This window comes from Acomys russatus, chromosome 31 (genome assembly GCF_903995435.1).
Source record: "Acomys russatus chromosome 31, mAcoRus1.1, whole genome shotgun sequence".
In the NCBI taxonomy this organism is placed as follows: Eukaryota; Metazoa; Chordata; class Mammalia; order Rodentia; family Muridae; genus Acomys; species Acomys russatus.
Window position 1 is genome coordinate 37,258,276 of NC_067167.1, and position 144,179 is coordinate 37,402,454.

Consider the following 144,179-nt stretch of genomic DNA (forward strand, 5'->3'; position numbering starts at 1 on the left):
CCCAAGTGCCATACTAATGTTTATCGGGCACATGTAAGCTGGCCCCGTTCTATGAGCATTATGTGAAAAACTTTATTCCTCAGATCCACCCAACGATAGAGGGACTGCTGCTTTCTGTATTTGACAGACTAGGAAACCAAGACATGTTAATGACCTCGCCTCAGATCAGAAAGATCACTTAGAAGGAGGGCTGCCCATGCAGCTACGTGGTACGGTGCTTGCCTAGCACGCACAAAGGCTCCGGTTCAACCCCAAGAATCAAAAAACCAAACAAAACCAAACCAACCGGCAAACAAACAGCCCTTGCAAATAGCAAAAACAGGGTCAAATACAAAGCAGTCGGCTGTTGGAGGGCCTCCTTCTGGACTGCAGGGGAAGGGAATGAGACAGCCACAGCCACGCCGCACAGGGGCCATGCCAACCTCTAAATCATCCCAGTTTCAGTGTCTGTGGTGCTGAAGGCAGCACAGTGCAGCCACTTTAGAAGAGAGTTCAGCAGATTAATAGCTTCTTCAAAAGCCAACTGTATTCCTATCATAAATCGAGCTCCTCAGTATTTATCCAAATAAATCAAACACTGATGTGCACGCATGTGCGTGCACATACACACACACACACACAGAGCAAATGAGTATTTGTTTGTAACAGCTTTATTTATGACTGCCAAATTTTGGAAGTAGCCAGGATGCCGTTGAGTAGGTCGGTGAACGAATAGCCCACACATCCAAAGAGAATTCATTCAGTGTGAGAAGGAAGTGAGCTATCCAGCTGTGAGAAGATACGCAGAGGACATAAATCACATATCTGAGAGAAAGAGGCCAGTCTAGAAAGTACATCGCATACAATCCCAACTGTACGATATTCTTAAAAAAAAAAAAAAAAGGCAAAACCATGGAGCTAGTGAAAAACTGTCAGCAGCTGCGGGATGGGAGAGATTGAAAAAGTCAGGAACATCGGCTCCACACTGTCACCACAATGGTGGGTAACATTGCCTCCACGTACCTTTCAAAAGCCATAGAATTCACCAAACTGTGAACGTTAAATGTAAGCTGTGGGTCTGGGGTGATGGTGTACTGTTGTTTTAAATGAAAATCCCAAATGTTCTATTTCACCAATAGACACTGAGGAGACAGATGCTGAGGTGAAAACCTGCTAGCTTAGAGAGACAGAGAAAGTACCCAGCTGACCTTCCTACTCAGCTCACATGCTGACGGAAAAGGCCAGAAAGGCTCACTAGCTTAGCTGACAGCCCTGGAGGAAAAGGCAAAAAACCCCAAGGCCAAAGGCTTCCCAGTTCAAAAGGCAAAAGCCAAGGAGCTGAAGATGCTCAGGAGCTAGAGAGCCAAAGAGCCCAAAGCTAGTTCTACTTCTACACGCTGTCTTCAATACCCCTCGACCCACAGTGCCCCCTCCCCCAACTTTTTAATCCCTGTCACCTGGTTTCGTGCCCCGCCTCTTGACCTAGGGTTAACTTTATTAAATCCTGCCTACAGAAAGCTCTTGGGTCATAGGTGTGTGTTAGGTCTGGCTGAACCACACCTTAATCACCTGTTTATAATAAACAAAAGCTCTTGGGTTGTAGGTGTGTGTTAGGGCTCAAATGCACCAAACAAAAGACAGGTTTTTACAGTTCACAATCTCAGGGATCACAGTGGAACCAAATATCCTGCAACAAAGAATGCCAGGGGAGGTTTACCAGTTGTAGGTTACACACCACTCTCATAGTGACTGAGTCTGAAGTGTGTTTTCGGGTCTCCATTGCTGTGAAGGGGCACCTTGACCAAGGCAACTCTTATAACGAACGACGTTTAGTTGGGGCTGACTTACAGTTTCAGAGTTTCGTCCACTATGTCATGGTGGGAAGCATGGCAGCGTGCAGGCGGGCATGGCGCTGGAGAAGGAGCTAAGAGCGCTACATTAGGACTGGTAGGCAGCAGGAAGGAAGACTGTAGCACTATGCCTCCCTTGCGCTTCTGAGACCTCAAAGCCCATCTCATGGCATACTTCCTCCAACAAGGCCACACCCACCCCAAGGCCACTCCCACTCCAACAAGGCCACACCCACTCCAACAGGGCCACTCCCACTCCAACAAGGCCACACCTCCTAATAGTGCCACTGGTATGGACATGTGGGACCCAGTTTTTATACAAACCACCACAAACTGAAAGGGACAGGGAGCATATAAGAAATCTCTGAAATTCCACTCAGTTTTGCCACGAACCTAAAAACTGCTCTTAAAAGCTTAATTTTATGAGCTGTGGATGCAGTTCAGTGACAAGAGTACTTGCGTAGCATGTGATCCCCTGAGTTCAGTCCCCAACACCACAAAAACAGGTAAGTTTTCTAATTTAAAACGAAACAAAGCCCAGTGTGGTGGTGCACACCTTTAATCCCAGCACTTGGGAGGCAGAGGCAGGTGGATTGCTGTGAGTTCAAGGCCAGCCTGGTCTACAAAGCGAGTCCAGTCAAGATAACACAAAGAAATCCTGTTTGGAAAATCTGAAAAACAAAAACAAACAAACAAAAAACAAGCCCTCAAAACCCGGAAGTCTGGCTCCAGAGCATCTCTGCAAGCAGTATGCTATCCCAGCCCACAGCTATCGTAACTAGAAGGGGAGAAATCCAACTTTTGATAGAACTTAGAAGAAAAATGTGGGCGTAGGGGGAGGGGCACTGAACAGGGAGATTGTTAAACTACGGACACAGAGCAGCTTGCCAACCCAGGCTGCTGGAGCCACTCCCACCTCACATGTGTCATTTGATGACAAACACCTGAAGAGTGGCATGAAGCCAGCACCCCCAGGGCCTTCTGGTCAGGAGAGCAGCTGTGAGTCACCTGGAGGCTGGGACCAGAAGCCGCTATCAGTAGGCTCATCTCAGGAAGGCTCTCGTATGCCTGAGCAGCGAGCAGCTTCCACTCTCGCTGGTTTTTGTTTTGGTTTGGTTTGGTTTTGGTTTTTGGTTTTTCGAGACAGGGTTTCTCTGTGTAGCCTTGGCTGTCCTGGACTCACTTTGTAGAACAGAGTGGTCTTGAACTTACAGCGATCTGCCTGCCTCTGCCTCCCAAGTGCTGGGATTAAAGGCATGCACCACAACAGGGTTGTTCTTTCCAGGCCTGTATTTCTGACCAAAGAGCACAGTTTTCTGGACCATTCTTCAAAAAGCCAAATAAACAAACAACCCCCCCCCCCCAAAAAAATGCCAGCTAGGGGACCTGTATAGAACATGGCTTTATGCCCCAGGAAGGGAAGTATAGAACACTGTAAGGTATTTCCTGATCAAACAGGAGCAACTTGCTAAGCTTTTCTAAGAATGCCATTCAGTGGCAGCAAAAAGCAAAACATGCTCTATAAAAGAAGCAAACGTCTATATGGGAAGCCATGCTAGTTAGTTCTCTGTGGTTGTGACAATCAACTCAAGAAAAGTCAGCTTAAAGGAGGAAAGTGTTTAGGCTTATGGTTCCAGTCCATGTGGCCACTTGGTCCTGTTTCCTTTGGGCCCTTGATGTAGAAAAACGTCATAACAACATCTGTGGTGAATCAAAAGTAAGACCAGCCAGAAAGGAAGAGACTAGAGGCTGGAGAAGGCCTTTCCCAGTGCCGGGGCCTAATTTGCTTACGTTCCCAGGAGGCCTCAGACTCCTGAAGAGTCCACATCCACAGGACAGCACCACAGCATGATGACCAACGCTCCATCTCCAATCCCAAGGATACCAGAGACAAGAAGGAAAATGTGCCTTTTTCTATCACACTGGGAATGGGCAGGGGCTGTAGGGAGTGAGTGGTGCACGGAGAGGGTATGGAGTTGGTGGTGAAAGTGTTAGGTCTTTCTGAAGCCAACCTGGAAGCCGGATGGGCCAAGGAAAGGAGGACACCACCTCAGGGCTGGCCCAGGCCCAGCCACTCGAGTACTCTGGAGTAACCACTTACACCCACATCTGTTGACAACATTAATAACACAAAGCAGCTTCCTTGTGTGAAATACTTCGAACTCATTATCTTTATGACCTCAGGTCAGGCCCATTTGGCAGATAAGTAAACTGAGGTAATAAGTTGTAACCGATCCCAGGCAACAGCAGAACGGACATGGAAACATAGTATCTACTCTGCCCAAGCTGCCCTTTCCTGCTTGTCATGTCGGGCCCCTCACAATGTCTTAGGAGGATATGCAACCCGAAGTGGGTTGGGACCGTGTTAATGTTAACTTTGGGGTCTAGAATTTGAGTTAAAATTCAAACAGTGATGTATTTCTCAAGCTTGATCTCCAATCCCTACTCCAAACGTAGCCTGTCTTAGTGGAGGTTGCTACTGCTGTGATGCTTTGTAACACATTTCCTAAGAAAAAACACAAGGATACCTCCAGCTGGTTAGATTCTGTGAACTCCTCCAGGGCCCCTGCTTCCCAACAATTACGTCAGTGGTGAAGCGCTTACTAAGACGTGCAAGACCCTAAGATGCACAGGATGTCCACTCTCCAGTGGAAAATGTAACAATGCCTTCTAGATGCAAATTGTATCAAATAAATCCTGGGGGGGGGGGGAGAAACAGAGAAGGCATCAGGTGTAGCTCAGTAGTAGAGTACTTGTCTAGTCTGCATGAGACAGGGGGTTCTGTTCCTGAAGAAGAGGGAGAGAAACACAGCAGACAGACAGACAGACAGACAGACAGACAGACAGACAGACAGATGTGTGAGCTCATGAGGCCAGTTTCGATTCACATCATTTCAATATCAACTCAACAGTGTGTACAGGCTGAAAAGTGACAACCAAGGAGAGACCCTGCCCAAAAACTAAGACTGTGCCGACCTCCCCTTATGTCTGCTTATCTACGACTATACGAAAGCACACCAGGCCCAAAGATCTGCTCTAGTGTTCTGTTCTTGCATCCTCTTCCTGCACACTAGAAGTGCCCAAAGCTTGGAGGATGCTCCATGAATTCCAGGGGGTTCTAAGTTGCTACAAAGTTCTATTTACCTGATTAGAGCTGCTCTCAGACTAGAGCAGGCATCTACCTCCCAGAGAGAATCGGCATGACGCCAGAGACGGCTGACGAAAGAGAAGCTGTAGTGGGTGTTAGGAAAGCAGTGATGGGCCTAAGTTTCCTCTCTGCCCTGTGGTGAAGCTGAACTGAAGGTGTGTCTGACTGGTAGATGGTCTGTGACACGCCCAAGCCCCACACCAACAACACAAAGGGGTAGAAGTAAAACCTCAGCCCAGATCCACCTGCCAATCCCCGACTACCTACTTATTTAGGAGGTAAACTCTGTGGATTTCTCTTCTAAGCCCCCTCCCTTGACACTCACCAAGATGAAGGAAGGAAGGGAGGGAGGAAGGGAGGGGGCGGGAAGAGGGAGACTGCAGGACTTCATGGGTCCTTTGTAAGACAAACAGTCAATTCAATTTTCACATGTCCAAACCCAAAGCTCCCTTTACAATATTAACCCATCAGCCCACCACCTATTAGGAAGTTTTAGAAATATCAAGTCTTCTTTTTAAAATTTTGCATGGTGCCTTGAAACAAGGTCCTGCTTTGTGGGCCCACGCCAGTTTTCAACCTCAGTCCCCTGAGTGCAGGCAGCCGAGAACAAACGCGTGCACAATACAATCAACTGCAGCAAAGGGAATCATTTTTTATATTGCTTTTATCCTCAACATCACCACCTAGATACGGGTGGCCATGAAATCCTACGACAGCACATGTGGAAATCAAAGAACAGCTCTGTAGAGGTCATTTTCTCCTTCCATCCTGACATGGGTTCCAAAGACTAAACTCAGGTCTCCAGTCTTGTGCAGACTAATCCACTGAGCCATTTTTTGCTGGCCCAGATATTCTTAAAAGGCCAGTTATCTGTGGAGTATTTCAATACTATGCCACCCACTGTGTTAAATTGAAAGAAAATCTTCCCCAAGATGACAAACGATTTGTTCCACTGAAGAATGTAATATCCTAGCTGTTTAGTCTACTTGGTGAGTCAGTGGTATAGTCCCCAGGAAGAACAGACTGGCCCCCAGTGGCACTGACAGCTCAGGGTCCCTCAGCCTGAGAATAAGTGACACCAGAGTTAGATAGTTCTTGGTTGTGGGGAGGGTTTGTCCTGTACACTGTAGACTATTCATCAAAACCCATGGCCCTCCCCACTAAATAATGGTGTTTTTCTCTCAGCCACGACAGCCAACACTCTCTTCCTCTACGTGGGACAATTAAGCAAGCACTTCGCTGCAGCCTTTATGGGACTCATGTTTCTTTATCAGAACCAGCCAAACAAGTCAACGTATCCAAGGGTTACCAACTGTGTCCTGGAGGAGTGAAATTGCTGCTAGATAAGACAAAAGACGTGAGGGTGAGGGATGGCTCAGCAGTGAGGAGCACAAGTGGCTCCTGCAGAGGACCCAAGTTTGGTTCCCAGAGTCACAAGAGGTGGCTCAGAACTGTAGCTCCCAAAGCTCACAAAGAAATGCACAAGGTCTGTTTTCCAAGGGTGGTTTTTGCATCTGTGGATTACGCCCCAGGGTAGTTAACATTCCCTTTGCTGTTTATTGTTGAACCAATACAATCTATGAGCCAGAAGGAGAAGGAGGAAGAGGAGGAGGAAAGAAAGAAGAAAAACGAAAGACAGACAAGACAGGCAGGCAGACAGTCCAGATTCAGATCAGAAATAAGTCTCTTAATAACCATCTTTGTTCTCAATACTGAACTCTACTGCCATCTTGTGAGCAGATGATAGTAGTAACCACCTGAACTAGTCAAAATCTAATTTACAGAATATAGTAAAAACAGAATTTTGTTTGTTTGTTTGGTTGGTTGGTTTTGTTTCTCTGTGTAACCCTGGCTGTCCTGGAACTCACTCTGTAGACCAGGCTAGCCTCAAACTCAGATCTGCCTGCTTCTCTTTTATTTTTTAACTTTTAAAATTATGGAATCAGCCGGGCAGTGGTGACACACACCTTCTGCACTCTGGAAGCAGAGGCAGGAAGACCTCTATGAGTTCAAGGACAGCCAGAACTCTACAGAGGAGCCCTGTCTTGAACAACCAAAACCAATAATATAAATTTTTAAAAATTGTGGAGTCAAGGGCCGGGCATGGTGGCGCTCACCTTTAATTCCAGCACTCGGGAGGCAGAGGCAGGGGGATCGCTGTGAGTTCGAGGCCAGCCTGGTCTACAAAGCGAGTCCAGGAAAGCCAAGGCTACACAAAGAAACCCTGTCTCAAAAAAACTAAAAAAAAAAGAAAGAAAGAAAGGAGAAGGGGGTGGGGGGTGGGGGAATCATGGAATCAAGCTAACCAAATGCCACTCTGGCAGGCCTCTGCTTTGGGGAGCGGTTTTCATTTCAGTCTTTATTGGTGGTGTTTAAATCAACGTGCATTTTTCCTGTGTGTATGTTTGCACTCGTAACTGCTAATACAGTTAGGGCGCTGAATGTGACTGGGCTCTTTTGGAGTCTTAACAACATAAACGTCCCATTCAAGGCCTTTTCACATTGCATGATTGTTTAGAAAACCACTTGTGCCCCAGCTCTGGAGGGCAGCACACAGTCTACCTTAATTAAGTCTGCTTTAATAAGCTGCTCACAGTAATCCCATAGATAGGGGAAGAAAAATCACCTCGAAGGATCAGGTGGCCAGGGGAGGCAGAGGGGGACCCCAGGCCAGCCCTGGAGGCCCTGTGGTTCTTTTGGCTGTTGGCACACAACACACGTTATATTTAGGGACTTCCTCACTCCGTGAATATTGGGGCTGGAAAATATGTCCCCGTGACCGAGTCTGAAAAGCCAACTGTAGCCACTCTTTTCAGCTAGGGTGGGACAAGCATTGGTGACTCCTCCCCCTGGGCCCCTGACTCAGTGGTGAGTGATGCAGAGAGGCAGGACGCAGCTAAAGCTACTCTGCAGAAGAGACAGCCTAGGCCCAGGGCCGCTGCCAGTACCATGGGTCAGAGACACAGGTCAGCGGGCAAACTCCTTCCAACCCATGAGACTTAATGCTCAGCTACCCACGTTCCTTTGGCTGGTGAGCGGGAGCCCTGTGTGTTGGGAAAAGACTAAGGAAGTGCTGTATGGTTCCAGCCCCAGTGGATTCTCGGCAAGGATGAAATGGTATTCCTCTGTGAGACGGGAGCCCCCTTGTTACCTACCAGGCCCCCTGTGCCGCTGCATAACAGGTGCTCAGAAAGTATGTGATGTCACTACGGAGGTCCTCCAAGCTGCGTGCTCCTCTTTATAAGAGGTGGAGTAAAACACTTATCTGTGTGTAAGAATTGTATATGCCATACCTAAGTACGTGCCACTGTGCTCAGCCCTTAGCAGATGCTCAGTAACTAACAGCCAGCAGCGATACTTCTGTGGTTATCATTCCTAGGGGCAGTGGGGGAGCTGCTTCATGACCATTTGTGGTCACCACTGATTAGGCTAAATATAGAGGCAAAGCACAGCTCTTGCCGAGAGACTGCTTATTATAATAACACAAATACGTAAAGCGAGAAGAGGGCTCAAGATAATAGCCTGTGACATTCAAGTCTAGCAAGGCAAAAACCATCAGCTTTGTTCACATCCGTCAGAGTAGGAAATGAGTGCTGACAGGTTGGTTCCCCAGGCCACCCGGTGGGAGGGGTTGTGGATGCTCCCCGGCCTGAGGCTCTGGGCTCTGCCGGGTGGATGGATCCGTTACAGGGAAGGTATTGGAGAGGGGTCAGCCTCAGCTGCTCTTTCCAAACAGCAAGCAAGCTGGTGAGTGGGCTGGGTTCTTTGATGTCTGCATCCGTTACATTTTTATCACTATCTTGCTTTTAGATAGGGTCTCACTAGGTGGACCAAGCTGGCTGGAAACTCATTATGTCGTCTGGGTTGGCCTTGGGTTTTCAGCAATTCTTCTGCCTAGCCAAGGGCTAGGATTACAGGTGGGCACCATTATGCCCAGCCATTACGCCCTTATAAAATATCAAACAGCACAAAGCGGTGTAAGTGAAAAAGTGAACTTCCCACGTCATCCTAAATCTCCAGGAAGATTTCTTATAAGCAAGCACCCTAACTTTTTTTTTGGCGGGGGAGGGGGGAAAGGGGGACAGGGGAGGGAGTGGGTACGTTTCAAGACAGGGTTTCTCTGTCAGGATTGTCCTGGACTTACTTTGTAGACTAGGCTGGACTCGAACTCATAGTGATCCACTTGCCTCTGCCTCCTGAGTGCTGGGATCAAAGACATGTGCCACCAATCCCAGATGCACCATTACTTCTTCTTCGTCTTCTTCTTTTTTAAAATAATTTTTTAAAAAGTTTATTCTATGCTCATTGGTGTTTTGCCTGCATGCACGTCTGTGTGAGGGTGGCAGACCTTGGAGTTACAGACAGTTGTGAGCTGCCATGTGGGTGCTGGGAATTGAACCCGGGTCCTCTGGAAGAGCAGTTAGTGCTCTTAACCACTGAGCCATCTCCCAAGCCCTGCACCATTACTTCTTAACAGAAATATTTACTCACACACAAGAATGTATGTATACTTTTTCATAAATGGAAATCACAAACACTGTTCTGAACCTTGCTTGTTTTCTTTCTAATTTCTCCTAAGTATCTTCTCAAATCAATTTCTATAAATTTATCTGTTTATTTTTAATAGTCATCTATAATACAACAAGGTAATATAACGAGTGGGATCTCAATGCCTTGGCCGGTTTACTTTTCACTTACCCAGACTCTGTGGCTTGTTGAATGAGGCACAGGAGTTGTGGGGAGGGAAATGTTCTGTTCCCAGAATTCATTCAGGAATCCAGGGTGACCCAAGGTGCTGCCATGTGACTTCTACTTACTTGCTGGCTCCTAAAGTCACCCCAGGTGACACTATGCGGCCAGTAAATGGGGGAAAGAGCATGAAAAGGGTGAAAACCTCTGTCTTGTTTTACAGCAAAGAGCCTGAACCACTTTTTCCAGGAGACAGATTTTTGTTGTTGTTGTTTTGTTTTGTTTGTTTGTTTTTTGAGACAGGGTCTCTCTGTGTAGCCTTGGCTGTCCTGAACTCACTTTGTAGACCAGGCTGGCTTCAAACTCACAGAGATCCACCTGACTCTGCCTCCCAAGCACTGGGACAGATAGATATATTTTTAAATTTAATACGTGTGTGTGTGTGTGTGTGTGTGTGTGTGTGTGTGTGTGTGTGTATGCCTGCCCTGACACGTCACTGTTTTCTTCCAACTGGGTACTACTACTGAAGAGAATCACAAAGCTTTGACAGGCATTTAAATGGAGCTGGCACAGCTCTAATAATCTATGTTTTAGAAGGCTAGTCTGCCTCCCCTTTCCATCTCGTTGTTTGTCAAAGGGTATGTGTGTGCATGCGTGTGCACCCGTGTGTGTGTGTGTGTGTGTGTGTGTGTGTGTGTGTGTGTGTGTGTGTATTTTAGCAGCAATGGAGGCAGGGCCCCATTTCTGCTAGGCAAGCAGTCTACCAGCTCAAACATACCTTATTAGAGTGTAACACCATGTCAACAGATAATACTGAGACGAGACATACAAACACACAGCTGCTGCTTCCCATTACATATGGACTCAGGCTTGCTGGAGCTGGGGAGGGAGTCTGTGAAGGGTGTAGACCCTGACTTAACGCTCCTAGGAATATGTCCTAGGAGACCTAGGGTGTGTTGTCCTTGCTCCTGTCATGCTGAGGACTGAGGCAGGCAGGCCTTTGTTCTTGTTGGGTCAGCTATCTCCCAGTTCCCGCAGCTTTCACACCTGTATGTACAATGGTGTTTAGAAGAGCCACACTCAATAAGTAGCCCGTTACTCCAGTGTGAAGAACTGTTTAAATCACTGTACATACAAATGGAATACTATGCAAGTACTTAAAGTAATTGTGTATTTTATAGCTGCAAATGTAAAACATGTCCATGATGTGATTTTTTTTAATTCACATGTAATCTAAAAAAAAAAAAAACCAAATTAATCACTTGTAACAAAAAAAGAGAAGACTATACATTCAAATCTTTATAGCTTTATCTGCATAGTGCAAGTATGGGAAAACAGAAAAATAGAAAATTTTCATTTCTACTTTACTTTTGTCACAGTATTTTATCATTAGGGGAAAAACAATAACAATCAGGAATGAGTAAATAAAAAAGATAGGGGCTTAAGTGATTAAAGACAAATATGTGAGTTGGACATGGCCTCCCAGACCTTGCCTGTCTGTTGGGCCTGTCACCAGACACTCTGGTTGCTATCAGGAGCACTTTTCACTGTCAAAGTGACTGGCTTTTGTCACAGAATCCCGGGTTATAAAGGGAGGGCAGAAGAGATCCAGAGCAGTCAGCGGAGCCAGGCCCCACTCTGGGACAGAGTTGGTGGGCAGAGGCCTCCCCAGCAGCCCGCTCCACATGGGGAACAGCATCCGGGCCCTGGTGGCCTTCATCCCTACTGACCGCTGCCAGAGTTACGTGGTGGGAGACCTCCGGGAGATGCCGCCCGACAGGATGGTGGATCTGAGCGGGAGCCAGCTGCGTCGCTTCCCACTGCACGTGTGCTCCTTCACCGAGCTGGTAAAGCTCTACCTCAGCGACAACCACCTCCACAGCTTGCCTCCGGACCTCGCACAGCTGCAGAACCTGCAGATCCTGGCCTTGGATTTCAACAACTTCAGAGCTCTTCCCCAGGTGGTGTGTACCTTGAAACAGCTCTGTATCCTGTACCTCGGCAACAACAAACTCTGTGACCTCCCGGATGAGCTCAGCCTGCTTCAGAACCTCCGCACCCTGTGGCTTGAGTCCAACTGCCTCACCAGGCTGCCGGATGTGGTGTGTGAGCTGAGCCTCCTGAGGACCTTGCACGCGGGGTCCAACGCCCTCCGCCTGCTGCCAGGCCGGCTCCGGCGCCTACGCGAGCTCAGGACTATTTGGCTCTCAGGCAACCAGCTCGCAGACTTCCCCCCTGTGCTGCTTCACATGCCCTTCCTGGAGGTGATCGACGTGGATCGGAACAGCATCCGCTGCTTCCCCAGCCTGGCCCACTTGACAAATCTGAAGTTGGTCATCTATGACCACAATCCTTGTAGAAATGCCCCCAAGGTGGGCAAAGGGGTGCGCCGTGTTGGGAGATGGGCGGAGGAGACAGCAGAGCCTGACCCTAGAAAAGCTAGGCGGTACGCACTGGCCAACGAGGAGAGTCAAGGGCCAGCTTCTCTCCTGAGCAGCTCCTGAGTAGGCTAACACTAAAGACCCAGCTGTCTTGAAGATGGCTCGGCTCGTAAGAGCGGAAGGGGTGGTCCTGGCTCTTCCCAGGGCGGATAGAGAGCCAGGTGAGATGCTGTAAAGGAATACTGGGCAAACACTTCTGCTCCACAGCACCTTTTCCTAGGGGAAGGTGTGTGCTGTCGGTGGCCTGGCCTGGAATCCTTAGTGACTGTCACTTCCTGTGCCAGAAGCAGCTCCTTCGAATAAGCTATTTTGAAACACCGAAGAGCAAGAAGAGGCAGGGCCACGTTGGCCTCTTCCACTATGCTGGAGCGGCTGGTCATGAGGCCAGTGAATGCTTCGAATAAGGTATTTGTTAAAATAAAAGCTACCAAAATGCTCAGGTGGTCAGTCTCTGGCCCCTCAGACATACTTGTTTCCTTACCATGAATTTCCACGAATAGTTTCAAGAATACTGTTACTGATCTGGCTCGTGAAAGGGACAACTCTTACCTAGTCAGTCCTGATTTAAAGGAAAAAGCTGTGGTTACACCGGCCTCACGCTCCAAGCGCCGTCGCCTCTGCTGTAAACACTACATGGAAGACCTCTCAGCAGAGCTGGCCTCTCCCAACTTGGAAGTGGTTCATACAGGTTCCACTCGCTTTCCCTATAAGGTTCATTGTCATCTGGAAAGCCGAGGCTCTTCCCCAGGGCAGCCTCAGGATTCCTAGTGTGAGTCCAGGCTGCCCTCGGGAGAGCCATGTCTCCTGAGAGTCCTGCTATGTTAAAGGTGGAATGTAAAAATCACTTCACTTGAAACAAGCACTCTAAGTTTTGATGTGGAGGGTCACTAGGAAGTCTCTGCCTTTTGTTTAGACATCTCCTATTTTATCAGAATTTGGGTATTGCTCATAGGGTCTTTTGACAGCCTACAAACCTAGGTGTCTGGGCCATTGTTTGTGGAAATATGTAAATTGACTCAATTTCAAATGCATTAAACTTTAAACTGCTGTCAGTGATTTAATAACCTTTCCAAAACACATGGACATGGACAAATTGTCATCTTACCTAAAATAAACCGTTTTGAGCTTTTATAAAGGACTATGGGAAGATCTGACTTTCACAAGCAACATTTTGAAGTGACAGAATCCTTTCAGAAATACTGCTAAGTCAGAGGAGGTCCCCGAGTGTCACATAACCCTGTTGCCACCACCCCATGGGGAGCCCTGCAGCCCAGTGATCAGACCACCAAAGATGCCTTTACTCATTAAATGTAGTATGTTATACCCCCAGGGACAGATTTCTAGTCCATATTTCTACTAGATTGCTAGGATGTAGTCTTTTTTTAAAAACAGTCTATTCTTATTCAAGGTGATTGAAGTCATATATACTCAGCTGATTCCTAAAACAATTTGCCTTCCAAGCTTTTGCTGTAGCAGCTTACAGATTGCTTTTCGACCAGTGTACCCTGTCAAGAGGCACAGGCCTGTCTTCTCCAGCATAAGCTGCCGTCGACAGCCATGAGCTGAGTTAACTGAGCAGAGTTCTCACTGAGTGTGCCAACTGCTCTGAGTCAAACGCTAAATCACTAACATTTGGACTATGGCCAAATGGTTTTCTTCTAAATCAGTAAAGCTTGCAACAAACATACCTTTCTCAAATAGGCTGATTTTGCTGCCAAAAAATGTTTTCACTGTAAGCTTTTACATGGTGCCTACAATTCTTTCAGTTCAGCGGTTTTCAGCTTCCTAATGCCTTGTGTAACCCTTTAATACAGTGCCTCATGTTGTGGTGATCCCCAAACTACAAAACTATTTTTGTTCCTACTTCATAACTGTAATTTTGCTGATATGAAACATAATGTAAATATTTGGAGACAGAGGTTTATCAAAGGGGTCCCCACAGGACGAAAAGCATTCTTCTGGTGTCTTGGAGATGGAAAGATCTCTTGTAAGCAAAATAAGGAAGAAAGGCTGAAACACCAAACATAACTGTTTTAAGTTTGGAAACCCAAAAGAATGAGGAAAACTCTTGCACACCATCCATGCCACAGGGCAAGCTCTTAACTACTGACTTCTTATGCAGAAGTTTAGTTTGTGTCATTTGGAAAGAGGGAACTTCATCTGAGAAAATGCCCTTACCAGACTGCCCTGTGGGGAAACCTGTGGGGCATTTTCTTGATTGGCGGTTGATGTATGTGGGGGGCCCAGCTCCCTAAGGAAGGTGCCACTCCTGGGCTGGCGGGCCTGGGTGCTGTAGGAGAGCAAAGCAATCCATGAGAGCCAGTCAGCACTAGTTCTTCGTGGCCTCTGCTTCCATTCTGAGGTGGAGTATTTCCTTAAGTGTAAGATGAATTAAATCCTTTCCTTAGTCATAGTGTTTTACCACAGCAATAAAAACCCTAGGACACAACTAAGAGTTTTTTTGTTTTGTTTTTTCCCAAGACAGGGTTTCTCTGTGTAGCCTTGGCTGTCCTGGACTCCCTTTGTAGACCAGGCTGGCCTCTAACTCACAGAGATCCACCTTCCTCTGCCTTCCAGGTGCTGGGATTAAAGGTGTGTGCACCACCACACCCGGCAAATTTGAGGGGTTTCCCCCCCCCCAAGACAGGGTTTCTCTGTGTAGACTTGGTTGTCCTGGACTCCCTTTGTAGACCAGGTTGGCCTCGAACTCACAGTGAACCGCCTATCTCTTGCTTCTTGAGCGATGGGATTAAAGGCATGCACCACCACTGTCTGGCTCAAACTTGTATTCTTTTGAGACCAAGTCTCAAATATGATGCCTTGGCTGAGCTCAAACTGACTCCTACCTACCACTTAAGTCTACTAACTCAACTCTTAAACACATTAAGAAAACAAAGCATCTTGCTTGTTTTTCCTATGCGGTACACCACTGTAACTTGTAATTTTACACATAATAGGTGGGTTTTGGTAGAATAGTGGCATATACCTGTAACCCCAGCACTCAGGAGGCTGAGACAGGATGATTTCAAGTATAAGGCCAGGCTGTGGGCACCTAAGACTCTCAAAAAATTCAGAGGTGGGAGAGGGGCAGGGTTTTTGCCCTGAAGTCAACATAAGTTGAAAACACCATGGCTGAGAGAAGAGCTTCCCACACCATCTGGACTCAGCCCCCACTCCTGCCACTTATTGACTTGTGTGCCTGGGTTCCATCCTCAGTAACCACAAGTCAACTAAAATAAAATCAGGACTCTTGGGCTGGAGAGATGCCTCAAAGGTTAAGAGTACTGGCTGTTATTCCAGAGATCCTGAGTTCAATTCCCAGCAACCACATGGTGGCTCACAACCACCTATAATGTGATCTAATGCAGAGCACTGTATACATAATAAAAAATAAATCTTAAAAAAAGTCAGGACTCTCAATCAAGCTTGCCTTTATTGTTCATGCTAGGAATTTTAATTGTGGTCTACAAAAAAGTTCCCACTTCTAAAGAAGCCAGGCACAGACGTAGAAATGGCCACTGGAGGGATAGCCCAGTGATTAAGGGCCTAACTTTGGTTCCCAGAGCCTAAGTTACCCACCTGTAGCTTCAGCTCCAGGTGACCCAACTCTTCTGGCTTCCACGGGGACCTGCACTCAAGCACATGTGCCCACGTCCAGATGCACAAGTAAAATTAGACACATCTTACAGGGTTGAAGATGCTCCGAGAAGTCAGGAACAGATTCCTGCGCCCACATCTTGGCAGCACCTCCCAAGTTAAACAGCAGCAATCCAGTCCTCACAGAAGTCAGCCACACAAGGGAGGCCTGTAGCCTTAACCGGATCCCAGCAACACTAATCGGTGACTCTCTGATGTAAATGTTTTTATTTTTACATAATTTATTTGGAGTTTGGGGCTAGGCACCAATATGGAGGCCAGAGGAAAACTTGTAGGAACTGGTTCTCTCCTTCAGCCACGTGGGTTTCGAAGGATTAAACTCGAGTCCCCCAGCTTCACAGCAAGCACCTTTGACCACTGAGCCATCCTGCCAGCCCTAATAATTTCAAGGCATTAAAATACTATACTAATAGGGAGGCTAGAGAGACGACTAAGTGTTTTACAGTGAACCTGGGCTTAGTGCCCAGCATCCACACACTGGCTGACAACCACTCTTAACTCGTTTCAAGGAATCCAAAGCTCTCTTCTGACCTCCTCCGGCATCAAGTATAAATGAGGCACACACATACCCTCTCTCATACACATCTTTTAAAAAAAGATAATGTATTTGTACGTACACTTAAACATACACACATGTAAAGACTATGGGTTGCCTTCAGATGCCTTCCTCTAGCAAACTTCTGTGGTCCCAGAACTCGGGAGGCAGAAGTAGGAGGAACGGATCTCTGTGAGTTTGAGGCCAACCTGGTCTACAAAGTGAGTCTAGTACAACCAAAGCTACACAGAGAAACCCTGTCTCGGAAACCAACAAACCAACGAAAGCTAGCTGTGACTAGCAACCCCAGGGCCCCCCCCCCCCCATTCCGTGTCTCCAGTGCTGGATTCAGACATGTATCATGCACTGGGCATCCAAACCCAAGTCTTCTACTTGCTCTACCCTCTTACTTTCTCTCTCTCCATCTTCCCTCTCGCTGGGGTACCCCAACCTCCTTTTCCTCCCACCCCCCATGCTCATTTAATAAACTCCTCTACAACATAAAAAAAGAGAAGGGTACTTATATAAAATTAAATCAGTAGTATACTTCATGGTATAGTACCATACCTCATGGTACTTCTACTCCAAAATATATATTGACATGACTAAGATAATTACTTAAAGAATGAAGTCAATAATTAAGCTGAAACACAACACTAAAATACAATCACTTCTATAAAGTTATTTCAAATAGAATACTAGCAGATCAGTAAAACACAAAAGCTAAGTAACTGGATTTTTATTTTAATACACGGTATGGGAAATGAACTTGTAAATCAACTGAATTGTATGGAAAGTGAAAGAGCAAATAAATTAGACCCATGTTTAAAACAGAAGGTCAGCTAAATGTTCACACGTAAGGCTATCATGGACACATCAATCCCAGTCTTCTTTAAAAGGATGAGGTCTTTCAAATACAACTTTGCAAGTGGGAATGCTCAACAGGGGTGGTGATCAGGGACACGTTTCCTACGAGAGAAAAACCATACAATTGAGAAAAAGTAATAAAAAGTGAAAAGTGTGAGTTTTAATTAATTGTTCGTTTGGCTATAAATGCAGTCAGAACCCGTCTTACTAAAACCACTGTAGCCCCACTTCCCTTGAGTACTTAACAGTTCTCAATGTCTCACCCAAATGACCTACCTACTTAATAAACAATACTCTACAAAAATAGTTAACCTGGTCTTTGCGCTCTTTTCTTTTTTGAAGACCAGATAATACTGTATATCCTAAGACTAGACTTGAACTTGAAATCCTCCTGCCTCAATCTCCCTAAGAAATATGCTACCGCACTTGGCTTACTTCATGGTTTTGAATAATGTAGGTAGTATTAGGAAAGTTTACCAAATTAGACAGTTACATTAAACCAAAGCCACAGAATGACAATCCACAGGGTTCTGGATGACAGTCTACTCAGGAGCACAAGAACTGCCAACAGATAGGCTAGAGACTGGGTGAGGAGATTAGTTCACCAGTAATCACCCCTTATGTCTCAACTCTGTGGTGGCCATACAGTGATGGGGATGTAAGAATCGCTGGCAGGATGGAGAGATGGCTCAGAGGCTGAAAGCACTGGTTGCTCTTCCAGAGGTCCTGAGTTCAATTCCCAGCAACCACATGATGGTTCATAACCATCTAAGTTAAGATCTGGTGCCCTCTTCTGACGTGCAGGTGTACATGCAGGCAGAACACTACGTACAGGATGGCAGCAGGCAGCAGTATCGGTGAATTTTTGGTAACTTATTTCTCTTTGTAGCTCTTACTCTTGTGTTTTCTCTAAGGTGCCCCTTTCTCTCTCACTGTCTCTGTACACTCACGGATTCCTCTCCCTCTCCCTCCCCTCAAATAAACCTCTCCATATCATTGGAAAAAAATCTTGTTTGTAAAAAGCTTTTAAACTTTTTAAGAACACGTATTTTAGAATCATACAGTGGGGGAATATAAGTATTTACATCTCCTTGGTATGTGAGATTCAGGAACAATCAACTAAGTTCTCTGAAGTTTAGACACACTTCTGAGGACCTTCCCCTTCACAGACACGCACAAGTCCTCTAGTGGCCCGCGACCTGTACTGTCAGCTCTGTGTCTCCTGCCACCACATTAACACTGTATGTCAAAACTACTGTTACCACAGTCCGTTTATGAACGCAGGTCATTATCGTCCTGGACTGATCATCTTGTGGCGGATTGTTTCTTCTTTTCACCTGGCATCGTGCGCACATGTTCACATGGCTTTCCTTTTCCTCGTGGGCATTTACCTCACCCCAAAGCAGTAGAGCCAGCCAAGTATGAACTAAAATGTCTAAATCCTTCGTCAGATTTTTTTTGACACAGCAACATGAAACAGACTGATGCACTTCACTTAACCGCCTTTGTCTGGAAGCATTTTAAAAGAATTTGAAGTAACTTCCTAAAGTGTGAACCTGTAAGGGACCTTGTCCAAGGAGTGCTTGGAATGTCAATGTGAGCCATGTGTGGGGCTATCTCAGCACCTGATGCTCAGGGACCAGGGCTCTGAATCTGAGCCAGCCCAGGTCACACGGCAAGACCATCTCCAACACAGAACCACCAATCCAAACATGCATCTATAGGGATGAGTCTCCAGGAAAGCAAGCCTGGATCATCCTGGTAAAACAAAGTCAGAGAGCCAAGAGCATCCTGGTACTTGACCTTGAGAAGCCTGCCTCTTAACCCTTCCAATCTGAGTGTGTCCCTGGCTGTCCACACCTCTTTCCTCCTAAGAACTATGACCACAGTTAGATAATTTGCATAGTACTCTACTAAAATTTTAAATACAATTATCAAGTAAGCAGAGCTCCCTGAATGCTGTCTCATGCGTATTTTCCTGAAAGTGTGAGCACTCTAGTACCTTGGTGCTGCTTTGATAATGTTGTCCACACGGAGAATCACCTCTGCTGCTTCAGCTGCACTCAGAAGAACCTGTCGCTTCACTTGGAAACTTTCTGTAATACCCAGGATTGCCATATCTCCAATAGTACCTTCTTTCATATCTGAAAAGATAGTTATTACAGTAACTTTAACAAATAAGGTATGAAAGCATCTCTAATAGCTTGTCATAAAACTAAACCCATTATTGCACATACTACCCGATTCAGTTAGCAGATCAGTCTATAAAAGAAAGCACTCAAAGAAAACCTGTAAAAATGTCTTTAATTGTAGTAGGGATAGGATCAATGACTCAGTGGTTAACAATATTCCCTGTTCTTGAAAAGGACCTGGAGAGGGTATTGATGTGCGTGTGCACACACACACACACACACACACACACACACACACACACACACACACACACACACACACACGGTGTGTGTGGGGGGTAGGCACATACCTTTAATCCCAGCATTTGAAAGACAGGCAGAACTGAGTTCAAGGCTGGCCTGGTCTACACAGCCAACGCTTAAGTTAGAGAAGTGAAACCATGACTTACTAAAAAGGGGGGCTGAAGAAATGGCTCCACAGTTAAGAACACTAACAGCTTTTCCAAAGAAACGTGGATTGATTCCCAGCACCCACATGGAAGCTCACAACAGTCTCTAACTGTAGTTCCAGAGGATCCCATGGCTTCTTCTAGCTTCGGCAGGCACCAGGTCTATCTATGGTATCTTGTTAGGTACTTTTACTTACACATTAGAAGCTGACATTCAAGACTGTGTCACTGTTTGCTATAAAACTAGAAACTAACACTGTAAGCTCTACTTACCTGTCCTAATACCAAACTGTTAACAAAGCTATTAAGTAGTTCTATACCGCTTACAGCAATGCTGTGAATACAAAATTACAACAGTAATTACAAAATAAGTATCATTGGCATTTTTTTTTTAGATTTATTTATTATTATGTATACCGTGCTCTGCCTGCATGTACACCTGCAGGCCAGAAGAGGGCATCAGATCACATTACAGATGGCTGTGAGCCACCATGTCGTTGCTGAGAATTGAACTTAGGACCTCTGGAAGAGCAGTCAGTGTTCTTCAACTCTGAGGCATCTCTCCATTCTGAGCACTGGCATCTTTTATACAATTAGGATAAGAAGTTAAAAAAATAGAAAAAACAAAACAAAAAACCCTATTGAATGAGGAAATGGACTACCCTTGCTTTGCGAAATAGACAGTGTCAAACGCCTTCAAACACACAAAATAAGCCAGAGAGTAGTGACACACAACTGTTATTCAGATCTCAGGATGCAGAGGCAGGCAAATATCTGATTTCAAACCTTAAACGGTTATGTTTGTATGTATGGATTAGTGCTGCCTGCAGCCTTACTCAGAAAAGCTTGTCTGCAGTGGGTGGCAGTTAATGCCTAGACTTTTAACTGGTGAAAGTACAGGAAATCAGCACTGTTGAGGGTTTGGTTCTAAACAGAACAAGCAGATGACTCCCTACACAACAGGGGTAGACGCTGTAGGATGAGAAGTGCTGAGAAGGAGTACCTTCTGGACATGAGGTGCCTCGTGCACCTGTCACTTCACAGCAGTAGTGGCCCATTAACATTCCATCCTGGAGAACAAAGCAGCCCATGAGGCCCCATCCCTCACTGAAAAACTACAGGTAATAATGGCTGCTGGGGAAGGATGAGACATACCTCAAGATACAGCCTCGATAAGGTGCCTTTGTGCAAGTAAATAACTGTCTACCCACAAAAGTGGGACAGGGACTTGGGAACAAAGGCCTCAGTGGAATAAAAAAGAAGTTCAGAGCACAGTGGGATGGGGTGTATGACCAACGTGCACTGTGTGTGCAGCTGGACAGAGACACACACGGTGCATGGGTGTAAACTTTGAGACAGGGTTTCTCTGTGTAGCCTTGGCTGTCCTGGACTCCCTTTTGTAAACTAGGCTGGCCTCAAACTCACAGCCATCTGCCAGCCTCTGCCTCCTGAGTGCTGGGATTAAAGGTATGTGCCACCATGCTGGGTGCCATTTTTTTGTTTTAATTGAAGAAAACTACTTTCAAAAATGACTGCAAAAGTCCGCTTGACTTCTTACCCAGTCCAGCAGTTGTTCGGCCCTCACTGTGAGCAGCTCGGAGCTGTGACACCAGATCTGCACTGTCATAACCTGCATTGTCAGCTATGATGGTCGGCAACTGCAATATGAAAATGACAAATAACCACCAAGGAGTAACTCTCTCTTACCTAAGAGACAGCTCTAAATTCATATAGCTGAAAATCATGTAAAAACTTGCTTCCCTTTCTTTCTTTTTTTTGCATTTCTGAGACATGGTTTTTTCTGTGTAGCCTTGGCTGTCCTAGACTCACTGTGTAGACCAGGCTGGCCTCAAACTCACAGCAATCGGCCTACCTCTGCCTCCCGCCTTTCTTTCTTTCTTTCTTTCTTTTTTTTTTTTTTAAAGAGAAGCTCTTACTGTACAGACAAAGCTAGTCTTACATTTGAGATCCTCTGACTCAATCTCTCAGTGCTGAGAGTAAAGAGCTCACCTGATTGTTTCTCTCTCTCTTTTTTTAAGGTTTTTTTTTGAGACAGGGCTTTTCTGTTTAACAGTCCTGACTGTCCTGGACTCGCTTTTGTAGACCAAACTGACCTTGAACTCACAGCGATCTGCCTGCCTCTTCCTCCCGAGTGCTGGGATTAAAGGCATACGCCACCACGCCCAGCTGGCTGTTTCTTAATATCTATCATGATTTAGTATAAAATCATAACCAAAATATAAAAAACACTGTGACCCAGTTCATTTTGGTAAAAGCAAGGAAAATCTCTAGAATAGAAAATACATCAATGAAATTTATGTTCAGATCTCTCTTCTTTTCAGAGACAGAGTTTCTCAGTGTAGCTGCAGCTATCCTAAAAAAGCTGGTCTTGAACCCAGGGATCTGCCTGGCTAGATCTCTTTTGATAGTTTACCATTCTCAGTGCTTTAGCATAAGACTCCATTGCTACAGCTTCTTTTCCTGGGGTTTTACTGGCAAGTTTTGTCACAGCATGAGCCATCAGCATCTCAGAACAACCTACAAATTAAAATTTTAAAAAACTTGTGTTATTCACTCAGCTGTCTCCAAAACCATGAATTATTAACTTTCCTTAAGATTTGTCTTTTTAAAATCAAAGATAACATTTGATTTTAAATGTTTACTGTTAATGATTTTAAACATTTGTACAAACAGTAGTTTCAATATTCATTTACAAATCATACACACTGTACATCAATAAACAAAGTATTTAACATTTTCCACATACTTACCTCCTCCATAAACTGTTCTAGGATCTTTTACAGTTTGGGCAAGAACACAAAGGGCATCATGCAAAGATCTTTCAGCTTCATCCAAAATTTGTTGGGTGGCACCACGAAGTACAATGGTACAGGCCTCACCTAAAGTTAAACGTAGCACTCGTAAGTCAGGTACCATCTAGTCACACCCCACAAAAACATTTGCACTCCATATAAGTGATGATTATTATTGTGTTTTGGAGCTGGCTTGCACCATGTAACACTTTGTCTGCAAAAATCCATGTTCTTAAGTAAGTGATCAAGAAAAATCTATGTAAAATTTACACATTTCAAAAAGGCACAGTGGCTGGGCGGTGATGGCGCACGCCTTTAATCCCAGCACTCGGGAGGCAGAGGCAGGCAGATCGCTGTGAGTTCGAGGCCAGCCTGGTCTACAAACTGAGTCTAGGACATCCAAGGCTACACAGAGAGACCCTGTCTCAAAAAACCAAAAAACAAAACAAAACAAAACAAAAAAAGACAGCAAAGTATCAACCTGACTTCAAGATACTGAAACAAAACACAAAATAGGCACTCTCAAAATTTGTATTTGTCCTTATAAGATACATATGTCCACTGCATTTACTAATCTCTATTCACCTGTGTGTGTGTATGATACACACATGTGTGCATAGTAGTCAGAGAGAGTATTGGTTCTCTCCTTCTACCATGTGGAGGAAACTCAGACCACCAGGCTTGGCATCCAGCACCTTTGCCCACAGAGGCACCTTGCCAGCCTATAGGATGTATTTAAGGACTATGGCAACTTTTCTTCCATGTTAAGAGGATGGCAAAGACTTAGGTACTTAAGCCAAAATTAACATCATCACTCACCAAGGGCAACCCCAGAAAAGTGAATTAGTTTGTCTTCTCCAATCATGACTTCTTCAATAAGTTTGCAACTTCCAAGCTTCACCAGTTCTGGATGATCAAAGGTAGAAGCGATTTCACCACCTATGAACATAAACACATTACTAGGCAGGCAGAGCATTCTGAGCTTGAGGCTGTTCCTAGATTGACTCGCCTAAACATTTCTACCATTTGGAAAATTAAAAACTTAGGAGAATTATGTTAGAATTCAAGCACAAGGTACATACTTGGCTCACTCTGAAGGGCACAAAGTCATCATTAAAGGTCAATGCAACGTCACCTCACATGGCACAAATAACTGAAGTATTCAGCAAAACAAAGACTCAAGACTCTTCTGTTAAGCTCAAATTTGTTTAGACTATGCCTAGAAAGTTAATTCTTTATTTACCAGAGAGAACTCTACAGCCATAGCAAACCTAGTATGTATGTTTGTGTGTGCATACATACATACAGATATATAAATTTGGTATATACTTCAAATGTTTCTAACCTAAAACCCCAAATGTGTAACTTTTAAAGACTGAAAATGACACCAGTAGAAAATTCTGTGTCTGAGCTCATGTAACAGACCAGTGAAAATGTGAGACAACCAAAACCCACAAAGTACCTTCTCCTGCATAAGGCATATAAACCTAATATAAATAAACTTCATATTTAGACTTAGGTTCCACCCCTAAGTTATTGCATTATGCATAATCAAACACATCACTCCACACCCCCAAAATCCAACATCTGAGAAACTTCTGATACTAACCATTTCAAATAGGACCAGCAAGGTCAAATAGGTCCAAATGGGACCAGCAAGATAGTTCAGCAACTAAAGGCACTTGCCACAGAGCCTGATAACCTAGTGTGAGACCAGGCTCACATAGTAAGTGGAGAAAATCAACTATGATGTCATCCTGTGATCTCCACGTGCAAGCCATGGCACACATACACCCAGCACACAGGAGCAGTCAATCCATGGAATTCTTAAAACAATGTAATTAAACTAAGGGCACAGTTTAGAATAAGTATTTCTATAGTCTTAGCTCTTTAGGCGGTTTCTTCATATTGTCAATGCATTGCACAGTAACACTCAGTAACTTCAAGAATGATAATTATACTCACTAGAAACTAATGCCTTTTTCCATACCTGTGACAAGAGCCAGGCGCTCCACACCTGCAAAATCTGCATGCTCAATAGCCATGACCCCAGCAGCACCGAAGAGTTGTTCAGGGTAATTATAAATTAACTGTCTGAAAGCAAAATACACAAAAACATGCTCAAAATTACTACTTCTCATGATGAATCACATTAGGATGCAAAACTCCAAGCATTTTTACTTCATCAGAAAAAAACAAAAACCACAAACCTCATGATTTATATTCAATCCTTGAGTCTCAAGTGATAATGAGAACCCACTCCCACGAGTTATCCTCTGACCTCCATAGCATAAGCAAAAGAAATTAAAAGTGCAGGAATTACCAGCTGCCTGATGATGCACATGGTCTGCTCTACCTGCCTGTTAGTCACTTAACCCTTTGCATCAGAACAACAACAACATCACTGTCACCTCAGGGTGAGTGATCACTGTCACCTCAGGGCGAGTGCTCAACAGCTTTGCCCTGAGTGACAATACCCAACTAACGTAGCTCACTTCTACCCCATCAAGCATCGCCTCCTTCTCTGAGGACATGGAAGCTGAGCACAGTACAGCAGAGCACTGACAACGGTGCAATAAGGAACTGAAGAATCTTGGAACATGTAAAACTTGCCTGTGACCTAACAGTCACTCTGAGTCTATGTAAATCTTAGCTGACTGGATGAATTGCAACAATCTATAAACTGTTAAGTAAAGCCATGTGCACCAGTTTGTAACAATAAGTAATCTGGTAGGCAATACAATTTTCCAAAGGAAAAAACCTTCAAATTACAGACCTGTTAATAAAGCAATTTATTCCATGCTTAAGAATACGTTCAACTTTTTCCTTCATCTTTTCCTTTTCTGCATGTTCTATTTCTGCGACCTTTGCTGTGGAATCAACTCTTACCCGAGAGCCAAATATCTAAAACAAAACACATAAAGGCAGCACAAGTTTCACTTCTCTTAAAAATGAAGCTCAATTAACAGTGTTTTTCAGTTTTTTAGTATATGCGGTTATGATATATATAATCATTATATATGATGCAATATATATGGGTGTATTATCTGTACATAGATCCAAGCTATTTAGTTTAACTAACTCCTGTTAATACCAACCAGCAACAGAATTTCAAGAAATGTAGTCACATACCTTTATTTTGTCTGTGTCCATTCCAGTATTTGCAATAAGAATTTTAGCATTTTCAATTCTCTTTGGTTGATTTACTCCAATTTTTTTATCCAACAGAAAACCTACAAATAATGATGGTAGGTAATACTTAAAGGATGCATTAGTAAACCCTCAAAGTTGTCTACGATATCAAATTAGTAATTCAAATAATGCATTTTAAAGTTCAATGAATCATGTTTCCAGACTCTATAAAGCAGTCCATTGTAGCAGTGGTCACAAACATGAACTCATTATTTAAAATATTTATGAAAAACAGAACATATGTGGTTGGAAAGACAGCTCAGCGGTTTAGAGGCCCTGTTGGCTCTTGCAAAGGACCTGAGTTCAACTCCTAGCACCCACATGGTGGCTCATAGCCATCCATAACTCCTGTGCTGGGGGATGCAATGCTATTTCCTGGGTTCCACAGGCACTAGGCATGCACATGGCACAGACATATGTGTAGGCAAAACACCCAAACACATTAATAAAGAAAATAGAGAATACACACAGGCAATCTTACAGCATTAGCCCATATCAAACCACACCACCTTAAAACTTGTTTCATCTACATACAGCAGACCAGAGTCTATAGAGTACAATGTAAAAACATTTAAGTTCATTTTTACTAGTTTAAAACCAGTAAGAACTGGGCATGGTGGCACACGCCTTTAATCCCAGCACTCGGGAGGCAGAGGCAGGTGGATCGCTGTGAGTTCGAGGCTAGCCTGGTCTACAAAGCGAGCCTAGGACAGCCATGACTACACAGAGAAACCCTGTCTTGGGGAAAAAAATAAATAAATAAAACCAACAAGACAAAACAAGCCGTAAAAATTTGAAATAAGAGGAGACAGAGGTCAGCCTGTTCTACACAGCAAGTTTCAGGAAAGCCAGGGCAACATGATAAAGCTCCTGCTCCACAAGAATAAAAAAAAAAAAAAAAAAAAGCTAACTCCACCTAGTGGTAAAAAGGAAACACCATGGACAAAAGCAACTAGACAAAGCTGGTCTGAATCACGTGCTTGCCCTTAGTGGCTTCTGGCTGAATGTCAACCAGACACATATATGGAAATCATGTATTCTAAAAGTGGCCTTATTGGTTTGGTAGCACCACAACCTAGCACTGACCACCTTCAAGGCTTCTTTAAGACATGTAAGCAACTTGTAGCTTATTAAGCCTACCTTGTGCTTCCTACCTTATTTGGCTACACCTTATCCTCACTTATCAGATCATCATTACAAGAACTACAGGATTAAAGTCCCAATTACAATTCCTGGCACAGAGTACACACACAAGAACAGCAAGCAGTATGAGCCACTGTTACAAGGCTCCTCCCCTCCTGGCAGACCACTACAAACAGTGCACAGACTTTGCACATCAATGCATCCACAAAATTGCATAAAACAAATGACTTAAGACACAGCAAAACCACGACTCCAAATCACTTGTAGAAACAAACTACACAGCACAACTTGATTTTTTTTTTTAAACCCTTTTAAAGACAATGTTGCCCAGTGGTGGTGCACGCCTATATACCCAGCACTTAGGCTGGGCTTGTGAGTTCAAGGCCAGCCTGGTCTACAGAGTGAGTGCCAGAACAGCCAACACTACATAGAGAAACCCTGTCTTGAAAAACAAACAAACAAACAAAAAACCTGAAAAAACAAACAAACAAACAAAACAAACAAAAAAACAACAAAAAAGAAAGAAACAGACAATGCCTATATGGTCCATACCTCATTTGAAAGTAAATACAGTGTCAAGACACTGAAAACCCTCTGTCCTACAAATGACACTAAGAAAAGGCATACCCAAGACTCAGTCCTCAATAATCACACACAATTATTGTCAAAGAAACACTGGCAATATCTTTCTTAAAATAACAAAAGATAAGCTGGAGAGAGTTCAGTTGTTCAGAGCACTGACTGCGGCAGAGCACCTGAGTTTGGTTCCCAGCACCCACACTGGCTCACACCAGTCTGCAGCTCCACCTTGAACAGAGCTGCCGCCTCTGCCACTGACACGTACACACCCACACACAGTCAGACACAAACACGCGCATGATTAAAATAATTCTGGATACAAAACTTTTCCTGGGGCTAGGAATGTAGCTCAGTTAAAAGACTGTCTACGTAGCAGTCACAAAGCCCTAGATGGATTCCCCAGCACTACATCAAACTAGGTGTGGTGGTGCACGCTTGTCATCTCAGAGTTTGGGAGACGGCAGAAGGAATAGAAGTTTATGGTCATCCTTAGAAAAAGAAAGACACAGACACAGACACACACATACAAGGCCACCACTAAATAGGCAAGACCATCTTTAAAAACAAGAACCAGGGCATGAAGAGATGGCTCAGTGGTTAAGAGCACTTGCTTCTCTTGCTGAAGACCAAGGTTCGGTCCCCAGTTCCTAAAGTGGCGCACAGCCATCCCTAATCCAGTTCTAGGGGATCTGCTACCTTCTTCTGACCTCCATTGGCACCAGTCATACATGTGATGCACACACATGCTGGCAAAACACAGAATAAGTCCAAGCCTTTTAAATTAAAAGTAACGACAAATCTAAGATCTAGAAATTAAGATGCTGCTGAGATAGTGTGGAAGATGACACATACGGTCAACACAACAAACTGGTTAAAATGACAGCAATGGCTGAGTGGCCCTGAAGACAAGCTTCCTGGCTTTGCAGGGTCATTGGGAGCCGGTATCCATGGTACATTCAGCACGCACACATACCTTCATCTAAATAGGAGTCTGCCAGACTCCCACCTAGCTTCTTGATGACATGAATCGCCTCCAGATTACCAGAGCCTTTCAATCTGAGCACAGCTTCTACAGCTAATTTAGTAAAGTGGTCCTTGTGATGCGTGAGGAGTTTTGAGGATAATGTCGTTCCTGCAATATTCATTAAATCTTGCCAGAATTTGACTTCATCAGAACTAATAAAACCAATTGAACAAAAGAAAAAAAACCTGTTATTAAAATTATCCAAATATATTAAGCATATTTTACTTTTCAAAAATATACCTAAGTATTTGACCCTAACCAGTCCTCTAAAGTCACCAAAATAAAAAACCCTGTAAATAGTCGTGGTAATGTACAACTTTAATCCCAGCACTGGGGAGGTGGAGGCAGGCACATCTCTGTGAATTTGAGACCAGCTTGGTCTACAAAGAGATTTCCACGACAGCCAGGGCTACATAAAGAATCCCTGTCTTGAAAACAATACCCGCCCCCCAAAAAACAAAACAAACAAAAAACAAGAACAAAAAAACCCCACGTAATAAAGTGAATAACATCTTTCCCATCAAACCATCAAGCTTCGTGAAGTGGAAGTAAGCAAGACTACCATGTTGTCAAGAGTGTGGGAAAACTTATCTTTGACACATTTAGCACAAATAAAAATTGGTTTTGGAGGTTTACTTGGTCATATACACACATAAAAGTCAACTAAAACACGTTCCTATCTTTGACCTCAGCAATTCTACTTCTAGATGTCTTGGGCAACAAATTTCCTACATTATCATAAGGCTAAAGCTCTTCAAAATGACAATTCTCCCAGGTAGACAGTCCTGGAGTGAAGCACCCAACAACGATGCTGCAGAGGATCTAGCAATGCTCAGAAACACACTGGCTAGCAGCTGTTAGAGGTTAGTAAACCAGGCATAGAGACACAGGCCTGCAGTCCCAGCGGGTCGGCAGAGGCAGGACAATCTGTGTAAACTTGAGGCGGGTGAGCGCTAGCTAACTGCAGAGCACAGGAGGCCCCAGTGAAGAACTTTAGCCTCCATGCTAGGCAAGGTTAGGAAGCTGTCTCTTGGAGGTTGGCATGGGTATTAGCTGGGAGGGGAGGGAAGGCAGCAAGACTGCGCTCATGTTTCTAATCCTCTCGCCATTGTTTTCCCAGTGGGACACCAACCCATGGTCCACGGCCGACATCAGCAGGGCCTCTCTTGCTGCCTTTGTGGCTTCCCTCCAACCCGCGATGATGGTCTGTGGATGTATCTTTTTTGCAATTAAAGATTCTGCTTCCTGTCAATAAAGAAGAACACAAAAGTAATCACTGATTCGATTCTACTCAAAAGCAATCACAGTAACAAGGCCAAAGTGTTCAGCTGCTCTCACCCGGAGTAGCTCTGCTGCTAAAACAGTGACAGAGGTCGTGCCATCACCAACTTCATCATCTTGAACCCTTGACATATCTAGGGCAAAAAACAAAACAAACAAAAACAAAAAAAACCCACAAAATTATTTCTCCACATGACTAAATTCTTTAAAAAACATCCACAACAAATCTAAACCCCATTTATAGAAGGTTCCATACCTGAAAAAGTTTGGGAGACCTTCAAGTTCTTCATACTTTAGCTTGAATATGCCCTCCCACCTTCATGAAAACTTAATCCCTAGTCTTTTTCTGTCTCACCCATGCTTTGCCTTCTGTCACATTATGACACAGCAGAAAGGACCTCAGCAGAAAAGGCCCACTGATCATGGATTTAGCAGTTCAGTCAAATAGATTTGTAACTTAAAAATTACCTAGTTTATAGTTGTAGCACCCCTCAAGGACTAAAATGATAACAATGATACTTCTGAAATTTACTTTAATAATGATAGACACCAATGGCCATCATTTAAATAGTTGAAACAGCCAATCAGGAAATAAGTTATTGAAGAATATTAACAAAACAGACCTTCAGACTCACCAACTAAAACTTTAGCTGCTGGATTGTCAACACCAATATTTTTCAGAATGGTGGCACCATCATTGGTTACCATTAGAGCGGCATCTCGTCCACTGCTTAGAAGAATTTTATCCTGAAAGGAAACTGGTGTCAAATTAAGGTCCAAGTACTTCTCGAATACCTGAGATCAGTAAGCACACTCAGCTGCACGTGCTGACACGGAAACACTCTGGATGGTGGTGGCAACCAAATGTTTTCAATGCCCGTATCCTACAGCCGAATCTCAGTGTATACCTAAGAAGCGGGCAACAATGGCACATGCCTTTAATCCAGCACTTGGGAGGCAAAGACAGTTGGATTTGTGAGTTCCAGGACAGCCGGAGCTACAGAGAAACCCTGTCTTAAAATGCCTCCCCTACCACCAAAAGCAGTGCAGGCGATACAAACTAGCTTTGTTACAGCCCCACGACAACGATGGGAACAAGTGTCCTCCAGCAAAGTTAGAAGCAAACCCAGAATGCTATAAAGTCTAACATATTAAAAACAACAAACAAACAAAAAACAATGGAACCCTTCCTATGTTAATCAAAGGATTGATTAAAGATTGACTAAATTAGTATTAAGCTACAAAAAATAATTTATGCACACAGAAAAGTAGCACAAACTCTGAAAATGACACACTTAAGCACACAGACACACACACAAAAAACCCACCAGTATCTGTTATTTTAAAAATGTGGTGCAAAAATATAAGACAAATGTATCCATATGTGAACAGAAAAATACTAGCAGGTTTGCATCCATCCAAATGGTAACAGCTGTTGCCACTGGAGAGGATGTGGGGTGGGTAATACGAAGGAGGTCGTTATAAAGTTTTAGATTACAAAACATAAATAAAAAATTGTTACTAACTACATTTACACCAAAGGCTTTAAACCGTTATTAAAACTTCTATTTTTCTGGCGTGCCACTGCAACACAAGACCACAGGAAAACAAATAAATGAAACTTGTAAACAATTTCCATTTTTCTTACCATGCCCTTCGGTCCCAAAGTGCTCTTCACCAAGTCTCCAATGGCGATGGCACCAATAAAGGATGACTTAAATTATTAAAAAAAAAAATTAGAAAAAGCGGTCAAAATTTACACAGAGAAAAGTTGGATGTTATCATTTAAAAGAGGCAGGAGGGGCTTACCAGTCGAGCTGTCTCGGCTCTCTCTTCGTCAGCTCCAGCCTTGAAGATATTAACAGGTGCAAGGGAAAGGGATGCCTAAAAGGGGGAAGCCAAGATGCTCCGTCTGAATACCAGTACTCTTTCCCACGGATCTAGGGCCTCTCGCTAGATTGCTAAGATCACCCTAAAGGAAAACTAGTTTACAGTATCCTTTCAGGAGCGGGCATATTATTTAAAAAGCGAGAGACTTACATGTGGGCCCCAGGAATAAATCATCACATCGCCTGACTGCTGTGTATGACAGAACTAAAGGCAACACTAAGACAGAGGAAAGCAGCGAGTACGGAACAGCGGTCCTCAACACCAAGAAGTAACCCTCCATCTTCCACATCCACAGGCCTGCACAACCACCCGCCCTTCAAGCCCCGCCCAGCGGAGGGCGGGGCCCACAAGCGAACTAGAAACTTCTTCGCTTAGGGTGAGGTCCGGGGTCGGGGAGGGGGGGGTCGTCGGGGTCCCCTCACCGTGAGGAGACCTGATCATAGAAAGAGAGGATGGCTTAGGGCGCACCTCCCGCCCCCCCGCAGAGAGCTCGGCCGGCGGGCCCCACGCAGGCCCCATGCCCGGCCCGAGCCATGTGCGGCCGGCCGGCCCAGGAGATGGCCGCAGGGAGCCCGTGACTCCGGCTAAACAAGAGCAGCAGCGGGGAGGCAGGACACGGGGGGACCCTGACCGCGGCAGTGGTCGAGGGCTGAGAGCTAGACTCACCATGGTTCCGACGAATTCAGCGCAGAGGATAATTCCTCACAAACCGCGCCGAGAAGCCAGCAGGGGGGAAAGGAAGGCGGAAGTGACGACACTCCCTGCCGCAGGGGGCGGGGCTGACCCGCGCAGGTTTCCGCCTCCTGCGTGGCGGGCTGGACCGGAAGCGTAGCCGCTAGCTGTAGGAGGGGCGGGGCCTCGGCTCGGGTCCCGCCCGGTGGCGGAAATCACTGGAGCTCTGGGAAGGGTTAGGCGCTGGCAGATTTAGAGTGGAAACAGGAACAAAGAGACTGTGTGCCGCGCCGGTCGCCACAGGAACGGAGTTCCTGCTTACGTGTGTTTTTAAATTTTAATCTCCCAGGATTTGTTTTAAGCTCAGATGTACAGTTGCAAGTGTTGTACGCTAAGCATTTCCATTATTTACTGTCCCCGGAAGCAACCATTCGGTTTGTCGTGCTTTCTTTTTCTTTCTTTCTTTCTTTTTTTTTTTTTGAGGGGGGGGGCGTGTCGTTATTTACTAATTGACTACTAAACGATACTTTTATTTTAAGCATTATTATAAAGGAATCTTTGATTTGATTTTTTTACACAGGGTCTTACTGTGTGGCTCTTGCTTGGCTTGGAACTCATGGACCAGGCTGGCCGCTCAGATCCACCTGCCACTGCAGGTATTAAAGGCAGGTGCCACTACGCCCGGAGTTCTTTTAGTTTCATAACCTTAACTGGCCAGGACATGGGCTTTTGAGTCTTAGCTGAGACTTGCACATTGGCCCTAGTCATCGAGTTCAGGCGTTCCTCTTTGTTTTGTTTTCCCTCGAGAAAAAAAACAAAAACAAAAAAAAAAAACAAAACTAAACATTACATGGCGTCTGAGTGGAGATCAAGATCAAGTCCCAAATTACTTTAACTTATTAAAAATAGTGTTCTTTTTACTCTTGACACCTAGGGCACCTAAAGAAAGCAAAGCTTGAATGCTTTAAAAAGATGTTAGGTTTTCATTTACCCACTAATAACATTTCTGATCACTTAGCAAGTACCTGTATTTCTGACACTTGCATTTTCAATTTCAGGTATTTCTACACACAGATATAGTAAGTTAAATTATATTGGGTTGGCGACCTATGGAGAGTCAAATCTAGTTATCAACTGCTTTTAAAGTTTTAAGCATTTAAAAAATAATAATTATGGGGCTGGAGGGATCTTGGTTTTTAAGAGCACTGGCTGTTCTTTCAGAGGACGCAGGTTCAACTCCCAGCATCCCCTTGATAGCTCACACCCAACTGTAGTTCCAGGGGGTCAGACACACCCTCACATGGACATACACCCAGGCAAAACACCAGTGCACATTTAAAAATGTGTGTGTGTGTGTGTGTGTGTGTGTGTGTGTGTGTATACAAATGTGGAAATCAGAGGACAACTTGGAGAAAACAGTTTTGTCCTGCCATCACATAGGTCCCACGGAAGGTTGTCACTGAGCCTGTATTTTTTAAATCAATCTCTCTCTCTCCCACCCTCCATCTCCCCCTCTTCCCTCTCCTCCTACCCCGTGTGTGTGTGTGTGTGTGCGCCCAGGTGCTAGCAGGAGCCAAAAGAGGACACCAGATCCTCTGGAGCTGGAGCAGTGACGTCAGCCCTCTTGTGGTGCTGGGAATTTAACACAGCTTCTCCGCAAGAGCAGCAAGTGCTCTTAACACCTGAGCCATCCTCCCAGCTCCCATCACACGTTTTAATAGTCTATGGGTCCATAGAGCCTACAAGAGCCATTATTTTAAATAAGTCTGTGACCCTGGGCTATCCTAAGGTCCAAGATGACAAAGGGTGTGTTCAGGCCCAATAAATTGTTACTTAAAATTTACCAGTTTTCTGTTGCAGAGAAGTTTTTATTAGGAAAAGTGTATGTGTGTGCTTCGTTTTTTGTTTGTTTGGTTGGTTTTTGTTGTTGTTTTGTTTTTTTAATAGGGTTTCTTTGTGTAGCCTTCACTGTCCTGAAACTAGCTCTGTAGACCAGGCTGGCCTCTACTTCACAGAGATCTGCTTGCCTCTGCCTCCTAAAAAGTATTTTAAGCCAGGTGTGGTGGGGTATGCCTTTAATCCTAGCACTCAGTGAGGCATTGGCAGGAGGATCTCTGATCTCTGTGGGTTTGAGGCCAGCCTGGTCTACAAAGTGAGTCCAGGACAGCCAGGGCTAAACAGAAACCTTGTCTCAAAAAACCAAAAGAAAAAGAAAGGAAGGAAGGAAGGAAGAAGAGGAAAAAAAAAAAGAGTATTCAATGGACAGAGCGCAGGTGGCATTTGGAAGCAAGTCACATGGAGAAGATAATGTACCTGCACATTTTCAGAGACTGCTTTTATTGTGGACAAATTATACGCTACGCTATATTTACTATCCTGTCCAGTCGGTGGCGGCAAACTTAAACTTGTGTGTGAAGGGCTACCAATGTCCCCTTCCTTCTCGATAGACTTTAGAAGAGTAGGTGATCACAAAGACATTTGGATTGGAACAGATGCCATGCTGCAGATCCGAGAGGCAGCTAGGAATCCCCACCTCCCCCCCACCCCGGTAATGGGGACTCTGGAGACTTTCATGTGCATCTTTGGTCTCTTCCCTTCACATCCTGCCCCGCCCACACCTGAGAAGTTAAACACTCAATCTCTAGAACCAAGCTACAACGAATTTGAATTTCAACTTGTTTTTATAACCAGTTTTATAGTACTGGGCATCCAGAGGCACTCTCAATCGATTGACTGAAAGCTGTTTCAAAAAGTCCCACTAGCTGAAATGCATCATTTTACCCCCAAAACGTTCTTCTCTTGGCTTTTTGTAAATTGTGTAGCAGTTTGTGTTAGGTATGTTACAGGTCCTCAGAAGCAGTGAGCCTGTGGGCGCCGTTTCCCATGGGCCATTCATCTCCTTGCTGACTCCGTTTCTTTTATTCCTCAGTTTGTTTCTTTTAGCTCTTCCACGCCCTGGTTTTTGTGACTCTCCCCCTTTGACACCCGAAATCTTTCTTCCCTATGTTTGGAATTCCTTTCACTGGATTCTGTTAATTCACTGCCCCTAGTTACTTTACCTCTGTGCCTCAACTTCCTGCTGCATGAAATGAACATAATCAGAGTATGTTTCTCACAAAATAAGACTAAATTGCCTAGAGGGTGCCAACCTTATTTAGGTTACCTGTAACTCCAATATAATTTGTAAAACATTGTTGCCACAGTTGGTGTACTTACGACATGCAAAGCTCTGTAGCATATGGTTATTTGGTAGAGATGACTTGAAGAAAAGAATGGAGCCCCGGGTTAGAGCAGCAATTCTCACCCTTCCTAAATGCTGTGACCCTTATTCATGTGTGGTGGCCCCCAACCAGAAAATTATTTTTCATTGCTACTTCGTAACTGCAATTTGCCATTGTTATGACTTGTAAATGTTTTCTGATGATCTTAGGCAGCCCCTGTGACAGGGCTGTTCAACCCCCACAATGCCTGGGTTGAACACTGGTAGTCTGGAGTGATAGATACGCTAGCTGAAATAAACATAACCAGAGCACAGGTCATGGGACTTCTCCACTATTAAGGCCTAAGTAGATTCTGTTTGGTACTAAATTACCCTACCATTCACCATACACATGCCACCAGCTAATAGTTTGCCAATGGGAACAGGTAGCCCGAGAGATTAGCCAGGATCATCTTTAAATAAAGTAACCTCACAAGGGGCTGGAAAGATGGCTCAGCAGTTCAGTGCCTGGCCCCGGGCAGAGGACAGGAGTGTGGTTTCCAGCATCTGTACCTGGCAGCCCACAACTGCCTATAACTCTAGATGCAGAGCATCTGACACTCTCTTAGGCTTCCAAGGCTATCTGCACATACATGTGCACACACACACAGACACACAGAGAAATCGTCATTTTAAAAGTCTTTAAATAAAGCAAGCTAGATATCTATGATAGCACCTGGTGGCTGGTAAGGCATTTCACAAGTCAGGACTTTAATTTCTATGAAAAAGCCTGAACAGTCTTTGAAGCATCTTCAACATGACAGTTGCTTCTGCCATCTGTCTGTGTTTATAAGGAGTTTCTGGATTCTGTGGTTCTTAGTGGGGACAGTACTGACTACTCTGGCAGTATGTAAGGGAAACATTTTAAAAACATGTGGAGCCTCTATAAAAAAAACAGCTGTTATACTTTATATGAGTTAGGAAATATATACAGGAGACTTGACAGCCCACAGTACACAAGAAAGGCTTCTTCTATAACCTATGTGCATTTTCTAGGATCCATACAGGATTTAACCACATAGCCGAGTAAAGTATTCATAAGGAAGTAAACCTCCAGAATCTGTCTGTTTTACACACACACACACACACACACACTCTCTCTCTCTCTCTTTCCTAAAAAAGCTAAAAAACCTAACACCTTCCTCAATTCTGCTAAGGAATCTGGCTACTGTCTTTCTAAAGTTGTGAGTTGTTTGCGATATGTAGCGTACATCTTAGGGCTTAGTTCTTTGGGAGGAAGAACACTGCCTTCCATCATTGGTGATGGTCTAACTATAGATTCTTTTGAGGACAAAGACTGCTGTCTCAGTGACTAGCACAGGACCGAAGTTAAGCCCATCTGCTATATAAGAAGTTACTGTCCCAAAAGATCTTCAAAGGAAAGATAAATAATTCAAAGCAGCTTTCAAATTCTGAGCATCAACACCCTAGTTTTCGTAGATGCTTTGTATCACATAAGGAACTTGAGTGTTCTCGAATGTGTGGCCTGTGTACACACCCAAGCACATGTGCGTTTGTCCACCCCCTGAATTATTCAAATAATTTCTATCTCTGCTGTACTATAGAAGGCTTGGCAATCCTAGCGGCTGTAATAAGGTTTAGGTTCTCAAAAATGACCACATACATTAGCTAGTGAGAAATAAATACACAATCTTTAACACAGTGTATGTTCATTTTGAAAACAAATGTGGCTGGAGATGTGGACCAGTAGTTAAGAACGCATCCTGGTCTTACAGAGGACCATAGTTTGTTCCCTACCCAGCCGTCTATTGGGATTGATCTCCTCTTCTGGCCTACATGAGCACTGTAGTCACGCATCCAACCCCACCCCCCAGTTTCAGAATGATTAAAAATAAAATATTTCTTTTAAATGAAGCTGTTAACATAAGGGGTCAAGAAATATATAGAATATAAATACAGTAAAACTTTAAATAAGTATCAAACCAAACTTTTATTTGGGTTTTATTGCAATCTACTTTTGGCAAAAAGGGAAAAGTGACCATAAGAAGTCATCAGATTTTATTCAACAAAGCAGTTTTTCATGAATGCTTCAGGTCAGTGTGTAGTCAGCTCAGCTTCCAGTATCAACTCAAGTACGTCATCATGGGTATTATGCCAGCACGGTAACAGTAAGGCATCGTGAGACGCTAGAGTCTAAAATCAAATCGCAGTTTACACATTATAACTTTAGGATAGTAAAGTATACTAATACTCCACAATAAATAAGAATTTTTAAAAAGTGTTGCTTAGCCCTTGTTGAACACAATTTCATTATTAGCTTATTCTTTAAGTACTCCAGTTAATAAAAGCTTGATCGTACTCAAGGACTCTGACGTTTCCAAAGATTAAAAATTAGTTACTTGTTATATTAAAAACAAAGCTTTAAAGCACTTTTGCACTTGTCCTTAAAGCATGTTTATATCATATATAACTTTTATGCCCGACAACATGGCTTATATGGCAAAAAAGAGTTCCATACTGGGACAACTAGGGGGCGATCCTCCCATCCCCTCTTCCTCCAAAAAGCCACACTTGGCCTCAGTGTAAAAGTTATATTTTATTGCCATGCTACAAAATGTATGAAGTTGGCACTGACAGGGAGAAGTAAAACAAAGAGAAAGAAGGGATGGAGGGCAAGGGCAAACGATGCGTCACATATACAAGGCTTTATTTTAGTTAACAGTGGTTAAGATTTGCCAACACTAAAAATGCCAACCCAAGATTAAAATGCTGATATGAAACAGCATTAAAACACAATTTATGCGTAGTACAGTATCATGTCTTTCATTAGAGAAATGTGGAATGTTTAGAAATTATCCATAGGGGCAAAATTCATATCTCATATACAATTTGGCAATGGTAGTCCCACTGTTTTATAAAAGAAAAATTAAAATCTAATAAGCTACCTTTATACAAAGTTGCTATATTTATGCCTTTATGTAGGAAAAACATTTATAATGCAAATTAGGACATACAATAATCTTACATTATTATACAATGTAATGAAAATAGAAATAACACAAAGTCTGTCCTTTATAAAACATCTATTTTTGCATTTACTAATGCAAATGTGGCACCCTGGTGACTACTGTACTACCAATACCAGCCTGTGTCCACACTGTCATTGTCCACTTGCCAGAGAATTTCAACTATAGGATGCTACAAAAGAATTGTGGTACATCCTGAGAGATGAGGAAGCAGGGATGGGGAACAGGCAGCCAGATGACAGGATGCTAGTCTGGGCAGAGTACACTGTGATAGGTCAGAAAGTATTTGTTAACTTTTCAAGCCAAAATGTTTTCCATACATTCTGTAATTTCGTACCAATGCCTTGACTCAAATTTGGCAAACATTAAGGAAACAGTAAATAGAACCATATACTTCACATCAGAAACATGAGTGAGACGCCAACACATTACTTCTGAATGATACCTCTGATGTTATGTCTAGTTCAAGAATATACATATTTATACATACACACTGCACATTGCACAAAACACTTGGGTATTAAGGGTAGAAAATAGCAGAGGGTAAAGTGAGAAGTACTTTTTAATTTGTTAACCCCTTATCTTGAGGCAAATACATGGTGGCACATTGTTGGGAAATTATGAAAACATAAGGCCCCTGTCCCATTTTTAATAGAACATTATTGAGGTACATTTTTATATGCTGTGCCACAGATTTGGGGGGGTGGTGCAGTGGGGAGAATAAACAAACACCAGTTTTACTTATAACATTGTACTAGAAATGGGGGGGGGGGTTTAACATTAACATCCGTAATGACAAAGATTGCTTGGCAAAGCTTCCTAAGTCCCAAATGTGGCCTGTTGTGGCTATACTGAGAAGTGAAAAGCTTTTTGCTGAGTCTTCAAGGGTAAAGTGCATGTCTCATCACTCCACAGCAGCAGTAAATAAAAGCAACTATTTGCCAATCTTCTTGGAGGAAGGGAAGGCACAGTATTTTCATTTTTCAAAGGAAGATGAAACTGGGAAATAAAACATTCAGAAAAATACTAACAATACCTATAATAGTTTCCAACCTTGGGTCTAGAAAAAAAATTGTCATGGTCCATATGGACAAAAAAATAATTTTATTTCAGGGAAAACAAGAGAGCAAGGATTATATTTCCAAAACGCAGAAGTATGGTCACATGGTCTAATCAACAAAAACAATGATCTAAAATTAGGTTTGTCTCAGAAAATCTGAGACATGGCCACAAATATGTGCCAATAAAACATCCCACTCTAAAATTCACCAAATAGTAATAGGTCCAATCTTCCAGGACAGAGCTTAATGCCCACTGTGAGACACTGCAAAGGACAGTGGTGTTTATTCTACATGGCTGATTAAATAGGAACAAAAGTGATTTCCAGAAGACATCTAGAAAATAACACCATCTCCTCCTAATAGTCATATAGAACCCTAAAATCAAATTCTTAGCAGACAAATTGGTCCCATTTTCATTCTTAAAACCATTTACTATTTAAAGCATAAGCTGTAGTGATTATATTAGAATCACCTAAAAAATATAAAATCTAATTCAAATCTGAAGGGAAAAGTGAAGATACAAAGAATAGAACAAAAAGCAGCCAGCCCCCAAAATGAACCAGCAGATCAGACCTCTCACTAGGAGAACTGGAGTCTGTCCTGACTGCTCCTTACAGAGGAAACTGTATGCTGCTGTCACCAACGCTCTTAACCCAGCTTACAAAAACCACCACTGAAATTTGGCACAATTGGCAATCTCCTCAGAAGAAAGGATAAACGGAACAACATATAATCCAGGGAAACTGCACATCGAGCCACTGCTCTCCTAAAGAGCAGGGAGCACTTCAGTAAGCACCAAGTTCACAGAGGGAGGGGGAGACAGACAAATGCCTATGCTATAAACCAATGGCACTAAAGACAAGACACTGTCATGAGCTATTTTCATTACACCTCTGCTTTGCTGTTCTGCTAGTGATGAGATCCCAAATACACTGAGTGCTGTGTGACTGGACCCTTCCCTCGTTAAATCGCCCTTAGACACAACTGGCACATCCAGATCACAACATGAAACTTCCTCAAGGTTAGGGAAAAAGTAAGATATCTTATAGTGTTACCTGCCCTTCTACTCTTCTTTTTATTATACAGTGGTTTGGGAACCTGGAACATTCTTAATTTCCAACAGTTCAACATCTGGACTCTTAGTAGTTTATATAAACTTTAGTTCATTTCAGATCCTCAATTATGACATAATCGCGTTGCTTCAAGACTTCTCTGTACCTGCTATGCTGGCAACAACATGAATAGCTCACCAAAATGATGGAGCCCAGCTCCAAGTGAGAGGGCAGCAGAGTGGGCCTGCAGCCATGTCACTGGGAGCATCCCTGCTAAAGTGCTGGGGACACGCCCACACGGGGACAGTACCTGTGGGAAACTTAAATGCTTAAGAGTACCTTCTTTTTCTTAGCTACTAAACAGATCACCTATGGACACAAATGAAATTTAAAATTGAGACAATGCTTCTTGTCACCAGCTTGAAAAGTAAACAGCAGATAAATAAATACTGGACAAGGGCAACCCTGTGAGAAAATAAGTTCCAAATGGACCCTCAAGACCATGACTTGACAAACATGCAAACTCAGTAACAATAAACACACAATCCCATTCCAAAGTGATACACAAACTCAAGCATTGTATTGTGAAAAATTGAAAAAGACATTATAAAACAAACTTAGGGAGGAAATTTTAATCCAGCAACATGGCTGCTCTGATCACATCCAAAGACCTTCCAGGTTCTGTGTGATCCGGCTGGAATGCAGACACACTCTTAGTACACACCTTTAATCCAAAACAATGAAGGTAAAGTCAGTTTGTAGAAGGAAGCACCCATGTTTCAAAGTGATGTCTAATTGAGGCCGACAAAGTGATGAATAAGAAAAGATTTGACAGAATAGGATATGCCCAACTCTCATGAGAACAGAGGGAAAAGAAGCTACTTAAGAAAGAATAGCACAGAGGGAGGGAGGAGGCCGTTTTACTGGGAGAGTTTTACAGAGACAACTTGGAGAGAGAACAAGCTAGACACAGGTGAATAGAGAACCAGTCAGAGAATGAGGAGGAGCCAGGAGATTAGAATGCATTGCCACAGTTAGTATGAGGCTGAGCAGAGCAATTCACTCAGAAGCTAAGAGAAGCCAGATTGAATCAGTCAGCTTGGAGAGCAGTTTGAGTCAAAATAGCTGAGTTGAAGTAGCCAGCCAGAGTTCAAAGAGCCAGGAAGGGTGAATTTATTCAGCAGTCAGTCCCAGAAGCTGAGAACATTCTAGGCCTAGATTAGATTGTACGGAGGCTAGAAGCTTCCAGGACTAGACAAAGGTTAGCAGACAAAGGCAGTGAGCCTCAGAGAAGACAATTACATCAGGCAAATAAAAGACACTTTTACATAAAGTAAGACACCCAAATACCAAAGGGGAAAAAACTTGAAGCTAAACGGGAATTTAATGGCATAAATGTCTCCAGAAACAACGTGATGTCAAAATCTATTGCAAAGAAATGCCAAGAGATCATGGTGTGGATTTTAAAATGTTTTTGGGTAGAGTGACCTGAGACTGATTCCTAAATCCACCATAATTCTGAGTAAGATAATATCTGGACATGCCCTTCAAATGACACCATGAGATGAGTAAACAAATAGTCTCCTGCCTGCCTTCCAATACACAACTATATTCATGATACTGGACTCTGTCTAGTAACATTGAAAGACAGAGGAGCTGACTGGTACAAAAGGAGGTGTGGTTCTCTTGTTTCTTTTACACAAGTTTTGGCCCAAGTCAAAAAGCCTTTAATTAACAAACTAAGATCCTCACGTTACATGCTGGAGACCATATACTGTGAACAGTGAATCTACGAGTGTTACTCTCAAAGCCTAGAGTTACGTTAGCAATGAACATATCGAGAGACTTTATAAAAGGTTTAAATGCCAACCACAACTTAGACATGAAAGAAATGCATTGTCCAGGATATTGAATATAAACCAACCAGCATGTCATTCACTTCAGATCTCATTTTAAATAGGCACTGTGAACATGGGAATGCTGCCGTACAACAATGAGTAGAATATAATGAAATTAGTGTTCTTTAATGAGTACCTGCTCTACATTAATTCCCTTTAAAGATGCACATGAAATATTCAGGAAAAAAGTTTATCAGTCTATAAAAGGAGTTAGTGTATAAATGAAAATGAAGGATTGCATCTTCATTTTTAAAAACTTCATGAAGGTGCAAACAATGTAATGCTTTCCAGGCTCACATGGGCAGGTCAGTACTATTATGTCTAGTTTTCCTAGATGTACCGTCGTCACGTGGCAGTGCTTTCTGCAAATTGGACATAGCAGCAGTTCTTTCGATGTCTATCACAGCATACAGCTCTGTGCGCCTGGTAGGGGTCTGTGGAAGGGGAGTGGTAGGCGTCTTTGGAGTCTGGGGGTTATCAGAGTCACTGCCGCCTTCCAAATCCACCTGTATATAGTTGAGTTGCCTGTGTTCTAAACTGGGGCGCCTGATATCAAAGTTAAAGACTGTTGGTGTACAATCTCGACGCCTTGAATAGTCTATTTTGTGAGCACTTGCCGGCACTGTTACATTCTCTGTATTAACATAGTTATGCATTGGGTCTAGGTTACTATGGTAGCCATTTAGAGATGGAGTCTTTGGTCCTAAACTGTCATCTTCATCCCTACTGAGTTTGCGGGCTTCCCAAACGGGAGGCAAAGACGGTAGGTTTTCATAGTTTAATAATGCAGTTCTTCTCTGAGCCGAGTTGTTGATATTCTGAGTATCTGAGGTGCTGGTGGATGTCAGACGACCTCTCCTGACCCCCGAGGCACTAGGGATAGACAGCCCGTTTACATTTTCATACACCAGCTTGTTAACAGGGGGCACATCTCTTCGTTCATCACTGTCATAGCCAGTGTCCCATTCTGTGCTATTCGCACCAGTCCCACTAACTTGGTCTTGTCCAAGTTGCTCCAGTTTCTCCTTTTCCATTAACTGCTTCTGAACAGGGGTTGGTCCTAAAACAAACTTGACTCCTTCGGGTTTAAGAAGAACCCGAGGGTCTCTGTCATCAGTGCTACTTGGTTCTTCTTTTGGTGTGTTGCTTTCAGCATTAGAAACTCTTGCCTCTGTGGGAACATGCACACTTGCATGGTTTTTTCGCTCTTCTTGCACACCTGTAGTGTTTACATAAGTATGAACCTATAAAGAAGCAAAGCAAGTCAGTCAAGTGTAATGCGCAAAGCAAACACAGCCTGACTAATCATGGAGCTGGAGGGATGGCTTGTGCTTTGGGAGCACTGTCTGCCCCTCCAGGGGACCTGAGCTCACAATTCCTAGCACCCACATGGCAGCTCACAACTGTCGGTAACTCCAGTGTCCTCTTCCAGCCCCTAGAAGCACTGCACATGGTACAGACATACACACAGGCAAAACACCCATACACATAAAAAAATTTTAAAATATACTGGTCATGTCAAATCATTCTGATTTTTTTTTTTTTTTAAAGATCTATTCATTTATTATGTATACAATGTTCTGCTTGCACACAAGCAGAGGGCACCAGATCTCACTATAGATGGCTGTGAGCCACCATGTGGTTGCTGGGAATTGAACTCAGAGCTTTTGAAAGAGCAGCCAGTCCTTCTAACCTCTGAGCCATCTCTCTAGACTCTCTCTCTCTCTCTCTCTTTTTTTAATTGAAATAGAATCTTACTATGTAGCCCAGGCTAGCATCAAACTTGACCCAACAACTTCTACTTTCCAAATGTTAGGATTCTTGGCTTGTGCCACCATTCCTAGCTTACATGCATTAATTTTATCACTTCCTCTTTAAATAAACTGTCATTTAAAACTTTTGCACCTACTTCTTTTCTTTTCTTTTAAGCCTAATAAAAAGATTGGGGGGTGGGAAGCAGAAATCTCTTTGTAAAAAGAATAACTACTTTAAAATAACATGCAACATTATATTTAAACAGTATTGCATTTGCCAGGAAGTCAGATGATCATGGTGACACACTTATAACCCTGCATTCTGGAGGCAGAGCCAAGAAGATAGCCAAGTTTGAGGCTGTTATAGGCTACATACCAAGACCCTTCTAAAAAGAAAGGAAAGAAGAAAGAGAACAAGGAGAAAGAGAAGGAGAAGAAGAAGAAGTAGAAGAAGAGGAGGAGGAGGAAGAGGGGAAAAAGTCAGAACAAAATAGAGTTATCATCTGGCAGCTCTAAGATATTAAAACATTATTCAGCAGTAAGAAATAACAAGAACTAAAAAGGAAAAGGCAACTCTACCACTATTTTTTCATGATCTGACCTGACAAAACGGAAACCCCTATGTAAGAGTTTTATAAAAATCTATAGATGCAAAATAGCTACACCTAGTAAGATACCATCACTACTTAGAAAAGCCCAATAGTATTTTAGAAAAATAATCTACATGTCTGGAGTATTCTACCTAAAAATGTTCAGATTCAAATGCAGTGCAAAACTGAGATAAATGTATTTACAGTATATGGTATATGTTTACTATGTAAAGAACACAGAGAAATTTACTTTAAAAACACTAAAAATCTCTTGATGATAAGTGATTGTATAACTTACAACAGATCCACTTATCTGACACTATATAATGCTCACACAGATGCTTGGTTGCGCATTTGCACTAGTAGGGAACACTAAACAGCTTCAAACAACCCCAGCAGTAAAATCTACTCTCCCACCAGGAGTTTGCTGGTAACCAAAACTAAACACCAAAAGCAGCATAAAATCTTGAGCCATTGAGGGCTATTCTATTCAGAACCGACTATGAGTTTGTCTTTCTTCATCAACAGCTGCACCTCTCTATGGCCAGACAAACTACTTGAAAGTTTCTTCTTCGTAGCACTCAAGAGACAGAGGCTGGGGGTCTCTGTGAGTCTAAGGCAGCTGGGTCTAGAGAGTGAGTTCCAGGACAACAGGGCTCCATAGGGCAACCCTGACTCAGAAAGGAAAAAGCAGTTACGTTGCCCTGACATCTGTACGTATTTCAGCACATGCTAGCAAATGCAGCCACTTCTTCAGTGTTAACGCACAAGTGATTTACAGTGGAAGTTAGACTCCACACTGAATGAAAGCTTCAAGCACTAACACAGGCACACCTTAACCACACGAGATCGGTTTTGCTGGCACTGTGGTAGACACTTACTTGCTCCTCAGCCACGAGCAAAGGGTGTGTGGATTCTTCACCAACTGAAGGTAAGCGAGCACTTCCCACAGAAGGGTGCCGGCTGGACGGGTGGGATGAAGCATCTCCGAAGGAGGGGTAGCGGGGGTACCCGTTAGGTAAGCTCTGAGCAGCAAGCCCTGGTGCTGAGATTGGTTTGTTGTGTTGAGAAGACAGACAGAAGTGGGGGTAGGGCAGAGAACAAAAACGAATGAGAATCTAACATGCTCTGGGAGCTGGTGACACATCCCTGTCAAGACTGCAGCCCTACCCATCCTTACCTCTACAACTGAATAGTCTTTCAGCAGGCTGGTGATAAACCGCGTCCCACCCCAACTCGCCCGCGCACACAGGTGAGCGTTCTGACACTGAGCTGTACGGCTGACTTTTAACCCATGTTGAATGTTTTCATTTTAGAAATGTTTGTAGCTAAAGCTAATAGGGGCTTTGCTACTGTTGATCATTTCTAATTGTTTTAGACTAAATTTCCATTACCCATATCTTACAAATGTCTGACATGCAAAATGAAAGGAGAAATGGTCACTTACTTGTAGGTGTTCGAGGTGTTCTAGGGACCTCCAGTTCCGTCTGATGACTACTCCTTTCTACAACGGGCTCTTCCACTACATTTATACTATTATTTTGCATAATCTCTTGCAACATGTTAAATAATTCTTCTGCACGGGCACACTTAAAAGCAAAGATCCCTATAAATATAAACCAAGAGAAAAACACGGCAACCATGTCATTAAAAAGCTATAGGACCAGGCTGGGCATGGTGGCACATGCCTTTAATCCCAGCACCCAAGAGGCAGAGGTAGGTGGACCCCTGCAAGTTCGAGACCAGCCTGGACTACAAAGCAAGTCCAGGACAGCCAAGGCTACACAGAGAGACCCTGTCTTTAAAAAAAAAAAAAAAAAAAAAAAAAAAAAGCTATAGGAGCTTTCGTCAAAAGAGCTTCCTTCCTTTTGCACTGGTCAGCAGTGATGGCAGAGATTGACCAAAGGGCAAGAACAAATGCCTGCTGAACATGCAGCCTTAACTGAGACATCTGCTTGAACCCTCCAAGGCTCAGGGAACAGTACAGAAGAAAAGACAGACCCAAAGAAAGGGCAAGGAGTGGGACGGAGTGCTGACCTGCAGGCAAGACAGCTGTACTCCTGAATGCACAGTAGCTGTGATAACAAGCATAAGAATTGAACTTATTAGACTCGTCAACACACCTCATATAGGGTAGGACTAGGTCAAGGGGCTTCAGAACTTACACCTATTGAGTGGTTACTGTGGGAAGGAAACACATTTTTATCAATGGTGTAGGCACTGGTAAGGTGCCTATGCTCCTGTAAACAAACCCTCACCCATGTTCCTGCAAACAACTCTAATGAAACTCGCTGGAATTCCCCCAACTGGCCCCACCTGAAACAAACATGAAAGCAGATGGGGAGACTAAGTGGGAAAAGAAGGGGATTAGCAGAAGTGAGAGGGGAGTAAGAAGGGGTAAGAGGGTGGATATGACTTTATTATGAACATGCACAAAGACACCAATGAAACCCACTTCATGTAGAATAAATATACAGTAGTAAGACTTTTGTTGTTGTTGTTTTCGAGACAGGGTTTCTCCGTGTAGCCTTGGCTGCCCTGGACTCACTTTGTAGACCAGGCTAGCCTCAAACTCACAAAGATCCACCTGCTTTTACCTCCCTGAGTGCTGTGATTACAGGTATGTGTCACCGCACTGAGCCTAAGACTTTCTTTTTTTAAGTTGTAAGAATGCATCAAAGTAAAAGACGCTGTGAGGTAGGCACTGTGGTGGTCTAATGACAACAGCCCCACAGGCTCACACACTTCCATGCCTCGTCCTGGTGGGTGGACTGCTCGAGGAGAACTGGAGGTGTGGCTTTGTGCAAGGAAGTGTGTCACTGAGAGGGGGTTTTGAGGTTTCAAACGCCTATTCCTGGCCCAGTCTGTCTCTGACTGCTGCCTGTGGGTCAGGACGTAAAGCCTCGGCTCCTCTAGACAGTGAGTTCAGCCATGCTCCCTGCCGTGGTGATAAAGGACTAAACCTCTGACACTGTAAGCCAGCCCCCAACAAAACACTTTCCTTCATAAGTGGCCATGGTGCCTCTTCACAGCAATAACAGTGACTAAGACAACATCCTAATGTGACAACAGCAAGAGATAGCTTCCAATAAACAAATTACATATATCTTATCTCAAAATATACATCCACGAAGGTCTCCCCATAAGTTTCACTTGTCTAAAGGGTAATGTTGCAAAGCAAAGCACATGAGGACTGCACACACACTCCAGTAGGCTCTAACAGCAGGGGGAGCCCAACCACCACTCACCGAGCAGCGCTTTCCACTGACTGAGCTCGGGAGTTTACAGTCACTACCGTGTCCAGCGATAGGTATATCATTCCCGCTCCAACATTCATCAGAAGGCCAAAATTATTATTACCATTATCATCATTATTATTACTACTAGTAAGTTCACTAAAAAACAAAACTGTGTTTTATTGACTCCACTGTTTACATTCTTTGCCCAAAAAGTTAGAACCAAAAGATGCCTAACCATTTTATTTCTACCAAGGGCAAAGTGATTAGTGCATACTTGATAAATGAATCCCTAATTTATCTTTTTATTAACCATCCTATTGGGAGCTTCGTATGTTGTTTACTTATTAGCATACGGTCTTCCTTTTTAACCCTGGCCAGCTGGAATTTCAACAATCCTCCCAAATGCTAGGCATACAAGCATGTGACACCATATGTAGGCTTCCTCTCAGAAGTGAGGCGCTGTATACAAAGTAACTGAATGTGTAATGCTCCAAACATGCTGCCATTGGGAGAAAATAAAGGCTTTACTTACCTTGTCCAGTTTGACATCTTCGACCACTTTCAAAAGAAAACAGATTTGAATCATAGCCGTACCGCCGCAGGCAGAGGTAGTGCCATTTTACCGAGTCCCGTTTTCGGGTGTATAAAATCAGCTCTGTGTCTGTGAGCTCCATGATGCCAGAGCCTAGCTCATTCCCATCGTCATCCACATTAATGACCTGCAGGGGAAGGAGGGTCACTTGTAGAGAGACGCACTGCTGACAGTTACGATGACGTTTTCTTCATCTGTCACTTCGCTCACTGCCTCCCGGGAGCTCTGGTCTTGCAGACCACTCAGATACTCTCCCACGACGAGGCGGCCTGGTGAAGAGGTCCTCGGATAGGGCCAATGCTATGCTGACTCAATTTTTCAGAGAGGAGAGTTAAACACATCTCTCTTCTTTGTAAGTACTTAGCTTTAGGTATTTGTTGCAGCAATAAAAAAAAAAAAAGGAAGTAATAATCCATATTGCTAGTAAGAAAGTACCATACTTTACTCAAATAAGAAAAGTTAGACTGTGTGAAGAGAGGAGAAATAAAAGAAAGAAGGCAAGATAAATGAAGTGTTCAAGCACATCCAAGTAGGCAGAAGAAGAAATTAAATACATATCTCTGCTGGCTATACTGACCTTAAACTTGTTCCGACGGTTATCTGGGACAGTGTCTTTATCTGGACAGCTACAGCAGCTACCCATGGCTTCTTCAGAAGACCATGTGAGCACTACATAGAGAATAATTTGAAGAAAATTATTATATTCAGGATACCAACAGGAAAAGACAAGAAAGCATCCCACACAAGCATGATACTTTGATGCAGAAAAGAAAGCCCGATTATGTTGATGTTTAGAACTAAATTTCATTCAACTAGTCAGTCAATTCCACATGGTGCTAAGATAAATTATATAAGGTACATGCCAAAGAAACTCACATATCCAGTTTAATTTATAAAGGTAAGGTCTGTTTATTCTAAAACCATGTACCACTACCTAAATAATTAGCTTACAGTTACTCAACAGTTAATCAAGAAATTAAGTTTTATAGTTAATCAGAAATTTCATGTCCTGCCTTTAAATATAAAATAAAATGAAAGCTAGGTGTGCGGCACATGCCTTTAATCCTAGCAGAGACAGGCTGCTCCCTGTGACTCTGAGGCCAGCCTGATTTATATAGCGAGTTTCAGGCCAGCCAGGGATGAACACTGAAACCTTGTCTCAGGAAAAACATATTGTTTAAAGGAAGCTACATTTTTAGCTAGCAGGTATTTTGATTCTTATTGCTCACTGTAGTGCCTTTACATATCCTATTAGACAGGAGTTCACTGGCAAGCAACATACATTGTCACATTTTAACCAGTACATTAGTAAGAAAGAAGGACAACACAAAATGCCACTAGTGGTGTAAAACACACAGCACTTGGCCAGCCTGATACAGTTTGTGTATTTAACCTTTTGCCACAGAAGGTCAGAGAGAAAAGGTTGCAGAGGTGAGAACAGGTGTTCAAGGGCATCTCAATAAACAAAGGAGAATGCAGAGCATTACTTCTAAACAAAGGAGAGAAGCAACATCCATTTGCCAGTTGCTACGTGGGGAAAGGTACACAGGAGCAAGAGTGTCACACAGGGCCGACTGAAACCGTTTACAGTGCTTCAGTGGCTCTTTACCACTTTCAGGTTTAAAAATCAAGTTGTCCTTTTCCTCTGATAAACTACCTTACCTCTAGTTAGAATAAACAAGCCATTTTCCTCTACAGCAGCTCTTTTTTCGAGAAAGGGTTTCTTTGTGTAGTCTTGGCTGTCCTGAACTTGCTTTATTGACCAGGCTCGGCTCGAACTCACAGCAATCCACCTGCCTCTGCCTCCCTGAGAGCTGAGTGGTGGGATTAAAGGCATGCGCCACCACACCCAGCTCCACATCAGCGTTCTGTGGCTTCCCTTTCCCAAGATTGATTGATTTGGTTTGGTTTTTCAAGACAGGGTTTCTCTGTATAATAGCCCTGGATGTCCCGGACTGACTACTTATATCAGGCTAGCCTCGAACACATGAAGATTCACCTGCCTCTGGCTCCAGAGTGTTGGGATTAAAGGCGTGCACCACTACACTGGCTCCCTTTGCCAAGATTTAACTTTCCCTGACTCCAGCCTATTAAGTTAATTAGACTTCTACACATCCTGTCTACTCGCCCTAGGCTGTGCAAAAGCATCCACCGTTCTCCCTCCCCGATGGGTTCCTTTCCAGAAGGGACCTTACTCATCCCTGCACACCCAGTGTTCAGCAAAAATGTACATACTTAGACCATTTGTGAACTAAATGACCTATACCCCACTCAGGTAAAGAATGCCTGGCAAGGGCGGTGGTGGCGCACGCCTTTAATCCCAGCACTTGGGAGGCAGAGGCAGGCGGATCACTGTGAGTTCGAGGCCAGCCTGGTCTACAAAGTGAGTCTAGGACAGCCAAGGCTACACAGAGAGACCCTGTCTCGAAAAACCAAAAAAAAAAAAAAAAAAAAAAAAAAAAAAAAAGAATGCCTGGCAATTATAATTAAGATGAAAAATCATAACAGTATATAAATCTAAAGAAATGACAACCTCCAATGGTTCTACAGAGAAACAATCATGACATTGGGTCGTGTTTTTCATAAAAGTTCTGTTGGCACTGACTCACTTCACCGATCTCTAGAGACTGGCACACCTCGTCATCTTCATTTTCCAGGGAACTAGCATACCATTTAACATAGTATATGCTCTTCCGATGTTTCACGGTCTTTACCAACAAGTGTTAAATTATTAGATGAGAAAAATATTTTTAGTTTATGAAACAGATATAATTGATATGGCATTCTTTCCCCAACCTCCGTATCATTCATTTTAACCACAAAAGGGAGATACTCAGATGTGTATTTAAATTTTTAAAAATTTTAAAAATGTGTTACTTATACAGTATGCTGCCCACATGTGCGCCTGCCTGCCACAAGAAGGCACTGGATCTCATTACAGATGGTTGTGAGCCACCATGTGGGTGCTGGGAATTGAACTGGGACCTTTGGAAGAACTGACAGTGCTCTTAACATTTGAGCCATTTCTCCAGCCCAGGTATTTAAATTTTACCTGCCTGCAGGATACACTTGAGGAGGAGATGAACTCAGAAATCAACAGGAAAATGAAACACCATAAAGTCCTAACAGCACAGCAGCAATAGGTACCAAGAGGAAAGGGATGGATTTAAAGGCACCAGCTGCACGGCTGAGGCTCTGCTGCCGGAAATAATGACAAGCTCAGCCTCAGCTACCTAAGCCGAGTTTGCAGACAGCAGTCAAAGGAAGGCATACAAAAGTTGTATGCATGACTATGGGCTTGAGAGAGGAGTTCAGAAATGTCAGAGCGCATGTGACACTGAAGATATAAAGGGAAGGAAGGCTGGGTCTCAGCAGTTAAGAGCACTTACTACTCTTGCAGAGGACCTAGTTTTGGCTCCCAACACTCAGATGGTGGCTCACAATCACCTGCACCTCCAGTTCCAGGGGACTCAATGTGCTCCTCTGACCTCCGTCTCTTTCACCTTCCTTCTTCCTTATGGACTACCCCTCCTCCTCCCTGCTTGTCCCTTTCCTAATTCATGACTTCTGGCTTTGTTCTGTGACTTGTTTGGTTTAGCCAGAACTGTATCAGGACTACTGGATTAGGACTAACAACTGGAACCTGCTGGGGTCACCACTAGGTACACAAGTGAAGGGAAGGAGTCCTCCTCTCTCTGACTCTGTCAGGAAGTAGTTCTCCATGAGGGGCTGGTGCTCTTCTCCATCTGTGCTTGTTGTTGATGAGGCCATTCTTGTGGCCCAGTGCAGCCACCCAGGGGTGCTCAGAGTTCCTGACGGCAACAGCTGTGTGCTGCTTAACAGATGTGAAATTTGCATTCAAGTCTCTGAGGCCTGAACCTAGGCATAGGGACCAGCAAGGCTCTGTATACCCCACATTCTGAATAGCTTAGCTTCACTTCAGCAGCCGCATGCTCCCAGGAGAGCATTCAACAGCGAGAGGCGCCTTCTGTCTGAGAGGAATGCGCCACCAGTCGGCTGAAGGCACTATGTTAGGACACAGTGTTTGTTAATGAAAGCCCTTATTTTCTGGTGATGAGGCAGTCAGTAAATCAAGACACAAAATGGTTGCATTCAATGAAATTAAGTTAACTGGTCCTTTCTTTTAAGGTAAATTTCGACTTACCTAAATATGGCCATTAATACTGTGAGCCTCTGATGCTGCATCAGGAGATTAATCATATTTCAAAACACAATGTCTTCGATTGCTAACTTAACCTATAAGTAACAGAAAACAATTAATTTCTTTCCGGCAGTTGAACCCAGGGACTTGTACCCACTGAGCGCATAGTCTTACCTACTGAAGCACACATCCAAACCCCAGACGTTATTTCTTTTAAGGTAACAGTTTTCACTGTGAGGCTTCTGGTGGCACTCCTAGTTCAGCTGACTTACACGTCCAGACTCAAACATCTAAAACGCTGACTTTAACTTAGTACCTAAGCTAGATTTTTAAAGATCAAATGATGATGCAGCAGCCTGAGTTCTACAATGCTCCTGGCTGGTTCACCTCTCCAAACAGAAGTCCTCTGCTATAAATATGGCTCCTGTCCAGGCCCAAAGTCCTGTTTAAGCCTGCAGTACACTAACTCTGCATTCTTGGTGACTCTTCCTGAAAGTCAAGACTCCTTTAGAATCCACCCTTTGTATTTCTTATTTCCTAAGACACCCCACCCCCACCCCAGCCAGGTAATATTAGTCAACCTAAAAACTGATAAAAAACAAAAAATTCCAAAGAGTCACAGGATAATGTCAATTCTAGCAATAAACTAGTCTACAGTTGTAATAGATATCACTGTGCTTTGGACATTTTAGCTCAGTTTGTTTAGGGACCTCACTCAATAGAAAGGTACTCACTGGACACCTACACTGCACCTATCAGGCACTTTATCAGAGTGTGCAGAGATTCCTATGAGACTTGTACACTAACCAGGGTTCACAAATGGATGATAGTCAAAACAAGCACTTTCAAAGCTGGGTGTGGTGGCAAACACCTTTAATCCCAGCACTCCATCTCTGTGAGTTCAAGGCCAGCCTGTGTACAAGTCAAGTCCAGGACAGCCAGGGCTACACAGAGAAACCCGGTCTCAAAAAAACCGAAAACCAACCAACCAAACACCTTCCAAAATCACGTACTTACAGATAACCAACAGTTTCATCTCTGACTACAAATCCCCGCACATAAGGGAGCATACTAGGTATTTGTTTACACCCCACAGAGGGCTGTGTGGCAACTCCACGTCTCTTCTAGCATAGCTTCTTGCTAGCCTGTCTGTTAAGATGGGGGACCTTGCTAGATAAGCTACGGCTTAGACTTTACAGAAGTTTTCAAGCTGTAGCCCTCACAGGGGCTGCACAGCTAACATTTACATTACAATTCATAATAGTAGCAAAATTACAGTTATGAAGTAATAAGGTGATTACTGGTGGGGGCAGCACAGCATGAGGAGGTGTAATTAGGAGCTGAAGCATTAGGAAGGCTGAGGACCACTGCGCTAAACTTCTATAGCACAGTCTAGGCTAGTCTCAGGGGATGCCCTTCCTGTCACAGCCTCCCTATGGCTGGGATGGCAAGTACAAACCACATCTGGACAACATGGCTTATTAAGAGCTACAGGTGTCAAAAAATTTTTTTGACAACAATAAAAGAGGATTTTGTTTTTTGTTTTAGAATATATTTTTATTAACTCTGAGAATTTCATACAGTGTTTTATAAAAATAATTTTTTATTTTTATTTTGGTGTACACGTGTTTTGCCTACATGTATGTCTGTGCAGCACACACATGATTGAGGCCTGTGGAGGCCAAACAACAGCACCAGATATTTTGGAACTGTAGTTACAGACAGTTGTGGGCTGCCATATGAATGCTGGAATTCAAACCTGGGTCCTCTGGAAAAACAAGTGTTCTTAACTGCTGAGCCTCCTCCCTAGTTCTTGATTTTGTTTTAAAGATTTATTTATTTATTTAATATGTATGATTGCTCTCTCTGGATGTACACCTGTGTGTCAGAAGAGGGCATCAGATCTCAGTATAGATGGTGGTGAGCTACCATGTGGTTGCTGGATTGAACTTAGGACCTCCAGAAGAACAGACACTACTCTTAACGGCCGAACCATCTCTCCAGTGCAGTTTTTTGTTTTAAAAATTATCTTTATTTTATATGCATGAGTTTTGCCTGCAGAATTGTCTGTGTACTACACACATCCCTGGTGCCCGCAGAGGCCAGAGGAGATGGTGGATCCATGGAACTGAAATTAGAGAGGGCTGTGAGCTAGCAGAGAACTGAACCCTGGGTCTTCTTCATAAACAGCAAGTGCTCATAAACAGTAAGTGCTCTTAACTATTAGCCATCTCTCCAGCCCCAAAGGTTTTTGAATGTTCAACGATCAAAAATAAATTAGGTATCAAATAGGCAATAAATCTGAGCCGTGTCTGACAGCATCTACTGCATCGCAATGCATGACTTCACTATTCGTGAAGCGTCGATGAGCACTGCCTGGCTCAGAGAGGAGCACTAACTGCTGTGCGCTGCAGGCTTACAGTGTACGTGCTCCTCGAACTGCACTGCACCAGAATGCTTGGCTTTAGAAAGCACTATTTAAGCTGCCTCAGAAGTTGTTCTGTGAATTTTGGTTTGGGCCTAGGAGAGATTCTCTAACAATTTCTGAAATGGTTCTAAAAGTGCTTCTGCCATTTTCATACTACATATGAACATTCTCAGAATGGATTACTACAAAATCAAAATATCAAGCAACTATGAAGATGTTTGATTCCCCGTCCTGCAGTATCACACACTCACCTAACAGTTAATTCTTTATGTAGAAATAAGCATGCAAAATTGCTTTTGGTAAAATACTACACATCAAAATTTTTTTAATTTCATGATTTATTATCAGTAACTGTTTCATTTGCACACTTATTTTATAAACATATACCTGTAATTATTTAAAAAAAACTTTCTCACACAAAAAGGGGTCATAAAAAAAGTTCAAGAAGCCCCATTCTATACATCTTCTAGTCTCCAGAGACTCAAAAGCTGCCCACAGTAAAGCACTCTACCACAGCCCACTGCTCTTATTTGAAGCTATGCTCCCACTGTCTACCTCTTTTCTAAAAACTTTAAAGTAATTTTCCAGGAGAGCCTTCCTTCCTTCCTTCCTTCCTTTGTGCAGGCATCTCAGCATTTGCCCACTTCCACACTGAATGAGTTTACAGCTAGTATAAGACTGACCCAGATGGGGGAGGGGGGGGCGGGGGGACGGACAGAGATAAAGAAACAGAGAGAGAAACAAAGGAAGGGAAGCTCATTTTGAAGTTAGGCATATTACAGAATCAGTATGCCAACCTGTAAGTACTTAAAAACAATTGAAAGTCCCATTTTAAATCTTTGGAAAACATTTACTGTCTTCTTTTTTGTTTGTTTGTTTGCTAAGACAGGCCTCACTTTGTAGTCCTGGCTGTCCTGGAACTCCCTCTGTAGACCAGGCTGGTCTCAAACTCAGAGATCCCCCTGCCTCTGCTGGGATTAAAGGCTGCGCCATCACACCCAGCTCCTCTGTCCTCTTTTTAAAGCTCAATCCTTATTCAAGTGTTTGCTACTGTGTTACTGCTTGTCTGCTTGGTTTTTGTAGGATAGGGCCTCTTCAGCCCTGGCTGCCTTCAACCTCCCAGCCCTCCTTCCTCACTCTCCTGAGTGCTGAGACTGCAGGTGTGTGCCACTGCATTCGATTTTATTACTTTATGTTTTATTTTGACTGTTAGCACTGTCAACGTATTGTGGCTAATTTGCTTGCTTTTAAAACTCTCAGAATAAATGCCTACCATGTAAGATGTCTGTGCTTCCTTTAAAAGCATACTTTGAACATGAAAACACATTCTTGGTTTCCAACAAACTAAAGCACTCCCGCTATGAACATAACTCACTGGGCCATAGTGCCATTGGTATTTGAGTCAGATCTTTTGTATGAGTTCTTAAATCTCTTTGCTTTCTCTCCACTGTTGAATGACTTAGAACTAAAAGTAATGAAGATACAGTGAAAAGTAAGTGATTATAGACAGTACAACGGAGCTTTGATTTTTCTGTTCCTGGGAACCCAATGGTAGGAAAGAACCAATGCCTGTAAGTTTTACACACACACACGCACGCACACACGCACACGTTCAATTAAAAAAATACAGAGGTGCTTTCTAGCTATAATATCAGAACTACATGCATGAAATCATCCATGACTGCCTAAACAAGACCTGAGCAATGTCAACAGCTGAAACTGCAGTTCAGGAAGTAGACATCTCATGGTGCCCCACCCCTAGATGAAGAGCTACAGGCAAGTAACAATTTCTGCGAGAAGGAGAATTAGTTTCCGCAGGGATGAAGCCTCTGATCGGCTATCTAAAACCAGGTGGTCACCTCTAGAAACACATGCATGTGGGCAACACTAAATGACTAAGCAGGCTGTATTTATCTGTTGATTTGCGTGCATGTGTGTGCATAACAAAAATGGTGAAAAGAATCCATGAACTAGGGAAGGGGTCAAAACACGAGAAGGGCAGAAGGAAGAAAGGGACAAGAGAAGTGATGTAACAACAGAGGCCGGAGAGCTGCTCGGTGGCGAAGAGCACATGCTGCTCTTGTGGAGAATCTGGTTCGGCTCCCAGCACCGCTATGGTGCCTCCTAGCATCTGAACTCCAGTTCTAGGGGATCCAGCACGCTCTACTACCCTGTGTGGGCACCAAGTACTCACATACACATAAAAAGTAAAATGAAAAGCTGGGCATGGTGGAGCACACCTGTAATCCCAGGACTCTGAGAGGCAGAGGCAGGTGGACCTCTGTGACTTGGAGACCAGCCTGGTCTACAAAGAGAGTCCAAGACAGCCAAGGCTACACAGAGAAACCCTGTCACAAAAACCAAAAAGTACAAAATAAAATAAAATTTAATAATAATAATATGAGCTGGGTGTGGTGGTACATACATTTAATCCCTGTACTCAGAAGGCAGAGGCAGAAAGATCTCAAGTGCTCAGAAAGAGGCAGAAAGATCTCTGTGAGTTCAAGGCCAGCCTGGTCTACGTAGTGGTACCCTCTTGTGTATTGAAAATAGTTCAGCTAAAATAGGAATATGTGTACAAATAGTTAAAAAATGCAACCTTAGAACATTTCAAACTACTAAAAAAAATAGTTTATAAATATCAATGAATTAGGTTCATCATCATCTTCTTTGACCTTAAGGGTAAAGTCATCATAAAGATTTCAAATTCCTCCTACTAATACGGCCGAAATTGTTTAGGACTGGAATTGGCAACATACGTGTTTTTACACTTTAATTAAAATGCCAGAAATGAATGTGTTTATTTTGTCAATACTAAGAAAATCTTGTGGGAAAGGAAAATATTCAGAACGCTTCCTCTCCCCAAAATACACGAATTAGGAAGCAGCGAGCACTGCTTTCCTCCTCCACTGCCCTGACGGTATTTGCTTTACCAACAAAAGAGTAATTAGATCAAGTGTTTAATACAAAATTATTTTGAAAAATGAATGTTACTTATATAAAACCAGTATCTCTCTTTAAATTACTAAAACTGTGTTAAAATATTGCTAGAAGAAAAAAAGTTTGTACACAGAACTACCATATTATAGACTAAAACCCACACTAATCCATCTGAATTGTAACACAGTGCTACTTTTATACTAAAGTAGACTTAGCAACATTAGTAATAGCAGCGCTGCAGCCTTTCTTTTACAAGTTAAGCTCAACAGAAACTCAGTATAAAAACAGGCAAAACAAACAAACAAATAAACAAACAAAACCCCCAAAAAACAAAAATGAACTACACAGTCTGGAGTATAATCAGTATTTTATATTTTATAAGAATTTTGGTTAATCTGAAGATTAAAAAAAAAAAAACCTTAAAATATCCTAAAGGAGTTAAGATTGTAAAGACATAACTCATTTATGAGTGTGTCTTCAGGGGGCCACAAATGGCAGCCAAATACAGGGCCTGTTTGCAAGAACCATTTATCCAATGGCCTCTGGCAAAGTACTTCTTTACTATATTTACTAGATTTTAAAATAAAATAAAATAAAATAAAATACAAACATGGGCTTCTCAAGAGCATAGTATAATTTAAAATATGGTTTTCAAAAAAGTATGAGGCACATATTTTCTGGAATGAAAGACTACCTGAGAAAGCTTAGTTTAGCACCAAGTTTTAGATTTAGGGAAGCCTTGGGCAGACAGTGGTAGAGCCCACACAGAGCCTGTGCCCACCCCAGACCACTAACACCGTAGAGTAGACGGTGACTGCTGTAAGAAAGAGCAGGGTGCCATTACTAACAACCAGGAACACACACTGTGGCCTGCACAGAAGCTGAGGCCTGTAATACCAATATCCAAGACACCGAGGTAGGAGGACTGTCAGGAATTTGAAGCCACATAGTATGTTCTAGGTTAGCCTAGCTACAGTGTGACATCCTATCTCAAAGAGAAAAAACAATTTAAAATTTTAAAAAAGTGTATTGATATTGAAATTTACTTAGTTTTTACATAAGTTTTTTCTTTTTGTTTTTTAAGACAGGGTTTCTCTGTATAGCCTTGGCTGTCCTGGTCTAGCTTTGTAGACCAGGCTGGCCTTGAACTCACAGCAATCCACCTGCCTCTGCCTCCCTGCGTGCTGGGATTAAAGGCGTGCGCCACCACGCCCAGCAGTAAATTTTTCTTATGTACACTTGGATATAAAGGATACTTGTATACGGAGTCACACAATCTCTTAAGGCTTCTCTTGGCTATAACACATTTTTCTCCTAACGTTCCTTGTTTCTGGCGACCCCTCCAGTTCTGAGCAATCCTATATTAAATAATTTATAAGGCTCTTTGCTGGAATTTATTTCATGTTTCTCTTATAATTAGATCAGGGTTATGAGGTTGGGGAGAATCAGAGCTACAACTTTACAGCCCTTGAAAGACTACCAACATGATTTGTGGCCGACGTCAAGCCTGGCCACCTGGCTCCAGCGCCTGCCTCTTCTCCAGTGGGACCTATTCCACGCCACCACATGCACCACATAGAGCATGTTTTGAAAAGAAGGCCTCCACACTCACAAAGATAGGAAGCCAAGCACGGTGATGCAGGCCTACTCAGGAAGCCAAGGCAGATTCTAGGCTTAAGGCTAGCCTGTGCAATTTCAGTAAGATCCCATCTCAAAGTGAGAAAAGGTAGTGTGCGTTAGAAGGCGCACCATAAGCACTGCTGTTGGCATTTTGCAGCATTGAGGGGATGGGAGCAGCAACTGAGGTTATAACACTCAGTGGTAGAGAAAGCTCTGATCTAGTGTATATAAGATCCTGGGTTCAATCCCCAGTATGACACACACAAAAAGAGAGGGTGTTGGGTGCAGTTTTAATTCACTCTGAAGACAGAACAGTGTCAAACTGGTATGCTAGGCTGGTAATCTCTCCACTGGGCCATATCTACGGCACTGATCAATTATTTCTCATTTTTGAGTTATAACTAATACTGCTTTACATGATTTTCTTGCTCAAAGTATTTCAATTCTGGCCATTGGGAGCATTTTCATTTGGTTTTTGGGTTTTTTTGGTTTGTTTGGTTGGTTTGTTGTTGTTGTTGTTTGTTTTGTTTTGTTTTTTTGTTTTTGAGACAAGGTTTCTCTGTGTAACATTGGCTGTCTGGACTCGCTTTGTAGACCAGGCTGACCTTGAGCTCACAGCTATCTACCTGTCTCTGCCTCCCAAGTGCTGGGATTAAAGGTGTGCGCCACTGTGGGCTGCTTCTCTGCCATACTCCCACCTTTGCAAAGCTGACTCCTTTTACTGGAGAATGCTATTTAAACCCAACCCCCAGGCTCGAGATGCTCTTCCTACGGTGAAATGCTTCCTACAAAACTCTGCTTTTAACTGAATTTTATAAAAATTTTGTGAGGAATTAGCATTAAAAAATATAGAATTAGGAGGCTGGAGTGGTAGCTTAGCACTTAAGGGCACTGGCTGCTCTTCCAGTAGGATCCAGGTTCAATTCCCAGCAACCACACGGCAGCTCACAACTGTCTGTAATTCTAGTTCTAGAGGATCTGACACCTTCTCCAGGCACACATGCAGGCAAAACACCATGGCACATGAAATGAAAATTTAAAAATTTAAATGTAGAATTAAATTCATACTAAGAACAGGTCTATGTAATTTTAAAGTAAAATAATTTTATGTAAATAAAGCCATTTTATGACCACTTTTTAGTAGACATGTTTCAAATATCTAAGAGAATAAATATTTAGTAACTGTAAAATTCATTTTTTGTTTTTAGGACTTTGTTTGAAGCAGGGTCTGTGTAGCCTTGGCTGGTCTAGAACTCACTCTATGGGCCAAGCTGGACTTGAACTTACAGTTGTCTAAGACATACCTCTATCAGCAATGGTTCAGGACTACGGAGACCAGTGCACTAAAGCAGAGCACTCAGAAACAGAAACTGCTCCTACATGAAAACCTGACTTCTCTCTTAGCATGAACTATGAAGGAAAGATAACTTTACATCTGACTACAGAAATTAAGGATCACTGTGAGAGTGTAGGGGGTAGGTGTAAACTGATTACACTTTACTTATTTGAGGTGGCATTAAAGCTTATCAACATCTACTGTGAAACATGAAATAGCCAAATAAATTTAGAAATCTAATTATTTTAATTATCTAATTACCCTTCAAACTCTATAATTACAAAACTAATGAAACACAAGCTTGTCAACTCAAGTAGATTATCCAATTAAGAAAATAAACAACCAGCCAGGCGTGGTGGTGCACACCTTTAATCCCAGCACTCGGGAGGCAGAGGCAGAACTCGCTGTGAGTTCGAGGCCAGCCTGGTCTACAAATCGAGCCCAGGACAGTCAAGGCTACACAGAGAAACCCTGTCTCAAAAACCTAAACAAACAAACAAATAAAATAAACAGCCAGAGGCCATAGCAACTTTAGAGGCCGAGGAAGGGTGATTTCTAGTTGAAACTACCAAGGGCTACACAGTGAGACTTAAAATAAGTAACTTACGGCTGACAGAGCCGTGAGCATTCCAATTGCTTCACATGTTAAATGTTACCTCTGCATGCCTCACTTAAGATAATGTATTACTGGGATAGAATGTGGCTCGCTTGACAGAGCACTTGCCTAGCATAGGTGAAGTCCTAAATTCAACCTGCAGCATCACAAAAGCTGAATATGGGGGCAGAAGGATCAGAGATCAAGGCCATGTAGTACCTATCAAGCTGGAGGTAAGCCTGGGATACATAGGACACTGCCGCAAGCAAGCAAGCAAACAACCCATACAGTTATTGTAGAAACTAGAAAAGAAAAAGGTAAGATGAGACTGGTGCATGTTTCAGGCTCTGCCTACATGTGTACCTTCCTTAAAGCATGAGCAGCAGGGCCCATGGCTGTCAGAATTGAGGCAGAAAGTGTGTCTGCTCTCTGCATGGCTTTGTGTCTGTAGAATGGATGCCATGCATGTGTGGGCACCTGCAGAGAAGGCCAGGAGCAGGCACTGGATCGCTTGGGGCTGCAGTCAGTACAGGTGGCAATTACTTGATGTATGCACTCAGAACTCAACTCTAACTCTCTGGAAGAGAATCAAGGGCTCCTATTGGAAGCCATCTCTCCAGCTCCCTTTAAATCACTACATTTTATACTACACACAAACGCCAGAACCTATCTGTAGACGTGGTAGAGGATGAGCAATGTGTTAGGATCTCACAGGGCTGGGGAGATGGCTCAGTGGGTAAAGAGCTTGCACACAAGGATGAAGACCTGAGTTCAGATGCCCAGCTCCAATTTAAAAGGCTGGGAATGGAGGCATGTGCCTATAACCACAGCACTGGGAAGGCAGGCAGACAGAACCTAGGACTTGCTGGCCAGCCAGCCTAGCCAAAATGGCAAACTAGGTTCAGCGAGAGACTGTCTCCAACACTTAAAGACACAAGGATAAGACCTCCTTAGCTGGGCAATATAGCTTACCCTCCTGATCTTAGCACTCAGAAAGCTGACGCTAGACAGTCATGAGTTTAAGGTAAGCCTACAAACTACAAAGCAAGATCCAGTCTCAAAACAAAACAAAAACAAAAAACAAGTAAACAAACAACAACAAAACAAAGATAAGCTTTTCCTTGGAAAGAGTAGTGACAGAGGTGAGGAGAAAGAGTGGGCAACAACGTCGCAGACATAACAGAGTTATTTCTGTTGTCAGACCCACTTGGGAGGCTGAGGTTGGAGGACTGTTCTTACAACAGCAAAGAGGGGAGAAGGGGCTTTCCAAATAATTCTGATTAAGTCAAAGAAACAAAACTGCAAAGTACACATCATTAAACTGGGAACTTACCAACACTGTATTCATGACTAAAAAGGATGGGATGAAATAAACATTTATATCAAATACTTTTTAAAAATTGGATATAATGAATGTTTATGTCATCAAGCAAAAGAAATTTACTCTTATTTCATCCAACATCAGAGTAGCCTCCCCTGTCTCCAAATGCATGTGCACACACGTGTATACACACACACACACACACACACACACACACACACACACACACACACACAGGCAGGCATTTTCTTTCTGAACTGTTAAGTTTCTGGCTCACAGGAAACCATGATTAAACACACACCAGTGTGGGCTCTCAGCCCTGCTTCTCCATGCTGCCCACACAGCACTTGGTGAGCATGTGACCAGGAGGAATGATGCATAGTCACACCACATTCTTTCCCTCAGCTAACACATCAAGAACTTGCCCTCTCAGCTGCATTCTTCTCCAAACAGCCATGGTCACCGTAGCAACACTATGCTCCCAATATGGACAGCTGGTCCACTTGAAGTCAGTCCTCCTTGGCAAGGAAAATGCTTGTTCTTCAAAGTGGGGGAGAAGCAGAGGCTTTCCTTTCTGTGCACATTACAGGGCTTGATTCATCTTGGTCAGCACTTTTGTTCTGTGGTAGCAGTTTGTGTGGAGTTTCAACCTACTCTGAGTTTGAGGGTTTTGTTTTTTAAATCTACAAGCAAGTAACCAAAACAGTAAAATCCAGCCAGATCATATGGGACTCTATGAGCAGAATATGAAACAAAAAGTTATCTAAAACAACTTTTATTAAAATAAAACTATCAATTACAAGAACAAAGTTCAGCTTCAATTAAATTTAATGCAGCACTTGAAGCCTTGGTATATGACAAAGGGTTTGAATCAGAGAGCCCGAATCCTTTCAGTATCAAGGCGCATCTCTGACCTGCAGACATAAGGCCTTCAGAAAGCCCAGTCCTAGCAAGTGTGAGCCTCTGGGCTGGACCTCCAGCACCACACAAGACACAGCTGACTGCTAGACTTCATGTTCCAAAGGCATGTAATGAATGGACTACCGGTCTAGCCGCATTCCTCATGCTACCACCTCCATGGACACTTCCTTAGCCCTTCCATATGCTCAAGTAAAACCAAGTAGTAAGCGCAGTAAGGACCTAAAGTTGAGACTGACAGCGGTAACATTAGTTTCTCAATACCAATCTTGATGTCTGCCTGGACCTGGGGCTGAACCAAACTGAGCCTTTCACAATAAAAGAGACAGTTTATTACACAATATATATTATGTTCATACAATAAACAACCAGGCAGAGAAAACTGTGACACTCTGAAATATAGTCAATCAAATTCTTCATTACATAATCCACAAAGGCATTTTAAATAACCCACCCAACAAAACTACACACCTAACCCTTAAAGTAAGTAAACCAGAATATTCTAAAAATTTGCATTATCTGTGACAAACTGGAAACATTTATGAAATGTTTTTCTATATAATAGAAGTAAACCAAATCCTATTAATTTAATAAATGCTGCTTTGGTAGAGCTCAAAAAATAAGTATACTTAAGTAAAAAAATAAAAGCATTTGGGACTGGAGAGATGGCTCAGCCCTTAAGAGTACCGGCTATTCTTCTAGAGGACCCAGGCTTGATTTCCAATACCAATATGGTGACCCACAGCTACCTGTGATTCCAGTTCTGAAGATCCAATGCCCTCTTCTGTCTGCCATGGACACCAAACGTGCACTCAGTACACAGACATACACGAGGCCAAAATATTCATACACATAAAATAAAAATTTTAATAATAATAATAATAATAAACTACTAAATAACTACTACCAAAATCATTCACTGGTTTACTATTTATCTCACTGGATACAAGTGTTGTTTAAACTCTCAGGTTGTAAGGCTCTGCCTGGTAAGACACTTCTTTAGGGGCTGGCCGGATGGCTCCACGGGTCCAGGTGCTGCTACCAGCCTGACACCTGATTTCAACAGGAGAATCAACTTTCTCAAGGTGTCCACTAATCACCACCTGTGCACCACTGACAACACACACACACACACACACACACACACACACACACACACACACACAAATATAAAAATAACAGAAACTTCTCTAAAGACTTAACCTGCAACCTAGTTGTTTATATCTTTCATCATGCAGCAAAACACCAACTGATAAGGAAGTCATACGATAAGGACAAAGACCCCCAAATCCACTGCTCTAAAACTGGCTTCAATTTATAAACTAGAAATACTATAGTTCTACATATTCAGTATGCCAAGTGAAAATAATAAAATTATATGCTGTATAAAACATTCAAAAACAAAGGATACTCAAAAAAAAACCAAACCCACTATGCTACTTGTTCAGTTTTCTGAGTGATACATGTTAAAGAGCGGGGCAATGTTTGACAATCTATGAAATGTAAAAATCATTAGCAACTGTAAAAGTTTCTGGCGGTCTCACCAAAACTTTTATAAATACTTCACTACTGACATTAAAAAACCCAACCAAACCAAAAAACTGTTCAAAAGGCTTGAGCCTTGGTTTTGTTTTCTCGGCCATGTGCACTCCTTCCTTTCCTGGTGCAGTCTGAATATGGCCCTCCAAAATCCAGGACCTGAAAGCTGGTAGCCAGTGTGGTAGGAGGTGGGGGCAGGGATGGGGAGGTGAGAGGTGATTAGGTCACAGAGCGCCTCTTTGTGGATGGGATTATGGCCCATACAAAGGAGGCTTCACATTGGCCTTTCTTCTTCCACCTTCCATCACATGGCACACATTTCTCCTCTCTGCAGGAAGCAGTAATTACCAGACAAGGACCCAGCTGGTACACTGATCTTACAATTTTCAGTATCCATAATGGTGAAAATAAATTTCTGCTCCTTGTATGTTGCCCAGTCTGTGGAATGCCAGCACTACAGCAGCACAAATAAAGCAAAGGTCCTTTCCACTTTGTATCAGTTCCTAGTCCCAGAACTAGGCCTAGAAGAGCCTCAGCTCGTGTGAAGAGCTGCCCTCTAACAAGATACCTTCAGCTTCTTCCAAGCAAGTTTGGTTCCCAGAACCTAAATCAAGCGGCTCCCAGTCACTATTAACTCTAGCTCCAGAGATCATATCTGCTTTGGTCATTGAATGGATGTGCACACACCCGCACACACATATAAAGTAAATCAGTCAATAAATAAGGATTAGGCAGAGAAAAGATAGGAGGATACTAGATGCTATTTCTTGGCCTCCAAACATTAGTACAAGCCCACAAACACATAATATGCCTAAGAAGCATTAAAAGGTCAACTATATGGAGAAAAAGTTAAAAATCACAAAAATAACCATCTGCTACTCTAGATGGGAGCCCTAAAAAATACCAGACACTATGACCCATCATCATTGTGAATATACATTGTATTAATGCAGAAGATTTAAATTTCATTTTCTAAAAGAAAATGGCAAAGATGGAGAGAATAAAACAGGGGGATAAGCCTTTTAAAGAGGTTCCGGGTCCTACTGCAGCACTTTCTCCATGCCTGCCTTCCACAGCACCCTGGAAGATTCGAGCATGCTGTTTACATTCCATGCTGGAGGTGGGAGGGACCAGCAGGGCAAAGGCGGTCCAGGACTAAGCACACACATTTCTGACCCCAGCACTCTGGTGTGGTGGGAGGCTGAGCCTGTGTGGCTGGGAACAGTCTTGGTGCTTTGCTCTCCCCTCACTTCCTCAGCTGATGCATCAACAATGAGAAAAGGAAGTCGCAGAGTAGCCGTACTCCTTAAACATATGATACTGCAAATTTTAATAGGGATTGGTTATCGACCTGAAACACTCACTTTAGCTGGCAGGTGGAATTATCTGCAATGATCATTACTACCTATCTCAGTGTGCTCCTGAGAAAATACAACCAAAGTAACGGTTGAAAGCTGCCAAGCAATTGAATTCAGGTACTTGGTACACAGTTAACAAAGATTATCATTTCTACTCACCTGATGATGTCTTCCTTCAGAAAGTCTAAAGAAAAAAAACCACAAACTGCTGTTATAAAATCCATTGAAAAGGTGATCTGCAAAATTATAATCCCAGCAGTTGGTCAAAGCCAGTCCTAGCTAGCTACACAGTGAAACTGACACAGCCTGGGCTACATGAGACCCTGTTTTTAAAAACTCAAAAGCACCTAGGAACAGTGGTGTACACCTTAGAGCTGGGAAGGAAGGCAAAGGGGGATCTCTGTTCTACATAGTCAGTTCAAGGCGAGCCAGGGCTACATACTAAGAACCACATCTTAAAACAAACAAAACAAGCAGGGGCTGGTGAGCTGCGGGGGATGCGGGGTGCTGGACAAGTCCCATCAACTAGCTTCATCCTTGGGACCCATTCGGTAGAATGAGAAAACTAACCCACACAACTTGTCTTCTACCTCCACTGCGTGTATGGCATACAAGCACCTACATATGCACACGGGCACAATAAATAGATAATGTTTAAAAATAAACTATGCTACTTTATCTTTCATAATCTACACTCAACTTTTCACATTCAGTTTACTATTATATAAGTTATTTCTTACCTTGTGGAATTCTTTTCTGAAAAACAAAACAAAACAAAACAAAACAAAACAAAAAACAGATGCAATCTTGTCCCTGAAAAAAAAAAAAAAAATTCAGGTAGGAAAGAGTTGATCTTAAAATAGTTTCTTGAAAATGAAAATTTTCAAAATGATAACTGCAAATGAAAACATTCAGAATATGAGGTCATTTTTTATTAACAAACAGCTTAAGAGACAATAAGTGGCTTCTTTTTTGTTTGTTTGTTTGTTTGTTTTTCAAGACAGGGTTTCTCTGTGAGGCCCTGGCTGTCTTGGACTCACTGGGTAGACCAGGCTGGCCTCAAACTCAGAGATCCACCTGCCTCTACCTCCCCTTAAAGGCTTGCACCACCACACCTGGCTGACAGTGGATTTTTTAATAATAAAGATACTTTTAGCAAAAACACAAAATCCACTCTTGTTATAAAACTACCATTTAAAGGGGCCACAATGATGGCTTGGCAGCTAAGAGCACTTGCTTTTTGCAGAGGACCTGAGTGTGCTTCCCAGCACATGATGGGTCACAAGCACTTGTAACTTCAGTTCTCGGGGATCTGACACCTCTCTGGCCTCCAGGGACCTGGTAATGCATGTGATATATATACATGGGGGCAAAACACTCGCGCCATAAAACTTAAAAGGCAACTCTTAAAAATAAATAAATAAATAAAAAGACCACTGATTTATCAATGGAAATAAAATCATTTTTGTCAGGCATATAATAATGTGAGGTACAATTCCATAGTCTAAGACAACAGAAACTCAAGTGACATTGATTTTCTCTAAGACATGATATTCTGAATGATATTTTTTTAAAGAGATAAGATATTATAAAGTTAATCTATTTCAACAGACGAATTTTGTTTGTTTGTTTTTGGTTTTTTCGAGACAAGGTTTCTCTGTGTAGCCTTGGCCATCCTGGACTCCCTTTGTAGACCAGGCTGGCCTGAACTCACAGTGATCCACCTGCCTCTGCCTCCCGAGTGCTGGGATTAAAGGTGTGCGCCACCACCACCCTGGCTGAACAGAAGAATTTATATTCACAAAATTGCATAGTCATTAGCATCATCTAATCGTAGAACATAGCACTCCAATAAGAAACCCCTAACTAAACACTGAAGGACGAGCCTCTAATTCCAGGAAGAGTATCTGGAATAAATCTGACTTTAAAGAAGCACATTCTTTGTCTGTTGTTTGTTTGAGACTGAATCTCTCTGGACCACAGACTGGCCTTGAACTCACTACCGTGACTCACAAGCTGGCCTTACATGTATAGCCCTCACTGCATCCCAGGGCTGGGAGCTCAGGCGTGTGCTGCCACGTGCACAGAAGAAGGGCAGTTCACACGACACTGTGACCAAGTTATGTCTTCTCAGTACACAGAACAAAAAGCGGAATGAAAGCAGACATCCAAAACAGGGAGACACTACACTGGGCAGAGGTGTCATGAGAGCTCTTCCTCAATACATTTTTTCTAAACTGTAAGTCAATAACACTTCCTGTATGGCTCTTCCAAGAAAGCACAGAAGGCACATTTCCTAGCACCAATCTATACTACACAGTAAGAGCAGAAATGCAAGTGATCCTTTTAATGCTCACATTCTTATTAACTGTTCTCAGTGGAGATGCCTGTTAAGGTAAAAGAAGAGAGAGACTTGGTCATTTACTCATCTGGGTGAAAACTATTCTGCATCTTACTTCATGACATGTGGATTTTCTTCACCGTTACATCTGGGCATCTACTTCTTGATGGCCATTTCTGAAACACAGGAACCGTACATAATTGAGATTGTGACTCATTATAAAACAATACAAAATTTAAGAACAATTAACTACATTATCATGATCACTGAGGATATTAATATAGTTAAAAGAACTCCTATTGAAAATATTATCAGGGCTAAGAGTTATGTAAGATTTAAAAAGAAAAAGCTGGGTACTGTCCCACAGGACCAGAATGCTTCGGCCCTCAACACCTTTGTCCCCAATGGGTCTTATAGTTCTTGATTGTGATTTTAAAACTGGAACAGCCGGCTGTGGTGGTGCACGCCATTAATCCCAGCACTCAGGAGGCAGAAGCAGGTGGACTGCTGCGAGTTCGAGGCTAGCCTGGTCTACAAAGTGAGTCCGGGACAGTCAAGGCTACACAGAAAAACTCTTGTCTCGCAAAACGCAAATAAATAAATAAATAAATAAATAAATAAATAAATAAATAAATAAATAAATAAATACTGGAACAAAGCCAGGTGTGGTGGTGTACACCTTTAATCCCAGCACTCAGGAGGCAGAGGCAGGTGGGTCTCTGTGAGTTCGAGACCAGCCTGGTCTACGAAGCAAGTCCAGGACAGCCAGGGCTACACAGAGAAATACTGTCTCAAAAAAATAAAATAAAATAAAAACCGGAATAAAAGAGATACAGATAGGAAACCATAAAACTACCGATTCATTACTTATTTACCCATTTTACCTAAAACGAAAGCCCAGGAAGGGGACTTCTATTCATTTTATTTATTTATTTTAAGCACTGAAGCAACGGCTATCATGCCAATGGTGTTCTGCACATTCATTCAAGAGTGAATAGGCTGATTATTAGATAATCCCAACTGATGAAATGCCTGAGTACTTTAAATATCAGACACCATTTCTCCCACAGACATGCCACTAATGCCAAATACACCATTATTACCTTTTCTTTAATAAACAAAAGACAACAAACACATATTCTTAACCTCAGAGCCACAACAGAAGCCTGGGCAACCTTGGAACTTAATCAACTTCACCTTTGGTAAAGACTCCGGAGAAGAGCTGAATATGGGATTTTTGTCAATACCAGGGCATGGGATGTGCAGATGTTTTTTAATTAAACATTCATATTCTTTGGGGTATTTTAGAAATCATTAGGAATACAAATCTTCTGTAGGAAGTGAAACGTTACTACTCTGACAGATCTCAAGATTAAACCCAACAATTCTGGCAGTTCCCACTTGTCATGCCATCACTGGATGACAACCCACAAGATGCAGTGTGCTTGGGCACAGTACGCAGGCAGAGGCGGGTGGGGCTCTGCGGGCTTGAGGCCAGCCTAGTCTACAGAGTGAGTCCCATGGTGAATATAGCCAGAGCTACACAGTGAGACCCTGTCTTGAAAAAACAAAAACAAACAAAAATGCTGTTTGTGTGTGAGCCTGTGCACATGTGAAAAACTTGGAGGAGTAAGTAGCTTGAATATCCCCACACAAAACGGAAAGAGCGACAACTAACTCAAGTCACTTTTAGACGATAGTGGAGAGATGAGGAAGAAGAGGAGGCACTGCTGACAGCTCAGCTCACACTTGATCTTGTGCTGTCCTGATGAGTGTGGCTGGCTGCTTGGGTGCTTGGTTGAATTACACAGAGTCTTGTAGGCTCATTTGGAACTCAAAATCCTCCTGCCTCATCTTCCTGCACACTGTGATTAGTAGTACATGCCACCAACCCAGGCTTTAGAAACATATTTAAGATAATTACAAATACAAAATAAGTTGGTGAGATGCTCAGCTTAGATAAGATACCTGCTGCCAAGCCTGGTAACTGGAGTTCAGTCCCCAGGACTACATGGTAGAAGAAACAAAACGTAAGTTTTCTTCTAACCACCGCACAAATGCTGTGGCAAACATGCCCCCCCCACATACAAGAAAAAACAAACAAACAAACAAACAACAAACCCTACTAAGTCCATTTAGTGTTGCATTCATGAATTTGGCTTTGGAGCTCATCACTGTGTGACAAAACGTTTCCTGGGGAGATACTAGACACGTTACTCACTCCAGATAGGGAGCCCACAACCACCAAAGTCCAACTTTGTGGGCCACGAGTTCTACTGGGGTTACTTACAGGGGTGTGAGTGAGGGGCTACTGAGGAGCAGAAACAACTCAAAAGACAGCAGCTCACCAAGCTGGGAACCTGGAGCACACTGCATCGCTTGCAGGCAACTCAACAGGCTGTAGAGTGTCCTTTCCAAGTGACTTTGCTCTAGATCTCTCCCAGCCAGCTCAGCTGGTTTCTGTCTGGTCTCAGTTGTCTTTCGTAGCTTATCTTGTCTGAGTCTTCTTTGCAGCCTGTCTTTGTTTCTCTCAGCTTTTATTGCTTACTCTGGCAGGGAACGGCCTGGTGAATCTGACCAGCTTCAAGGACTATTTCAGTCTTTGCCATCCTACTGGTTCCCTGCAGGATAAACTGTCTCAATCTTTAAGGAAACGGTTACATATCACTACCTGGGACTGTATAATCTGGCAAGGGGGCTGATCCCTAGAAAAGGAATTTTCCCTTGCTGAGCAGTTGCTAACTGTGTATGGGTGAGCTCCATGAGATTTCTCCCTGTCAAAAGTTTGAGTGTTGATTGGTGAGGTAATGTTCAGGTCTTGTTTACGCAGCCATGTTGTTGAAGTTTCATGGCTATGGTTTCTTTGTCTCAAAGACTCAAACATGGGTCCAAAGAAATGTCTCAGCAAGTAAAGGAACTTGCCAATGGCTCTGAGTTCCGCCCAGAATCTACACAGTGGAAAAGGAGAGCCAGTTCTCTGACCGCCACATGTACCCCATGACACACTCACCCAACCTCATTGCCCCACACTGAGAAATAATTATATGCATTTTTAAAAAAACTACATTCTTATTACAAATACTGACAATTAGGTGATATTTATCATCAGGAAGATCCAAACAAAAATCATGGAAGTAAAAATTCAATAATCATATAACATTTAGAGTATCCACAAAAACTCGTGATTCATTTCATAGATATCTATTACTTGTTCTCTCCCCTTAAATGCCTTAAGGCAATTATTATTCTACTGTAAACCACAACATAATAACCACATGGATTGGACCACTAAGTACATAAAATTCGTGCTCACTTTAGAAGCTGCTTGGGCATAAGCTTCATGTGAAAAGCAATATGAGCCCAGGCCAGCCAAGGCCACACAGACAAACCCCGTCTCGAAAACAAACAAACAAACAAACAAAAAAAGAAAGCCGCCATTGAGAAAGGCCGACAGCCACTGACAGACAGACACTGTGCTGAGGATGTGGAGAATCAACTCCAGGGTCTCACAGAGCTTAAAGTGGCAACTTTAACACTCAGCTACATACCAACTGCTACAGCCACACTCAGCACATGATCCGTGCCATGTGGACTTCCCAAGCTCCATTATTGCAGCATCTCTGCACCAGCTCCCATCTCCTCCTTGCTGGCTTCAAGAAGCAGCAAGACAAGCAGTTTTCAACAGAAGGTCAGAGGGTGTCATCCTCACTAAACCCTTCAGAGAAGTAGGTTTTCAGATTTTCAGACTTTGTGTCTAAAGATCTTTGTGTCACTTTTTAAAGACCCAGGGCTGGAGAGATGGCTCAGCAGTTAAAGAGCACTGGCTGCTCTTTCAGAGGACCCTGGTCTGTTTCCCAGCACAGAGGCTCACAGCCATCACTGATTACAGTTCCAGGGATCCGGCAGCCTCTTCTGGTCTCCCTGAGCGTCAGGCATGCATATAGTGCACAGATGCTCATGCACTCAAAAACACTATACAAACATAAAAAATGTTTGTAAGATTCTTATGCTCCCAACTTCAAACAACTAATGACGACATTGTGTACCATACTGTTTTTCTTACTGTTTTGTTTTTAATCTGTGGCACAGCCCCACAAAGGAGCAGTTCAGAATTTTAATCAAATGAGCACCATTAGGACAACTCCCAACAGAAAGGACATTCCCTTTCTCCTATTTAAGTGTTTCTGTTTGTGATTATACAGTTTCAAGTTTCTCAGGAGTTCAACTGCTTCAAATTTATTTGTTATCTTTAGGCATTGTGGCCACTAGAAAGAATCAAAGGAGCAGCCGGGCATGGTGGCACACACCTTTAATCCCAACACTCGGGAGGCCAGCCTGCTCTACAAAGTCCAGGAAAGCCAAGGCTAACACAGAGAGACCTTGTCTCAAAAAACCAAAAAAAAAAAAAAAAAAAAAAAAAAAAAAATCAAAAGAGCACATGAACCCTTTTTGTTTGCTTGTTTGTCTTTCGAGACAGGGTCTCTCTGTGTAGCCTTGGCTGTCCTGGACTCACTTTGTAGACCAGGCTGGCCTCAAACACACAGAGATCCGCCTGCCTCTGCCTTCCAAGTGCTGGGACTACAGGCACATGCCACCGTTGCCGGCTGTACATGAACTCTTAACATGACCAAATTAGATGATACTGTAGGAATGTTTAGTCTTAATATTTTTTATTTAAATAAATAAACTCTCTCTGGGCTGAGGTCTACTTGGGCTTTTTAAGTATCATGTGACTGACAAGCTTGAGAATTTTAACAGATTAGCCAGGCGACAGAGAAGCCCCCAAGTATGGCTCAGTGATCACATATAATAGTTCCTGAAGACCAAATCAAATACACCCTGTCTCTAGAACTGTCCCAAAACTTCTGCCAGCATACCTTTCATCTGAACAACCTATTTTCATTTAAAGTTTACAAAGCTATTATCATATAATTTAAGATGTGAAAAATAAAGGCAGACTATCAGAAACATAACCAGCAAGGCCTTCCAGAGCTAGACAACGGATCTGACATGAAAAGCTGACTTGGGGAAGGAGGCGGGGATAATCTTAAAACATTTTAAGCAGAAATAGCCTGTTATCTAGAAATCAGACTCATAAATTCAACTATCTGAAAGATGAGTGACAGGACCAGCAAAATGGCTAAGCAGGCGAAGGCATGCGTGTGCCTGAGACTTGCACTCACTCCCCTGGACCCACACGGGAAACAGACCTGACTCCTCAGAGTTGTCCTCTGACCTCTCCATGTGCCTGTGTCGGTGGGCATAGTTACACACACAATAAATAAATGTAATTTAAAAATGTGAAAGACTTTTAATAAATTGGCCTTGTTACTAATGCACTCACTATTTGGAGAAAATGAAAATTCCTTGGAAAAATTATCACTATGACAAAAATTATGCCCTTAAACATTAATGTAACTTAGCTCTTTGCACAGAGGAGAAATGTAACAGAGTTATCAACTTGAAGTTGCCAGATGACTTATTAGAAATGCTAACTTTCAAATCACTTTTTTCCTGGCTTATCAACAAAAACTCTCAAGCCAGTGTGTGGCCGGTTAAGGTTGAGGAGGAGACAGGAAAGGAAGACAGACAGAACTCATCCTCAAGGTAACAACTATAATACAACCTAATTAAAATCCAGATTTTTAGTGTTTTTCGAAAAACATGTTCAAATCACTGAAGACAATGAAATGGTCTGTGTGGCTTTCTTTATATCAATGCCTGAGGCATCATTACTAAGTGCTTGCGTTATACTTTCCTTAGGGCTTTTAAGGGAAATGATTGCATATACAGTGTCCATGGGCTCTTGAAAGTCGAACAGTGATCCTTATAATCAGCAATTGTTTGGTCTTCCTTGCTATGAGCACTTATAAAATGCGGAAATGTTCTGTTTTAAATCTTTTGTTTTGTATAAACATCCTGCCCACATCCTAGGCCACTATACAAAATGTACTTCTAAACAGAAAATATTATTACGTCTTCACTGTGACCTATTTAGAATATCAAGGTACAAACTTCCCAAGTTTTCTTCTAGGCCTTCAACAGAACACACAGATGTACACAGACCTAAATATGCATCACCAGAATCTGTGATTTTATTGTTTTTCATAAAAGTGAATGCCGTGCCTAAAATATTCACTCTGCAGAAGTTGGCCTCAAAATAGACGTAGCTTGTGTACTATCCAGTGAGTTGTTACCTGAAGCCAAAATACTCAGTTCGTACATGTGTCCTACAGTCTGTCATTTACTCCATTAACTTTCATTGCATTTTAAAATTAATTTATTGAGACAGGGTCTCGCTATGGAACTTGTCATGACTAGGCTGTCCTCACACTCAGAGATCTGCCTGCCTCTGCCCTACAGGTGCTGGGATTAAATGCATGTGCCTCCATGCCGGGATGGTTTTTTGTTTGTTTGTTTTGTTTAAGAGCTTTATTTGGTTTACAATTTTGAAGACTGAAATCCAAACAGTATGGATACGGCTCTATAACATCTCTAGGGAGACATCACAAAAAGAAAAAAAGATCACATGGCCCAGGAAACAAGGAGTAGCAAATTCTGCTTTTTCAGTACAGCTCTCAGGAGAACTACCCAGAGTCCCACATTCTAAAGAAAACAATTTCCAGAACCTAATTATCCTGCATTAAACCCTACCTCTTCCAAAGGTTCACCGCCTCCCCCACACCACACATTGAAGACCAACAACCTCCTATGGGTCACTGGGCACACACAAACCAAGCACACAAGCTATACCTGACACACCTTTTGTCCCTCAATTCCCTAAAGATAATCACAGCCAAAAGACATTCCACAGAAATTCCATGGCTCTCCCCACCATACACTTCCTTCACTATATATCAGTAACAAAGCTATTATTCTATCTTTAAATAACACACGTGAGGGACTAGAAGAGACGGCTCAGCAACTGACAGCACTGGCTGCTCTTGCAGAGGGCTCACACAGGCTTGGCTCTCCACAACCACCGGAAACTCCAGTTCCATGGGGTCTGACACCCACTTCTGACCTCTGAGAGTACCCGGGCATATGCATGATGGAGGCAGGTGCGCGCGCGCGCGCACAACACACACCCCTTTTAAAAAATTAAGTATTTTAGAGGGCTGGAGAGATTGCTCAGACATGTAATCCTAATAATATATATACAAAATCTATTGAATACAGCTTGAACTGGGCCCAAAACTTTTATAAAAAACTAACAGTCCTCAAATTAAAATTTATAGCCTAAAAAAGAGCAGGTGGTGATAGGACAAAAGGCACAGTATACTCAGGATAAATGTTAATACTTAAAAGAAAAAATTACTTTTAATTTCACAGACATTTTCCTTACATCAACATTTCTCTAATGGCCAGTGCACATTTGCGGCAGTCCACAAATGCTAAGCAGAAAAGGACACTCAAATTACTCAGTTTTACAAAAGTTATGCTAGCTATTTCATCACAAGGACACACATTGTTATAAAGCACTGGCTTGGTGGCACAGAAAAGTTTGCAGGACAGACTTGTATTAAAGCAGTTTAGTGACTGTGTGGCTTCTGAAGAAATGTGTAAGTTTTACTGACATTGTAGAAAACCTTAACTTATTGTTTACTCTAGGGAAGGCATCGATTCAAGCCTAATAAAATAACAAACACGTAATGACTTTCCTAAACCAGGACAAAGAATTTTATTGTCGTTCAACCTAACAGTAAAAGTAACCAAAAAGTATTTTAAATGCTACTTGTGGGACAGCAGGTACATGTTCCCTTTCTTTCATGAATATTTGTCTGTGTGTGTGTGTGTGTGTGTGTGTGTGTGTGTGTGTGTGTGATGTGAGCGCTTCACCTTAGTATCGGTCACTCACCTTCCTTGCGCCCCATGTAACTCAAATTCATGCCCAGATTTCCAGAAAGACAGCATGTGATTATAGACTGGGCCACATTATTTTTAAAATGTTACAAAATCAGAAAAGGCAGCAGAAATCAGGCTGGGAAAGCTCAATGGCAGAGCACTTGCCTAGCATGCACTAGGTTGATACACATGCCACAAGACAAACTAAAGTACTCGATGTAATGTGAACAGAAGCCAGGCATGAAGACGCACACCTGCACACCAACTCTGAAGTACAGCAGGAGGGCTGGGAACTCAGGCCAGCCTGGTTACATATGGAGTCCCATGACCACCTGGGCTGCACAGGTGAGACCTCATCAAAGCCACACATTTTCAACTTAAAGTTCATAAGCACACATGCCATACACAAGATCTTAATAAACATAGTGGACTCAGCCTGCAGGCTTACTGAATTTATTTGAAGCACGGGAGGCGTTTTTTTGTTTTTGTTTTCTTTTACAGTTTTTAGAGAGATATATTTTTTAAAACTTTATGAATGTTTTGCTTGCATGTAGTTTCCAAAGGTTGTGTGTGGACTGACATGGGTACTGGCATGAATTCTGGTCCTCTGAAATATATTAGCTCTCAAGTGCTTAGTCAGCTCTTCAGGTCTTAAAAGATTTTAGTATCAATTTTAAGCATATTGATTACAAAAAAGGTGTTCAGCAAGTAAAAACCAGGAACACCTGAGACCATGGGCTTTGGAGTCAGCTTGTGAGCTCTGAATGCATGTCACAACTCCGCTGTCACTAGCTGTATGATCTTGGGCAAATCACTTTCTCTTACCTCCTTTCCTCTAGAATGATTAGTTAATATTGCTGGTGTGTGAGAACGGCATAGAATAATGCTTATAAAAGAGCTGGGCGTGGTGGGGCACCCCTTTAACGCCAGCACTTGGGAGGCAGAGGCAGGTGTATCGCTGTGAGTTCAAGACCAGCCTGTTCTACAAAGGGAGTCCAGGACAGCCAAGGCTACACAGAGAAACCCTGTCTCAAAAAACCCCAACCAAACCAAACAAAGTTTATAAACACTTAGCCTGGCACACAGTGAGAGCTCAGCAACTACCCAAAGCACTGGGATCCATGAGCCACTATCACTCTGTAGTTATTTTGAAAGGTCAAACACGTCCCCGTTCTGAGATTTTTACCCATCTGATGATCTCAGAACACTAAGTATTTCGCACATTTTACCACACACATGTCTATTGCAGACTAAGCGGGGCCAACTGAGCAAGAGAAGTAGAGCACGTGTTCTCACACTAATGCTGGCGCAATTATAACAAGGGCAAGTCTGGGGCAGAGGTGGCAGCATTTGGTCGTCTCGAGCCAACAGTGTCACTGGGGCAGGATGTGGCGTCTGCCTGTCTCTGAAGCTGCCACTGGCATCTACAGGGACCCTTGTGCATGTGATTCTGGGCACTGTTGCTGGCTGCTTGCCCTGATCCTGATTCAATAACCCTTGTAACAATACAAACCACTGTGTTCTCCCCAAGTAATCTTTAAACTGTAAGATATACTTAAATTGGTTTTTCCTACTCCAAAAATTCTGGCACACATCGAGTAAATGTACCATGCACTCTCACCTTCCCCGGCCTCCAGCAGCAAGAAAGGGGGAGGAAAATACCATTTTCAATTTCTTTAAAAAAAAAAAAATAAATAAACAAATAACCACAGAAAAAATACTGTCCACTTTCAACCTATGGGTTATCTGGGGAATTCTTGAAACTTTGTTTTAATAATAATAAAATATGAGCAATTTATTTCCTAATTTAGAAAATGATATATTTCTTTTTTTAAAAAAAGATTTATTTATTTATTATGTATACAGTGTTCTGCCTGCATGTACACCTGCACACCAGAAGGGGGCACCAGATCTCATTGTAGATGACTGTGAGCCACCATGTGGTTGCTGGGAATTGAACTCAGGACCTCTGGAAGAGCAGACTGTGCTCTTAACCTCTGAGCCATCTCTCCAGCCCCCAAAAAGGATATATTTCTAAGGAATATTATAAAAAAAGAAGTAACAGCAATAAAAACTGCAAAAAGAGCTAACAAAAATGATCCCAGGGCAGGTGAGATGGCTCAGTGGGTAAGGGCATTTGCTGCCAAGCCTAAATGCAATGCCTCGGGCTCACATGGTGGAGTTGTCCTGTGGTCTCCACGGGTGTGCCCTGTTAGCCAGTGTGGTGGTTTGAAAGAACCTGGCTCCCATCGGCTGGCAGGAGTGGCCCTGTTAGGAGGTGTGGCTGTGGGCCGGCTCTCTTCTCGCCGCCTGCGGATCAACATGCATTACCCTCAGCTCCTTCTCTAGCACCATGCCACCGTGTTTTCCAACATGACACCTTTGAACCAATTAAATGTACTCCTTTATAAGAGTTGCCGTCGTCATGGTGTCTCTTCACATCAATAGAAACCTGAACTGAGACAAACATAAACAAAGTGAAGCCCATTTAAAAAAAAAAAAAACAATTATTCCAGCATGTCCAGCTAATAAGTGTATTCCCAGCGGATATCTTTCTGGAAGGAGCTTTCCATCTAAATGTCTATAATGAAAGACACACACACACACACACACACACACACACACACACACACACACACACACACACCTTTAACACTTTCTGTCTTAACAAGTAACTCAGTAAAATATCTACATAGCACCAGTTGACCCCTCTGTAAGCATGCGCAGTCAGTGCGGATGGCTGCAGGCTGGCACACCTCTTCTGTTCTGCAGCTCATTTCACTCTAGGTCTCCACTGTATTTCAGGAATGTTTCCTACTTGATGGTATGGATCAAAGTACAGGCACCGGTTCTGTATAAAGAGTAACCTCAGGGAGGGAAGTCTCAGGAGCTGGTAGCCACACAGAGTAACCTGTTGGCCAGGTTTTCATCGTCACGGTTTCTATTATCTGTGGTCAGTTATGGTCAAAAAATACTAAATGAAAAGTAAGCAGTTTAGCAGCCATTACAAGTCTCCCCCATTTTGGCCAGCAGGCTACTAGAGGTGGAGGCTGGAGCCTCTTGGTAAACACCCCTAGCCCAATACTCGGTCACGTTCAGAGTAGTGTGATGGACTCTCATCACGGTCTGTCCTGCCCCGTGAGAATCATCTCTTTGCACAGCACAGCCATGGTGGGAATTCGCCCAGTCTTTAACTGGGCTGACACAGCCGGGCAGTGAGTCACACTGAAGTTAACGAACGCCACATGGCATTAGGTAAGCATGTAAACAAAACAAAGCAAAACAACAAACCCAGGCAAGAAAATGCAAACTTAACTTTTCTGATTTGTGATAATTCATAAATCCATGGACTTATCCATAGAGAAAAACTGTCAAGGAGAGTAAGAACTGTCTACTAAGTTTAAGATGTCATGCCCCTGGACCTTCGGTACTCTCTCACTGGGGAACAATTTTAAGCTAAAAACAACAAAAAGGTTTTTCTGTTCAAAATTTATCTACCTTATTAAAAGTCATCACCACCCATCAGGAAAACACTCCCTTGAGTTTGGTCACTTTATGCTAAAAGTAGTGGGAGTTTTACTAAGGCGATAAAAAGGAAGCAGTTGCAAACTCATTTTTAAAAAATGAGTTAGGTCTAGGTTAGCCTTACAAACTAATTGTATTTGCTTTACGTGAGGCCTAGATAGCAAAAGAGAGGCCTACGGCTGGCTCTGAACTACTGCTCTATCATGAGGAGTGATCACACTATGCAGGAGCAATCAAAACACGTAAGCAAAACTAGAGTTAACAATCTCATCAAAATAAGGTACAGGAGCAAAAAGTGCAGACAACACAACTGTGTACATACACACACAAAAGTGTGTATCTAGAGAAAGAAGAGCAAACCACAAGTGCATGCTGTTGCTTCCCCTCTTCAAGGCTAGCAGGGGCACAGCTGACAGCTCTGTAGTCGGCATGGCCTTAGACACTTTGAGGTGGCCATAATAGAGCCATGAGCATTGTTCACACTAAATAAAAGCACACCGTTCCTGGCGTTGTTTGCCTGCAGCAAGGCTGTGAGAAAGGGATGAGCATAAAGAGAACAGCAACGACTTATGCCCTGTCCACTGACGCCCAGAACAGAGTCCTCGCCGCTAGTGGCATGCCCACTTTACAGAGTCACAGACGTGTAACCATGTCTACGTCATGTCAGATGTAACACGGTGCATATTTCTTCTCTCAATTTAAGTTACTATCTAAATGTCATGATCTGCTACTGTCTATGATTATCATTTCAGAGCACGAGAGCGTAAAGGTGCCAAATACTTTAAATACTAGTAAGATTTGGCATTTTACTTCTATTTTTACTCAAATTCTAAAACTGCCGTAGGACACAGTGCTCTCACAAAGCTGAGAAACGTTAAAGAGAAGGCAGTGCCAGTGAGCACTCAGATGCACTCACTTCAGCCTCACAACACTACTTGGTAGGTGTGATTTTCTGAGGTAAATAAACTGAAGCACAAACAGGCTTTAGAAACAACGACAACGATGCTATTTCTATGCCATATCCCTAATTCCAACATGGTTCAGATTGACAGTACCAAATGAAAGCAATAGAGACAGCTTTGGGCAGCTCTGGACAGTCACCAGCGACTATGGGCAAATGCTTCAGGAATACAGGGCACTCAATAAAGTGGTGCGTTTGCATTTGTTTAGCAAATATGTATTGTCATCATAAGCTGAGAACTGCATCAGAATGTGGACGTGTTACCCAAATCTTCAGAACGGAGTCCAAGAAAAGGAAAAAAAGAAAAAGACAAAATAACCATATAATATAGACATCTAGTATACATAGGTAGATGTAAAATCCAAATAACAAAGGGAATTGCTCTCAGGGATCTAGAGGCAGAAGAAGGAAATGCCCTTGCCTAAGGTATTTGAAGCCGTGAGAAGGAAAACCTTACCTGTACCTCTGTTTTGCCTGAGGTTGGTGCTGGGAGGCTTCCTCAATTGCTCTCCCCCTTGAGCAGGAGCTCACTGATGCAGCTGGTCTGGCAGCTGCAGTGGACCCTGCCACAGACCGCCTCACACCTGCCCTCATTTACATGGGGGCCAGGGATCTCAACTCAGGTCCTTACACTCTAGTGGCTAGAGCTACGGTGAGTCAAACATACCTAAATCCTAAGAACCAAAAGAAAGGGGGTGGTAGGCCTTAGTCAAGCACCTTAAATTTTTCCTGAAACCTTACATTAAACAAATAAAAGGCGGTCTGCTGAGATTAAAGGTAAAGGCCCTCGCATACAGGCCTGACAACTGGAGCTTGAGCTCAGAATTCTGCGCGCGCGCGCGTGTGTGTACGTGTGTGTGTAACACACACTCTTAACATGGGATAATTACCTGAGAAATTATGGACAACTCTTGGGTCAAATGAACACATTTGACACTTTGTATAGTTAAAACCTCATTTAAATGTGAATGTCAAGTGATACAACTGAAAGGTCTCCTCACTCATGGAAAAATATACAAAGTACTAAATATGAGGAAAAAACAGGAAATAGTCTTATCTGCAAGAACTGTAGCAACTTGCAACTTTTTAAAAGTCACATTTTTGTGGGCACAAATTCACCAACTAAATATAATCTAATTAGCATACTTCTACAGTCTAAAACAAGAACCTGATTCCAAAAAAAGAAAACACTTCAAAGCACAAGATTAAAACCACAAACGACATCAGAATTTATTTAATTTTCTTTCAATTAACAAGGCTCTTTTCATATAGAAATAAAAACTGTGTGCCTGTTTACATTTACAGCAGTATTAACAGAGGATGGTGATCCATGACAGACTTCACTTATCAACTGCAACAATGGTGCAAAAACAAGGAATTATTACCAAATTTTAGGGCATCAATAATATTTTATATCATTTTTATTGTGACAAAAAACGCAGTCAGAGAGTAGCAACCAAAGAAAATCTCAAGTAGCCATCACTGAGTGCCCATCATGTGATGGGAACATAGAGAGAAATGTGTGAGACAAGAATCTCCATCAGCCGTCCTGAGGTCTAGCAGTACACAAGGCTGTAGGAACTCTAAGGGGGAGAGGCTGGGGGTGCGGCTCAGCCATGGAGCACTAGCCTAATACTGGCCATAGATTTTATTCCCAGAACCAGAGGAGGAAGAAAGACAAAAGAAAGGAGGGGGAAAGAGGAGGAGGAGAATGAAGAAATCTGACACAGTGGCTTGAGGAGTAATTCCAGCACTGCAGAGTCCTGAGGACTGCTCCAAGTTCAAGGGCAGCCTAGGCTACGCAGGGTGAACCAGGCTGCCCAGGCCTACACAACAAGACCCCATTTCAAAAAGTAGTAGAGAAGTGCGGGAGCTGCCAAGTGCACACCATAAAAATAACCCATGAGCAATACAAAACAGCAAGGCAAGGGAGAACCAAACTATGTCATCAATCTGAAGGCAAAGACAGTAGAGGGCTTGAAACAGAAACCAAATTCAGCCCCACACTCAGTATAAAAGCATTCAAAGAGACAGGAATGAAAATCAATGCGTGCTCTCCCCCCCCCCCCCCCCGTTCCCCCCCCCCCCCACCTCTCTCGGTTTTGTTTTGTTTTGGTTTTTGGTGGTTTTTTTCAAGACAGGGTTTCTCTGCTTAGTCTTGGCTGTCCTAGACTCACTTTGTAGACCAGGCTGGCCTCGAACTCACAGCAATCCACCTGCCTCTGCCTCTGAGTGCTGGGATTAAAGGTATGTGCCACCACTCTTGGTATCAATGCTTTCTTGCTCTATAAAGTTTTTCATAATGAAAAATATTGGGGAGAACGTATATGCAAAATCAAAAAGAAAAAGGTAAATAATCTAAAAAGAATTCCAAGAGAATTAAATACATTAAAAGAAAATCACTCCTAATATAAAAAGTACTTAACAATAATATATCACACATTTCAATACATATTCCAGCTGGATCACACAGACCTACAAGATCTTTGGAGGAGATCTCTTGCCAGAACAGCCATGTTCTGACTTAACATTTTGCTACAGCTATATTATATGCTGTGTGCATATGTGCAAATATGTTAGTTCATATACATGGACACACATGTTGAGAACAGAGGCTGGCATGGGGTGTCTTCTCTATCATTTTCTACCTTACCTATTATTTGTATGGTTGCATGTGCATGTGTGTGGACTACAGCACACATGTGGCAGTCAGGTAACCACTTAGAACTAGGTTGTCTCTTTCCTCCATGGGTTCCAGGAATCAAACTACGTCATCAAGCTTTTGTAGCAGTCACTGACCTGCTAAGCCACATGCCAGCCCAAAATCTTACTGTTCTGAGACACAGTTTCTCAATGACCCTGTAACTCACCAATTCAGCAAGCTCCAAGAATCAGCTTGTCTCTGTCCTCTTAGTGCTAGGATCACAGGTGCACACTACCACACCCATGTTTTTATGTGGGTGCCTGGAAACTGAACACAGCTCCTCATATTTGCCTACCAAGCACTTAACCATCTGGGTCATTCCCTCAGCTGGCCTTGTTTTTAGATGTGAGTACGTGTGCCTGGGTGCAGGAGGGGAAAGAGTTAGAAATGGAGTCACAGAATGCGCTCCAGCCTCCTGGAGGGACTGTGGTGTGATACGAAACCAAGTGCCTGTAGCAGAGGAGCACAGATTAGTGCAAGTCACTACACCCCTCCTCTGAGCGGTCTTCCTCCCGCTGCATCCAAATTATATTTAGTCTCCAAAGTCACTGTAGAAAAAGTCCTGAAGGTTAGCAATCTTTGCACGTGATAGTGACGGTGGAGGCAGCGGTGTGGAGGCAGCGGCAGGGGCAGTAGCAGGAGTAAGAGAGAGAAGAGTGAGCCAGGTGTGGTGGCACAGGCCTTTAATCCCAGCACTCGGGAGGCAGAGGCAGGTGGATCCCTGAGAGTTCGAGGCCAGCCTGGTCTACAAAGTCTGGGACAGCCAAGGCTATACAGAGAAACCCTGTCTCAAAAACAAAAAATAAAACAGAGAGAGAGGGGCTTGGGGGGGGGAGGTGGGGGGAGTGAAGGAGGGCCTCCTCAGCCTCAGGGGCCACAGCACTGCTATAGCGGTACAGAGTGTGGGTGACTGGGATGGCAGTAACAGGACGACACAGCACTGGGGTAGAGCACCAATACAGATCGTCACATGACTACAGTAACCACGGGGAAGAACATGCATAGCTCTGCAAACTGTAATTTCAGGACATTTACTTAAGCAACACTTCCACACACTGTGTGTGCCAGCAAGTGTCTGAAGCACGGTACGATTCATTTAATCTCCTTTATGACATAGGTACACACTATGTCTGGTAGATGAAAATATTAAGGCACAGAGACTCTTACCCAAGTTACACAGCTAACTAAGTGGTAGAAACAGGAGTCAAACACAGTAGCCTGACCTCAAAACTCACGCTCTTAATCACTCTGCTAAGCAGTCATATAGTGTGGATACACAACTGTGATTTTCAGTATACACCATTCCAAATGTGTTAGAGTAATAGCTAAAATTTTATTACCAGAAGAATTATATTTGGAAGTAAGAACAAATCAGCACCAACTGGTTATCCAATAGCAAATGGTCAGCCCTGAAAACATATATACATACAAATAACATTATACTTAGGTTACATTTATATATTTAAGGACACACACACACACACACACACACTTAAAGAAAAAGAGGCCATACATTTAAGAGAGCAGGGGGGGGGGGTTACATGGAAAGGGTTGGAGGGAGGAAAGGGGAGAAAGAAATTATGTAGCTATTTTATAATCTCACAAAAATTATAAAAAATAAAAATCAGGTATCTAGAACAGTATTTACTGCTCATATTCATAAAATCAACCATAAGCAGTAACATTTGCTAAGGTGCCTCACAGATCAGATAGAATTTTATTTCTAATTCTGTGAAATGCACACATACACAACAGGCTTTTATGTATGAAATTATTGTTAAGCAATGTGATATACCTTCAATGTACCTTTTGTAAAAAGAGGCTCTACCAACTTCTGCTTAGCATGAATTTTTATGTATTAGATCACAACTCTTGTTGCTGCAACCACCAAGTTTTATTTACTCTAAGAGCTGATTACAGTATTAATGGTTATTTAATACTACCTAATAAATTAATACTATTAATAACGAGCAGATTTATTAATGTTCCCCACTAAAGCATATATATCAGGTCTTCCCAAATTTATCAGCGTAATTTTTTGTAGCACTATTTTAAAATCCTTAGCAGAGTGGAGACTTTATTAAAAATTGATATAATTTTATGGAAGATCTGAGATCAAACCAATTCAGTGTTACAGGAATCAATTACAGCAACAAAAGCAAAATTCCCTCTGGGGATACAAGACAAAGCATCGAAAACAGAAAGAAGAGCTTCCAAGACTTCTGGAACTCTTATTACAAGTAAGACAATAAACTAAATTTTGAAATAATTCCCAGACGTGTTAATATTAAAAGTAAGTTCTCCATGAAGAGAAAATTAAGCAAAATAAGCATGTCTTACCAGCCAATTCAAACAGTGTTGGGGTGACACAAAAGACATCTGAAGACAACTTTATTGTCTTATAATTTCTTAAAGCACTAAGAGAAATTTTATGTTAGTATAAAAACAACAAAGAAAAAATGAAAATAAGGAAAACTTAATGAGACACTTCTCACACCAGGTGACTGCAAGAGAAGCCGGGGGTGTGGGCTCAAGTGCAGAAGCACTCTTGGAGTCCCACAGTAAAAAAGGTAATCATAAAATGAGGGTCTATTTACTATGCTTAACATGTAATGAGTTTATATCATATTTTTCTGTACAAATAGAACAAAAATTTTCTTTCCACTATAAATACATAAAAGGTTTTTGTTGGTACAATTTACTATGCCTATTCTCAGCCCTAGGATATTTTTGTACCCAGTCTCAAATTGGAACTGGGATGCTATCTGTCCTCAAAATGCTGAATTACTGGCAGAAGAACAGCTCCATGTCTAATAGAACTTGTATGCTCTACTACAAGTCTTTTTAAGTGGTTTTCTCATTTGGATGCTAACTAAAACAACCTGTACATTTAAGCTATAAATCATGACTTATGAGATATACTGTTCACTGATACAATGGGTCAAAACTTGTATCTATTACAAACAATGGTCCTGTTGTTTTTTTAGCACTTTATCTTATGGTTAAACAAATTAATTCCTATTATTTATACATTTTATTTTAAGAAACTAACATGCCAAAGCTAGCTACATAATAAATACAATTTTCCTATCACTGAAAAAGCAGAGAAATGTTCAACAAAACTATGCTTCCAAAACAGCATGCCCAAACTGTCTACTACAAAATGTAGCCATCTTGCTTGCCAGGCTGCCACCCCATCTCAAGGCTTGTCCACGCAGTTCTTCGGCAGCCTCTAACAGGATGCCAAGATGCCGCGTAACCTGCTTCACTACTTCTCATTATGCAGGCACTTGGTAACTTCATATTATCACAAGAAGGGCAAGTATCATTCCGGGAGGTCTTTTGGAAGGCCAGGAATGCTGGTACGTATATGTAAGTGTAACATTTAGGAGGCTGAGACAGGAGTTGGGGTCATGGCAGAGGTGGCAAGGTCATGGATAACGTGGAGTACAAGACCTGTCACACAACAATGTTGAAGAACAAGCACAATCACACTGTCCTGTTAGATCGTGCCATTCTCCGCTCCCATATGCTGCTGTTCGTCTCCTGCTAACTCACTATGAGTTACTCATTATCAAAGGCATGCAAACCGGAGAACAACAATGTACGCTCAGTCATCCATCTCCAGAGTGTCTTGGATTCCATCTTCCATAGACAAAAAGGGATGACGTCAGCGTTTGATGAGGAAATGCAGCCAGCAACTTTATTTTAAGGAAGACAGAAACACAGGCAAACCACAGGCGCATCCATATTCTCCTCGCAAACCCATTTAAGCGAGCAGAACTTTACTGTGTGCTAGTGTTAGTTCACACATGTGCAAAGAAGTCAGATGTTAAAACTTCATTAACCACTCTTCAAAATTATTCTCTATTCCTAATCTACAACAAAATTTTCTCAAAGACAGATTTAAAAAGAATAAGCATTCTTTTCAGAAATTACCCATATAAAGGATGATAGTCTAAGCTATGTTTACATTGCTATCTACAAATTTCATTTGTTGAATTAATACTATTGAATTAATTAATTTTGTAAATCTTTACCATAAGAATATAGCTAAAGTAAGAGAGCTGGAGATGCAGGAGAGCATATGCTTGCACTCGTGTGACCCTAGGGTTCAACCTCCAGCATCAGAAAGCAAAGTGGAAAAGGGTTTGTTCTGTCTATGACTACAAGTTAATGCTCACTATATGTGAAAGCTAAATTTCTCCTCTTCATTTATTTACTAGGTAAAATTTGCTAAAACAGCAAGAAACCCATCAATCTATGTGGACCAATGGGAGTTAGCAAAATCCAAATAAACGAGAATCATCAACACCTCAGAAATTTAATGTGCGTATTAACAAGCAAGAACACATCTTTATCTTTCTTTATTGAAGTTAAGATGTTGCTATGTAGACCAGGCTGGTCTCAAATTCACCGTCTTCTTTCCTCAGCCTTCCATGTACTAGGATTACATGCACACACTACTACACCCAAGCAGGATCAAATCTTGATGTTTAAATGGTCACAACCCCCTTCCCCTTAGACCTCTTTGAGGCTTCTGCAACATCATCCTGTTTTCTTGGACCCTTCTGTCTCTAGTCCACCGCCCAAACACAGAATGCACACACGTTGGCAGCACATAACAACCACATCGTGACAAAGCCTGAAGTTCTCTACTCACAGTTACTCTCATTCACATTCTCTCTCTCATTCTCCCTCTCCGCTCCCTCCCTATCTCTCTCTGGCTGAGAAGAATTTTCAGGTAATAATGCCCTGCTAAAATCTAATACCATTACTTTGCAATTATCCCTTTAATTTTGCTACTACCAACTATTTAAAGCAAGTTCTTATCAGTTTTCCACTTATGTTGCTTTTACAAAATAAGGTAAATTTTTTTTTCCAAGACAAGATCTTTCTATATAGGCCTGGCTACCTTAGAACTCACTATGTAGATCAGGTTGGCCTTGAACACAGAGATCCACTTGCCTCTACCGGCATGCACCCCCACACCTCGCCTTAGCTTACTCTCGTATTCATGTATTCCCTCTGTCTCTCTCTTTCCTCTCTCGCTCTGTCTCTGCCTCTCTCTCTCTTTCGTGTGTGTGTGTGTGTGTGTGTGTGTGTGTGTGTGTGTGTGTGTGTGTGTGTGTGTGTGTGTGTGTGTGTGTGTGTGTGTGTGTTTAGGTCACTGAATGGAACTTGGTTCGGTCCTACCATGAGGTCTCAAAGGACTGAACTTAAGCACTAGACTTGGCAGCAAACATCTTCAATGAGCCATTTTGACAGCCTACCGTTTGCTTTTAACAAAATGTATTTCACTACAAGGGTACTTTAAACGCTGGTAATAAGGACATAAGTGAGTTTTGGATAAGTCCTCTAAAATTTTATTTATTTATTTAAAACTGCGTAGCTGTGTGTTTGCACACTTGCCTGAGGAGGTACAAACTACTCCGACCAGAACCATAGCTGATTCAAAACTCACTTTTCTCTCCACGTCTCCTAATGTCTCTAATGACCCCAAATCTTAAGTAAACTCCATGTTTCAACTTAGAAAATAGTACTCAATTATCAAATTCTCTACATAAATAAATGCATGCTGTTTGAATCTTCAACTCCACTCCTGATAATGGCAGGGGCTGATGACATAGCTAACCATAAAGGTGCTCGCAGCCACACCTGGTGATCTGAGTTCAATCATCAGAGCCCACATGGTGGATGGACAGAACCCATCATTATTACAACTGCCCGCTCGGCCAGCTTTTCAAGAGCTTCTGTACCCTAGACCTAATTCAGTTCATGTTTCTGTGGCATTTCTATGGTATCTAGAATCACACTGTTCAAATAGCAGCTCCATTATTTACCAGCTTGGGCCTTACTGGAGCTCCCTGACCTCTAGCTACTTCAGCAAGGTATTTATAAAAAGAAACCTAGTAACATGTACCTCATAAAGTTGTTATACACACACCATGTAATAAAAGGATTGGTTCATAGTAGATCAATGGATAATGGTGCTGTTAATCATTTACAATCCTACACTCAACTTTGTTTGATCCTAGTTTGGTGACTGTCAAAAATACACCTAGGATCTAGAGAGATAGCTCAGCAGTTAAGAGCACATACTGCTCCTCCAGATGATGTGAGTTCAACTCTCAGCACCACATCAGGCAATGCACACCTCCAGCTCAAGAGGACCTGACACTTCTGACCTCCTCGGGCAAGTGTGCAAACACACAGCTACACAGTTTTAAATCAATAAATAAAAATTTAAAAAACAGGTCTAGATGACTCCAGACTGAATTGGCTCTAGGATACTTGATCTTCCAATTTTTAAGTATCACCTATATTTAGTAGCATTGTTTTGGTTTTGCTTCCTTATTTCCTCACTCATAAATTCAAGATCAAAATACCTACAAATCACTGGGTTTGTTGTAAAGACTGTAAGTGCATATAGATTAGAATACTACCTAACATACAGAAATGTTATCTACTGCTTACAAAGATCCGATTATATTTTATGTTTTTTTGTTTGAAACACAACTATTTTTATAAGCAAAAATAAATAAATAAAAGTAACTTAACATCACCCATAACCAAAAGTTATGCTCTGTAAAAGCTACAAGGTACTAAGTATTTTCTATTTTATTTTATTTTATTTTTTTACTAAAACACTCTATAGATAACTACACGTCAGAGTACAGTTATTCCCCACTGCGATGTGTGCATGCTTAATTTATACATGCACTGTGTAACCTGGAAAACATCTATCAAATGAAAACCATGGGTGCTTTCTCTCTACTGAGACACTTCAAATGGAGCTGCGGTTCAATGGCAGAAGGCTTGCTGAGTGTGCACAGACCCTATTCTATCACTGTCACTGGGGAGTGGTAGGAGACCCAAAGACCCTGAGGGTTCCTCTCTGCCTGCCTGGCCATCTGCAGAGCCAAGACTACCATTTAACATCCTACAATGCAGAAGATAAAGTCTGTCGCTCTGAGTCTCTCTCTCTCTTTCTCTCTCTCTCTCCCTCCCTCCCCCCCCCTCCCTCTCTCTCTGTATTTGTCTGTCTGTCTCTCCCTTCCTCCCTCCGAATCACATAAACCAAGGATGGAGATACACACTTGAGATGGAGGTAGGAGGATCAGAAGTTCAAGGTCATCCTCAGCTACTACATATTAAGTTTGAGACCAGCCAGGTTATCTATCTGAACAAACAGTAATTCCAGCTCTGTAAGTCATTACCTAAGTGGACTTCAGACTGTAGCCCTTGTGAGGGACATAGATAAAGGTATGTATATACGTGTTACACTGAAAGATGGTCAGGAGGGGAGCTGAGACAGAAGCCCGAGAGCAGTAAGCTGGAGCTGCAAAGTAAGACTTCCATCAGAGAGAGACAGCGCTGGGCTGCTCAACAGGAGTTTCACACTATAACTCACTCATGGCATCAAAACCGACTGGTTTTCCCGTATCTTCTGTCCAGAACGTTAAGGCACTTGGAGTTTATATATTTAACACAGACACAGCATTCTTAAGAATCTGCTTGTCACAACAGGATCATCTATTACACTGTAAACATTACCAAAACAAAGTAAGAAAATTTACTTTGGGCTCTAAGAAATGTTTAAATGTTAAGAGCTATCTAAGAGTAAAACAAAATACACAAATATATGCGTTTAGCCCAGGAGGCACTCAGAAAAACATGCAAACTGGTGGCAACTGCCAAGGCCACAAAACACACTAACAGGATCCAGATGAAACAAAATTAATTAGATAAAAGCTGAGGGAAAAATCATTGTTTTAATTCACAGGATCCTAGCTATGACTGCATATTACACTATGTATAATATATATAAAGGTAATAAGCAATACTTAAAGAACACCAGCAAATTCACAAATGCTATAATTTGTCATTTTAGCAATACTTGGCTAAATTTCTAATTCAGGTGATGGCAACATATTTAAACAGGCTTGTGGACTATTTAAGTGCTATTTTAAATGCATATTACACTTAATAGTTTATTGAATTCTTGACTTCCACAAACTATCTTATTACCTTAACCCTCTGAGGCATAGTAAGACGAGCAAAAGGACTAATACCCCAGTGTCTGAACACCTCGCTAAAAAGGACTGATACCCCAGTGTCTGAACACCTTGCTGAAAAGGACTGGTACCCCAGTGTCTGAACATCCCGCTGAAAAGGACTGATACCCCAGTGTCTGAACACCTTGCTGAAAAGGACTGGTACCCCAGTGTCTGAACATCCCGCTGAAAAGGACTGATACCCCAGTGTCTGAATACCTCACTGAAAAGGATTGATACCCAAGTGTCTGAACACCTTGCTGAAAAAGTTGAGCTCACGCATGTCCAAGGTGTGCTGCAAGCAACTTTTAAAATGCACAAAAGTAGCTTAAAAAGTTAAGCCAACAAGAATAGAGCATTTGTATCTAAAGCTTATATAAATATAAATATAAGACACTAGTTTTGCAAATATCAGAAGACCCTTTTCTAAAGTAACAGTGTCTCTTTGTTTCCACTGGTATCTTAATTTGCCTTTAGTTTTAAAATTGAGTTTGCCAAGACTATTCCTCTCAAAACCTCAGGAATTCCATTACTAGTTTTATGCTACCTTAAAGGAAAATAAACACATGCAAATCAAGGCAGGAGTATGCACAAAGTGTTTGCTGATGTTCACAAACAGACTGAGAAATTAGACATCTGATAGACAATGTACAGTAAACTGTTTTGTTCCACCATGGAATTAAATAGAAAGAAAACTATTGCTACTCCTTCAAGTGAGACCAACACTGGACACCTTTAAACCAACCAGCTTTCGCAGGCAGAAAGCACTGTCTAACTGTGTGTTTTCACTTCAGAGACCACCGGTCAAGAGTAGTCTTTAAAAGCCCACATGATGTGGCGAGGCATGGTGGCGCACACCTCTAATCTTAGCACTCTGAGGCAGGGGCAAGCCGATGTCTGGGAGTTCAAGGACAGCCTGGTCTACACAGCAAGTTCTCAGTTCTCCACCCCATTTCCCTTATCCTCACACTCTGGGAATCTGATGTGCCCTTACTTCTCTAAGACCTACCTAATCTCATCTCAGGACAACCCAGGAACTAGGAAGGTAGAACTAATAACATAGTTCCCATTTCTCACTTCCTCCCACTTGTATAATTAATGTATGTCAACTAGAAAAGTGAAAAGCAAAAAACCTTAACCTTCATTCTATAACCATCTCTCAATCTTTCAGCCGTAAGTCCCTCACTTCCCTCCATGGCTCCATGGGCTTTGCTGCCCCAACCACTGATAACAAGAGTCACAATGGCTCAGAAGGGAAGGTGCTTGCCACCATGCCTGATGACCTGAGTTCAATTCCCAGAATTCACATGGTAGAGAACTGAGCCCTCAACCTCTATCCTCCACATGAGCACCACCACACATCTGTATCACTAGATAGCTTAAATTTTACAGACTTGAGGTCTTTTGTTTTTTCTGTGCAGAAAAAAATAAATCAAACATGGTCTTAGAGGTTTTGAACGCACCTCAGAAAACGGAGGATACTAGTATGTAAAAAAGAAATCAGGGCCTTCCTTTGCAACATTAACGCCACACCCCCATAAAAACTCATGAAACAGTGGCATACTTAAAAGAAGAAGTGGTGCCACATAATTATGTGCTTATGGGCCATGATATTTACAAAGAAAACAGACTTCTGGAATATCACCAGCTGCATATTCTTAATTTTACTAATTATAGCTCAAGAATTTATAGCTCAAGAAACTTCAAGTCCTGAATATTATCAGAATATTATCATTGTATTAATTAAAAGCACATGTAAGAGATTAATAAGTACACACACATACACACACACATTAAATTCATATGCAAGGACAATGTTTTTCAGTTCCACCTTCAAGAACACCTTAATTTTTAAAAATTTCAAATATGGAAGACTGTGGACCAGAAAAGGGTTTGTGCACTGCCAAATGGCTCTCGCTAGGCCGTCCTTGTATAGGACCTTGGAAGGCAGCAGTGCTGAGAGGCACAGAGACCGTGAAAAGCATCTCCACAAGTTTCAGAGGGAAACAATAGAAGCAGCTGAGGTACAGGCCATTCTTGTGATATTCTGACAAAGAATGTGGCTGCTTCTGTCCTTGTCCTAAGAACTTGCCTGAGGCTAAATTTGAAGTAATGGACTAATTCCACTGGCAGAGATTTCAAGACAGTCTAATGCTGACTCTATCCCATGGTTACTAATAATCACTCTGAGGCAGGTTACAATAAAAAAGACCAAGGAGGCAGAAAGAAACGCAATGTGTACAGGTTGAAGAGAAAAAAGAACATCAGGAACAATGTTGCACCCAAGTCTTGTGCTGAAAGAAACAAGGATATTAGGGGGAGACAGATCTGCACCGGAATAAAGTGAAGGGTGCCGTCAGGGCAAGACCCCACCAGCTAAGCTCCTGAAAAGCCATGAGGGATTTTTCTGCTGCTAAAAAGAAACAATAAAAAGCCACTGCAAATATGATTGAAGAGGGCCAGCGTCCTTCCCAAACTAGCAGCCAAACCTGCCAGTGTCATCCAGGTGGTGCTGGCTTTAGAACTGTAAAGGACACATGAATAAGGAGTCATGCAATCATCCTTCATCGTGTAAGAGAACCACAAAAGCCAGAAATGCGGAGCCCTGAGAGGCCACTGTGTCAAGTTGCAGAAGCAAAGGTTGGGTTGCACTGGGATTCCCAAGATGTTAGAGGTGTCAAAGCCATGGGCTATCAGACAAGGAGAGCTGCAAAGCTAGAGGGATGGAACGCCATAAGACCTTCAAAACCAGGCGCAAGGCTACAGTGTTGGTGTCTCCTCCACTGAGTTTTTGTCTTGCTTTGGTCCACAGCTATTCACTAAGCTTTTCTTCCTTCCTCTCAGAACGGTAATGTCTGTTCTTGACACTGTGTGGTGGAAGTATGTAATTTGCTTTTTGAGTTTACAGGGATACAGTTAAGAGACTGCCTTGGAATCTCCAAAGAAATTGGATACTAGACTTTAAACCTTAGAACAGCAATGAGACTGTGAAAGATGTTGTGACTGCTACAGCTGCACTAGATGCATTTAGCTTATTGTGGTGGTTTGGATGAATGACACCCCGCCCCCAACTCTACCCCACAGTCTCAGCCATCAGCATGCTCATTCCTAGCTGATAGCCCTCACTGAAAAAATGTCAGCAGGGGCAGGCTTTGAGGTTTCAAAGGCCACACTCCATTCCTGGTTTGCACTCTGCCCTCGGTCCTGAGCTTCCAGCTCTAGTTGCCATGTCTACCTGCTACCATGTTTCCCCACCTTGATGGCAATGTACTCAGATCACTCTGGAACTGGAAGGTAGTTGTAAGGAGCAGTTGTCGACATGACTGTAATTGACATGCATTTCGGATCTGTTTTGTTAAAATATATTTGTATATGTAATATATAATACATATGTACACATACATATAGTATATATATTAAACAGATATTTGTGTCTCTTTTCTGTATTTTTTATAATGTAATGTAAAATTGATTATAGTAGTTATTGTGTTTCTTATGATACTAAAAATTAAGCATTATTCAAGGTACATTGCCATCTATTCTAAAATATACGAGTTTGTGACTATCCATAAGGTAGTTGTTTCATGTTAGGAAGAATTATGACCTGGTAATTGTTTTCACTTGGAAATTAGGTATGACATAAGGAAAAATGATTTTGTGTCAAGTTGACACGGATGAATCTGTGAAATCTGATTACAGTTATCAACTGGAATCAACTAAAACCCAAGCTTCTGGGCATGCCTGTATGGGACTTTCTTGAGGTGAGGTGGGAAGACCCACCCTAAACTGGTGCCACACCTTCTAGTTTTTTATTCGCCAATTTCAATTGTCTCCAAGACTCACTGCCTCTGTCTGCTAAAACAGGCCTAGTCCTGGAAGCTTCTAGCCTCTACACAATCTAACCTAGGCCTAGACTGTTTTCAGCCTCTGAGACTTTACTGCTTAATGAGCTCACCCTTACTTGTTCTTTTTGAGCTCTGGGCTGGCTGGTTCAACTCAGCTGTCCTGGCTCAAAATCTTCTCCTAGCTGACTTATTCAATCTAGTTTCTCCCTCGGCCTCTGAATTGCACTGCCTGGCCTCAAACTAACTCAGCAATCTACTTTAATCTGGCTCCTTCTCATTCTCTGGCTCCTTCTGTCATTGTCCCCCTTTAAGTAGCTTCCTCTTCCTCTCCCTGTGACAGTTGTGCATGTCCTATTCTGTCAAATCTCTCTGATGTGTCACTTTCTGCCATTCAATTAGAGATCACTTTCAAACACGGGGGCTTCCTTCTATAAGCCTTCTTTACATTCATTGCATGGGATTAGAGCTGTGTGCCACCACACCTGGACGTAAGCTTTTTTTTTTTTAACCTGAAACTTACTCTATACCAAGCTGGTCTTGAATGCAGATCTGCTTGCCTCTGCCTTGGGGATTAATAGTGTGTTTGTATCCCAGCCAGATCACACAGACATAGAGGGTCTTTGGATGTGATCTCTTGCAGCCATGTTCTGAATTAACATTCTTCTACAACTAGAGGCAGCCCAAATAAAATGACATTAAAGAAGGATGCTTTTGTTTCTGCCCGCTTGTCCTAACTCTTTCTAACCAAGTTCTTCTCTCCTTTTGCTGAGGCATCTCTTCACCAGGGTTACAACCAGCACAAACTGCAGACCAGCAGCTCTCCAGGAGTCCTCCAGAACGCCAATGCCAGAGTGGACCACTGTACACCAGCTTCATGCACTGAATGACTAACTACCAGACGCCAGCCTCTCCATGAACACTATCAGCTCCTTTATAGAACCCCAACTTAATGCAATAACTAAATTTATCTTTTTATTGAAATTAAAACTCAAGGGACTAACACTACTTATCTCATGACCAGAAACCTCTGGTAATTATAGTCCTCAGTAAGAATAATAAAAACCCTGAGCCTGAGAGCTGGTTCAGCAGGTAGAGGCATTAGCTGCACAAGCCTGGTGACCTAAATTTCATGCCTAGAACCTACATATCAATGCTACAAAAATGTCCTCTGACCTCGACACATGTGCCATGGCACAGACACACCCTCAATAATCAGATACATTTTTTGTTCCCCAAATAGAAAAAGTAGGAGCTGTAGCTATGGCTTGGTGCTCTAGAGCTTTTGTTGCTCTTGCAGAGGATTTGGAGTTGATTCCTAGCACCCACATGGTGGTTCCCAGTCATCCTTGCTCAGCTCCAGGGGATCTGATGGCCTTTCCTGACCTCCACAGGCACCAGGCACGAGCAGGGCACACATACATACAAGCAGGCAAAACATTCATACACATAGCAGTAAATATTTTAAAAATCGAAAACTACATACTGGGCTCCAAATATTGAAAGATGTTTAAGTTTAATCAGGGAAAAGCCTTCATGTGTACTAGCTAACAAAGAAGCTCACCTGAGAACAGCTACACATGGATCCGCATCTGCAGGCCTCTCACGGCCTCAACTAACTGACGCCTATCAAACACACAGACAAAGGAAACTGATCAGATCCCACACTACTAAGGAGTTTCAACTGAAATAATAAGGTTTCTTCTTTTATTTCAGTTACTTCCATAGCAGGCTCCCTCCTAAGGTCTGTAAGGTATAGTCACTATACACACATGTCCAACAAAATTGGGGGCAGGGGGAGCAATTCAAGATAGGGTTGCTCTGGTTGGCCTGGAACTTGTTCTGTAGACCAGGCTGGCTTCAAACTCACAGAGATCTGACTGCCTCTGCCTCCAAACACCATCACTACTCAGTCATTATTTTTAAAAATAATTGTGTTTAATTTTCAACTTACAATGTACTCTTATGTTAAAGAAAAAAATCAGACTTTAAAACAAGAACTGAGAGGTAAGATAAAAAGATGAAGGATATGGGCAGGGGTAAGAAGCCCCCCACCCAGCCCAAGTACACTCCAGCTTATTAATGACTGAATAAAGCCACCTAAATGGCATCCAGCCCTCTAATATGTAAATTTGAACCGATACAGATCTAGGCACAAATCCTGTTATCAGAGCTTTTGTTATCTACTTGACTTTGGGGTTGCAGAGCTCCTGACAGCTCAGTTTTCTCAACTATAAGATGGAAACCAGAATAATTCAGTAGAAATCCTTTTTAAACCATCTACCTTGGGGCTGGAGAGATGGCTCAGCGGTTAGGAGCACTGACTCCTCCTCCAGAGGTCCTGAGTTCAATTCCCAGCAACCACATGGTGGCTCACATCCATCTGATACCCTCTTCTGGCCTGCAGGTGTACATGCAGGCAGAGCACTGTATACATAATAATAAATAATTTTTTTTTAAATCTACCTTCCATTTGTAGAAACAAAGGTCTGCAGTTCCTCCCTGACTCCCACACCAGAAGACTGGCGCAGTCTTCTACATAAACTATCTTAGTGTCTCCACCCTTCTGCTCTTACCACATAAACAGGATGCTTAAGAAGAGCCAGCTAGCCGGGCGTGGTGGCGCACGCCTTTAATCCCAGCACTTGGGAGGCAGAGGCAGGTGGATCGCTGTGAGTTCAAGGTCAGCCTGGTCTACAAAGTGAGTCCAGGATGGCCAAGGCTACACAGAGAAACCCTGTCTCGAAAAACCAAAAAAAAAAAAAAAAAAAAAAAAAGAGCCAGCTATTGGCTCCCAAACCCACTCATGCCAACTTGTAACTATAATTAGGTAAACTGACGAATTACAAGCAGAGAGAGAGAGTTTCTATGAAAGGCTCAAAAAGACTGAAAGGCTAACTTTTTAAAAATTGGAGTGTATGTGTGTTGTGTCTGCCACAGCACACGTGTAGAAGTCAGAGGGCAACTCAGAGAAGTAAGTTCTTTCTTAGCACATGGGTCAAACGTAGGTCATAAGGCGTGATAAGCAGTCACCTTTCATTGGCCGAGCCATCCTGTTGGGTCCTGCCCATTTTTTACAGTTATTATAAAATTAGGTGACATGAGACAGCTTTAAAAGAACAGGAAAGGGGGGCTAGAGACATGGCTCAGAAACCAAGTTCAATTCCTAGCACCCATACCAGGTGGCTCCCAACGGCAGAACTCCAGGTCCACGGGGTCCAATGCTCCTATGGCCACCTCCATACACATGCAGCATAGACACACACATAAATAAAATGAACTCTTTTAAAAATACAGCAACAGAAGAGAGAGCATAAAAGTACACAGAAGCAGCGACAGTGGTGCTCAGGACACTGAAGCGGGAGACTCATCTCAAAACAAACACCTATAGGAGTGTGTACGTCATAATCTAATATGCAAACGTTACTGATGCTCTCTCCTTAAGAAAGGATACGACGAGGATACTCAATGAAGACTGCTAAAAAGGCAACCCAGAACTCTACTCAAAGGGCACAGACACAAAACAAACAAACAAGCAAGCAAGCCCTTGGCCTTATGCGGAGAAATTATTAAGAGGATATAGATTTCAGGAAAACTTTTAAAATATAGCTAGACTCAATGGCATGTGCCTATAGGCCCACCTACTCCAAGGGATGAGACAAAATGTTTGAGGTTATTCTAAGTAATACAGAAATAGCTCATTGTAAAATAAGCCTGTTTATGATTTCCCATGAACCTTTTTTGTTTTGTTTTGTTTTTTATAACATTGAACTTATCTTCATCTACATTACATTCTTATTTTTTCCTTTTTTTTTTTTTTTTCTTCAAGACAAGGTTTCCCTGTGTAGCCTTGGATGTCCTAGACTCACTTTGTAAACCAGGCTGGCCTCAAACTCACAGCAATCCGCCTGCCTCTGCCTTCCGAATGCTGGGATTAAAGGCGTGCGCCACCATACCTGGCTTTCCTTTTTTTTTTAAATTATGTTTCTTTTTTAACATATACATTTATATTATTACACATGAGTAAAATAAACTACATACAGTAGGAAGAAGCACGAGACAATCAGGAGTTATATAAATGTTACATTCATAGTGATTTGGCTATTTGTATTTGGCAAACTTGAAGTAAACATCTTTCCTATCTTGTTGGGTCTAAATTTCTGAATGAAAAGCACTATCTATCATATCTCATCTCTATTAACTTAAAACATCTATCTTGATTTAAAAACATCTTAACCCCTAACCATCTAAGCTTAATTTTAAGACTAAACTATCTGGTCTTCAACCTCATCAGAGACTTGAGTAGGAATAAAACTTAAATACCTGACGTGCAGGTTAGCAGTTTCCAAAATGAAAAAATGACTGAGACAATTTACTGCCTGAACAGTCACCCAACACTCTCTATAACATTGGAGCATCATCTTCAGCCTTCTGGCCCAATAGATCTGACATATTTGCAAGGCAGGACTATTAAGGACTTGCTTACCCTGTCTTGGCTAAGTTCAGCCATTGACTCTGCCTGCATCTAAGCTTGCCCATTTTTAGGCAGAATTCTGTCTGTGGTAGAAACAAGAACATTTTGCCCAGTGGCTGGTTTGCCACATTTGAAGCCATCTCCATAAGGAGTTTCTTTGATGCTTATCATCTTCTTTGAGGTCGGCTGGGTGTTGCCAGGAGTTAACCTGTCTTATTGTCAAATACTCTTTAGAATAATAAAAACATCTTTAAATGCCATATTCTGTAGGTCTCTGAAGCTTTTGAATACCTTGTTTAACTATTTTCCTTATGTACCTATAGAATATCTATCTGTTAGACTTAGGATAGATTATAGGTTCAATATATCATATATGAGATCTTTATATGTAACATTCAAAACTTTATGCTACTGTGAAGGCTAAATAAAGCAATGTACTTAAGTAAGCACAATGGCTACTACTTAACCACTAAATTTAAATTCTGTTGGAAGGCCAGAGATGCAGCTCAGTGGCAGAGCACTTGTCAGCATAAACATAGGCCTGGGTTTGAATTCCAGCACCACTTTAAAAAAAAAAAACTTATTTCATTTTAAGAGCTTTATTCTCTTTGGTTGTGCTCTGATGATCAGTTAGATGGCAGTGTGCTTGCCTAGCATGTCCAAAGTCTGGGGCTTAATCCTCAGTACTGTATTAATAGTGATGATGCACAGTGGTATTACACGTGATGTACATGTATTAGGCATGCTAGCACATACCTGGATCTTGGCTTTAAGAGGTGGAGGTGGGACAATCATAAGTTCAAGCAAGGTCAGGACGAGAAGATAGCTCAGTGGGTAAAAGTACTTGCTGCCAAGCTTAACAACAACCTGAGTCCCATCCACAGGACATACATGGTAGAAGAGGACAGCCAACTCTCAAACTTTGACCAGGACACTGTACCCTGACCACCACACAAATAAATAGATGAGAGAAAGACAGATAGATACATAGACAAATAAATGAAAAAAAAAAAAAAGCAATTTTCTTAAAGAAGTAGTTAAAGGTCATTCTTAGCTATATAGTGAGTTTAAGGCCAGTCAGGGCTATATAAGACTGTCACAAGCCGGGTGTGCTGGTGCTCACCTTTAATCCCAGCACTACAGAGGCAGAAGCAGGAGGATCTCTATGAGTTCAAGGCCAACCTGGTCTACAAAGAGAGTTCCAGGACAGCCAGGGCTAAAAAGAGAAACCCTGTCTCAAAAAACAAAAAACAAAACAAAACCCAAACAACAAAAAAGGAATGTCTCAAATGAAAAAAAAAAAGTATTTGTATCTCCTAAAACATGCATGAGAGTAAGAAGGAATGCAATTTCCTCATTTTCTAGTATTTCTGTACAGAAATATACAACATACTTCATATGCTGTTAGTCATGTAACTTCTGTGGGGACCATCAAAGCAGTCCAGGGTAATAACTGGAGGCAGCTGTCCTCCACTGCAAGGACAGGAACACAACAGTGCCTGCATACGCCAGCATGGCCTGGCGTCTCAAGATGACAAGAAGCAGGAGAAATGGGCGGGGTGCTGGCGCAGTAGCAATGGAGAAAGCAGGGGCTCCTGAGCAAGAAAGGCAGTGGGGCGGTCAAGGATTCAAACTGACGAGGTACTAGCCAAGACAAAGATAAATATAAGTATCTGGCAGTTCAACTTCTAGATCAGAATGGCTGAACACTGCACAGATATTAAACGGCTTTCCCAACCACTTAAAGGAAATATCACCTCTTAAAGTTCATGTCACTGTGACATTAAACCAACTTTACTCTTCATGGAAAAGCTTACATAAAGCAATGGCTCTATAATTAGAACACTGAGGTAAGTGCCTCTTTCAACTGCTAAGCTGGAAAGGACACTAGTAATCTAACAAGGACAGTAAACCATTAATAATACCATTCTTTTGAAAACAATTAGTCAAATGTTCCAAGTATTGATGGCCTTTGATCTAAAAAATAAAATCATACCTGGGAGTCTGGCCTAAAGTAACAATTACAAACATGAAGAAACCTTTATATCAAGGATATTTTCCATAACAGCAAACACTAAAATTGATAGACTGCTTCACAAAAACATTTAATATAGGCACAAGGACAACACTCAGTGGTATAGGACTTATCTAGCAGGTATAAGGCCTAGAGGTTCAATCTTTATAATGCAAAAAAGAAAATACACCTTGTTTTTTAAGGCAGCAAACAAAACTGAGCAGACACTGTAAATCAGGGTTTCTTAGACTGATTCCACTGGTGATCCCTTCCTGACCAAGAAATTTTAATGTGACCTCAGGTAAGCTACATTTATAAAGTAGGCATAAAAACCAAACAGTTACTGATACTAAATCATTCCAAAACAATTCTTTGGTGTACATATTTTGCCACTTATTTAAAGAGAAAGCAAATTTGCAGACTAATGAGATGAACGTGCTTGTTTACCTTTACATACCTAAGGGTTAGCTGAACAGTTCACAGTGCCATGATGCAGCCTCTTCAGTGTTTTGCAGGATTGACTGACAATTGTAATTTTATAATCATCAAAATGTAGAGCAAGTGAAGTCCTGAGTCAGTTTGTACTGTGCATGTGAGCACAAGCATGTTAAGAACTCTAATACCTTTGACCCACAGGAACAGCAAGACCTTCTCCAAAGCAGAGTACTACAGATGCTGACAGTGTGTACAGAGACACACTGCCTCCTCCTGAATGACTGAGGCCTGAGAGCCACCCCCTCATACAAGAAACACTCTCCTCATTCAGATGTACAATGCCCCACCCCATTCAGATGTATACACTAAAGGCCCTGACTTACTGGCTTCTGGTGCTACCTCCATTGGTGCTCAGCCCACATAAGCCCATATGTGTCTGATATTGCTGGTCATTCCCAATGGCCATAGTCAAGTCAATCCATCGCAAAGCCTTGCAGGATGAGGCACACTGATGCTGAGACAACCACCTGACATTGTGCACAGTGGCAGTGGTGTCTTCACTTCACTGCTGTTGCTGTGTATTGTGGGCCACTGTTCTATTCTTCAGTTTCTCTGACATAAATATGTTTAGGCCAGTTCAGTGTTTGTTAGAAGTTCTGCCCTACTCTCAAACCAAAATTCATTCAACTATCTACAAGGATTTATTCATTTCATTGTATATGCACAAATGTTTCATCTGTACCCTGTGTCTGCCTGGGACTCTTGGAGGCGAGGAGAGGGCACTGATCCCTTGGAACTGGAGTACAAAGGATTCTTAGCTGCCCAGGTCCTTTGCAAGAAAGAGCACCAAGTGTTCTTACCCATCCAGCCATCTCTCCAGCCCCATTTAACTTTTTTTTTAAATAAAGCTTAAGTCAGCAACTCCAGAATTTTCTTAATTTAGGCATTCTAACCCGATACAACTCAAAGATTTTCTAAGCTGATAGATCCTGAGGAAGGAAGGTAGGAAAATATTCAAAATCTGTTTTATAATGAGCCATTATGTTCCTGTAAGATCAAAGCCTTCTATAGGGACAGCAAGCGCCGTGCAACTGGTACCACAACAGCCTGCAGCCTGCAGCCTGAGCCATGGTGTTTTGGGGAGTACACACTGGCATTTCCTGGCACAACGGCCACACAATGTACAGTGAGTGTGCTACGTGTTCAGAGCAAAAGCCACACTGAAGGTGTGCTGTGTTAATAGACAAGCACTGCTTGCTTCTGAATTAAGCTTTGGTTGCTGCTCACTCAGAAACCTCTCACTGTTACCAAATGTCTTTTCAAAATCCATATAGCTATGTGATCCCATTTAATGTTATTCTGTACAATACTGCCTTTGCTTAAAATGATAGATAACAAGTTGGGTTACGGCCTGGAGAGATGGCCAGTGGTGAGTTAAGAGCACTGGCTGCTCTTCCAGAGGTCCTGAGTTCAATTCCCAGCAACCACATGGTGCTCACAACTGTCTATATCTATAACCCCATGGGATTCAACAAACACTGAACTGGCCTAAACATATTTATGCCAGAGAAACTGAAGAATAGAACAGTGGCCCACAATACACAGCAACAGCAGTGAAGTGAAGACACCACTGCCGCTGTGCACAATGTCAGGTGGTTGTCTCAGCATCAGTGTGCCTCATCCTGCAAGGCTTTGCGATGGATTGACTTGACTATGGCCATTGGGAATGACCAGCAATGACAGGCACATATACAGAACAGATGGGCTTGTGCCGGCTGAGCACTGATGGAGGTGGCACCAGAAGCCCAGATATATGTCCAGACCAAACAATAATATACATAAATAAATCAATCATTTAAAAAGAAGAGTTGGGACTATACATAACACGAAATAACTGTTTAAAAAGAAAAATATCTCCAAGCCTAGGGTGTTCGTTGAGTGGCACAGCTCTCACTTGTCATGGGAGTGACCATGGATTCTATCCCCAGGACCAAAGAAAAAGAAAACCTCCAAAACAATTAGTTTATTCATAATAATAGTATTTTCTCACCTTTCTGAATCTTCTTTGTCCTTACGTATGTCCACGCATCATTACCCTCTATCTCACACCCTTAACCTGAGTTGGAATGACACTCCCGCTGTCTCTAGAACACTTGAGCTCACTCCTGGAGGCACGCCTGGTCATCGTCGCCCCCAACTCCCCAGTTTTTACAAGTTATTCCATCCTTAGTTACTTTTGGCAGTTACTGTGGCAGTGATAACATACTCTGGCAAGAGCACTTAAGGGGAAAAGGGTTTACTTGTATCAGAACTGAAATTTACAGTCCAAAGAGTAGGAAGGTCACAGCTGCGGAGCTAGAGACAACATGTGTAACCCGTCAGGAAGGAGGAGAAAGAGGAGGAGGAAGGAGTGAAAGAGGAAGAGGAGGAGGAAGAGGAAGAAGAGAAGGAAGAAGAGGAGGAAGAGAAAGAGGAGGAAGAGGAGGAAGAAGAGGAAGAGGAGGAAGAGGAGGAAGAAGAGGAAGAGGACAAGGAAGAGGAGGAGGAGGGAGAGGAGGAGGAAGAAGAAGAGGAGGAAGAGAAGGAAGAAGAGGAGGAAGAAGAGGAGGAGGAGTGCTCAACTCACTTTCTCCTCATATACTACAGGGTCCTAGGCTGGGAAACAGTGCTACACACCATTGCAAGTCTTCCCACTTTAATTAACCTAATCAAAATAATTCCTCATAAACTAGGCATAGTGGCACATGCCTGTAATCCCAGCAATAGGGAGGCAGAGGCAGGTGGATCTCTGTGAGTCTAGAAAAGCCAAAGCTACACAGAGAAACACTATCTCAGAAAAATCAAATAGGAAAAAAAGTAATTCCTCCAAGATAAACCCAATTGCAGTAGCTGACACTAGAGATTAATAACCACCACACTGCACAAAACATTCATAATGCCATGTCAACAAGTTTGGTGGCCATGCATACCTTGGGCCCTCTAAAGATTTGCCATACATATTGACATTAAAGGCCCTAGAAGTTCTGTGGTCTCTGTGTGATTGATTCTCTATATAAGACATACCCTCTCTCCCAAGCTCCCTAATGCTAATCATTTAGGCTTCTGATAAACGTCACTTTTTCCAGAGATCCTTTCTTAAGGCGTCCTCCCAATCCAGGTAACAGTCCCCAATGAAACTTCTTCTGAATCTTCCAAACAAGATGTTCAATACCCACTAGTAAGTGTAATAGTCAACTATTTTTTTCAAAATTTGTATTTAGTTATGAGGGTGGGGTGATGGAGTGTATGCCACACCCAGCTGCCGGCAGTAGCAGTTGTGAGCTGCCTGGTAATGGATGCTGGAAACCAAACTGTGGCCCTCTGGAAACACAGGATCTGCCCATAATCACTGAACCATCTTTCCAGCTACAACCTTTTTTGTTGAGGCATGTAAGATATGAAAACAATGTAAGAGAAAATGGCAGTCACTCACTGTGCCCACTAGTCAGTACACTGGTTCATGGTCTCAACTGCTCAGTGCCCACGTCTTTCCAGCACTAACTTAGAATAAAAGGCCTATGATCTGAGCTACTCAAAAGGACCAAGACTACCAGGGCTACAGTGGGAGGCAGAAATCCCAGGACAGAAATGGATGGATCTGGATAAGGGGCCAACTTCCACGATTCACTGGAGCAAGGGAAAGTACTAGCCAGCATTACACCGTAGATCAGTGTAATATCAACACAATTAAATCAACTAACTCCTGATTATCCAAATCTCTTAGATGTATTTATTTTGTTTTATGTTTATGAGGGTTTTGCTTGCTTACATGTATGCCTGAAATGCCTGGTGCCCAAGGAGTTCAGAAGCAGACACTGGATCCGCGGGAACTGATGGCTGTGAGCCGCAGTGTAAGCACTAGGGATCAGACCTGAGTCCTCTGCAGGAGCAACAAGTGCTCTTAGCAGCTGAGCACCTCTCCACCCCTGCTTATCTGAGTCCGACAGCAGAAGCTCTTCCTCCCTAACCTCCGTCACTATCTGCAGATTTTCTTTGCTCCTGTCTAAGAAGAGCTAAAGTTAATGCAAAATCGCAGAAACTCCTTCCATATGAGCCCTAAGTTATCAACAAATACATACATTGTGTTTATTTATAGAGATATATGCATTCTATGTATATTCACATATAAGTATACATTATAATATATATAATTACACTGGAATCGTTACCTTTTCAGTAATCTATTTCAGCCAGCAACCATGGACCTGTTATGTGTACATTTAATTGTACAAGTATATAAACATTAATAGCAATTCTAAAGCAACTGTAGCCAATAAAAAGAATCTCACACATATTTGGGGTTTGAATTCCATTGCTACCTTTTACCAGCTCTGTCTCTGAGGCTTAACTTCCAAAACTCTAAAATACATAGAAATGCCACAAAGATTAAACTAAAATCATGAAAGTCAGACATGGTGGCTCATGCCCCAAATCCCAGCCTGAGAGACAGCCTGAGGCAGAGTAACTAGCCAGCTGGGAGAGGATACAGAGTAATGGGGGGGTGGGGAGAGGGAGAGGGGGAGAAAGAGAGAAGGGGGGGAAGACACGCAAGAGGATTGTGAATTCAGAGCATGAGCTACATAGCAAGAACCACTGTGAAAACAAAACAATAAGAGACCCTCATTTCAGAGAATGTTCTGAGGACTTGCAAGATGGCTCAGTAGGTAAAACCTGAATGTAATCCTTGTGACCCACTTTGGAAGGAGCTGTCTCTGACGCACGCGCAGAGTGTGTGTGTGTGTGTGTGTGTGTGTGTGTGTGTGTGTGTGTGTGTTTGTGTCAGAGAGAGAGAGAGACAGACAGACAGACATATTCACAAGTAAATTATTTAATAAAAAAAAAAATCATTGAGATCTTGCAGTGCTTATACTGAACAAAGCCCTGGGTTCACTCCCTAGCTCCACCAATATGGAGAGATGGAGAGAGGGGAGACTTTTTCTGAGACAGCAACTGATCCCAAGCTAGGCAGTGAAACACACCCAACCTCATGGAAGGCTGAGGCAATGGGCTACCAAGAACAGAGTTCAGGCAGTAAAGCATTTTCCAGGCATATGCATGGCCCTAGGTTCAATTCCCAGTGTCTCTCTGTCTCTGTCTCTGTCTCTGTCTCTGTCTCTCTCTCTCTCTCACACACACACATACACACACGTCATCAACAAGATGACTTGTTTATATATATTAAAAAAAGCCAAAATCCTTGCAAATTTAATAGATAAAACAAGACTTTATAGACAAAGATTTTTCTACTTGTAAAAGCAATATTTTAGGCTGTTTCCCTAAATATTTGAGGGTACTCATCCAACTCATTTGCCATTGGGAATACTTGCTAGAAAATAAAACCTGCATTATTTTTTTTTAAATATTTTTTATTTAATTTTAATTTATATGTGTTGGTGTGAGGGTGTCAGATTTTGGAGTTACAGACAGTTGTGAACTGCCATGTGGGTGCTGGGAATTGAACCCGGGTCCTTTGGAAGAGCAGGCAGTGCTCTTAACCGCTGAGCCATCTCTCCAGCCCAAAACCTGCATTATTAAAATAAATGAATTACATATGATTTTTTTTTTAAGTATCCCATAAACAATTATATGCAGAAGTCTTTGCCAACACCATGTTTAATATCTAAGGTAGCAAAACCTCCGGACACTTAAACTGCTTCAACTTAACCTCAACATTTTATTCTAGGTATCCCAATACAAATTCAAGGATTTCTATAATCATCCAACTTTTTAAAATTACCCAAGCGCCAGGCGGTAGTAGCACACGCCTTTAATCGCAGCACTAGGGAGGCAGAGGCAGGCGGATCACTGTGAGTTCGAGGCCAGCCTGGTCTACAAAGTGAGTCCAGGATAGCCAAGGCTACACAGAGAAACCCTGTCTCGAAAAAAAACAAAATAAATAAATACCCAAGCTATAAAGCACTCAAAGGAAACTAACGCCACAACTTAATTCAGCAGCCTAGGCTAAGCCTGTGTCTTAAAGCCCTGTGCCCTTCCCACCCTCCTGGACAAGGACTCAGTGAGCTTCTCATCTAGACTGTTGGCATCTGTTAATGGCGGCTCTGTATCCTCAGGAGGACTTCTGTGGCTCTGCCTGTATCACTCACTATGCACAGTGCTTCACCCTTCCCCTTCCCTAGAAGCCATTTTGAATACTAGTATTTATTTGCACAGGATTTACTTGCCACAGTGAATAAAAAGGCTCTCCTCACCTGAGCATCAGCGATCTTTGCTGCATAAGGGCGAAGGAGAGGCAGCTCCTGCTGTTTCCCCACATCACAGGCAAGCTACTTATCTTGTTGGCTGATAACATAGTGATGGCTTAAAGCAGCTCCCAACAGCATCTCCAAGCCACCAGTTCACCATGTCTCTTCTGGGAGTCTAAGGAACAGCCTCAACCGCCTGAGGGTAGTCTGCGCTGCGGCTGCAAGTACTAACAGGGAAAGACAGGGCTAAGCTCCACAGTGTTCAGGGTCACCATGACCTTCTCCAGGGGACCAGGGCAGAATGTACCCTGAAACTAACTTGAATGTGCATAAATGTGTAAGGCCAACACTCTTCTCCAACACCTCCAAATACTATCTAAGCCAAGACTTTCAGATTTCACAAAGCCACCACGCTTTAAAGGGGATAGAGACCAGCATAGTACTGCTAACTCTTAGTCTGCCAAGAACACACATACACACACATGCATACACACACACACACACTCATACACACAAAAACATAACACATGCATGCATACAAGCACACACATACACACACATGCATACACTTATGTGCACACACATATACTCACACACGCTCCTGCCAGGAATGTGGCTCACTCCTATAATATAAGCCACTGAGAGACAAGGGAGAGAATCATGTGTTTCAGGCAGTCACGGGCTAGAAGAGGTTCAAGACCATACTACATGAAAGGCTCCCTGAAAAAAAAAGAAAGCAAACCAATCATTCAATCATTGTTATTCATCAAAAAGCTAATGTATTCACTTCAAAATTAGGAAACAATAATTTCAGAAAAAAAGATTATCTTTTAAAGTCAATAGATTTAGTCTTAAAAAGCAGACTACATTCTCATTTCACAGTCTATGACAACAGTGTGACAGATTGCCATGACGCCAGCACACACTTCAATATGTGAGAACCATAGCTCTAATTGGCTAGGGCCCTCAAGGGAACAGGCCAGCAACAGAACACATTAAAAACCTCTTCAATGGCAAGGGACAGAAGCCTGGAGGAAGTTTGGGGATTCTCCCAAAGTCACAGCTCAACAAGTGTAACTCCGATGTATGCATCCCAGAGTCAATTCCGAAGCACCAAGCTGAACTTTTCCAGTGGCATACCATCCCACTTTCATCCAGCCCCTTTTGTGACCAATGATGACCACAGCATTTCCCAGACAGCTGGTGGGAGTGAGAGATGCATGCTTGGCCATTACTCAAAGCTAAATGGAACTCCTGACCTTTGCCTCATTAATACCAAGCTCAGTGAAACTAAACCAAGCAGCTCAGACAAAGCTCACTCCCACAACACCCTGCTGCAGGACTCTTTGGAAGTCCCCTAGTGCTTGTGATAACAACGAAAAACATAGTCTAGAAAAGCAAAAGGAAGGTCTTAATTCTAAAGACAAAAATAAATGATTCTACAGCAACTCTGACTAAAAACAAACATGTCTTTTAAAAGCTACAATGCTGAGACTCATTCTGCAAACTATTACAATCTTCTACGTGTAAAATACAATTTCTTCCTATTTAACTATTTAAAAAGCAAAGACAAAATCCCACAGATTCATAGCTCTTAAGTTGTCAAAGTAGGGGCTGGAGAGATGGCTCAGCAGTTAAGAGCATTAGCTGTTCTTCCAGAGGACCAAGTTCAATTCCCAGCCCCCACAATGCAGCTCATAACCATCTGCAACTCAAGTTCCAGTGGCTCTGACTCCCACATACAGAAATACATGTAGGCCAAACACCAAATGCACGTTAAAAACAACAACAACAACAAAGTAGCCAAAGTAAAACAATCTTTACATATTTGATACACAGAAGTGTCTTATTCTTTCATCTCTCTATGGTAATCAGAGCATTTGAATAAAGTTATTCCTGTTAATTAAAAATACTTCTACTGGGCTGGATAGAAGCTTGGAGGTGCATCATCTATCTGAGATGCCTAAAAAGTTGAGAGCCAGAGGGGAAAAATATATAGCGCAAGTTTTGGTTTCTTTAAAAACTCAGTTATGTTATGTAAATAGGTTTTTGTTTTAATCCTAAATGTGAGATGCTTTTAGTTTGTCCTCTGCTGATAACAGTCTCACGTGACTTGGAGAGGGGGCATGGTCCTTGCCAGTTAGAGTTGGTTTAAGTCTGAGGACTCAGAGAGGGTATAAATATCAGAGCTCAGAAAGAGGACTGGGAGACAGGAAGAAAGGCTGCTGGTTCGCTGGACTGCTGGACATCCTGACAACTGAGATTAACCCTCTTTCTCTCCTACTTGGGGGGGGGGGGGGGGAGGAGGGGTTGTGGAAGGAAGGTAGAGGCATTAAGGAACCCCAAATAAAACAGCCTAAAAACTATTTTATATATAAATACCATTTTTTTTCTTTACAAAAGGCAACATTAACTATATTAACAGTCACTGTAATGAGAGGCACAAGTAACGTCTTTGAATATCAGAGGTTCTTTTTTTTTCCCCCAGAGGTTCTTAATATCAAAATAAAATAAAAGTCATACACACAAAAAAATAAATGAAGCCGGTGGTGGTGCACACCTTTAATCCCAGCACTTTGGAAGTAGAGGCAGGCTTGAGTTTGAGGCCGGCTTGGTTTACAGATCAAGCTCCAGGAAAGCTAGGGCTACACAGAGAAACCATGTTTGAAAAAACAAAACAACAAAAACAAAAACAAAAAAAGAAAAACAGACAGACCACATCATTACCTCCAAATCCTCACACAGCACTCACAGACAAATGCCCAAAGAAACAACTAACTATGGCTATAAGGTAATCAGCCTGACACTCTGAGCCAATGAGTCTCAAACAGCAGCAATGATACTACAATAATCTTGCTAGCTCTTGGTTCCGTTGTTTCTTGTTTGAGGAGGTTGTAAAAGGGGGTGTTTGTTTTGGAGATTGGGTTTCACATAGCCTAGACAGGCTTCAACTCCAGTGTAGTTGAGGATGACCTTGAACTTCTAACCCTCCTGCCTCCATTTCTTGAGTGCTAGAGTTAAAGACACCTGGTATGCAATGCTGGGGATCGAACCTACAATCCAGGGCCTCAAGCATGCTAGGTAAAAGCTCTAACAGTTAAACTACTTCCCCAGCCTGCCTCGAATGGATTTTTCTGTTGTGGTTGTTGTTCAGTTGGTTTGGCTTTTTTAAGACAGGGTCTCTCTATGTATCCCTGGCTGTCCTAGAACTCACTATGTAGACCAGGCTGTCCTTGAACTCACAGAGATCTGCCTGCCTCTGCCTCCCAAGTGCCGGGATTAAAGGCATGCACCACCATGCCCAAGTTCAAATCAATTTTTAAATTTTTGTTTTGGGGGGCTCTGTTCTGTCGTTTTTGAGCTAGGAACTCACTATGTAGCCCTGGCTGGCCTAGAATTCACAAAGATCTCCCTGCGGCTGCCTTCTGAATGCTAAAATTAAAGATGTATACTACCACAGCCCACTGGATTGTTTTTAAACTAGATTTCTTTAGTGTGGGACTGTGTGTGTGTCCCGTCAATAAGAGGGCAGGTCACCACGGCCTGCATGTGGAGATTGGAGAATACCCTGCAGAGTTGGTTCTCTCCTTCAAGCATGTGGTGGCAGGAATCCACCTTGGGTCATCAGATGTGGCGCAGGCACCTCACCTGCTGAGTCATCTGGACAGCCCCTTAACTGGAATTTTAATGAACAAATTTCCTTCTACTCCATTGAAGGGCCCAGATTATCAAATTCCTTACTCACTGCATAAAACTGTCTATGTACTGTTCTTTTCCTTCTAGTTTAAACAGATGCCAGTTAAACGCAGGCTTGGAATTGCTGCTGTTGCTTTGGGTTTCTTTTCCCTTGGCACAGATTCAACTAGTATATGGATCTGAATAATCTGTATTTTCCCTGTATCTAGATATGTCTAGCTCTGACCACTCTCTTGAACTGCAAACCTACATTTCAAAAAGCCTCAAATAGTTCCAATATGTAAGGATGTTAAACACACAAAGAAACAAAAGAGAAAAAGAAAAGAATAGAGCCTCTGCCTGCTGGGCCTGGAGCACACTGATGATCATGGCTTCTCTGGACATTAAGGCGGTCCGAATGATGCAAGTCCTCACTCACACTCCTAGGAGCAGTACCACCACCACCATCATCCAGGGTTACAAAGCATGACTTTCCATGTCTGCCTGTCCACACCTCTCCTTCCAGGCCTTTCCTACTCAGCGCGAGGCCTGCTGAGTCTCTGTTCTCATCCCACTAGCATCACTCTCGGTATGCACAGTAGTTATTAATAGCTTGCTGTAATAAGTCATTCTCCATATTAAACTATCACAAGGTACACACTCTCCTTTCCTTCAGAATGTTGAACTTCCACATACAGCACCTAAACAATGCTCCACTACCCAGCTTCTTCTTAAAGGGCAAGCTCCCTCTCTAATTCCAGCGTAACCCACCCAGGCCGTCCACCCCACTAACATCTGTCTACACCACCCAGGCCGTCCACCCCACTAACATCTGTCTACACCATCCAGGCCGTCCACCCCACTAACATCTGTCTACACCACCCAGGCCGTCCACCCCACTAACATCTGTCTACACCACCCAGGCCGTCCACCCCACTAACATCTGTCTACACCACCCAGGCCGTCCACCCCACTAACATCTGTCTACACCATCCAGGCCGTCCACCCCACTAACATCTGTCTACACCATCCAGGCCGTCCACCCCACTAACAAACATCTGTCTACACCATCCAGGCCGTCCACCCCACTAACATCTGTCTACACCATCCCTCACTAACATATGTCTACAACCATCCAGGCCGTCCACCCCACTAACATCTGTCTACACCATCCAGGCCGTCCACCCCACTAACATCTGTCTACACCATCCAGGCCGTCCACCCCACTAACATCTGTCTACACCATCCAGGCCTTCTGGCCCACTGATGGCTATCTACACCATGAGCCTTTTCAGCTCCAAAACTGCCCTGCCCTTAATCTGAAAGGTCTTTTTCCCCACCAAGTCCTAAGTCCTGAGTCTTTGTTTCAGAAGAATTTACCCCTCCGTCACCAACTAATTTAAGGTTTTGTGTTTAAGAGCAGGGTGTGGTGGTGCATGCCTCTCACTCCTGTAATCCCAAGCACAGGAGAATACAGATCAGAAGTTCGAGGTCACACTTGACTGCAAAGTGACCCCTGCGCCTACCTTAGATATAGAAGACCGTGTCTCAAAAATTGCGCTAAGTAAATAAAAAGGACACAAGTTTATTGGGAAGTAGCACCATCAAGTAGAAATACCAGCTTTCCCACAAAGCAGATGTGGCTTCAAAAAGAGACTGTTATGCTCGCCACGTAACTGTAGGAGAAGTTACTAAACATATTTGAGACTCAGTATCCTGACTATTATGAGAGATGCCTACACAGTGAGACCCTGTCTCAAAAGAAAGAAGCTTCTATGTTGTTGAAAAAACATACCTATCATAGAACTAAGTGCCCAATAAATAATAGCTTTGGCCTCCCCTTATGAGTATTACCATCTCTCTCCGGTTTTCTTTGTCGACTTAAGCTAAAACAAACATTTTCCTTTTGTACAACCCCAAACTTTAGATAAGCCCACCCACATCTGTTTGTTTTGAGAGTCTTCGCCTGCTGTGAGAAGGGTCCCCTGGTCAGCAGCTAACCATCACCTTCCTGCCCCTCCTCCTGCCGCTGCATGCATTCACCACACCCGACCAGACACTTATTTATACTATAAACTTCTGTACAAATTATCTTTTTGTTGTTTTCAAGACAGGGTTTTTCTGTGTAGCCTTGGCTGTCCTGGACTTTCTTTGTTGACCAGGCTGGCCTCGAACTCACAGCAATCTGCCTGCCTCCGCCTCCCAAGAGCTGGGATTAAAGGCGTGCGCCACCACCGCCTGGCCTTGTACAAATATCTTAAACCCTTACTAGATCCAAATTTCTAAAGAGCAGACTTCATCCTTGTGAGTTAGAGTGCCTAGCACAGTATTTTTCATGAAGCACTCAACACCTCCCTCCAAATTAATTCCCAATTCAAAGGAGATTTAGTGTTCCTAGACAGTGCAATTCTTTATGATTTCAACACACCCAGGAAGATTATCAAAACATGAATCCTAAGTATTAATGGCTTTGTCTTTATTTTTCCCTACATAATTCCCTAAAAGAGCCTAATACATAGAAAATGCTCAATATCATTTGAATTGACTTGAGAAATAGTTAAAGTTTACAAGGCCTGAAAGTATCTGATTTTCACCAATTTCCTTTTTTGCTTTATAACTCCCATAGTTTTTCCCTTCAAAATACATTGTATCAGTGCAACTCCATAAGCAAATCTAACTTGACTCATTTTCAAGACTCTAATTCAACCTCCCAATCTTAGGCTCTGAACAAGTGAGTACTTCAAACACATAAGAGGACACACTTTCTAGCAAAATCTAAAAGCTGTACAGCTTACCTTCACTCACATTTTCCCCACAAGCTTAAAAAAATACACCTCCCTTTATTGTTTAATACCAACAACCGTGACATAGACTTGCAGGGCTGGAGAGATGGCTCCATGTACAGTGCTTGCTGAGCATGCATGAGGTCCCACACTGGCAACTCCAGCATCCATGTAAACGCTGGGTGCTGGGGCATGTCTGTAAAGCCTGGACCGGGATTGAAGGACACAGAACAGAACAGACACAGGAGGATCCCTGGGCCTTGCTGGTCAGGCAGCCAAGGCAAAACCTCAAGCTCCAGGCATGCGGAGACCCTGTCTCAAAATTGATGATGATGATGAAGATGATGAAGAAGAAAAAGGAGAAAAAGAGAAGGAAGAAGAGACATAATCTAAGAAGGCACCCGATGTGAACCACCTCTGGCATTAGAAAAAAAAATTTTTTTTTCTTTCAGTTTTTCAAGACAGAGTTTCTCTGTGTTATCTTGAGTGTCCTGGACTCGTTTTGTAAACCAGGTTGGCTTTGAACTCATAGCAATCCACCTGCTTCTGCCTCCCAAATGCTGCTGGGATTAAATGTGTGCATCACCATGCCTGGCAGAAAAAAAAAATTTTTTTTAAATGAAATACATTTTCCTTCGCATAGACAGTTCATGGAACTCGTCACTTCAGACTATGTCCCTCATTCGTGATATTACCTTCTCTTCTGGTAGTGGAAGGAGAATGGCATAAGTACAAGAAAGAGATAGACACAAACAGACAAAACTCTAAATAAACACTAACATAAGCATAAGAAGCACAGATAATGTCACTGGTTTCATGACGATGACTTGTGTATACTTGACACTGCAACAACACAGGTCATTTGCAACAACAACAACAACAACAAAAACTTTCCGATTATAATTCAAAACTCATTGGAAGTGGAAAATACCTTCATTACGTCCTACAATCCTCTCACCGGTAGTTTATTACCTACACTCCGTTTACTAAGAGTGCCTACAAGAGTTTCTTCTCTAGGAAATTCTCGGTTTATTCTAGCTAAACACTTAATACGTTTAAATCAACACACACCTCTTGTCCAGCTGTGGGAATGTCCACTTTGCGACATCAGCTGGATGACACAGAGAACCTCTGAGGAGAAACAGTACATTTTCTTTAAGCTCAAGAAATGACAGTTCCAAGTATGAAAGGCTGGGGTAGAAAAAGAGTTTTCCAGCCCTTTACAGTCAACTTGTGCAACGTCCCGAATGACGTTGGATAAGCACAGGAATTGGGAAGGCTCGTTCGAGAATAGCATCATTTTTTTTTCACGTCAGCAAGAACACCGGGAAACTCAGCTGAATCTACGATTCTCCTCAAATCTTTGTTTTGAAGAAGCCCGACAGTTTCAGCTTTCAAGTGAGTACAGACCCTTGAAAGAACGCCACTGCCTCAGTGACCGACCCTACTCAGGCGATCCAGAACCAGTTAAGTTAGTGTCAAGCCGAGTCCAAATCGAACCCAGGCGCCCCTGACGCACGTTTGGATGAAAAGCCCCGCACAAGATCGCCAAGCATCCACACAGGGAGCGCTCCACCCTCGGGCTGAGACTACACCCGTGGGACACAGGATAATTACTGAGCTGGGAAGGGGGGTGGGGTGGGGGGACCGACAGACCCAAGAGGCGACGAAAGTCGGACACTGATGTCCAGTGCAGCCTGGCTGTCCGGGTCCCCAGGGCCTGGGTCCACAGACCCCACAGCAGAGGCGCCGAGTCCATTTGCTCCAGCAGAGAAGAGAGGGGTCGCGGCGCGGGTGGCCGGGCCCCGCTCCGGAGCCCCCCTGTGCGGCCGCAGCTCCGGGGGGACCCGCTCCCGCCGCGCCCCGCCCACCCCGCGGCCCCACGGCGCGCCTCCTCCCGGCCCGCGGGGCCCGCGCGCTCCGCCGCGGTCGACGACCCCCTTCCCGGACCCGGACAGCTGAACCTGCAGCGGACAGCGGGGACCGAGGCTCGCCCGCCCGCCGCAGGGCCGGCTCGGCTTCCCGGGCCACTCACCGTGGGTACGAAGGCGCTTGCGAGCGCGCGGGGTGGCGGCCGCGGAGCTCCGCGATCTCTCCGCCACCAGAAGCCCCGGACTCGGAGCCGACGGAGCCTGGGCGGCTGTGTCTTCAAGGCCTCTCTCCGGCCCGAACCCTAGACAAGCACTTCCGGGGGAGCCGGGGAGGGCTGGGTTTTGGCACCGGAACTGCTCCCAGGACGGAGCTGCCAGAACTCCCGGGTGGGGCGGGGCCTCTGAGCCTGGCGCCCTCGGCCCCGCCCCCTACCCGGCTCCTTGCTAACCCTTGTGGCCCCGCGGCCCCCCAGGCTACTACTTGCACTCCTAATTTTAACTGCTTTTAGGATTGCTCCCCTCCAGCAACCTAATTCTACCGAGGCTCGAGACTAGTTTAGCCCAGCCTAGTGCATTCACCCAGCTTGCCCAGGGTCCTGCGGTGATACCCTCACTCGGCTCTGTCTCGTTTAAAAAACGCAGTTGATGCAGCCGGGCGTGGTGGTGCACACCTGTAATCCCAGCACTCGGGAGGCAGAGGCAGGCAGATCGCTGTTGAGTTCGAGGCCAGCCTGGTCTACAAAGCGAGTCCAGGACAGCCAAGGCTACACAGAAAAACCCTGTCTCCAAAACTCAACAAAACAAAACAACAACAAAAAGACGCAGTTGACATTTATCGAAGGAAGGCTTACTGCACAACAGAGTTGTAACGCTCCTCGGCTGCGTTAACTGTTTTTAATAACCTTCAAACTCCTGGAAACTGGTCCTATTATTCTCTACGTCTTACACAAAAGGAAACCGGCCAGGTGTCAAACTTTGCCACCAATGCTGGCTCTTGATATGACTTTTAATTTGTGGTATGCCTAGAACTCTTATTTGCCCCAAACAAGACTTTTCAAATTATTCAAGGACAGGAGCCAGACTATATTTCCCTATATCGGCTGTCCTTTGCACCTTCAACAAAGGAAGAGATGACAGGCTCTGCAATCTTAGTGTCTGGATACTGCTTTTTTTTTTTTTTTTTACTCTGATGAGTTAGTTAACCTTTTTCAGCTTCAGTGGAGTGTGTGTGTGTGTGTGTGTGTTATGTATTCATCTCTGGATTGTAGAATTAAAAATAATATAAGGCATGGTAAATATTTCAGAATACCCAGTACTAAGTAAGTCTACACAATTCTTACACCTAACTAGTAACAGGCAAGAGAGAAGACCTGGGTACTTTGGAAGTTCTGACTGAAGACACTATGAGAACCATAGAATCTGCTGGCCAGTGGTGGTGCACGCCTGTAATCCGAGCACTTGGGAGGCAGAGGTAAGCGCAGCTCTGTGAGTTCAAGCCCAGCCTGGTCTACAAAGAGAGTCCAGGACAGCCAGGGCTCTCGGTTACACAGAGAAACCCTGTCTCAAAAACAAACAAACAAACAAAAATAAAGAGAACCACGGAGTCAGACAAGGAAAAGAGAGACCATCTTTCTCTGTTTTGTTTTGTTTTTGAGACAAGGTTTCTCTGTGTAGCCTTGGCTGTCCTGGACTCGCTTTGTAGACCAAGCTGGCCTCGAATTCACAGCAATCGGCCACAAGAAAGAAAAATGAAAAAGGCCTCAAGCCTGATGAAGTAGTTTGTGTCTGTATTTCCAGCAGTCTAAAAACTGAGACAGAGAGGGCCTGGAGAGTTTCTGACCAGCAAAAAGCCAGGTGTGGTGGCCCACTGGCGAGGCAGAGGCAGGCGGATCTCTGTGGTTCCGAGGCCAGCCTAGTCTACAGAGAGTTCCAAGACAGCCAGGGCTTTTACACAGAGAAGAGACACCCTGTCTCAAAAAAACAAAACAAAAACAAAAATGGAGGAGGATGAAGGAGGAGGAGGGGGAGAAAGAGAGAGACAGAGACAGAGACAGAGAGACCCTTAGCATGCATAGTGTCCATTAAACAATTACTGCAGCTAAGAGTTTTAAAACATTCTGCTTGGAGAAAGGCAGGGCAAAAGAAAGCCCCTCATTACAAATTTAAGATGCAAACAGTCCCATCACTATTGCCGCATTTAAAGTACTGCCTTGTGTTTTATGTAATTGTAGAAGTGTCTGTAAATACTTCCCAAGTTCAAGAAGCCTTTCATGCCTCCTAGTAGGCTGAAGCAAAACACAGCCTGCACAGACAAAACTTAGGCTGTCTCCAGCCATTCACCACCCCCACCCCCATTCCCGCAATCCAAGGCGCGGGCGCACGCGTACACACACACACACACACACACACACACACACACACACACACACACACACACACACACACACACACACACACACACACACGAGAGAGAGAGAGAGAGAGAGAGAGAGAGAGAGAGAGAGAGAGAGAGAGAGAGAGAGAGAGAGAGAGAGAGAGAGAGAGAGAGAGAGAGAGAGAGAGAGAGAGAGAGAACGCTAGTGAGAGAACTCTCAATCACAGACTCACAGACTCGCGGCTAACTGGTAAGTGGTGAAGCCTGGATTTAAAACGCGAATCTGTGTTCTCAGATGCTTTCCACCACGCTGTCAGCAGTTCTCGAGCTTGAAGGGGCGTCGCAGTCACCTGGTGGGCTAGTTAAACAAATTGCTGAGCCCCAGCCTCTCAACCTTTCACTTACCCAGGGTAGCGCTTCTCAAGGTGTGTGTGTCCTAGGTCTAAACAGCTCAGCGTCACCTGGGAACTTGTTAAAGATGCAAATTACCAGGCCCCGCCCCAGACCTTGTAAAGCTGTAACTCTAGGGTTAGCTGGAACAATCCTTGTTTTAAGAGTCCCTCCTCCCCAACCAGGGCCTTCTGATAAGATCTGGAGTTGAAAGAACTACGGCATTCTTGTAGCCTATCTTTCGCTTATTCTTTTTTATTTATTTATTTTTTTCTTTGCGGTAAATCTACAGCTGGGATTGTTGTTCTTGTTGGAGGGGAGGAGTGTTAATTTTGTAGTGTTGAGGATTGGAGTCTGTCTCAGCCCATTGGAAGCAAATGCCACTGAGTTACCTCGCCAGTCGGGGGAAGAAAAAAAAAATCTTCTCATTAACTAAATGACACCTTGGAACATTGTAACCCATCCTTTTCTCTTCATAGCAGATGAGAGTCAGAAAAAAAAATTGAGTTCTAATGGAGGATTCATTTTGATTTGTACTGAAACTGAACTAGATACTTAAGGGTTAGGGGTGGGGGAGGAGGTATAACAAACCCTACCAGAGCCCGGCTCGGCGTCCAGGCTTTACGTGCGTTTTCTAAATTAATCTTTACAGTGCTGTGAGTTTTATGGTCTTACTTTTTACAAATGAGAATAGCTGAGACTGAGGTGAAGTAATTGACTTAAGGCCACATTCTTGTCCCGGGATCGAAATGGGATTGCTCAAAGATTCCCTGTAATTCTAAAGCTCGTTCCCTTTCCACTTTGTGGCTGGAGCCTGGAGAACCAAATTCCAGGGGCTCCGCCACCCCAGCTGCACAGTACTGAGGAAGCTTTTTAATCTCCATTTTCAATTTCTCCATCTGTAAATAATGCTATCGTAAATCTGCCCTTCCCACACTAGAATGTCAAAATAAATGAGGGAATAAAAGCGCTTTCAGCTCTTTGAAGAACAGTAAAAAGGCAAATTAGGGTACTGTGCGTTTAGACCCGCGTCACGTTTGTAAGCCTGGGCATTGAGGTTCTCGATGGTTCTTATAGAAGAGTGCCGTCCCGCCCCCCGCCCCCCGCCCCCGTTTTGTTTAACTTCATTTGCCAGTGTCTCCTAAAGAGTAGAGGAGATAACGGGGCATCTTATGTGGGGTGCGTTTGGTTTTGTTGTTGTTGGTTTTGTTGTTGTTGTTGTTGTTTTCTTTAACTAACAAGAGAGCACGACTCTGGTCCACACGTGCGCTTGTTATCCCTGTGTTTAGCAAGTGGAGGCAGTCACCAGTCTGAGGCCAGCCGGGGCTCTATAGTGAACCCCTGACTAAAAATGAAGGGGCTGGGCTGTACCTCAGTGATAGTAAGTTCAATATGCCCTCAACTCTGGCTTTTATCTACCGCCCGCCTGTCAAATTTGTAACTTAAATGACAAGAGATTTCATACAAGGTTCACAGTAATTCGTTACAAACTACTAGCCCACCCCCATCCTAAAGACACTTTTAACCCAAGCCATTTTATTTTCTTTCCATTCCAAACACCTCCACACCCTGCTGCCTCCACTCCCCAACCCCCAAGGAAGACTTAAAATTCCTGTTATTTTATTATGTAGAAGGATTTAGTTCTTAATCTTTATCTCAGGCCAGACTCCAGGCCATCTTTACTGACTTAATAGCCAGGTTGCGCAATCCGAGGGGGGTAAGGGGGGGCGGGTGTGGGTGTGGGAGGGGGGTGGGAGGAGGGGTGAGAATGGGAAGGAATGAGGGTGGGAGGGGAGGTGGGGGTGGAGTGTTGCTCAAGGGGTGCCAATCACACAGACCCCATGCCTGGTGGGACTATGCAAGGCCAGGATGGTGCCTGTGCAGAGCACCTATCCCCACGTCCATTAAGGCGGTTTGTTAAACAAAAGAGCTGTGCACTTCAGCGCTAAGCCTCGGCCAGGCCTTGAGATAACAGCATTCTTTGTTTATGTTTTATTTGTTTTAACACAGGCCTGATCCTTTACCACCCAGCTTAAGCCTTAGGCTCCACGATTCGCTATGGCACCTCTCACTCCCTTCTCTGATACGGTCAAATCTCCCCAAACTTAAGAGAGCTTTTTTTAAAAAATGTTTTATTTTTATTTTTAGATAGGCTCTTACTGTGTAGTTCAGGCTAACTTCCAATCCTCCTGCCTCCACCTCCCAAGTGTTGGGGTTACAGACGAGTGTCACTGTGCCTAACGAGTTTTTGAAATCTGAAGAGGCCCAAACTTTGTCTACCTCAACTTTCATGCCTTCTTTGGCTCAAGTGCTGGAAAAGCATGTGCTTTGAGAAATAGCATTGTGTACAATATATGTTTTATTAATAAGTTTATGTAGAAAAAATTGAAAATGGCTCTAGAATGTGTCTGTCCCATAGTTTTGTAAACCACCCTTATAAATAAGGTGAAAGATTTGTCCCTCCTTTTGAATTTATTTTTGTTTTATGTGTATTAATGTTTTACCCATGTTCACAGGAGTCAGAAGGCACTGGATTCCCCTGAAACCGGGCTTAGAGACACTTGGGAGCCGCCATACGTGTACTAGGAGTTGAACCCAGAGCCTCTGCAAGAGCGTCCTTTGCTCCTTACCACTGAGCCACGACTCCAGCAGCAAAAGTTATTTTATTTTTAATTGTGTGTGTAGGTGTGTGTCTGTGTGCGAGTATATATACTTCGGAGAGCAGCTGCCTGTGGAGGACAGAGGCCTTAGATGCCTTGGAACTTATGTTTCTTTTGACTGTGAGCCACCTAACGTAGGTACTGGGAACGCTTGGCGCTGCTGGGAAGGCCCTACGTAGTGCTGTGTGTTGTCACTGGAGGTAGTGGTGGCTTTTATTATGTGTGGAGTTGGTGTTGTCTTGTTGCCCGTCTATATGTGCATGAGTGTTTTGCATCTTTGAATGCACAGCATAGGCATGCAATGCAAAGGCCCCAGAAGAGGGCATCAGGTCTCCTGAGGCTGGAAGGACAGATGGTTGCCGGCTGCCATGTGAGTGCCAGGAATCAAGCCCAGTCCCCTAGAAGAGCAGCTACTGCTTTTTAACCCCTAAGCCTTCTCCCCTACCTTTTTTTTTTTTTTTTTTTTTTGGCTGTTCTGGAACTCGCTCTGTAGACCAGGCTGGCCTCGAACTCACAGAGATCCACCTGCCTCTCCCTCCCAAATGCTGGGAATAAAGGCGTGCGCCACCACTGCCCAGCTTCTCTACTACCTCCTGTACTTTTGTCTGAGACAGGGTTTCCCTGCCTCCCTAGCTGGTCTGCCTGCACTGTGAGTGATTGTGTAGACCAGGCTGGCCTCGAACTCACAGAGATCCGCCTGCCTCTGCCTCCCAAGTGCTGGGAGTCCAGGCGTGTGACACCACATCCAGCCCGGACAGACTCTTAACTGATGAGCTGTCTCTCCACCTTTGTAAATTCAAAGCTTAAAAACTGAGGTTGGGGATGTAGCTCAGTTTGCAGAGTGCTTGCCTAGCATGGACATCTAGTACCACATGCACTGGGTTCCGGGGGTTTGACTTGACAAGACCATATTAAAGTTTTGTTCTGGGGGCTGGAGAGATGGCTCAGAGGTGAAGAACACTTGTCTGTTCTTCCAAAAGTCCTGAGTTCAATTCCAAGCAACCACATGGTGGCTCACAACCATCTATAATGAGATCAGGTGCCTTCTTCTACTGTGCAGGCACACGTGTGGGCAAAATACTGTGCAAATAATAAATAAATAAATACATCTTTTTTTTTTTTAAGTTTAATTTTGTTTTCTTTAAAGCACAGGAGTGCAGGACTGTAATCCCAGAACTTGGGAAGTAGAGGCAGGAAGGTCAGGGGTTCAAGACCCTGGCACACACACAAAAAAAAGTTTTTTTCTGCTTATTCTTGAAAATTTAGCTACTCTGGCAAACATCTGGCACACATGTGACACAAGGCACCATTGTCTTTGGTTTGGATGCCTCTGCCTTCTTCATCAAGGGCAGTGAGTTGCTCCCCCTCACACGTAAAGTCCTCTCCGTAGACATGAAGCTCAGGACTACTTGGATAAAAGAGAATGTGGGTATTTTTTAACAAGTATAGATAGAATCTTGTCATAACTATTAATTCCGATGTACTCTGGGAGAGTTTGGAAGTGTTTTTCTTGTAGAGCAGATCATGCGATCCCCAAAAGACAACAAATTATAAAGTCAACATCAGTGGGTTTTGTTTTGTTATTGTTTTTTGTTTTTGTTTTTTAACAAAATGTGTAGCCCAGGCTGGCTTTGAGCTTGCTGTGTAGCCAAGGACAGCCTGAGTCACTGGTTTATGAGGTGATAGACCCTACATTAGGTGAATACTGGAACAACTGAGCTACCTCCCCAGATCCCTACCACCAACGACATAATGGAGTTGTAGATACTGGTTGTCAGCTGTTTGGAAAAAGAAAAGATAACGTCGGATACTTAGAAGCAGCTGTGGAAGATTGAGATCTGACTGTTCTGTCCCTTTGTTCTGCACGGAGAGCAGCCACACAGCTGGTTAAGGCAGATAGCACGGGACAGAGCCAGGATTAGAATGCAGACTATCTGTCTGCAAAGGCATGGTCTTAACCACTGAGCTAATATTTATTGAGCCTTTGCCATGTGACACAGACATGACTGCCTCCCACCTGCACCGGTCTCCTCCAGGCCTTTCAGAGGGATCTGTAATAAAGCCACAAGACCCTCTTCATTTTCCCTCTGCTACCCACGACACACTGGCTTGTGTATTGTCTTCATCCTGAAGTGTACAAACTGCCAGACATATAAAAATTTCTGAAATGCTCTCTCTTTTTTTTTTTTTTTCTTTTTCTTTTTTGAGGATGGGTGGGTGGGTGGGTATCGAGTTTGAGACAGGTTTTTTCTGTGGGATAGACCTGGCTGTCTAGGACTTGCTTTGTAGATCAGGCTGGCTTCGAACTCACAGAAATACACCTGCCTCTGCCTCTTGAGTGCTAGGATTAAAGGCTTGTGCCACCATGCCAGGCTGAAATTCTCATATAAGTAAAATTCTCATATAAGTAACTGTTTGTTTCTAACTGAAAATTATCACTGAGTTCTATGCGTAGAGTGAGCAAAGTTTTTTTTTTTTTCACACAGACAATGAATGCAAACTAATGCAACACAAGACTGACACTGGAAACCAGTATCTGTAGTCAAATTGTGCTACAATTTTTAGTGTAGTCAAATGAGAGACAGTAAGATTGAATTTGAGCAAAAATGTCACCTTGACACAAATGTAGCAAAACCTTGAAAATAACCTCAAAGGGAATGGGCGTCAATGTTTTAGCATATTTTGCATTTTATTTTTAATTAGATTTTAAGAAAAAGTAATTAGAACTTATACTGTCCTTTAAAAAGCTTATATCAACTGATTGTTTGGTTACCAGGACTGAGTTATTTAAATGAGCATGAAGAATGAAGGGTTACATTTTACCTTCTTTTTCTTTTTTTAAATTTTTTATTATTAATTTATTCTTGTTACATCTCAATGGTTATCCCATCCCTTGTGTCTTCCCATTCTTCCCTCCCTCCCCTTTTCCCCACATTCCCCTCCCCTATGACTGTTCCTGAGGGGGATTACCTCCCCCTGTATATGCTCATAGGGTATCAAGTCTCCTCTCTGTAACCTGCTGTCCTTCCCCTGAGTGCCACCCGGTCTCCCCCTCCAGGGGACATGGTCAAATGTGAGGCTTTTTTCTTTTTTTAAATCAAAGTACTGACCCATTGACCAGCAAGATGGCTCAGCGGGAAAGGGCACTTGCCTGGTGATCTGAGTTAAAAAAGTGGAGCCCACATGTTACCCTCTAATCTGCCCCCCCCCGCCCCACATGTACACACACACACACACACACACACAATTTTTCACTTTATTTTTAAAGTGGTTGCCCATCTCACTCTGCCTCGGCTTCTCCTTCTCCAAACTACACACCATAGATGCATCTTTATATCACAGAGATGTTTTGAGACATGGCTAATAAATGATCATAAAGCCCAAGTCTTTGAAGTATAAAGCACTACATAATTACTAAATACTATAATAGTCATCCTCATAATAATAGTAATTTTCAGCCAACACATCAAACAGCCCCAGATGCCTTTAGTCACCTCCCAATTAGACAAAAGAGTATATGCCAACTATAAAATAGAGTCAAAATCTTAAACCACAGGCCAGTTCCATTCTCTCCCTCTTTCTTTCTTTCCTTCTTTCTTTCTTTTTTCTGGTTTTTGGAGACAGAGTTTCTCTGTGTAGCAGCCCTGGCTGTCCTAGACTTACTTTGTACACCAGGCTGGCCTAGAATCACAGCAATCCGCCTGCCTCTGCCTCCTGAGTGCTGGGATTAAAGGTGTGCACCACCTCATTCTTTCCTGTGTGACCCAGCTTGTGCAAGATAAACTTCTCTGACCTCTTTCTTTTATTTTTAAAAGATTATTATTATGTACTTGTTTTTATTTTTATGTGCATTGGATTTGCCTGCATGCATGTTAGTGTAAAGGTGTCAGATCTCCTGGAGCTGAAATTACAGACATTTGTGAAGCACCACGTGGGTGCTGGGAAGTGAACCTGGGTCCTCTGGAAGAGCAGCCAGTGCTCTTAACCGCTGAGCCATCTCTCCAGCCCCTATTTCTTTCCATGTATGTATGTATGTATGTATGTATGTATGTATGTATGTATGTATGTATGTATTTTATTTTTGAGACAGAGTTTCTCTGTGTAGCCCTGGCTGCCCTGGACTCAATTTGTTGTCTAGGCTGGCCTCAAACTTACAGCGATCCACCTGCCTCTACCTCCCTGAGTGCTGGGATTACAGGCCCTGTCTTATTTCTTGTATTTTTAAATTCCATTTGGTCAGTTAGTTGTTGGAGGTGAGCATTTGTGCCACAGTGCACATGAGAAGATCAAAGGGCAATTCCAGAGAGTTCCTGCTTTTCCTCCCACCATGTAAAGCCCAGGGTAGAAGGCAGATACTCAGTCTTAGCAGCAAGTACCCTTACCAGTGAGCAGTCTCACTAGCCCACGGCCTGGTTCTATAACTTTGACAACAGCTGATACGGCCTAACTGTGTTTCAGGAGAGTTGAGCAAAGTAACAATCACAGTTATACTAGAAGAGCTCACTGAATGTTAGTCATCACAGTGATGAGACACAATGCATGAAAAAGTTAAACTGACTGACTGACAATGGGCAGTAATCTATCTATCTCATGTGCTTGAACACTGGAGAAAGCACAGGCAATGCGCTCCTGCTGCCACCTGTCCTCCAGACTACCAGGCTGTGGAGGCAGAGGCAGAGGCAGAGGCAGGCAGATCGCTGTGAGTTCGAGGCCAGCCTGGTCTACAAAGCAAGTCCAGGACAGCCAAGGCTACACAGAGAAAAACTCTGTCTTGAAAAAACCAACCAAAAAAACAAACAGACTACCAGGCTGCCATTTATCATGCAAGCACTTCAGCTTAAAATTTAGAAAACACAAGAAACAGTGAGTCATCTTATTTTCATTTCATTTTATTTTATTTATTTTTTAAATATTTTATTTAATTTTAATATGCCTTAGTATGAGAGTGTCAGATTGATTTTAATGGCAGTTTGTGTTTTTAAAAAATGACTGTGTTTTGGTTGTATGTGATAGGAGGGGGGGTGAAATTTGAAAATACCTCTTTACCACTAGGGACCCCAACTCCCCAGCCCCTTCCTCTCCACAGGTATGACCACGGTCAATGATTTGTTGCACTGCATTCAGGGCCCTTGTAAGGTCACTTACATTCCTACAAACGAAACCAAATATCCAGGCAATGTATGTGCTTACAACATATGTGCTTAAGGCCCTAGAAGAACAAGGCCTCCCAAAAATTGTTTTAAGAGCTTAGCATTTTTATGGGTGAGCTGGCTGAGTGATAAAGGCACTTGTCACTAACCCTGGAAACCTGAATTTGATCCCTAAGACACCATGGTGGATGGAGACAGCCAGCTCCCACAAGCTGTCCTCTGACCCCCTCCCCCATCAAATAAATAAATAAACTTTTTTATTTTTAAAGAATTTGAGCCCGGTGTGGTGGCGTACGCCTTTAATCCCAGCCCTCAGGGAGGCAAGGGCAGGCAGATCACTGTGAATTGGAGGCCAGCCTCATCTATAAAGTGAGTCCAGGACATCCAGGGCTACACAGAGAAACCCTGTCTCAAAACAAAACAAAATTAATATTTCCACAAATATATAGAAATAAAAATCAGAGCTTGTTTAGACTTTCTTGTACTTAATTTTAGTAAAACTTTAATATTAAGCAAAAGGATCTGTTTTTAACAATAATTGTCATTATCATTATTATTATTACTATTTTGAGACATGGTCTCTCTCAGCTCTGGCTGTCCTGTAACTCACTATGTAGACAAAGCTGGCCTCGAACTCATAATAAGAGCCTGCCACTGCCTTCTGAGTGCTGGGATTAAAGGCATGTACTACCATGCCTGTGGAAACAAAATGAAATTATTTAATGGATGCTATAACCTCTTTAGAGATTAGGATCACTCAGATCTTCATGCCAGCTTGCTCTGAGGGCTGGAGAAACAGCTGTTGTCTAGCATGTACCAGGCCCAGGTTTAATCTACAGTACTGAAAAAAAAAAACACACGGAGAGTCACAACTGTGCTGATACTTGCTTAGTGAGTGGAGCGAGCATGTACATTCATATTTTAAACTATGAATATAACTGTTTACAAATGTTTATCTTTTGGTAAATATCTTTTTTGTGTTTTATTTTTGTTTTATGAGCTAGTGTCTTGTTTTATAGCCCAGCCTGATGTCAAACTCTTAGTCCTCCTGCCTCAACCTCCTGCATGCTGAGTTTATAAGCTTGTACTACCAAACCTGGTGTGGGTGTGTGTGTGTGTGCATATATATATGTATATTATATATATTTAATATACTGAAGTTTTCATTCACTTATATACAAATGTTTATGGAGAATAGTGTGATATTTCAATACATGTATACAGTATCTAACAATAGCATTGAGGTAATTGGTATGTTCATTATTTCGAACATTTATCACTTTGTATTAAGAACTTTCAAAATTCTCCCCCCTGTCAGTCTTGAGGTATTAAATTAGCTGCTATGCTAGGGATGTAGCCGAGTGGCATAATGCTTACATACTACATTCAGAGCCCTAGGTTTGAAGCCCCCGCCACACACACACGTTCAACCCTGTACTATGGAACACTACACTTCCATACTCATTAACGTGTCAGCGATTTTTAAACACTGATATTTACCGAGCAGTGATCTGAATCGGGAACTTGCTCTCTATTTGCCATTTTACCTTACTAAAAACTGTGCCTTTTCAGACTCCTGTGATTTGCATTTCAAATGCTTCCTTTCTTCTTGGTAAAGCGAATTTCATTTTCCATCATATTTTTCAAGTCAGTGTAATAGAAGCCTCTTCTAATCTCCACAGAGTGTCTGAGGGTGAGGACTCCAGCAGACCAGGAGTCTTCTCAGTGGTGACTGTGCAGAGATGCCAAGGACGCAGAACGGCTGAGTGCCGAATCTTCCAGCTGCTCTCTGAGGCAGCAGAACCTCATGTGCAAACTGTTTTCCACGGCGGCACAGTGTCTCACCCACAAAGATAGAGCACATGAGGAGATGGTTTAGGGGAGCAGGCACTAGAGTGTTTCAGGAGACGTCAAGAGCATGCTCCCGGAAGAAAAACCCAAGACCTTTGGAGAAAGAAGAAAGGAGAATTAAGCAACAAGTCCTAGCTGCACATATTTAAAATGTTTCTCTTAAAGTAAATTAATGCTGAACTTTTATTGCTCCTGCAGCGAGTCTGGTGTGTTTAAAAAGATACGTAGGTATGTAGGAATTCAAAGTTATTTTTAATTTAAAAAAATGTTTATCTGGAACATCCCCGGATCTAAACCACTGCAAATATTTATTGCGTACTTGCTGTGAACAAGGCACAGGACTAACAGGGAACACAAAGAACTCTGAGTCCCAGGCCGGGGCATGGTGGCGCATGCCTTTAATCCCAGCACTCAGGAGGCAGGCGGATCGCTGTGAGTTTGAGGCCAGCCTGGTCTACAAAGCGAGTCCAGGACAGCCAAGGCTACACAGAGAAACCCTGTCTCGAAAAACCAAAAATAAATAATAATGATAATAATAATAATAATAATGATAATAATAATAATAATAATAATAATAATAATAATAAAGTTTAAAGGGGGATTATCACATGCTGTCACAGTGTCCTGAAGATGGGCTTGCAAGAGAAGACTCTTAAAGTGCTTACTACAGCCTGAGCAAAAACTTGGAGATAGCAGAATGGTGTGGTGGGAGCTGGGAAGGAGCCGCCATTATAAATTGAGGGGATGGGATGGGGATGGGGTAGGGACGGAGTGCGGATGGGAGGATTCCCGGTCAATCTCTGTTTTTTTAAACCTCTCCTTCATTTCAGTGTTCATAGGACTAATGTCCTGACATCATCACTTGATTTAGGTTTCTAATAAGTGGGACTTAGTCATTGGGATAGATGATGGACTGTGTACACGAATGAACAACACAGGACCGAGGTTTAAAGCAACTGTATCCAATTCTGTGCTTGCTTCCAATACGTTCTCCGTGCAAACACTTCTCTCGTCGTCCCTACGACACACTCTGGTTTGCACGAAGTAGCAAAATTTGCAAAGAATTCTCTTTCCATTTCGCAAAGGCCGGGATACCTTTTTATATGATTGCAGTCCATCCTCCATTCTGTGTGAGCGTAAACACATAAAATATTTACACATCCTTCCAATCTATAGAAAACTTACTTCAGGGACTTGAAAACAGAGTCTTTACAGATGCAGAGGATGCGAGAGAAATGCCCTCAGTGTGCTGGCTTGCGACTGCAATGTCTACCCAGCACTGTGCCTCCTCTCATAACGGGGATGCTCTGCTGAAAGAGCCCTTGTGTGTCAAGATTCAAAACGTTCTTGTTTGCTCCAGTTGAACAAAGCTCTCACAGACAGTGGGATCTGCGGAGCAACCGCCAAGTGTGTGAAGCCAGCGTTCCCGCCACCACACTGCGAATAGTTTACCGTTCACACCTCCACGTATGGAGGCTGGTGGGCTGCTCTCGGGGGCGGCCCTGCTCAGAGCCCCCGCTGGCTTCAAAAGAACGGAACCCCAAGGTGTAAGGAGAGAAGCGTGCAGCACTCTTCGGAAACTGGACCAGTTTGTTTGTATGTTTGTTTGTTTGTTTTCATTCTCTCAGTAGAAAGGACTAGATTTATACACCAAATATCCAAAGGCAACTTTCCATTTCAACAGTTTATAAATTGTCAGACGTAATGAATATTTATTGGGAAACTGGAAACTGAACTGTTCTTTCTTTCTTTCTTTTAATGAAGAAGGAAAAGGGGCTGTAATGTCAGGAAACCCATCCCAAGCCCATGTTTTTTCTTGCTCTATAACATAAGCCTCGCAAGAGGCTGAAGTGACTTTAGACAACCTTAGTGGTTCTCTTACGCTGAAGCCTCAACAAAAACCCCAAGGGAGGAGAAGGCCAAGGAAAGAGACAGAGGGGGGAAGAAGGAACGAAGAATGAAAGTATAAGTCTACACGAAAAGCGAGGAGGAATCCCTGGCGATTAACAGATTTTTTTTTTTTTTTTTTGTCCTCTGCTCCGGCCTCCCCCCCCCCCCCCCCAGAGCTGGGGACAAACCCAGGGCCTTGCCCTTGCTAGGCAACCGTTCTACCACTGAGCTAAAGAGTAACAGATTTAACTATCAAAAGATTAATATTTCTATATGTACAAAATCAAAATAAGACAGATTTAAGTGGGAAATAAAAAAGTTGTGGCAATTCCGGAAAACATAAGAATAATATTCCTAATGCTATTAGAAATTTCTGCACATTGGCTAAAAATAAAGTAAAATAAGTTCCAGATGGATGGAGTTAAAAGTAAAACTTTTAAAAACTGTTTAAGAAAAATAAAGTATCAGTAACTATCCAGCCTGTGGATAAGGAAGGGGTTTTTAAGCCTAAAATAGTAAAAAAATTATAAAGAAATATGTCGATATGTTTAAGCATATAAAATTTAAATTTGAAAATAAAAAAGTATAATTAGATCCTCAGATGTAGCCCAGTCGTAGAACATGTGCTTAGAGCTTTAAGTTCTGCATTTGGACTCTTATATATCAAGGAAGGAAAAAGAAGATTAAAAAAATTTTTTTTAATTAACTTGGAAAACATTTGCTTTTTTTGTTTTGTTTTGTTTTGTTTTGTTTTTCGAGACAGGATTTCACTGTGTAGCCTTGGCCATCCTGGACTCACTTTGTAGACCAGGCTGGCCTTGAACTCACAGCGATCCGCCTGCCTCTGCCTCCCGAGTGCTGGGATTAAAGGCATGCACCACCACGCCCGGCTGGAAAACATTTGCAACAAGCAATTCTCTTACATTTACAAAGAACTAAATAAAGTTGATTTTAATAATCATTTTATAATAATTTAATATTAATAAAGGCATATTAATTTTTTTATTTCACGTGCATAGGTGTTTTGCCTGCATATATGTGTCTCTGGGCCATGTGCCTGCTTATGTCTACACAGGCCTGAAGAAAGCATTGAATCCCCTGGACCTGGCCTTGTAGAGGGGCTTGTGACCCACCATATGGGGTCTCTCTGGGAGAGCAAGCAGTGCCCCTGACTGCTGAGATGTATTTCCATCCCCTTTGTTTGTTTGTCTTTTATTTTAAGCTCCGAAGCCATGTGCACAGGTACTCAGGAGGCAGAGGCCAGAGGATTGCAAGTTGAAAGACACTTTAAACTAACTGCTAAAAACCTACGTAGGGAGCCGGGCATGGTGGCACACGCCTTTAATCCCAGCACTCAGGAGGCAGAGGCAGGCGGATCGCTGTGAGTTCGAGGCCAATCTGGTCTACAAAGTGAGTCCAGGATGGCCAAGGCTACACAGAGAAACCCTGTCTCGGGAAAACAAAACAAAACAAAACAAAAACCCTATGTAGGGAAGGAAGGGAAAAGAAAATAAATAAATAAATAAGAGCAATAAAATTTCCATAGGAGAAACAAATGATTCAAGAAGATATAAATTTTAATGGCTGGCTAACAAACATTTGAGAAATGTTCAGTTACTTATAGCCAGCAAAATCAACGGGGTGCTCTTTTATTTGTTTATTTATTTTACCTCATATTAGTTGATAGCAAAGATGAGCCTGTGTGCCGCAGCTGTTTTCTATATAAGTAAATAGAAAATGTCACAAAAAATTACTTTAAAATATCAACAAAACAAAGAGTTGGGGAGATGGCTTAGTCAGGAAAAGGTTTGCAATAACTGTGTGGAGATCTGAGTGTGAATCACCAGGACTCACACTCAAACAAACAAATGAACCCCAAGGGTGTTGGTGTAAAGCCCAATGGGTAGGCAAAAACAGGAGGATGCCCAGGGCTCACTGGCCAGTCTGTTTAGCCAACCGATGAGCTCCAGGTTTAGTGAGAGACGCTGTCTCAAAAACTAAGGTGCCTGAGGATGTGGCCTAGTCAGTATAATGCTTACCTAGCATGCGCAAAGCCCAGGGGTCACCGCCAGGACCACGCAAACTGATGGTGCCTGTCTGTGATCTCAGTGGGCAGGAGGCAGCAACAGAAGTGGCACAAATTCAAGGTCATCCTCAGTTAGAACTGCCTGTGATACATAAGACCTTGTCTTTAAAATAAAATATGGCGGAGAAGAGATCGAAGAAGACTCCCAGTGTTAACAACCCACACCCAACCCCACCCCGCCCTGCCTCACCCCCCACCCAGGACATGTCCAGAACATGAGCCTTCCATCCTTCCTGGCAAAAAGGCAGGCTCATGGGACCAGGCCTGCATAGACATGGCTGATTTGGTAAGGTGACAGACTAAAAAAATGTCCAGAGATTGCCCAGATTCAGGGACTTAACGAAAACTACTAGAATATTGAGGATAGTGTGTCAGAGAAAACACATAAGACTGGCTGAGGAAGCCAGGCGTGGTGGTGCACGCCTTTAAACCCAGCACTGGGGAGGCAGAGGCAGGCGGATCTTTATGAGTTGCAGGCCAGCCTGGTCTACACAGTGAGACCAGGACAGCCAGGGCTACATAGAGAACTCTAGCTGAGGAAATCTGAGGTGTAGTAACAGATTAAAATTGACCCTGTCAGTGTGAATGTAAGATTCTCTTGGTCTCACCTGGCATGATGGCGCTCACCTTTGATCCAGCATTCTGGAGGCAGAAGCAGGTAGATCGCTGTGCGTTTTAGGCCACCCTGGTCTGCAAAACGAGTTCCAGAAATGCCAGGGCTACACAGAGAAACCCTGTTTTAGAAAACATCATCAACAACAACAATGACGACGACAACAACAACATTATTTTTTTGGCAGGGAAGATTTTGAGACAGGGTCTCTCTGTGTAGCCTTGGCTGTCCTGGACTCGCTTTCTAGACCAGGCTGGCCTCCAACTCACAGTTGGCCTCTGCCTCCTGAGTGCTGGGATTAAAGGCGTGCAACCACCATGCTCAGCCAAAAACATTTTCTTTATCCTTAAATTTTTACTTATGTATTATTATTGGTGTTTGTGTGTGTGTGTGTGTGGTGCGTTTGTGCATTTGCATGCCACAGCATATATGTGGGGTCAAAGGACAACTTTTGGGGACTGGTTCTCTCCTTTTCATATGGGATTCCTGAAACTCAGGTCATCACAAACAACATAATTATGCCTAACACAAACTACAACTGTTTTTTACATATTTCTTGAGTTTACTGCTGTCTCCATCACAGAAGCCTGTCTTTCTATTCTTATTACCTTGCTATATTCCTTGTAGTTGATATGTTTTTGATATGTTTTTGATGAATTAAAAAAAAAAATCCACAGAGGCCTAGAGAGATGGCTCAGTGGTTAACAGCACTGACTGCCCTTCCATAGGTCCTGAGTTCAATTCTCAGCAATCATATGATGGCTCACAACCATCTATAATGTAATCTGATGCCCTCTTCTGGCCTGCAGGAATATATGCAGGCAGAGCACTATACATAATAATAAATAAAATTAAAAAATAATAATAATAAATAAAATTTAGAAAAGTATTTTTAAAAATCCACAGAATATGTATGACTATCTGCCAATGAAAAACATTTTAAAATATGAAAATATTGACATAAATTTACTATGTGTGGATGGGAAACAACATTTGCTTAGTTCTTGAGAGACCAACCCTGGTCAGTCTCCAACACTGAAAAATAAGCAAACAAACTTACTAGGAATTAGATACTAGGAATTAAGGAGTAGAACACACACACACAAAATAACGTATTTTGCACAGTTTTCATCCTTGCTGTTTTTGTACCATTTCTATTTTGTGGTGGAGCAGTAGTGAGAAAGTACAGGGAGGTACGTGGGTGTCACAGTGTGCAACTTGACAAAGCCATTTCTCTCCTTTCAACATGTGGGCCCTAAGGACCAAACTCAGGTCACCAAGCTTGAACCATCTTTCCTGCCTTAATAAATAAGTAAGTAAATAAGTAAATAAATATATAAAAACCTATTATTTATTTTTTAAGGCAGTGACTCTTACAGCCCAGGGTAGGCGCAAACTCTCTGCAGAAAGGGTGGCCTTGAACTGTTGATATCTCTCTCTCTGTCTCTCTCTCCCAAGCGCTAGAATTATATGTTGTGGTCCACTGTCCTACCTGCTATGATAAACACTCTCACCAAACGCCAGGAAGGAAAGCGCTTATCGTCTAGGTCACAGCCTACCAGTGAAGGAAGTCAGGTCGGGAACTCAAGCAGGACCGTGAAGGCAGGCATGCTCGCTGTCCCATGAAGCATTGCTTCGGAGCAGGCACACTCACTCCCAGCAAGAGATAGAGCAGGCACCGTGGGGCAGTGCTGTCGAATGACTGAGGCAGGTTCATGCTCACCGAGGTGCTTTACACAACCCAGAACCAGCTGCCCAGGGACCACCCACAGCCGGCTTTTCCCTCCTACCTCAATTAACAATCAAGACAATGCCCTACAGGCAAGGCCACAAGTTGGTCTAAAGTAGGCAGTTCATCAACTGAGGCTCCACCCCTGGCTGACTCTAGGCTGTGTCACTGGCAGATAAAACTCACCCCCAGGCAGCCACGGTGCCAGGTTCTCACGTGGTTTACAACCTAGAAGAGAGATAAGATACTGCAATATTAGCGTAATTAGGTAGGCAGCGTCCTATGCACTGGAGAAACTCTTAGGATCTGGGCCCAGGGAAGATCATCACAGAATACTCTGAAAGGGCATGCTGTCTTAGTAAAACCTGAAGGGTGCGTGACTCAGTCATCCAAAACGCAGTGGTGTAGGTCAGAGGCAAAGTAGAGCAGATGTCTGAAAGTGAGGCTTACAATGGCATGTTCGGTATGCTATAAAAAAGAAAAAAAGAAGAATTTAGGAGCCGGGCGTGGTGGCGCAGGCCTATAATCCCAGCACTCGGGAGGCAGAGGCAGGTGGATCGCTGTGAGTTCGAGGCCAGCCTGGTCTACAAAGCGGGTCCAGGACAGACAAGGCTACACAGAGGAACTCTGTCTCGAAAAACCAAAAAAAAAAAAAAAAAAAAAAAAAAAAAAGGTTAAGAAGAAGAACTTAGGATAGGCTGTGGGGAGTGGTTTATAGATACACACACATACTCTCTCTCTCTCTCTCTCTCTCTCTCTCTCTCTCTCTCTCTCTCTCTCTCCCAGGTTCCAGGTAAGGTCCACGTTGTTGCATTTATGTGCATGGAGTGTAATAAGAACAAAAAGCACCTGGTTGGGCTGGGGAGAGCAAAGAAGATGAACCAACGGTGACACACAGGAAAATCCAATTCAATATGCTTGAGAAGAAGGTCAAACCATTTGCTAAAACAAAGAGGCAGTAAAAAGTCTACACGCCGAAAGACAGTGTCCAAGGTGATGCCGGCAAACACAGATAAACAGGTAAACGTGGGTGAAGCTTTACAGCAGTAGCTGGAGAGATGGCTTGGGTTTTAAGAACACTTGCTGTTCCTGCAAGGGACCAGAGTTCTGTTTCTGACTATGTGGGGATGGCTTACAACTGTGTATAACTCCATCTCCAAGGGATCCAGTGCTCACCTGTGGCTTCCACAGGCACCTATACTCATGAACACACACACACACACACACACACACACACACACACACACACACACAGTAAAGATTTAAAAAAAATCTTAGACAGGGAAGGGTATTCTCCCATTTCAGCCTTAATTATTCTCAGTATCTCTCTACATCTATGTAACAAAACCCCATCTTATTTTATTATTTTGTGTTTTTTTGTCTTGAGGCAGGGTCTCACTATATAGCCCTTGCTGGTCTTGTCCTCCCAAAGGTCATCTGCTCCTTGTGCCTACTGAGTGTTGGGATTAAAGTCATACTTTAGAACACTTGGCAAAACCCAGTAAGAGCAGATAAGAGTCTCTGTCTCAGTTACTGAAATCCTGGTGGAAACAATTACATAAGCAGCTATTGGAATACGAGAGTAGGATAGCCTGGCAGGTACAGAGACTAGTTTTTCCCTATAGCTCATGGGTAGGAGAAAATTCATCGACTAGGTGAGACATGACTCAGCTCTTTATAAGAGTCAACATGGAGGGAGAATCCAGGAGTTCTGGAGAGATGAATTTATAAATAAAAATCAAGGCCTCTTTCCTATGCTAGAAATTTATTATGCTTACACAGAGACAAGCATCTGATTTATGCTTGGTTTCTTTGGTAGGAAGAGAACTCACAAATAGGCCAATATAAACAACCTCCCACCGGCTGTTAAGGTACTCACTGCAGATGAGCAAAGTGACCTTCTGATTACGCATGAGTTGGGATACATGAACCAGTTTTTCTGAGAGCCTGGTCAACCCAGCGTAAGCCACAATTGAGGCTGTAGACTCAGAAAGGCGAAAAACCTGCAGAAGCTATAAGGAGTCAGTGATAATATTGCTCACAGACAGAAACAGAAGGCAAAGATCCTTAGATTTAGATGTGTAGCAGGGGTGGGTGGGTGGGGCAGGGAGAAGAGCCTTTAAAAAAAACGAGATTAAATAAACACAGGTAAAGTAGCTGTTAAAGTGCAGGTAATGTGTGCATTTAATAGCTGTCATTCTTGGTATTCAGGGGGCAGTGGTGGGAGGGACTCAAGTTCAAGGCCTGCTTGGACTACAGTGAACTGTGCCAACCCAGACAACTTAGTGAGATCCTGTCTCAAAATCAGAAGGTTAAAGAAGGCTGGGACACGGCACAGCGGTAAGATGCTCACCGCGCATGTGGGGACATGGTACAGCGGTAAGACGCTCACCGCGCATGGGCGAGACCCTAAATTCACTCCCCAGTGCAACACCCAGACGAAAACATCAAAGGCCTTTGACCACAAACATTACCAATAAAAAGACAAGAACTGTGTGTGGGTCTCTGGGGCCCCTTTGAAGCCCCAAGTATGGTCAACCGGGCATCACACACTGGTGCTCAGCTTGATCAAGTCTGACCAGTTTCCCCCCTCTTAGCTGAAAGGTTTGCTCTCTTCCTGTCCCTTTTTCTTACCACCTCGAGCAGCTGTGGCCAAGGGTGTGTGTGGGCATGTAAGCATGCTAGGCCAAGACACAGTGGGCTCTCACGCCCCGCCCCCCCACTCTCATTGGAATGGACCTAATCACTGACGTTCCACATTAAAATGTCACCCCCAAATGCCAAATGGATGCCCCCCAGAAAAAATAACATAATTTTTCCTATTTAAATTCTTACATACAGTATCGAACACTTGCCCACTTTTTCTGCTAACACCCACCACTTGTCCCACCTGAAATTAAGTTGTTTACTGAGTCTGCTTCCTATGTCTCCATACACACACACACACACACACACACACACACACTCAAACACACTCTTACGTCTCCGAACAGACTAGATTCTTATCGGTTCATGTGGGTACAGAGTATTCCAGTACGTAGATAAAGCAGAGTTTGCCTAGCCCTGCCATTTATTATAGGATTTGATTTGTTTCCAAATTTAAAAGAAATTATCTTATTATTTTGTATGCGTGGGTGCTTGGCCTGCAAGTATGTCTGTGTAGCATGTGTGTGCAGAACCCCCGGAGGCCAGAGAATGTGTCAGACTCTCTGGGACTGGAGTTACAGATGCTTGTGAGCCATTGTGTGGGCGCTGGTAATTGAATTTGAGCAGCCAGTGTCCTATCGCTGTTTCCAAAATTTTTAATATGGTGAATTAAACTGCCATATACACTCTTGTGGCCATTTTTCCTTCTCATTTGCTCACTTGTAACATACTGTGTAAGGAAGGGTTAATTGATTCATAGGTGGGTGTTGAAGAGGGACATAAGTGAGAAAGGGCATGATCAGAGTTTTGACTCTAACGTATCTCCCCAGCGATGGTCGCCGTATCGTACCCAAGATGCTGCAAACGGGAAGCCAAGATGGTATCAGGGCAGTGAAGAGCTATGCAATCGAAGCTGCAATAGTCAGAGCGTCGTCAGGCAGTCTAACTATGAAGAATTCTGGTTCACTGCGTTGCACGGATTACTTTCTATCACACTTGCCAAGTGCTTTTTTGGCTTTATTATTTCACCTCTGCCTGCCACACTGCCGCGCCCACCACAGAGGGCCATTCAGAGAAGACCAATTCTTTGCCCTGTGAGCAGACTGCTGCTTCAGGACTGCAGGCCGGCCTCGGGAGTGCGGAAGTGAGGGCTGCCACGGAAGCATCGCTGTGTCTGTGACCTGCAAGGGGAAAAGAGCTGCTATCTAGTCTAGACACTGGCTTAGGGGACAGCAGCTCACATTTCTCTTCTCCGTTTTCATTTGAGCCATTGTAATCCTTTTATTATGTTTAAGTTCTGTTTTTGCGTCTCTGTCCTTTTAAGTGCTCAGAGTACCCTGGCTTCACTATTTATGGACTTCACATGGCCTAAAAAACAAGGAGGTGATACTGGCCGTTTCTGTGGGTCTTGCAGCTCTGACCTCATAGTTGATTGGCTCCGTCCACTCTCTCTGGATGGTGAGACCCAGTCTTGTTCCACCCAATATCTTTTCCCTCTCATTACAATTTTTACTCATAGCTGCTCTTAAATGTGCACTCGCAGACTGTCCAGCGGCAAAAGTTAAGCATTCTTTGAGCTCCTAGAGGTTTTAACTTTTTTTTTTTAAAGATTTATTTTATTATGTATACAGTGTTCTGCCTGCATGTACACCTGCACACCAGAAGAGGGCACCAGATCTCATTATAGATGGTTGTGAGCCACCTTGGGCTTGCTGGGAATTGAACTCAGGACCTTTGGAAGAGCAACCAAGTGCTCTTAACCTCTGAGCCATCTCTCCAGCCCCAAGGTTTTAACTTTTTGAAATTTCCATATCTTCCTCAAGAGCATCATTATGGTACCTTCAAGCTGACCATTCTTCCACATGACTAAATACCAGTTAAAGCCAGTCAGTAGTGTTGGACAAAATTGTCTAATGAGCAAACTATCTCTTCTGCAGCTCCCATACCAAAGACACAAAATCTAGGGGTAGGAAAAGCCTGCCAAATCACACTTTGCAATTTTTATTTTATTTTGTTATTTTGAGGCAGGGTTTCTCCTCATGCCTTTGGCTGTCCTAGAATTCGCTACGTAGACCAGGATGGCCTGGGACTCAGAGATCCACCTGCCTCCACCTCCCAAGTGCTGGGATTAAAGGCGTGAACCACACCCTGACATAGTTTTGTTTTGTTTTTTGTTTTTGACGCATTTTCTAGTTTCCAAAATGAATGGGCAACACAGAGACCACCAACCTGATGCTTTGATTTCCCGACACCGCAAACCATTATCTTCTTAGGGAAACTGTTATAAAAGCATGCCTCTGTCGGCGCCGCACCGTCCAGCAGAAATAAGACACCGACAACCAGACTTCTTCTCTAGATCTTTACTCAGGATTTTGCTAAGCAGGAATGGCCCCGAAGGAGGGAAGGACAGAGCTTAAATAACAACCAAGTACCAATCAGCTTTTGCCAGGTGCTAACTCCTCATAGGTCAAAGTCAGAGCAAGGCCGCTCGTCACAAGATTGTCCGTTACCCCTGCACAGCCCTTCACCATATGAGGACTTGTTTATCCTGGAGAGCACTCGCCAGCGGGAAGGCGGAAGGCGGAAACCGGTGCCATGTCAGGGCACGGCACTTCGCAGCTCTCCACATCTCCCCCTGTTTTAATTTATAAGAAATGAGCAAAGGGAAAGGAAGTCAGTCTGATCAAGGCTGGATCATATATTATGGCCCATCCGATCGAGGACCAATATGGGGTTAACACTCAATGCCATCCCGCGTGCAATGGGTTGAGTCCCTGCGGAGTGCAATGGCCATTGAGCGTTTTGGGTGAAGCGTGCCTTCCAACGTGCAATAGCAACAAGGCTCAGTCGGGTGCAAAGGCCAAGCAAGGGAAGGGTAGAGGGAAGCTCATTATCTTAGGTTTCTTGATCAGGACTTAAAGGCTGCCAGCCAAGCCTGAGGGGACTGTCCGGCCTCTATGGCATAAAAGGCTTGTGCAATAAGGGCACGGTCTCTATTACGGGATATGACCAAGCGTCGGAGGAACACAAGGCAGAGAAAGCTGACAATCAAAAGGGCCATAGACAGGGCTCCGATGCCAGCCCATTCTTTAAGGTGGTGCACGGCCTGTTGAATCCAGGAAGTGAGGCCCTCTGTGGTGGAAATGTCCACTCGAGTGGAGTTCACAGTAACAATAGCAGTACGCAGCTCTGTCATCAACGAATCAAAGGTCTGGGACCGATTTCCTGTAAGATAGCTAGACAACTGTTGAAATAACTTTGTCGCTTTGGTGAAATTATGATATTACACAGAAGTTATGCATAGCCCAGAAAACTTCCATTCACAGCCCAGTTGAGCTAATTGCCACAGGGTATCATTCTGTTCTTGGATCAGGTCCACTCTCTGATTAAGGATCATGATACCCCCTCTTAGATTACTGTTAATGCTGGACTGAGTATCCAAAGCCGTGGCTACAGTGGCTGACAGATTGTTTAGCATTTGGGCAGCCTGGATTGAGGTGGTCAAAGAGACAGCTGCGGCCGTGGCTCCGACTGCAGCCAGGGAAGTGGCCGCAATTATGGCAGTGGTAATACCAAAATTACGCCTGGGGCGATACAAGGAGAGGGAGGAGGGAGCCTCTACAGGGACCGGAATCCATCACTGCAATCGAGTGACCACGGCTAAAGGGAAGCGAGCCCCTTCCCAACATTGACTATAATAGCAGGATTGATTGTAACAAGACAAGAAGGAGGAATTGTAAGAGGAGCCATTATACACAAGCCAAACAAAAGGTGGCCACAGGCATACAGGTGTGGGAGCAAAACTAATATTTCGGCCGTGTGCAACAATTTTGGTGACATTTTCAAAAGTCTCTCTTTCCAATTTAAAGATGCATTACCTGCCATGCCCCCTCCAAGCATTACAAATGGAGAAAGATCAGAGCAACTTCCATTGATGCCACAAAGTAACCAGACATCAAACGGTCGAGCTTGGTTAGGACTCTGCCAGGTAAAATTGTATCCTGCCCACGTAGTGTTGTAAATGGCTGAAATGCGAGGGGAAAAGGTAAAAAAGGACTTTAAGGCCCAACCAGGTATCTTTTGTATCAATGCCTCTGCAAAAAGGGGGCCCACCGAGGCTGAGGTGGAATGGTGGCATTATCATCTTCCATACTAGGCCACCGTCCCCCTATCCAAGTGGCATTACTACTATTGAAGTTAAAGGGTTTTCTATCAAAACCAACCGGCTGTCTGATCGTTAATTTTGATACAGCCAGGAGAAAGGGAAATATTAGAAACCTTGAAAAAGCAAAGGGTACCAATTAGAGGAATAAGCAACTTCTCATCAGCAATAGCTGTCTCCAAATCTCGGGGGATGTAAGGGAGTTCCAGACTCTTATTGGTACTAAAAAATCTGAGAAAAACTTGTGCATCATGACGCACTGGCATTGGTTTCGGGAACACCGACAGGATCCCCCATCTTGGTTCCGTCATCGCAGGATTCATCATCAGGAGGAGGAGCAGGAGGATCACTGGAGTTACACTTCCGTACCAGCCGTTCTGGGACCCAGATCGGTTCATTCTGGTTCTGTGGGAAAACACAAACAGATCCTCTTGCCCAGGCCAGCACAGGGTCAGGGCCAACCCATTCTCCTGTAAGGATATTCTTCCATTTTACTTGACCTTTAGAGGTTGGACTCCAATTTGTATGGCGCTCCGCCGCAGAGCGACCATCATTGTCTAGTGTCAAAATATTTAGGGTAAATAGGGCAAGAGAGATATGATCCTTGGGGGTGCGGCCAGACCCAAGTCCCCCTTTTTGTTTTAAAAGACGTTCCTTAAGGGTGCGGTGAGCTCTTTCTACTATGCCTTGTCCCTGAGGATTATAGGGCAAGCCATGTTTTAAGGCCACTTGCATTTGGGCACAAAATGCATTGAAGGATGCAGCAGTGTAACCTGGGCCATTATCTGTTTTTAACAGGTGGGGCTTTCCCCAGGTTGCCCATGCATCTAGGCAATGGGTGATAACATTACGAGCTTTCTCACCGGAAA

The 144,179-nt window shown here is 43.1% G+C and overlaps 3 protein-coding genes and 1 long non-coding RNA gene across 4 annotated transcripts; 1 reads left to right on the top strand and 3 right to left on the bottom strand.

The window, feature by feature from the left end:
• The first annotated feature begins 11,259 nt into the window (after positions 1–11,259).
• Positions 11,260–12,179, top strand: Lrrc10 (leucine rich repeat containing 10). The gene has a single exon (XM_051139874.1). The coding sequence runs from the start codon at positions 11,352–11,354 to the stop codon at positions 12,168–12,170; it is 819 nt and encodes a 272-aa protein (XP_050995831.1). The 5' UTR covers positions 11,260–11,351; the 3' UTR covers positions 12,171–12,179.
• A 5,040-nt stretch (positions 12,180–17,219) lies between these two features.
• On the bottom strand, positions 17,220–32,479 carry Cct2 (chaperonin containing TCP1 subunit 2). The gene is made up of 16 exons (XM_051172946.1): positions 32,336–32,479; positions 31,589–31,663; positions 31,428–31,493; positions 30,415–30,526; positions 29,837–29,913; positions 29,631–29,743; positions 28,448–28,650; positions 25,693–25,793; positions 25,337–25,464; positions 24,551–24,654; positions 23,380–23,499; positions 22,519–22,647; positions 22,182–22,285; positions 21,306–21,405; positions 19,169–19,310; positions 17,220–17,268 (listed from the first exon to the last, which is right to left on the bottom strand). The coding sequence occupies exons 1-16, from the start codon at positions 32,336–32,338 to the stop codon at positions 17,238–17,240; spliced, it is 1,608 nt and encodes a 535-aa protein (XP_051028903.1). The 5' UTR covers positions 32,339–32,479; the 3' UTR covers positions 17,220–17,237.
• An 8,197-nt stretch (positions 32,480–40,676) lies between these two features.
• Positions 40,677–67,754, bottom strand: Frs2 (fibroblast growth factor receptor substrate 2). Its single transcript, XM_051139876.1, has 8 exons — positions 67,731–67,754; positions 67,150–67,174; positions 52,939–53,030; positions 49,351–49,442; positions 48,714–48,900; positions 46,390–46,548; positions 45,824–45,987; positions 40,677–43,842 (listed from the first exon to the last, which is right to left on the bottom strand). The coding sequence occupies exons 4-8, from the start codon at positions 49,414–49,416 to the stop codon at positions 42,892–42,894; spliced, it is 1,527 nt and encodes a 508-aa protein (XP_050995833.1). The 5' UTR covers positions 49,417–49,442; positions 52,939–53,030; positions 67,150–67,174; positions 67,731–67,754; the 3' UTR covers positions 40,677–42,891.
• A 26-nt stretch (positions 67,755–67,780) lies between these two features.
• Positions 67,781–118,082, bottom strand: LOC127183755 (uncharacterized). The gene is made up of 3 exons (XR_007830055.1): positions 117,924–118,082; positions 69,416–69,507; positions 67,781–67,803 (listed from the first exon to the last, which is right to left on the bottom strand). It is a non-coding gene; the product is annotated as an uncharacterized LOC127183755 (long non-coding RNA).
• Between the last annotated feature and the right edge of the window lie 26,097 nt (positions 118,083–144,179).

What these genes read in the sequence shown, in the direction of transcription:
- Cct2 (XM_051172946.1), bottom strand. An exon ending in CTTTTCTGGGGTTGCCCTTG is followed by an intron (nt 22,648 to 23,379) that starts GTGAGTGATGAT and finishes GTTTAACTTTAG; the next exon opens with GTGAGGCCTGTACCATTGTA. An exon ending in ATGCTAAAGCACTGAGAATG is followed by an intron (nt 21,406 to 22,181) that starts GTAAACTATCAA and finishes TTCATATTGCAG; the next exon opens with TTGCCGACCATCATAGCTGA.
- Lrrc10 (XM_051139874.1), top strand. Translation starts at nt 11,352, where the DNA reads ATGGGGAACAGCATCCGGGCCCTGGTGGCCTTCATCCCTACTGACCGC.
- Frs2 (XM_051139876.1), bottom strand. Translation starts at nt 49,416, where the DNA reads ATGGGTAGCTGCTGTAGCTGTCCAGATAAAGACACTGTCCCAGATAAC. An exon ending in AAGATGTCAAACTGGACAAG is followed by an intron (nt 46,549 to 48,713) that starts GTAAGTAAAGCC and finishes TTATATTTATAG; the next exon opens with GGATCTTTGCTTTTAAGTGT. An exon ending in TGCTCGTGGCTGAGGAGCAA is followed by an intron (nt 43,843 to 45,823) that starts GTAAGTGTCTAC and finishes GCTTCTTTATAG; the next exon opens with GTTCATACTTATGTAAACAC.